The sequence below is a fragment of the Podarcis tiliguerta genome, assembly GCF_965153285.1.
Source record: "Podarcis tiliguerta genome assembly, chromosome: 6".
In the NCBI taxonomy this organism is placed as follows: Eukaryota; Metazoa; Chordata; class Lepidosauria; order Squamata; family Lacertidae; genus Podarcis; species Podarcis tiliguerta.
In genome coordinates this window covers 46,005,457-46,149,635 of record NC_139539.1, presented here as the reverse complement: position 1 = coordinate 46,149,635, position 144,179 = coordinate 46,005,457, and the positions used below count along the sequence as shown (strand labels likewise).

At 43.4% G+C, this 144,179-nt stretch overlaps 3 protein-coding genes across 13 annotated transcripts in view; all 3 read right to left on the bottom strand.

The window, feature by feature from the left end:
- TEAD3 (TEA domain transcription factor 3) overlaps window positions 1-53,564 on the bottom strand; it is an 89,487-nt gene extending 35,923 nt beyond the window's left edge. For all 6 annotated transcript variants that reach the window (XM_083445816.1, XM_083445817.1, XM_083445818.1 and 3 more), the window contains exons 1-2: window positions 53,264-53,564; window positions 1,391-1,645 (exon numbers count right to left, since the gene is read on the bottom strand). In XM_083445816.1, the coding sequence (XP_083301942.1) occupies window positions 1,391-1,526 (136 nt within the window). In that variant the 5' untranslated portion in view covers window positions 1,527-1,645; window positions 53,264-53,564. The remainder of the gene's footprint in view (window positions 1-1,390; window positions 1,646-53,263) is intronic.
- Window positions 53,565-67,034: 13,470 nt separating this feature from the next.
- TULP1 (TUB like protein 1) lies at window positions 67,035-105,662 on the bottom strand. 3 transcript variants are annotated; one of them, XM_083445772.1, is made up of 15 exons: window positions 105,579-105,662; window positions 99,120-99,340; window positions 95,926-95,974; window positions 88,117-88,249; window positions 86,024-86,176; window positions 85,071-85,217; window positions 83,661-83,774; window positions 81,189-81,323; window positions 80,553-80,653; window positions 79,603-79,773; window positions 78,244-78,356; window positions 75,617-75,725; window positions 73,519-73,617; window positions 72,199-72,370; window positions 67,035-68,102 (listed from the first exon to the last, which is right to left on the bottom strand). In XM_083445772.1, exons 2-15 carry the CDS (start codon window positions 99,164-99,166, stop codon window positions 67,969-67,971), a joined length of 1,677 nt encoding a protein of 558 aa, XP_083301898.1. In that variant the 5' UTR covers window positions 99,167-99,340; window positions 105,579-105,662; the 3' UTR covers window positions 67,035-67,968. The 3 variants fall into 3 exon arrangements, with proteins under 3 accessions (XP_083301898.1, XP_083301900.1, XP_083301899.1); XM_083445774.1 differs by having other exon boundaries at window positions 88,117-88,231; XM_083445773.1 differs by lacking the exon at window positions 105,579-105,662 and having other exon boundaries at window positions 99,120-99,659.
- Window positions 105,663-106,732: 1,070 nt separating this feature from the next.
- On the bottom strand, window positions 106,733-139,689 carry FKBP5 (FKBP prolyl isomerase 5). Of its 4 annotated transcripts, XR_014512564.1 has the most exons (11): window positions 139,557-139,683; window positions 138,104-138,248; window positions 135,393-135,535; window positions 132,464-132,578; window positions 124,665-124,821; window positions 122,993-123,083; window positions 120,472-120,555; window positions 119,799-119,984; window positions 116,680-116,919; window positions 113,056-115,331; window positions 106,733-112,993 (listed from the first exon to the last, which is right to left on the bottom strand). XR_014512564.1 is itself a non-coding variant. In XM_083445798.1 (10 exons), exons 1-10 carry the CDS (start codon window positions 139,659-139,661, stop codon window positions 115,227-115,229), a joined length of 1,371 nt encoding a protein of 456 aa, XP_083301924.1. In that variant the 5' UTR covers window positions 139,662-139,689; the 3' UTR covers window positions 106,733-115,226. The 4 variants fall into 4 exon arrangements, 2 of the variants coding, with proteins under 2 accessions (XP_083301924.1, XP_083301925.1); XR_014512565.1 differs by lacking the exon at window positions 139,557-139,683 and having other exon boundaries at window positions 138,078-138,214; XM_083445798.1 differs by having other exon boundaries at window positions 106,733-115,331; window positions 139,557-139,689.
- Window positions 139,690-144,179: the final 4,490 nt, after the last annotated feature.

Sequence of the window (144,179 nt, the reverse complement as noted above, 5' to 3'; positions counted from 1 at the left end):
GGATTGCAGCCCTAGCCTATCTGAGGTCACAGTATCATAATGAGAAGCAAGAAAATCACAGATGCAGACCCTGTTGTGGCATTTAATAAAACCCCAATACAAGGAAGGTGATAAACCTAAAAAAAGAGAATAGAGTGTTTTGCTTGCGAGAGGATACACCATCTTTCACACCCAACGGCAGGCATGTGGGATCCTCAAGCAGATGAAAATCAATCTCTCCTTTGACAGGAATGAGCTTACCAAACCAGTCAGTCAAGCCAGGCAGAGAAAAGAGTGGGAGGGAGAGGAGAGATGAGGCATAAGGGAGTGGGAGGGATATGTAGACCTAGGGAAGTACAAAGGAGATGTGAGTCAACAGTCTAGGGAAGAAGAGTTCAGCGCTACCCTGGAGTTCTTTATCCACTCCAAGACAGCCACCTCCACAAACACTTCATCTCCCCTCTCTCAGGATGATCTCTGGGTAGTCCATCTCCTTTATTACCAGCCAAAGCGATCAGGGAGATAAAACACAGCAGGGACCAAGTCAAGCACACAGACTGGAAAGAAACATCCTGAAGTGCCAAAAGCAAAACACACTTTTAGCATCTAAGGCCTGTGTGTCAGAGGTACATATTTTAAACCTAAGAATGTTTATAAGAAGCAAATTCCTACTCCCCCACCTGGATCTCCCTAGCCAGCAGCTGAAGGGATTTGGTATGTGCCTGCAAAACAAAACATGGTGGCTATTACACCATAATATTTTAGGCTGTAAATAGATGATAAATAAATAATGAAAGACATCCTTGATCAAATCCTCAGATACAGAAGGCAATGTGGTATAGCGGTTTTAGCTCCCATTGCTCGGTCCCCGCTCCTGCCAACCTAGCAGTTCAAAAGCATATCGAAGTGCAAGTAGATAAATAGGTACCGCTCCGGCGGGAAGGTAAACGACATTTCCGTGTGCTGCTCTGGTCGCCAGAAGCGGCTTAGTCATGCTGGCCACATGACCCTGAAGCTGAACGCCGGCTCCCTTGGCCAATAAAGCGAGATGAGCACCGCAACCCCAGAGTCGGTCAGGACTGCACCTAATGGTCAGGGGTCCCTTTACCTTTACCTTTTTAGGACTTGTGAGACCCAGATACAAATCCCCATTCAGTCACGAATCTCACCTTGGGCTAGTCACTCTCTCTCAACCGTAACCTACCTCTCGAGATATTTGTAAGTAAAAAGGAGGAGGGAAAAGATGAAAATCACACTGAACAAATGCAATGAAAGGTGAGATAAGTGTGAATAAATAAATAAATATCCAAAGCTGCGGCCATCTGAATGGACAATGTGCAATGAATGGGTGTCCTGCATGGAATCTGGTTTAAGCCACATGAACATAGAAGCATGACACGGTCTCACTCACCATACATTTTGCCCTCGTCCGAGAGAATAATCTTCCGCCGGCCACATGGCGGGTATATTGCCAGCGCCTCCTGGAAGCTCTGTTCAATGTCTGGACTCCACACTCCTTCGGCATCATTGTCCAGGCTCTTGTCCATCCCCTCCTGTCCATCTTCTCGCCCCTCCCCGGGGCTGCCGCTGGCGTTCCAGCTGTTGGACGCTATTGTGATGGCTGCTCTGGGCTCTGACCCTGAGCCCCAAACGGCAACTCAGCAACCTAAGGGCAAGAAAAGTTTGCTGATTAGTGAACCACGCCTGTGGACTCCCAGTTCTCCTTTATAATTCTAGACTATACAACTGTACTCTTTCATTCAAAAGTAATGGAGAAGTGTGAACGGTCAGTCTTTTCTTTCTCTCTCTTGTTGGGGGCTTGATCATCCTTCAAAAGCATTATAAACATGAATCTTCTGAACACACACAGAGAGAGTTTGGCATTAATGTCTGGAAATCAATATGGCCAAGTGTGGGGTTTTTTTAGTGTTTGCCATACAACAGATTTTCTACATATACATGTTTCACATCTCTCTGTATTGATGTTCTCCAAGCCACAGAACATACATTCCAAAACCCATTGGTTCATTCAAGGCTACCATTATTGCAGTGATTACTGTGATATTCTTACAATAATCTGAACATTTGACTAAGGAAACGAAGAGACACTGGGTGATATTCAGTGATGTGTATCCATTTACACAGTGGGACTTGTGCTTTCTTTTCTCACTTCCCCAGCCCCCAAAATCTGTTTCGGAGGGTCCCCTAACCTTCTGAAGCAGATTTGGGGAGAGAGATGGGAGAAAAAGAAAGAGAAGCCATTGCATGAGAGGACAGCTGCTCGTGCTATATTAGATGTCACCCATCTTCTTAAACACACACACACACACACACACACACACTCAATCCCTAACAAGTTACTTGAGCTGAAGCAGGGATTAATTAAACAGCCTCACTTAGTATAAGGGAGAGTCAGATAACCCCCATGGCACACAACACAACATTTTTGAAATCAGTGTTTCTTTGAACCCCATCGCACACAGCATAATACCTTTTTCTTATTATTTATTTGACTTATTAGTCTCTCACTACAAGATGGACTCTGAGCGACTGCCCAAAAGATTAAGAGCCAAAAGCATGACATAAAATCAGAAAACAATGCATCACAATAAAAACCATTACAATAACCCACAAAACAACATGACAGAAAACTTTAGAAACAAACAACAACAACAACAACAATAATCCATGTTCAAAATGCAGCCACACTAAAACATGTGCTTTTTCTCAATTTTAATCAAGTTTTTCCACAAGTGTCTTTTTAAAAAGTAACTGACTATAATACTGGATCATAGATATTAAATACTGATTTGAATGCTGAATCATAAGCATCTATCAAACACAGTGGCTTGTATAATAAGAAATACTTTAAGAATGAGGCTGGTAGGAGGGGATTTTCCTGCCCTCACCCTGCAGTCTCCTGAGTTTCCTGAAAAGCGTCTCCTGGAGGGTCAGAGGACCCTCCAGAATGGGGTCGGATCAGCAGGAAGGAGTAATTGCTCCAGTTTCAGAGAGCTGTAGACAGAAAGTGTCTGCACTCAATTTGAGGTGATTTTCACCTCATACCACAGTCTTTCCCAATCATGAAAAGTGGGGGCAATCAGGAAAGCCCCTGTCTATTACTACTATGTCTGAGGAACCAGGCCATTTTGGTAAAGACAACTTTGTTATGCAAAAAACCATGAAGAAAAAAAGATCTCATTTCTGAGGTTAAGCATTTATAAAAAAGACACATTGCCACATACTGTATTTATTATTGCCGGCTTCCTACTGGACCAGGGATAATCACAGGGACCAGGAACCAGGATCTGCCATCCTGCATCATGATCTTGTACTTCTGCTTTATGTAGAAGATCTCTAATTCTCTAATGAATATTGATGACTCTACCTACACCAAACATAGAAATTTCCTTTCCATTTCATGGAAAGACACTAATGCATGGGTAGGCAAACTAGGGCTAGGGGGCTGGATCCGGCCCAATCGCCTTCTAAATCTGGCCCGCGGACGGTCCGGGAATCAGTGTGTTTTTACATGTGTAGAATGTGTCATTTTATTTAAAATGCATCTCTGGGTTATTTGTAGGACATAGGAATTCGTTCTCCCCCCCCCCCCAAAAAAAAATATAGTCCGCCCCCCCCACCAAGGTCTGAGGGACAGTGGACTGGCCCCCCTGCTGAAAAAGTTTGCTGACTCCTGCACTAATGTGTCCAATTACCAGCCCTTACCTTTGGTAAGTTCTCAACACTTATGGCCTGGTGCTATGTAAGTTGACTTTAAAAGTAAATTCCACTTCCAGTGGGAACTTACTTCCAAGCAAATGTTCACAGAGTTGCAGTCTTAATCTTGCTTGAGTATCAGAGAATGCGATCTCGCTCAGTATCAGAGAGAAATAAACAGAAACCAGTCTCTTGCTTCTAAGCAGATATAACTCCACAGTGCATGTAGGCTGCATGACCGCAAATTTCTTGTTATGTTCTTAAGTTGTATGAAGATTCGTTTTAATTGCAAACCAACATGTTTTAATCATTCTAGCACTTAGTATGCAGGAACCAGTGTTTGAAACTGAGATATGAAAGCTAGGAGCTAAATGGCACCTTAAACTTAGGTTATGGGCGCAACAACGGAATGTCTAGGCACACTTTTTTATAACAAGAATACAAAGCTGAAAATGAATGAACTGCAGCTAAAATATTATGCTCATTTTTCACGTGCTCTAGTCCTTCCCCTGCCCCCCCCCAATATTCTAAAGAGGGTCTCTTCTCCAGTCTTCAGAGAGTAGCTGGAAGTGGGGAGGCAGAAAAAGGTCCTCCTCTCCTTCCACTCTGCAGTTTTAATCTGAAATCTTAGGTGTGGTACTGCGCCCAGAGCTCAGAAACTGATCACGCTAATGAAATTCCCTGTCGCAAAATGCACCTAGAACAATGGGAGTTTTGAACACTGGCAGGAAGCGGAGCAATGGATCCAAACTACAAGAAAGAAGATTCCACCTAAACATTAGGAAGAACTTCCTGACAGTAAGAGCTGTTCGACAGTGGAATTTGCTGCCAAGGAGTGTGGTGGAGTCTCCTTCTTTGGAGGTCTTTAAGCAGAGGCTTGACAACCATATGTCAGGAGTGCTCTGATGGTGTTTCCTGCTTGGCAGGGGGTTGGACTCGATGGCCCTTGCGGTCTCTTCCAACTCTATGATTCTATGATTCTAGGAACCCCTGAATTCAAAACTGAAACTTGACTTACAGCACAATCCTCACCAAGTCTACTTAGAAGTAAGTCCCGCCGAATTCCATGGGGCTTACTGCCAGCTAAGTGCGGACAGGGTTGCAGACTTGATGGTTTAAAGCTGGCCCTTTGCTTGGCTTTTCCTCCCCTTATTTTCCAGGATACAATGATTTGGCATCTCGGGGAAAGAGGAGAAAACACAGATACAGACACACACACAGCCTTTGGGACTCATTACTCAGAGGTGCTCTCAATGGCCCAAGTCTTCAGAAACATCTCTGGGAGATGTGTGCTGGGCGCAGACTCCCATCCCCAGCCAGGCTGTGTCAGTGGGCCTTGAAATAGTGCCTGCCACTTCCACTCCCACTCCCCTTTGCTCCCCCAGAGCAGCTAAGTGTTTTGCAACAACATGCTTTGCGGCAGCCCCACCAGCTGCTCCTGGGGGAGCTGAGAACAGAGAGGTGTCTCCTTTGGCTAGAGAGCTTCCCGGACAGAGCACAACAAAGGTCTCCAGTACAGACATCTCCTTTTTAAGAAACTGCCGACAACGAGTTTGGCTCAAGTGTTTGGTGGTGATTCCGCCCCTCCACGCACACACACACTCCCCGAAGCAACTTCTTTCCTGCGGCTCCGAGCTCTGTGATGTCACCCAGTCTCTCCCTTGCTCCCCCTCCCCTCCCCTTCCAGCCCACCCCACCCCTTCTTTGGGAACAGTGTAGCCAAATAAGGAGATCAGAACTGGAGCAGCTAGCCAAAGGGAAAAGGGGGAGGGATGGAGGGGAGGCTTGCTGTCCGCACACGGCTCCCAACACACTCTTATTCATAGTCAGTCCGCCTCTCTCGCTCCTTCTCATACATACACAGCACTGCAAGGGGTGCCCAGCGATCAGGCTGCCAGCGAACATTCAGGAGGGCACAGGATATGCCAGAAAAGTTCAAGAGCAGGCAAAACATGTGTTCGCAGAAGACGCTGTGGGTACATTAAAGGAAGGCAGCTCTCAAGCAATCTGGGACACAAGCTTCGGTCGCCAAGTTGGTTTTGCAGAACACCAGACAGTTTGTTCCATCTCAACAAAAACCACACACACACACACACACGGGCCTCCCTACACAAGTCCCAGACACGAGTGCAGCCAAGTCTCAACGTCCTATTGCTACTCATAAGATGAGTATCACAGGGTCCAGATTTTGAGTCCTCTCCAAGACATCCTTAGCATGCCTACAACTCCTTGAATTGCTCTCTTTGAATAAAATCACCACCACTGCGTTGGCGGCAGTGGCGGGGGTGCGGGGGTGGGGAGCGTGATTGAGCAAACAGGCAATGGTGGTAACAGCTGCTCCACTGACTTGCTCTTGTGTTGGGCCCTTTGCTGGGATGTGGGCCTTAGCAGCTGCCCCAGCAGTGCCAACCAATATGACTGGCTCTGCTTACAATCCCCCTGCCCCACAAGTTTTCTCTAAAGTGTCTACAACAGGAACTGCTGGGAAGAAAGAAATTCTCAGGCAATCGTTGACATCCGAGGTGAAGCTCCCTCTCAGGAGAAAAGTGTATATCTGGCATTGTTTGAATGGCTTCTCGATCCAAGTAACCTACCCCCAAATGAACAGCTGTGTCACCATTCTAAAATACAGTGGTACCTCGCAAGACGAATGCCTCGCAATACGAAAAACTCGCAGAACGAAAGAGTTTTTCGTTTTCTGAGTTGCTTCGCAAGACGGATTTCCCTATGGGCTTGCTTCGCAAGATGAAAACGTCTTGCGCCTTTTTTTAAAAACCGCCAATGCATTCCTATGGGAAACCGTCAATACACAGTCGTGCTTCGCAAGACGAAAAAATTCACAAGACGAAAAAACTCACAGAACGAATTAATTTCGTCTTGCGAGGCACCACCCTATAGGCCAAATGTGCACATCAAAATAAGCCAGGCTTTCCGGCTTGTTGGGCATGGGCAGAGTAGTTTATTTCTTCCACCAGCGCTAGGAGATGAGCGAAGCAGGAGTGATCAGGCAGCATGCACAATAACACAATCAGCCAGAAATTTGACTTGTTGTGATGTGTGAATGTAGACAGGAAAAAGGTTGGCAAACACGTCTGCATTAGGAAAAGGTAATGCATAAAAGGTCTTCAACAGCAGCCCCCTCTCACATGCCATTACACAGGTGATTGGGAATGTAAGGATGTACTCAACAGTGTGATGGGCCAAAATTTAGAAAGCTCCTATAGTAATTGCCTTTCACTCCCCCCAAAAACCCTCTACCAGCAACTAGTTATATGCCCTGAATATACAGTGATTCCCTCACCCCAAAAACACTCAATGGGCATCTTGGAGGTCAGTTTTACAATGATTTGTTATGATTCGTGCAAGGAACTTTGAAGGAATCCTACACAGAAAATGGGACCACTTTTTACACAAACCACCTCTCCAACAACCACACCAGCTTGGTCTGGTCCCTCATCAGAATAGTAAAATGAGTTTTGTGCTTGTAGGTGTACTTGAAGCCAGGGAGAGGGTAGGAGAGGGACTGTTCTGAAGGCAAAGAATCCTAGCTTTGGGAAAAAAGAAGAAAGATTAAGATGCCTATTCCTCCCTCAACAGATATGCTAAGGTTTGCCCCCTCAGTATTAAAGGACTTTGGGGGTGAGGCAAAGTAGACAAAGTAGTGGGGAATGCTCTGGGGTACTGCCCTATCAAGGGGCATTTCATGCAAAGTTGTTACCAAATTCACAAAATCTCAAAGCCACTACCTTTCCTGGCTCCCATACATTCATTCCTTCTATTTAAATTCAGACACAAATTTATTGCATTTTCTGGGCAATGCAGAGAGCTGACTGGAGGCTTTCAAGATAAAACTACACTGCTACTGCTATGTCCAGGCAGAATAACCATAGGAAAAATTAGCAGTTTACTAGTGTTAGTCCTTTTGTTTACCTTCCCGACAGAACGGTACGGTACCTATTTATCTACTTGCACTTTGACATGCTTTCGAACTGCTAGGTTGGCAGGAGCAGGGACCGAGCAACAGGAGATCACCCCTTCATGAGGATTCGAACCGCTGACCTTCTGATCGGCTAGCCCTAGGCTCTGTGGTTTAGACCACAGCGCCACCCATGCGCTGCTCTGGTTTTGCCAGAAGCGGCTTAGTCATGCTGGCCACATGACCCGGAAGCTGTACGCCAGCTCCCTCGGCCAGTAAAGCGAGATGAGCGCCACAACCTCAGAGTCGTTTGCAACTGGACCTAATGGTCAGGGGTCCCTTTACCTTCAGTGTTAGTCCTAGCAGCTTCACCACTCCCTCCTGTTATGATGGCAATCCAGCCAACCAGGACATAGGAATTAGTATACATCTATAGCATACACAGGGACGTGGGTGGCGCTGTGGGTTAAACCACAGAGCTTAGGACTTGCCGATCAGAAGGTCGGTGATTCGAATCCCTGTGACGGGGTGAGCTCCCGTTGCTTGGTCCCAGCTCCGGCCAACCTAGCAGTTTGAAAGCAGGTCAAAGTGCAAGTAGATAAATAGGTACCGCTCCAGCAGGAAGGTAAACGCCGTTTCCATGTGCTGCTCTGGTTCACCCGAAGTGGCTTAGTCATGCTGGCCACATGACTCGGAAGCTGTACGCCGGCTCCCTCGGCTAATAAAGCGAGATGAGCGCTGCAACCCCAGAGTGGGTCACGACTGGACCTAATGGTCAGGGGTCCCTTTACTTTTATAGCATACACAAACAATCCTGGTGCAATATTCAAAGGTCTGCCTCTGGGTAGACCTATCCAAATCATGGGTGTGTGTTCTGAGCATGCTCAGAGCTGTTTCCTTGGAATCCACCACTCTTGGCATGTTCTGGTAATCAGAGAAACAGCACGGCGCATTTCCTACTTTGTGAAGTGTTTTTGTTTGTTTGTTCAGTGTTTGTTTTGTGACAGAAAGAGAGACAGAGAGAACGCAAGAGTGGCCACAGAATTGGTCTATTTTTGTGGTAAACATTTATCTATTTTTTACTTAAATTGTTTTGCATTTATTTTTGTGAACAGGGAAATTGGGGGGACAATTGGCTGATGGCTTGTGTATGTGTTGCAAAGTGCTCTGTATTAACCAGTAACCATTCATGAGACACTGCAGCAGCTGCTGGGTGAGACAGGACATGCTGATCTGAGCCATGTGCCATTTCAGAGTATTTTTCATACTATTTCAAGAAAAGGGGTGTGTGTGTGTGTGCGTGCACACACACAAACACCCTACTCTACCCTGTATATGCAGATATCTGCTTCCAATAAGCCACTCCCCTAGCTTAGGTTTGGAAATATTGAACGCTGAAAGGAGGAAAATGCTGTTTTTGGAAACACCAGACACACTCTCTTACACGAGAGAAGCTAAATGGTTGTACTCAGGAACTTGGTTGGGGGAAGGTCACTGAACTTCCCTTCTGCCCCTGGAAATTCCTGGATTTGGGGGGTGGCATTGCCCGGCTCAAAAACATTGTGATTGCAGCCAGTTAGGTTGTAGCAAGATACCATAAAACCAGTGCAATTTCATCTGCATCGTCCTACTCTGATTATAAGTCTCTCTGTGTGTATATTCTATCTACTTCTCCCGTTACTCAAGTGAAAAACACAGAAACACAAAGACAATACAGTTCATCTGGAAAATCTTACTCTTAAATTCTTTTTCATAACAGGGCGTGAAAACCGTACACTTTAGATACGAAGCCTTAACAGCACCAGAATACTGAAAAGGAAATTTAGGATTGCTACGAGTATGGGAAGGGCTTTTCCAGAAACTTTGCTTAATTGGTGGAATCTGAACATTGAAACTACACAAACAAGCAAGGCCTGTGGGCAGTTAGCTGTGAGAGGTAGTTTGGCAAGATTGACTGAGAGGAGTTGGAGCAGCAGCAACAGCCCCGTGGAATGTCTTCCAAATAATTTTCATTAATGTAAAACAAAATCTTTGTTTTTCAAGTTCCTTGAGCACTTGAATACAACACTAACTGCAACAGCAGCTGCCACAGGAGTATCTATGCGGAAAAAGACTTCATGATACCAATTGCAGAGACATAGACTTGGGGCCTGGCTAACCCACTTTCAAAGAGATTCCAATTAGGACTTTTTACAACAGCTTTGAACTTTAAGCTCGAAAGAACACAGGTTAATCAGCATCAAATCATCATTATGCCACAATTATGCGCCACCACATGAATTACCTCCCCATCAGATGTAGGGGGAAATAACTCTCCTATGTTTAGAAGAAGGAACAGGAACACAACAAGGGTGATGCAAGTATCAGAGGACATTATATATGAATCAACCATTATATATGAACCTATCTCTGTCACAAGAGACTAGGGCCCTGCGGGACTTGACATCTTTCCGCAGGGCCTGCAAGACAGAGCTGTTCCACCTGGCCTTTGGTTTGGACTCAGTATGACCCATATGTTTCCCTCCTTGTGGTCTTGATTTATTGGCTACTTTTAAAATGAGGCTGCATTTTAAATTGCATTTTAACCTGTATTTTAAATTGGTTCCCCCTTAATTATGTTTGTACTGTGATTTTATTGGTGTTAGCCACCCTGAGCCCAGCTCCGGCTGGGGAGGGTGGGGTATAAACAACAACAACAACAACAACAACAACAACAACAACAACAACCTTGCTCAGTCTACTGTCTATTTGAACTGGCAGCTGTTCTCCAAGACCCCAAGCAGAAGAAGTGTCTCTTAGGCTTGCAACAAGAGATCCTTTTAACAGGAAATGCTTGGGAATGAACCTAGAACTTCTTAATGCGGTGCATAGTTAAACTATGGGACTCACTCTCACAGAAGGCAATGGTGGCCACCAACTTAGGTAACTTTAAAAGAGGATTAGGCAAATTCATGGAGGAGAAGGCTCTCAATGGCTACCAACCATGAAAACTATGATCTGCCTCCACAGGCAGTGATGCTTCTGAATATCAGTTGCTGGAAACCGCAGGAGGGGAGAGTTCTCTTGTGTTTGGGTCCTGCTTGAGGATTTCTCATGGGCGTCTGGTGGGCCACTATGAGGTCAAGATGCTGGACTGGCCTGACCCAGCAGACTTCTGCCCTTAGACATCTCCATGCAGAGCATGTAGCACAACCACTCAGCTATGTTTCTCACTCTTCCACAATTAAGGGGCTGGAAAAGAACAGCAGCAATACAATTTGGGACCAAGCGGGTTATGTGAAGCCTTCTGAAATCTACTCACAGCTTTTACAGCAGCAGATAGCAAAACAAAACAAAACCGTAAGCTGCAGATCCTGTAAAGCCTGGTCCTTGCTAGTCTAAACTTTCTATTTCCTGGAGGGTGGGTGCTAGCAAGCAAGCAAGTCAAGAATTAATCCAAAGCTCCACCCAAACCTTACAAAACAGCAACAAAAACCAGTACGGAAACTGACAGTGTTGGGTATGTTTTCCCCACAAGTGTTTTGTGCTGCCCATTTTGAAATCAATGGAGAGCAGAAAGAACCCCCAAATGATTGGAATAGAGCAGGCATGACCAAACTTGGCCTTCCAGCTGTTTTTGAGCTACAGTTCCCATCATCCCTGACCACTGGTCCTGTTAGCTAGGGATGATAGGAGTTGTAGTCCCAAAACATCTGGAGGGCCATGTTTGGCCATGCCTGGAATAGAGTGGGGGGGGGGACATTCTGCCCCCACCCTTTCCATCATGTCCCCACTGCAAGAGCCACTGCACTCCACAAACTGGAGTGGAGAGCCTGCTGTCTTTGTGATAGTGTGGCGTTCTGTATCTCTCGCACAGAGAGTATAGTGGGCTCTCTGATATAAATGCTTGACCTCCAGATGTATGGAGAGAACTGAAGCAGCAATGGGGATTAAATGAAGAGGGCGGAGCTGGCCAGAACATCCTTGCTCTCCTTCTCCTTGCCTGAGAAGAATGCCTGAATAGACATTCACAGCCTCAGAGTCTTCTCTGAAGATCAAGGGGGTAGCCAAGGGGGGGTAGCTCCCCCCCCAAAAAAAATCAATGAAAATACATGAAAATACATAGCAAACTGAGATTTTTCACCCCTAACAAAAGGTCTGCCCCCCATAACAAAAATCCTGGCTATGTCTATGCTGAAGACCAACACCCTTGCAACATTTTACGTTGCTTCACTATTATGCCTCACTCTCTTAATAATTATTTTGCACTTCCTTCATCAGGCTTATGGGGCTTTCCCTTTAATAACACTTAATTATTCAGTTACACCCATGTCCCATTGCCTGACATACATGGTGCAGCTTGCCTAAGGCAGAGGTCATCAGCATGGTGCCCACACATAACACAGATGGCTGCATAGGCCGCCTCTGGTGCCCAGAGGGTCTCTCCCGCTGTCCGAAATCAGGCATGAAAGCAGGATTCTTTTGTAGCCAATAGAAAAGGCTTTGATGCATGCAGTGTCTACAACAGTTTCTCCCATTTGCAAATGTGTCGATGGGCCCCAAAAGACTGGTGACTGCTGGATAAAAGAGATGGGACCCTGAGATGGAATTGTGTGAAGTAGTTAAGTATAGTTTATGCTAAATGATATTAGTAGATAAAAATTAACAAAAAGTACCTAGGTGAAGAGAAGGAAGTGTACAGTTGCACAAGAATAAGAATCCTCTGATAAGGCAGAAAGGTATGACAATAGCCAGGACCTTGGAGACTGCAATATCTCTGTCCAGGCCAAATCACACAAAAAGCTGGTACTTCTCTGATGAGTGCAGTTATACAGAAACGGAGACAGGCACTGCTTGAGGCATTGACTGTGCCCTCTTCCTTCTGCAAACTTCCATAACAGTTTATACAACCAGCCTCACTGGTTGTGGTGATGGAGCCTTGAGTCCAGCATCTGGAAGGCAAGGTTGGCAATTCCTGGCCTACATAATACACCTTCTTAAATACAGTGGTGCCCCGCAAGACGAATGCCTCGCAAGACGGAAAACCCGCAAGACGAAAGGGTTTTCCGTCTGCAGAGGCGCTTCGCAAGACGAATTTCCCTATGGGCTTGCTTCGCAAGACGAAAATTGACGAAAATTTTTGGGGGGTTTTTCCGCTCCAAAACCCCTTTTTCTGAATCGCTAAGCTGCTAAAAGCATTTTAGCAGCAAAACCGCTAATCCCCCAAGCCTTAAAAAGCCGTTTTTAGCCCTTAAAATGTCAATAGCGCTAATAGCGCTACTCCGTCAATGGGCTTGCTTCGCAAGACGAAAAAACCGCAAGACAAAAAAACCGCAAGACGAAAAGACTCGCGGAACGGATTCGTTTCGTCTTGCGAGGCACCACTGTATATATTCTAACATGGGAATTTCACAAACCTTCAGGCTTTTATACCGGATCTTTCTGAGATCTTGTGATGGCACCATAAATGGCAAAATGAAAGAAAGACATACTTTGAAGAGCTCTGGGCAAGCATTCACATAGCCTCAAGGAAAGCTCTCCAGATTTCATGTTCTGGGGAACATTTAATGTATCTAAATCCATTTTCTTTGGATCCCACTTGACTATTCAATATTTTTTGAAGGAGGGGAAGTCTTAAAGAAATATTGCTGCATTGTTCAAGGTTTGTCCAGCACAGTGCATTTTCATGACATCTGCAATGTAATGTCACTGGATACATTCTATTTTGTGGTTTATTACTTTTTTAAAAAAAAAGGTACAAAATTTCTTGAGATTGATTTGCAAAGGAATCTCCCAATGTTCATCTTCCTGACCAACTTTCCTCCATTACTTGAACGTCTTTCTCATATACTGTATGTGCATTTGTGTGTATAGGCACACATACATAAGAAGCGGCTTGTGTGCACAGACATAATTCACCAAACACCTCATTAATTAGTTCTGCTGAATTTCTGATCTTTCTCCAAAAGGGTGGGGACAGTTTCTGATCTTATACAACCCAACATCCACTTATCCCATTTCAAAGTTTCATCTCCTTTTCTTGGCCCATCACATGAATTATGGGGTTAATTACCTAACCGGGAAGAACTATCCTTCAATTTCATATTCCACAAGAAAGGACAGTGATAGTTCAACGGCAAAAAAATGAGAAGCAGTGTATGCTCAGAAACTTTGTCAATTATTAAAGCCTGCAAATAAACACCAATATTTGCATTTGAGTTACTCAAAGCACTTCATAAACGTACAGAACAGCAGAAGGACATCTAAGAGGATATAATATTTTTTCTGATACAAGGAGCAGCATACATTCTTGTCCAAAACTGGGGGAATGAAACAGTTACTCCACCAGTTCTCTCCAGTGGCTGGTTAATCAAATATGGGCTAATCCTATCATCACTCTTCTTGGATACAAAAGCTGGTCCTGAGGAAACCCTTGCTGTCCTCCCCAACTCTAAACTAATGAGGGAAGAAGGGAAGGTCATACCTGACAATCTAGCTTCAGAGATGTTCTACAAAAGCTTTCCCTCAATTTGGTGTATTTCAGATGTTTTAGACTCAACTTCCATGATCCATGATCACTGGCCAAGCTGATGATGGAAATTTGGATGATGGCGATTTGGAGAGCCCAAGATTGAGGGCAGCTGATTCTGCAAGTGACAAGACGCTGCTTTTGAGTCCTGTCTAGGTTCAGTGCAAGGTCACCCTTTCTTAGGCCCTAGAGTAGGGAGGCTTGCCAGTGGTAAATGCACTATAGACCCTTGCCTGTAACTTAGAAAGAAAAGAAAAAGATTTACCCACATGGTTCGGAAATTCTTGATCATCCTACTCACACACAACCCCCTTTCCACCCTCTAGAGACACATTCTTGTGATTTTACTCATCTCATGCTTACAAAATCTTGTATCTGCAGCAGCTAACAATAACCAGGTGTAACATAGCTGTCATAAGTTCCAGTGAGCATGGGTAAATTTTGCAAAGACACTGTAGGAGGACAAGGTCACTATTAGAGGATTCCTTCTCTAGACCTTCTGCATATAGAGAAAGGAGCAGAAAAAAACAAACAGCAGGCTGAAGGAAGGGTCACCAAAAATGTGGGAGCTAAAGTTTTTCCACTAATGATTCAACAACACAACAGAGAGTAGACATTTAAAATAAGGTTAAAGGAAAGCCACAAGAGACAGAGGTAGAAGATTAATATACAGTTCAGGAGCATGAAATGATAAAGGGATTGCATCTTTCTAGGTGAGTTAATTTCATTTGTTGTGCTGGAGACATAGGCCAGAACCTACACAGGAAGAAGTTCTGGAGATCGGCCTTGATAAGACTCAAAGGAGGTGGTATCTCATAACAGATTAGTGAGTATGCTGCAGAGCTGAAATCCCAACCATCACACTCTTGTTTCTATCAGCAGTACAGAACAGATAGCTTGTCATCAGGCCTCCCAAGAACTCAGAAAAAATAATTCAGGTGGCAAAGAAGAAGGGGAAAATGTGTTTCATGGGAAAGTGAACATTAGAGCCAGATATGAGACTATATTATGAGGCATCCTGTCTTTGTTGGTTAAAGGAATGGATGATATTAGAGAATTCTAGACTTAGAAGGTCATGACAATATTTTTGGTTGGCACGCTTATTTATGGTATGAAAAGGTGAAAGTTCATAAAGGATTTACAAATCATATAATTAGGGGGGAAATGTATATTTATTAGAGGTAAAAGAAAAAGAATATGATAGAATGGTGGACAACTTATAGAAATTTATTAAAACAAGAGGGAGGAGAGTATAAATTAAAAGAATTTAAGGAATTATCAGGGAAATTAACAACATGGATACAATATCATCATATCACAATTGGAGAGAGATCTGTTGGAATGTAATGTAAAAGTGCTATCTAAAATGTATAAAATATTATTGGGAGACAAAGGATGAGCAAGTAAAATCCTCAATGATATATTGGTCATAATATAGATATGGAAGCATGGGGACAATTGTGGAATATGGACATAAAATTTACAGCATTTTATGGTCTAAGAGAAAATTATGTGAAAATGATATATCAATGGTATCTAACACCGAGTAAATTGGCAAAAATGTATAAATCTAAATCAAATAAGTGTTGGAAATGTAAAGAGAAAGTTCTTTTTATCATATGATATATAATGAATTGAAAAGGATGTTTAAAATAACATTTGTTTTTTAAAAAATCAGAAGCTTTTCTTTGGGGAATTATAGGGACAGAACTACCTAAACTGTATAGAAGCTCATTCCTATATGCTACTACAGCGGCAAGAATGTTACTCGCCAAAAATGGAAAGAAGCAGAAGTTCTAGCAAAGGAAGAATGGATATAAAAACTTGTGAAATATGCAGAAATGGTGAACTAACCCGAAAAATAAGAAATCAAGATAACAAACATTTTATAAAACAATGGAGATGGTTTATTGAATTATTTACAGATAAATTGTAAACAGATAAGAACATTGGCAGGATTATTATAATAACCTACAGTTTTATAAGAGTCTATATTTAAAGTAAATGAATAAATGAGCAAATTAAGTTTATTTGGATATGCAGAAGATATTAAAAATAAGGAACGGCAGAAAGAGGGAGAAGGAAGTCAAGTTTTGAAATGTTAAAAGGATTGTAGAAGTAGTGAAATGTATAAACCTGAAAAAGCATTTACACACACACAAAACAACAACAACAACATTGGAGCCATCTTGCTGCATCTAGGTTCAGTCCCCAATTATTCATTAGGGAGTGATGAAGAGAGATAAAGCATTCCCCAAGTCTGCCCAAGTAAACTTAATTCGTTCCGGGGGTCCATTCTTATCCTGAAACTGTTCTTAACCTGAAGACCACTTTAGCTAATGGGGCCTCCTGCTGCCGCTGCGCCACTAGCACACGATTCTGTTCTCATCCTGGGGCAAAGTTCTTAACCCGAGGTACTATTCCTGGTTAGCAGAGTCTGTAACCCGAAGTGTTTGTAACCTGAGGCGTTTGTAACCTGAGGTACCACTGTATGCCCATGCTGAATTAGCCCAATTTATGCGATTTGCTGAAGTGATGGCTAAAAATGGAAGTGGAACATTAACACGTGCACTCTGTTTTGTGAAAATGCCCCATTCTTATTTGATCAGAGCTCTTGGGTACCTTTGAAACTTGAACATCTGCATTGGTGTTTCCCACTCATCTCACCTTCGCCATCATGTGTTTGTGTGCTGACTGATAAATCTGGTTTAGGTTTGGGGAGGGATGAAAATGGCTGGGAGACTAATACTGTTAAGAGAGCTGTATGTATTTGAAAATACCCGGAGGCGTATCCAACACTGCCACTCCACTGACACAACAGACTTCTGTGCATGCAATGGATGTCTCTTTTCCACTCCTGTCCCCTCAAGCCCCAACCCCATGCACCCTCAAAACCAGCAGGATTGGACCAAATCTTGGGGAAGTTTGGAGGAGAAGAGGAAATTGAATTCCCGTTGCACCAGTAGATCCCCTCTTATGCAGAGCTTAAAATTAAAATTTCTGATTAAAATGCTGATAGTGTTTTCTTTATCTTTTTAACCCTGTTCTCTTTCCATGGGATGTAGAAAGTTCAATTATCTCAGAGGAGCGACTTCTTCTGAATTGTGAGCAGGTAAGACTTCCAATCAACTCCTTCTTCTGCTTACCCGCTAGGGGTAATTCCTACTGTACACAGTTTTGCCAAAGCAAACTTATCCTGGCAACTTGAGTCTGCAGTAGGTATTTATCACAGCCAGGCTGGAGCTCTTGACATGTTCCCATTCCTTGTCACAGTTTACTCTTATTTGTTATGGTCCCAAGTGTGCAACTAGGCACATGCTTTCCTACAGCGGCACAAAAGAGCAACATCTGCATTAAAGCATGCATGTCAATGCTATTTAAAGAACTGCTGGTCTAAGCATTTCTTAGCGCAGTTTGATTTTACTGTCTTCTGAATGGGTTGCCGCTGCTTCAGGTGTTATAATTTGCTGAATCAGTTTGTATGAATACTACTACTAATAGTAGTAGTAGCACTTTGGCTGTGACTGATCTGTTAGCCAGCATGGGGATATTATTTACCGTATTTTTTGCTCTATAAGACTCACTTTTTCCCTCCTAAAAAGTAAGGGGGAAATGTGTGTGCGTCTTATGGAGCGAATGCATGCTGTGCAGCTATCCCAGAAGCCAGAACAGCAAGAGGGATCGCTGCTTTCGCTGCGCAGTGATCCCTCTTGCTGTTCTGGCTTCTGGGATTCAGAATATTTTTTTTCTTGTTTTCCTCCTCCAAAAACTAGGTGCGTCTTGTGGTCTGGTGCGTCTTATAAAATGAAAAATATTGAAGGTGCAGGACATAAATCACTTTGCATATAACAGTTCTGCAAAACGTATGTGATGGTAGTGGCACTCACGTGTTATGGTGGCTGTTCCAGCCCCGCATCTCGGAAAACCAGAAGGACAAAGACCACATAGGAACTCTTTCTGGTATATCTCAGTCTGCATCAGCCCTCTGGAGGCATTCTCATAGAATTAGAGTTGGAAGGGACTCTGAGGATCATCTAGTCCAACCCCCTGAAATGAAGTAATATGCAGCTGTCCCTTATGGGGCTCGAACCTGCAACCTTGGTGTTGGTCAGCACCACACTCTAACCAACTGAGAAACTAGCACATTGTGTGAGCCTGGCCATGCAATACTTTCTTGTTTGGGTATAAGCAGAGAGGGAAAACACTCCTTGTGATGGAAGGCCTCCTCTTATCCAAAGTTGTAGAAGAAAATATATACAGTGGTACCTCGGGTTACATACGCTTCAGTTACAGACGCTTCAGGTTACAGACTCCGCTAACCCAGAAATAGTACCTCGGGTTAAGAACTTTGCTTCAGGATGAGAACAGAAATCATGCGGCGGCGCGGCAGGCCCCATTAGCTAAAGTGGTGCTTCAGGTTAAGAACAGTTTCAGGTTAAGAACGGACCTCCAGAACGAATTAAGTACGTAACCAGAGGTACCACTATAGTTATAAAGGAATTCATTCAAAACATGTCCAATCCTCACTTTTACCTCTGCCACAGATCAATGGACAGATCAATAAAATGATTTAATCATCTATCTACATAGTGGGATGTAACCACTGGTGGGGCTTACTCCTTTACAACCACAAAGTCCTTTTTTCTAGTCTTCAATTTAAGAAAACAAATTTTTAGAATAATGTCACTTAACATCTGAGGTTTAGCTAGAGCAATAGGCCTCTCATACACGCAGCTGAACCAAACTGCCCGTTTAACCCCTTCTTCTCATCAGCAACAACGTGACTTAAGATCTGGTACATAAATCAGATACTAAGGGAGACAGTCATCTAATCAGCTCCATCAGCAAACACCCTGAACAAGGACTTCCATTTGCACAATGGGGCTTCCCCTCCATCTCCTCAATGCCAAATTGGATCAGGGCAGGGGGGGCCATGAGAACCATAGCCAACCAGTGTCCATTTTATTCTTTACTTTCTCAGCAGCAAGACCATGAGACCAGCTGGAACCAGGTCAATTCTTATGGTCCTCATATAGGAACTGGCCTTTTCCCTCCCTCCCCCATCCCTTAGGTCTGCATTTGAAGAAGGATAAAAGTTCACCAACATGCCTCAACAGGAAGCTGCTGCCTTAGAGCTACAGAAGCAAGCTGCACCTCTCTCACTTGCGGAGCCAAAATGTTTCAGCTTACAGGTTGGGTGTGATCTCCCCCAGCATAAAGTTTCCTCCTCTAGACACCACACACACAACAACACTGAAACACACGGGGGAGGGAAGAGAAACCAAACTGCCAATCCTTGTTTGCGGAAGAGTCTGAAGACAATGGAACTTGACTTTTCCTGAGCATTCCTAAGTCACGTACCCAATCTATTCAGCTTCCGATCAGCGAGGGAGAATTCTAGGCCTGGTCATAGGACAAAACTATTCAGAAGAGCAACCTGGAGCTGGCAGAAATAAGCAGGCTTGTTTTCACTGTATATTCTACATAAATCTTTGAGACATTAGCTCAGATTTGGGAGTAAACGTGATGAGTACAGTTGTACCTTGGTTGTCAAAAGCCTTGGTACTCGGGCGTCTTGGCTCCCGAACACCACAAACCCACAAATAAGTGTTCTGGTTTGTGAACTTTTTTGGAAGCCGAACATCCGTTTCAGCTGTCAGCATTGCTTCTGGGGCCAATCAGCCAATCAGAAGCCACACCTTGGTTTGCGAACGTTTTGGAAATCAAACGGACTTCCAGAATTCCATTCAACAACCAAGATATGACTGTACTGGTAAATTCCTTCTCCTTGTCTCCTTAGTATCACAGGTTCAAATCTGCCCCAATTTTCTCATTTTTAAGAGTCATCCCTACAGTTTAATGTCTGACGATTTACAGGAGGACTAGCATACAAAGCTTGTACAGTGGTACCTTGGTTCTCGAACGTAATCCATTCCAGAAGACCGTTCGACTTCCAAAACGTTCAAAAACTGAGGCACAAAGGGCTGGCTGCAAGTTCAATTGAGAAAATTGAAAAACACACAGCGGGAGCTGTTCAACTACTGAGGCACGTTTGAAAATGGAAGATTTTCGGTGTTCGAAAACCGAAATGTTCAGCTTCCAATATGCTTGAAAACTGAGGTACCACTGTATTTGTGAATGAGTGGAGAAGTTTCACACCCATGTAGTCTTTAGTTTATCAACTGTCCCCCTTTATTTCATACATGGGGAAAAAACTAAATCAAGCATCAGATGAAACTGAGTAATAGGCAAGGCACAAATATGTAACTGCCCCCTACAAACATGCAATTCAAACATTTGTTAGTTTCTTGTTAATGTCATTAATGTTGTTTCATTTTCATTTTCTAAGACTTGGGCTCTATTGGGCTCTATGGTAGCAAAAGGGCAGGATCAGAATGCCTTAAAATAAAATAAAAAGCAATAGATTTTGAAGCTTAACTGCCAAGCTGTCCTTTGTGGGGGAACATTGAGCATTCTTCGGCAGAACCTGAGGTGTCTCTAAATGAAGTTTGAAATTAAACACACACAGCGCCAAGTGGAATAATTAAACTGAAAGTGCAACCTGATAACGCTATATGATGAAAGTTATTCAGTTGATTCAAGAGGATCTGTGACTGCTGACTGGTTGATACTCCTTTTCCAGTTTGATGAAAGAAGGAAGGAAGGAAGGAAGGAAGGAAGGAAAGAAAGAAAGAAAGAAAGAAAGAAAGAAAGAAAGAAAGAAAAGAAAGAGTCCAGAGCATCTTATTTTAGGGGAAGCAAATGGCTCTGCCATTCTCAGGGAGCCTTTATTGCATGTATTTACAGTTCAAGAGGACCACTCTGCTGCCAAATTCAGCTCACCAGTGCAACTGCAGTAGCCTGTGAGCTTGGCACCTCTCACACTCACCCCAGAGGAGATAATGAAATGTTGTCTACAGGCAGGAGGTGGTCTGTCCTGGATGAAAGAGCGCAGGACACAGCCTTAGCCCCAAAGAGATATTAACAAGTAGGCCACAGTTACAACAACTGGGATTAAGAATGAGTTGTTCACAGCCAAACAGGTACAAGTGCAGGTTTATAAACTTTACTAATTTTCGAAGACAACGGTTTCACAAACCCCATTGTGCAGGAGAACTCAAAGAGAATGTTTCTGCACCAGGAGGAGACGGCTATCCATCAAACCCAGGAAATAGAGAGGGCTGTGTTCATGCTCAGTTTATGGGCTTCCCATAGGCATCTAGTCAGCCATGGTGAGAACAGAATGCTGGACTAGATGGGCCTTTCTCCTGATCCGACTGAGTAGTTCGAATGTTCTTAAAACCAGCTACAAACATTCAACTTTCACAGTACAGTGGTACCTCGGGTTAAGAACTTAATTCGTTCTGGAGGTCCGTTCTTAACCTGAAACTGTTCTTAACCTGAGGTACCACTTTAGCTAATGGGGCCTCCTGCTGCCGCCGCACTGCCGCCATGCAATTTCTGTTCTCATCCCGAAGCAAAGTTCTTAACCCAAGGTACTATTTCTGGGTTAGTGAAGTCTGTAAGCTGAAGCGTATGTAACCTGAAGCGCCTGTAACGCGAGGTACCACTGTATTAGCAGTCCCATTTGCACAGTACTTGAACAAAACTGCTGGGCACCAGTGCTGCCGTGCATGTGAAGGCCACCAATGGCAGAGGTTCAAAAATAGCACAAGGGAAAATGAGCTGAGCGACTAAGCCAGCCTGACCATCTATCAACTCTGTATTGGAATAAAGCACGCTCTTCTACAGGAGCTATTGGATACCTTTTCTACACACGGGGGTGGGGGTGGGGCAACAGCCAAATAGTCTAAATAAAGCAGGAAACATGGAAATCTTTGAAGTCAATTCTAATTCTTAAGGAACAAGAATCAAGAGTTGACCTACCACTCCCATAAGAGAAACCTTTCATAACATAGGGTCTTCATTAACTCAGAATTTTATATTATAAACACACGTAATTTAATCCAAACTTTTGTACTACCTGAATCTGCAGCTTATTACAAGCATTTAAGACAAAAAAATTACGTCAAAATATATACTTCTCTGGATTATTATACGTTTTTAGCCTCACAACAAACCTGTGAGGCATGCCACCACTATCCCAATTTACATACGGTGAGTTTAGGAAAAGCAAATTTGGCCTGGGGCCCATTCCTGAAGCAGAACTTGAAAACAGGCCCTTTAGGTTCAGCTCTCAGTCCAGTGCCCTTTCCACTGAACTGTACTGGCTAGTCACCCACCATGCTGATCACAACATCAATACACTCTCTGCTTTGCCAGACAACAGCCACATTTCACATCCAGAAAAGCTGCTTCTCATCAACTAGAGTCCTGGGGGTTCTGCTGGTTCTGACAGAAAGCTCATAGTGGTGAATCACAAGGATTTCATGGCATGGGGTGTGAGAAAACCCAGTCTGCACCTCCCCCCTCCAAGAGAATCCCTGGCCTAACAGTGCTAAGGGTTTTCAGAAAGCAGCTCCCTTCCATACCAAGCATTTCAGTTAGGCAAGAAAAAGTACAGTCTCAAATGCAGGTTGCGGACTCTTGACAGGAGGAAACAATTTGCAGGCACGCAGAGGCCTTTGCGAATGTGCTTCTAATTTTGGGAAGGAGAGTGCTTGCCAGGGGCATTCTCCATGATGCTACATCCGACAAAGCATGACTCCTCGGTGCTCACCCGCCCTTGCTCCCAGCTCCTGCATGCTTGTTTTGTCTGTGCGCTAATGCGTTTTTATCCATCCACATACATGGGGGAAATGCGGAGGGGAGACGGACACAATGAAAGTGGAAAGGGAATGATTTGGTTATAGAAACACCTGCAAAAGGTTGCACAGCTCAGATTGGCCCTTTGGCCTATGAGCATTCATTTCTCCAGGGGATGCAAAGAACAAGAACAGCCTGCCCAGTAGGCAAACATCATTACAGACATTACTGAAAGATGTTAGATTGTTTTTGTACGCCACAACTGCAGCTAGAATTTTGCTAGCCAAAAATTGGAAATTACAAGAAATACCAACAGTGGAGGAATGGCAGATGAAGATGATGGACTTTTTGGAGTTAGCCGACCTGACCAGAAGAATTCGCAACCAAAAGGAGGAGGAGTACCAAGAGGAATGGGAGAAATTTAAGGACTATTTAGTTAAATATGCTAAGATAATTTAAATAGAACTACTTGTGAGTAACAGATTGGCCCAGGATTTAAATATGTTAAATTCTATATACTATGGATAAAGTCAAAATGAAAAGAAAGAAAGAAAGATGTCAATTGAACAAGTAAATTTTATTTGAAAATAGTATTGGAAAACTGCTACAATGCATTACATGGAAACTCAGCCAGGGGGATTTGAGGAAGTCACCTAACAATGGTAACAAAAGTGGGGTTATAACAGGATAAATGTTTGTTTGTTCTTCTATATTGTAATGTTTTTCTTGTTTGTTGATAAGTTTGTTATAAATTTGGAAAATCAATAAAAAAGAAAAAAGAAAAAAACAACAACATCATTACAGGCACTGGCTAGAGACTCTTTCCAGAAACAAGGGGAAAAGAAGCAGTAAGCCCATTGTTTTCCTTTATTTTTACTCTGAAAACTGTGAGTGAGCGAGATCTGGTAGCTTAACTGTGCCTGAAGTTCCACGTAGCCAACATAGTAGATATTAAGCACACAGCCCCTCAAGAAGCTGTCAGCAGCATGAGCTTGTAGTCGGAACAGCTGCCCTGTAGGAAGTCAGCTGATCCTTTGATGGCAGGATACAGTTGAGGAAGGGCCCATAACACAGCGGCCTTGGGCCACGCAGAGATTCACTGCAGATCCCGTTTCACCAGTACTGCTTCAAGCCCTGGTGAAAAATGTTGCTCGAAAGCAACACTGGAAGTGGTCTCTTCCAAGGGAGTTCAGATCCCTGCATATGGCTGCATTTGCAACATCCAACTGGATTTCCAATTGCTCAGCTTGTGTAGCTTCACCCATCCTGGTGTCCGAATGATGAAGCTACGATAGCTTCGACAGACTCTCAAAAGCACAAATTTTGCCATTCAAGGAGGTGAACTGAAAACAAGACATACACAATGTGTAAATTGTTTTAGACAGTAGATTTTGATCTGAACTAAGGTGTACTCATTATCAGTTTTGAGCCCTGCCTCAAGCAGTGATTGGGTATATAATGATTGGTCAACACTAACCACTTATTGATGAATGCTTGCGATATTTAATGTAGAAACTCTGTGTACCCTTATATCACTGATCAAGATTTTTCAGATTCACTTTCCGGAATCAACCCTCAGACCACAAAACTGCCTCCACAGAGTCTTCCTATCTGCCTTATTTTGCAATGACTCACTCTCAAGTACAGACCAGATCATCTACAAGCTGCTTGTGCCATTAAGCTGTTACCTGACCTCTGTACAGAACTGAAGAACAACCAAAAATTATACAGGCTTTCATGACTCCCCCAGTGCTTCAATTGACATAAGCAACCACAGCACATTCTACAAGAGTCAGGTGGTTAGTGCTGGAATGTGCTTCAGAGATCCATACACAAATTGCATGGATACAGGACTCACTAGATGTAAGACGTACCAGTGCCAGTCTGAAAAAGCTCCTCCCTTGGCTTCCTTAGGCAACCTGCTCTGTTCTTATCATTAACTACTTTTTGCCCTCCCTGCCACCCACAAAAAAACAAACTGGAAAGGATAACAACTCTGCTTCACCTGCTTATGAAAATATTTGAAATCCATATAGGCTACAAATATTATTTATTTTCTACTTGCCACTTCTTCAAGATGAGAACATCTATTCTCTCAACCTTTCTTTACATGCTCTGAATCTTCTCCAATTTGTCTGCAGCTTCCTTAAAACATCAAACCACAGAATAATTTTTGTAGTAGTCTACCGAATGTCATGCTGGCCACATGACCCGGAAGCTGTCTGTGGACAAACGCCGGCTCCCTCGGCCTGTAGAGCGAGATGAGCGTGCAACCCCAGAGTTGGTCACGACTGGACCTAATGGTCAGGGGTCCCTTTACCTTTACCTTAGCCAATGTCATTAATTTACTTGTCATCTTCTACCTCAAAATATTTTGAGAAAAGCACTAATGTTAGGCACCTTAAGGGCTGCCTGGGTAGCAGAATAAATTTCATGATAAACAAAAGCAAACAATAACCAGTGGCTCTCCAAATCTGCATAGTCCAAATCATGGCACACAATGAAGAAGATTGCTGTTTTAGCATAAGGTAGCTTCTTTGAATTTGAGGGGGTTTCTTTTGCTCTGTCTCTACATATACCGTATTTTTCGCTCTATAGGACACACTTTTCCCCCTCCCAAAATTAAGGGGAAATGTTTGTGCGTCCTATGGAGCGAATGCAGGCTCCTTGGCTTCAGCGATAGCAATGCGAAGCCTCCGAAGCACAGAGGGAGCGCTCCCTCCGCGCTCCTTGGGTTTGCGTTGCTTTCGCTGAAGCCGCCTGAAGTCTCTGGAACGCAGCGGGAGCTCCCGCTGAGCTCCGGAGGCTTCAGGTTCCTTTTGCTGAAGCCAGAAAAGCAAATCTCTCCTGGCTTCAGCAGAGTGGGTGAGCTGCGCAGCGCCCCTTCAGCCAAGCGGGAGGAGAAATGGATGGGGTTCCGTTTCTCCTGCTGCTTCGCTGAAGGGGTGCTGAGCAGAGAGGGGGAGAATATTTTTTTCTTGTTCTCCCCCTCTAAAACAAGGTGCGTCCTATAGAGCGAAAAATACGGTATGTTTCATATTTGTAAACTGTAGCCTTGCCACCAAATTAAAAGGCAAAATTTACTCCAAAAAAAGCTACAAACACCCACTAGCCTCTGCCTTCATTACTTGTATATTTTGTTCACATGTCATTTCCTCAGCATATCGAGATCACTTAAAATGTTGACCCCTCCCACATGCCAAACGGTATAAGAACACTCGTACACTATTAATTATAATCAAATAAATGAAGAGCACCAGACTCATGGCAGACACAGAGTTCTAATGGATGCCTCCTCTCAAAGATGTAAGGACACTGAATAATTAAGAGTTATCCACTGGGATTGTGTATCATCCCTGATCAACATGCAACTCAAAAGGATTAAGCATCATTCATTGATTCCTTTAAGAATTACAGAATAATAGTTGCTTGAAAACTGCAAATGCCATCTGTCCCCAAAAGAAACTGGAAATACCGTATTTTTCGCCCTATAGGACGCACTTTTCCCCCTCCAAAACTGAAGGGGAAATGTCTGTGCGTCCTATGGGGCGAATGCAGGCTTTCGCTGAAGCCGGGAGAGCGAGAGGGGTCAGTGTGCACCGACCCCTCTAGCTCTCCAGGCTTCAGGAAGCTCTGCGCAACCCTCGGGAGACCGGCTCCGAGGGTTGCGCAGAGCTGCCTGCAGTCCCGAGCTCAGCGCACTTCTCCCCATCGCCAGCCCCACAAGCTCGGGGGACAGCGGGGAGGCGGAGCGCGCCTTCCCGCTGTTCCCCGACCTGGTTCTTCCAGCCCCACACCGGGGGGGAAAAGATTTTTTTTTTCTTTATTTCCCCCCCAAAATACTAGGTGCGTCCTATGGGCCGGTGCGTCCTATGGGGCGCAAAATACGGTATATAAAACCACAACTTTTAAGTCTTGCACTCTGGTGCCCTCCAAGCCTGAAACATGACCGAGCAGCAAGGCCTCTCAGCCAGTTCAGGTAAGTCAATCTAGTTATGGGTTTAGCACTCCAGCCGCATCTGTTAGAAATAATGATTCTCAGTGCTGCTCATTCAGCTGCACAGGACAAGACCTTGTGTAGCCCATATTTTGCTGCTTATAATCTTTTCTCTTGTACTCACTAAGGACTGTTTCTACACCATTGTCCAAAACAGGCACCAGCCCATGTTTCTTTTTATGCCACAGTGCTACGTATAATTATATACCCATATGTTGTCCACACGCCATAGATTCAGAGTATGGAAAAAGAGGAGACTCAGTTAATGGAATGCTACAAGGGGCTACAACTTCCCCCCTTTCTAACTGTGGGATTGGCATGCCAGTGAATGGACTGGTCACATACTGTCAGTTGACCACGCATTATGTGGCCACAGTCAAATGCTCCATGAAGCCTGCTGCCTATTTAGCACAGCTGCCTTTAAAAACTAACAAGTTCTTTTAACAGTTGTTGTTAATTAAATTTACTTCTGTTTTATTTTCTCTCTTTAATCATGTCATAACTCTTAAGTTGACACTGGTGTTCCAAAATAAAAGCCAAAGAAAAGAGCTGTTCAGTCTGCTGTTCAGTTATACAAACCTTCCTTCCCAGGAATTCTGAGGTTTCTCTCTCTCTCTCTCTCTCTCTCTCTCTCTCTCTCTCTCTCTCTCCCCATACTTTTATTTACACCCTGAAGCATATTGTTACTTCAGGTGACCCTCTGGGCTGCTTGTACATTAGGGCTGGCCCTGTGAATAATAAATACATCTTACTTAGAGTGGTGGTCTGTTTGCTGATGGAGGAGCCAGAGCTTCCTACCCAGCGAGCTAGCTCCCAAGTTTAATGACTTGTTGAGAAGCAATTTGGGAACAAGCAGTGATCCACAAGCAGGGTTTTTTTTACTCCTCTCATTGCATCTTCTTGTAAATTCTAGTGAAGGAACTACTGCCAACTTCTCTTTGCCCCATGGAAAGAGACAGCATCCAGATATACCCATCTGAAGTTCATACTTTTAGGAGAAGGTTAACCAAAGTCTGGCCTGATGTTTATAGGGAATGGGGGCAGCTGAACTTAAAATAAATCAAAAATTAAAAGCAGCAGAGACCACTATGGGGGATTTCTTTCCTAGCCTTTCAACAATATGGATCCGTGCTGTGCGCCAGATAGATATCAGATCTAAACTGGACACACCAAGGAATTCAGAGCTTTACAATCCTTAGGTTAATTCAGATCCCTGCAGTATGTGGAAACCATACCAGTTCCACTAAGCAGACCAGACACCCTACAGAAGTAAAAGCAATGTTCTAAGAGGAAGTGAAAGTTGTTCATAGGTCATTCATCAAGCATTATTTACAACTCATTGAATCAATCAAGGGTTTTTGTCTTCCACCACTGTATACAGATCTTGGGTGGAACAAGCCTACTGAGGAGCAAAGGTGAAGCCTGCAGCATCCTTCAGTTTGCCCAGCCCCTTGCTCCCCTGTGAGAAGCCCTGATTAATTTCTCTTTCCTCTATCACTTCCTGTTCTTTCCGGCCTGGCACAAAGCTCAGGAAGCAATCCAAATAAGAAACCGCAAGAGGCCACGTGGCTGGGAAGCCGCAAGGGACACCACGGCATCAGTTGGCAGTCTTAGAAGGACTGCGAAGTAGCGTCAGCCTAGAGAGAGACCTAGTATGAAAAAAGGCTTTCAATCCCACCACATTCTGCTTTGACAATAAGCTGAATTATTTCCGCCTGTCAGCTACCAACCAAGATGAAATGGATCATCTGGGGGTGACTCCCTGCAACTGGTTTGCGATAAGGGAAGACCAAGGCACTTTGCTCCAATATGGAACAAGGCAAAAGCAAGAAGGATGCTGCCTGTCAAGTATTGTGGCCGCTTCCTTTTCTACTACATGGAATGAGGGATTATAGTAGCCAACACAGAACTTGCTTTAGCATCTTTTAAGTTTGCTCCTGCCCAGAGCAGCTGACCAGGTAATAGCCCGTGGGAGGTGGAAACATGAGAACATTCAAATGTTGGGCAGCCAGCCAAATATGTTGCCCAAGCTCTTAAAACACATGTCTTTCTCCTGTAGCCATTCAGGAGCAGGTGGGAGTGGGGAAGGGCACATTTCTCCTTCTGAAGTGGGTCAGTTAAAGGATCCGCAGTCACTTACTCCTGCCTCGCTCCCTGTGGGACATGGGGCATGTCTAAATGCTTAATGGAGGGAAGGTTTGGATGTATTCAAGAAGCACATGGAAGCCATAGAATTCTAGAGTTCTAAAGGCTTGCAGGGGGCAGGAATGAGGAAAAAAAAGTTTAGGACAATTGTGATTTTCTCCATTTCTGCATGAAAATATTCAAAGCAATGGTGTATTGCTAACACCCAAATAATACAAGCCACTACAACTGTGTTCTACCTTCACTGTCTGATGCAGAATGCCATGTCCTGTTTGCAGGCTTTTCTCATGGGCACTTGGTTGAGATCAAGATGCTGGACTAGATGGGCCATTGGCCTGATTCAGCAGGCTTCACTTAAGTTTTTATAAGCTTTCTTGTGGGTTACCACAGGGTCAACTTATTTTTTTGGCAACTTTATTCCAACTGGCAAAGGGGCATACTTAGGTCCTTTAGAAGTAGAGCTGCAAGCTGGTGCACTCTAATTATGAGTACAGTGGTACCTCGGGTTAAGTACCGTATTTTTCGCTCTATAGGACGCACTTTTCCCCCTTCAAAAATGAAGGGGAAATGTGTGTGCGTCCTATGGAGCGAAGACGCCATAGCCCCGCGACCCTCTCCCGGCTGGAGAGGTGACACGCAGCTATGGCAGGAGCCTCTATAGCCGCGCGTCACCTCTCCAGCCGGGACGCGCGCGGGGCTAAAGAAGCCCCCCACGACCCTCTCCCAGCTGGAGAGGTGATGCGCGACTATGGCAGCAGCCTCTCCGCTGCGCCTCTCCGCTGCGCCTTTCCCTGACCTGCTCTTTGGGGCTGGTGGTGGGCTTCCCCCCGCAGCCCCAAAGAGCAGGTCGAAAGGAACCTGAAGCCTGGAGAGCGAGAGGGGTCAGTGCACACCAACCCCTCTCGCTCTCCAGGCTTCCAAGGTAGCTGCCTGAACGCACCTTAAACTGCACCATGTTTTAGAGCGGAAAACAAGAGTGGGAAAGTTCTCCCCCTCTCTGTGCAGCGCCTCCTGCCGCTTCGCTGAAGGGGCGCTGGGCAGAGAGGGGGAGAATTTTTTTTTCTTGTTCTCCCCCCTCTAAAACAAAGTGCGTCCTATTGTCCGGTGCGTCCTATGGTGCGAAAAATATGGTACTTAATTTGTCCCGGAGGTCCGTTCTTAACCTGAAACTGTTCTTAACCTGAAGACCACTTTAGCTAATGGGGCCTCCCGCTGCCGCCGTGCCACCGGAGCACGATTTCTGTTCTTATCCTGAAGCAAAGTTCTTAACCTAAGGTACTATTTCTGGGTTAGCGGAGTCTGTAACCTGAGCGTATGTAACCTGAAGTGTATGTAACCCGAGGTACCACTGTATTCAGTGTTAGACTGAAAACTGAAGAGTATGCATTAGTTTCCAACGGGGAAGAGGCAGTGTTTTGGTGCCCAGCCCAGCTCCCTAACCTTCCCCATTATTAGCAGAGGGTAATTACACAAAATAAGCTATGCTAATCTAAACGATTTGCATAAATATATATAAACCAGCACATAATGCTCTGTTTCCTGGAGAAGAATGTGGATTTATTTATTTTCATTTATTAGTCACTTCCCATGAAACATTCCAGGGCGATTAATAATAAAAACCACCAGCAATAAATAACACACATAATAACATTTTCAGTCCTGGGATAAAAATCTCCCCTTAAAAGGTTTCTTGAAAAAGAAAGGTCTTCAATAGGTAGGTGCTAAGAAGACAATAGAGACTATGCCTGTTCCAATTCAAAGTGGGAGGGAGTTCCAAAGGTGAGGTGCCACCACTCTAAAGGTCCTGTACAGAATGGATGTTGTGATAATATTGTATCTGCAGGAGACCCTCTTCTGTGGACACTCAGTGATGTGCTTATATAACGGGTGAGACAGTCTTTTAGGATCTTTATGTGCACCATACACTTTTCTTGAGGACACTACATCCTGTTCAAGTTGGGTGGCAACTCTCACACAAAGACTAGCCTCTCATTGAAGAACCATCAGGGATATATTAATTATAGAGGAGACCAATCCTATTACACAGCTTTGGATTTCTGTAATCTCATCTCAGTAAACTGAGCAACATGTGAAGCTGTAAGGCCAACGTAAACATAAATTTAAATGTAGTGCCTCTTTTTTACATTATGTGCGCTGATTGCTGATTAATTTCCGGGTCCAGTGCTGGTTTCTGCCTTGAAAGTGGCCAAACGCTTTGAGAGCAAGATGCCGCTAAAGACTGTCTTCTCTTCTCCTGCACAATCCTTCCCACTCACTGAGGACATCTGGGAAAAAATGTCTCTTGCGTTTGACATCCCTATCCAAGGCACAGCTGGCAGGTCCAGCCTTGGAACTCCCTGCCCCAGGAAACTGGTTTGACCCTCCGTGGTTTCCTTTTTCCTTTTGTTAGGTGTTTGCCCAATCTGCCTAATTTTGTGACAGTATTTCTCTGTTATTGATGTGCTGCTGTTGTTTTATGGCACTTACGAATAAAGAACAGACAACAAATATTATACATATCTGTAAAGTGTGTTTTGACTGTTGAGTGTGTTTCACATAAATTTGCTGTTATGCTTAAACCAATCCTGTAAGGTAGGCCAACAGTATTATCCCCATACTGTAGAGATCCTCAGATGGAAAACGCGTCTTACCAAAGGCTACCCAGCGAGTGCAACTCAGACATGGGACTTCCCAGTCCACACTCATAACCACTACAACTACGTTAATTTTTATTGAAGACAGGAATGGCCTGCTTATATGAAGAATGAGCTAGGAAAGTCAACTGATTTAGTTATTTCTACAAACCCTACTAGATACTGGAAAACTGAACGTGGGAGAGTCACACAGGCACTAATGCATCCTATTTAGCATTTAAGTTTGAAAAGTTGGCCTGTATCAGCTATTTCTAGCATTGGCATCTGTCTGCAAGAGGTTCCAATGACAGGATGCCATCATATACCTATTGAAAGTCGGTGACATTTCAGGCCATTGAAATCCTGCACCCTGTAAAATGTGCTTAAGCCCATTGACTTTAAAGGAACTCAGAATGCATAACTCCACGCAGGATTCTGCATCCTAGATGTCTCGGACATTTGAAAGTCTTCCAAAGCGCAAGCGCGTGCACACGTGCGAACACACACACACACACTCCTAGCATCCTCCTCCAAGGATGCAGGTTTTCCTAGTATCACTCTTCAATTTAATTACAAGCCTATTCTACAGAAGCAGGCTATTGTGATGAGAGACATGCATTGGGTCCCTTCATACAGAACCATATAATCTGGTCCAGAGGGGGCCTCCATATAGGTAATATTCACAACAACAAACTAACTGGAGTAAGGCAGAAACAAGAGGGATCATGCTCTTAATAATATTGCTAGAGTTTTCCCCATTCAGAGAGTAGACGTAGATATGCTTGTTAGGATCAAGCCACATATTGCCTTAAGTTTCACATAATTTTTCACTTGCTTTTTCTGTTCAAGCAGGAAAAGCAGCAGTTGCAATCAGGAGGAGAACAGGTGGGGCAAGGAGGTACAGTGGTACCTCGGGTTACATACGCTCCAGGTTACATACACTTCAGGTTACAGACTCCGCTAACCCAGAAATAGTACCTTGGGTTAAGAACTTTGCTTCGGGATGAGAACAGAAATCATGCTCCGGCGGCGCGGTGGCAGCTGGAGGCCCCATTAGCTAAAGTGGTGCTTCAGGTTAAGAACAGTTTCAGGTTAAGAATGGACCTCTGGAATGAATTAAGTACTTAACCCGAAGTACCGCTGTATTTAACTCTTTCCCTGCTGGCCACTTTACCTCTCAAATTTGCACCATCGAGGTCCCCGTATCTTTTCCTATGTGCAGAAAAGCAGCTTATGGAGACAATGCTTAGTTTATAGCTCCACAGAACTCTCTCTAACATGTAATATGGCCTCTTGGGTATTACACAAGTTTTAATCTGCTTACAGTCAATTGGTAAACTTCAGTGGATTTTGTTAGGCAGGGCAACCACCATTTACAAACAACACAAACTATTTAGCTTGAAGTGGTAAACCTAGTCTCCCCTTGATAGTCACCATTTTATGTAACCCTAAAGTGGCACAAAACCACAATCCTTCCCAGCCTTTTGTTGCTGCTGTTGCTGCTACAAACCATTCACCCTCACCAAACACACACTTAAAAACCCTAAACTGGCAGCTGCAGCCCATACATAGTTATTTGGAAGTCTGTCCAATTGATAGCAATGAGACTTCCATTTATTTATGAAACAAAATGTATATAATTTTAATAAAACCTCAAAGCAGTTTATAAAAACAAAACAACATTACCAATATAAGATAGATAAAAACAGGTATTAAAAAAACCTTCAAAAGCTAATTAAAATAAACAACAAACTGAAAACGGAACAGCACATTAGTAACTCTTCTAGAATAAGTTTTCCTAAACAAAAATGTTTTAAGCAGCTGCTGTGCTGGAAAGGATACAGCAAAGGCTCCTGTCTGATGTTAATAGACAGGGGTTTCCAAAGTGCAGGTGCCGCCACATTGAAAGACAGATTTCCTACAATTGAGGAACAAGTATTCCGTGGTGGCTGTAACAAGCCAGTTCTGCAGATTGAAGCAATGGAGTGCGCCCATATGGGGTAAGGTGATCTTGCAGGTAAACTGGTCTCAAGCCGTTAAGGGCTTCATATACTAGTAACAATTTGGCCCGGCAGCAAATTGTCATCCAGTACAGATCTCTGGGTGCAAGTAGATAAATAGGGACCGCTTACTAGCGGGAAGGTAAACGCCAGAGCAGCGATGTCACGCTGGCCACGTGACCCGGAAGTGTCTTCGGACAGCGCTGGCCCTTGGCCTCTTTGAGTGAGATGGGCGCACAACCCTAGAGTCTGTCAAGACTGGCCTGTACGGGCAGGGGTACCTTTACCTTTACCTTTACAGATCTCTGAGCAGAGGTGTAACATGTTGGCAGGGTCTCACTCCTTTCAGTAGCAGTCCTGCACTAGCTGCGGCTTCCAAATCCAGAGCAAGTGAAGCCCCGCATGGAGTGCACTGGGGTAATCCATCTTAGAAGTCACCAGGGCTACTGATGACAAGCATTGTGGTTAACTTAAGCCCCATTCAGCCAAGTGTGGTTTTAGTTATGAGTAAACACGCAAGAGGATCAGGATGTAAGTCAAGTTTGTTCTGCATGTATATTCCAAGCAAAGCTCTAGACGTGCCATGGCTTAGACTATTCTTGCAGGGAGCACGGGCAGATCCATGGATGTTCCGGTTTCTAAGCAGGGTTTGCTACAGAGTTGATGTTATTGTTTATGTACAGGTGGGGACCGACTGACGTGGGACCGCCGATGCGCGGGTCGTTTTGGACCCGGAAGAGGGCAGAACAGGGACATAATGGGGTGGGGGTGGGCTCATGCATGCTCCGTTGACATGGGGGGGGGGGCATGAAAGCAACCCCCATGCAAATTGAAAGTTGCCTGTATTGATATCTGGCCTTTTAGGGTGAATTCCTCACAGAGAGGCTTAAAGAAATTAATAAATGTTAGATATCAAACAAAAAAAGTTGTTAACAAAACCAGCAATTTAATGAAAAACACAAGAACTAAAAACATGAAACAATGTTTAAAAGCCACCAAAGTGTGGGATTATACTCCTGTGGGAGTAAAATTGAATTATATGGGGCCAACATTGCAATATACCCACCCGTTGGTTTTTTCCACCCATCCATTAAAAAAAATAAAATAAGTACATTTAAAAGAAGCTATAATGACTGCCAGGGAGCCAATCTCCCCCTTTTAAAAAGAGGTGGCAAGGCTCTCCTAAGAGTGATGATCCTTAACTGAAAATCCTCTGTGGACAGCTGGTGCATACTGCCAAAGTTACACTGGAGGTGGGTGGGAATTAATCTCGAAATTAATTCAGAATGAATACCAGCTCTCTGTTTCTGGCACAGCAATCACATCCATGGATTAAAACTGCTACTCCAACTTTCTAAAGTTTGCCTTTCACACTTCATTCCTTATTTTGTTACAGGAAGATGCTAAAAACTGCTGCATACCTTTGTTAACAACTGAATAATTTCACCTAAATTGTCCTCTCAACCACCAATCTAAAGGAGAGTTCACCACAATCCTTTGGAAGAGGGAGAAAGTTCAGCTTTTAACCATTTATTAACTACCCTCATCTAAAAGAAAGGGTGTTTACAACATGTTAAAGTCTTTTAAAGCTAACCTTAGACTCCTGTCCCATAATGCACCACATTGGCACCCTCACAATGGTCAACAAATTCAGAGTAGAGCCTATGAAGACCCGTAAATCAGTTTAGGACTCAGGTTCAAGGAGATCAAATGATGTGCAATCCTAACTAAGAGACCAGCCCTGTTGGATTCAATGGGGGGAGTGCTTCCAGGTAAGTGGGGTTAAGATTGCAGCCTTAATTAGGCTAATTTCCCCTTAGTACAGAGCAACACTTTGTACAGGCAGGTTTTTGCAGGCTCCCATCCAAGCTTCCTGACCAGGCCTGAGGGTACCAAAATCAGACAGAACACTGAGCCAATGGATCTTCATAAGCCCATTCTGGATGAAGAAACTGGGCACAAACTAGCAAACTCCTATAGCATAGGAAAGCTAATGGCAAACTCCACTTGAAAAGACACCTTTCTCCATCCATAGTGTCTCAGCAAAACGAGGTTGTTTATCTATCTATGCAGATTGCATGAAATTTCCCATGTCACACAGTCTGCTAACGCTTTCACAGAACTTCAGCTATGTCATAATTAATCCAGATATGAAGGTGCATATCATGTAATGCACATTTCATATGCAAGAAATCATCCTTGTGTGTCCTGGGCAAATGCATGAGTTCTATCCAGCACCTTTCATATAAAATACTTCGCTGCACAACTAAATAGTAATGCACATGAAGCTTGATGTGTCTCCTGGACCCGGGAAGGAAATTCATAAAAAAGTCACAAACTCTTTCGCAATACAAACTCAGTTCAGACACTGAACAGACGGACTGAAATAGCTATCTGTATATTTCTGCAATGTTAAGTTTATGCTTCTAAAAGGGGGCAGCAATTGGAACATTCTTTAGACATTCATAGCATATCCTTTTCAGATGGTCCTGAGATTACCAATATAATAGCCTGTCCAAAATCTGTAAGAAGCCACTGGGTGAGGCTGTGAGGAAACATGGAGTTAGATGCCATCAAGTGGACGCCAGTTGCCCCAATCTCTTCAGTGATACCTAGAATCTGGCAATATTGGGGGGTCAGGTATGGGTGAAGTAACTGAGACTGAATAATTGAGAACTCTTAATGGTCTAAGGAGGTTGGAATGGACTTCATTGACGGGTACAGACTCTCTTTACTAACCCCTACTGTAACTTTAGGTAGTTTATGAACAAGTTAACAAGCATCAGTCCTAAAACAGTTCCTTGGGGAACTTATAACCTTCCATGGTAAAAAGTGTCCATTTATTCCTACTTTTTTTCTTGTTGTTTAACAGCAACTGATCCAAAGAACCTGGTCTCTTATCCCATGACAGCAACATTTACTCTGAGCACCACTTAGAATTAAGACCAAGATTGTCTCTCCTCTGATCCGTTCCTTTATCAGCAATTCTGGAGTACAATCAATCAGGGTAATTTTACTTTTTTGCTGTGACTTGAACACACATTTACTCATTAAGTCACCCATTATGACAACACTTTCTCTTTTGGATCCTTCCCTGATTTGAGATCACCCCAAGCCTTTTGGTCTTTGCACACAGCTCTAAATTACTTTTGGGTCTGATTCTGCCACCCACAGTGGTTCTGTGAAGGAGTTTGCCCCTTTTGAGATTTCTAGTTTATTTGATTCTTATGCCTTTCCTGCTACTGGGAGGTGGGGAGAAGTGGTTAGATGAGCTGGCATGCAAAACACCGCCCATCCTCCACTAACTGGAAGTCATTCTCTGCCTGTGAACTCTGAGCATCTTCTCTGGAAGTTAGTGACTATTATGAACAGCTGGATCTAATTTAGGAGGAGATGGGAGGAGACAGTCATCAAGCAACAATAACATATCTCAAAGCTCTTCACAAACTTATAGAATTCACAGCACTTCCCAAATAAGAGTGCTGCTGCGGATTTACGAAACAAACTGAAGTACAGAGAACTAACAAACAGTATCTGGATTATATCATACAGATTAAGGCTGCAGTCTCATTTCCATGTATGTGAGAAAGCCTCACTGGACTCAGTGTGCCTTAGTACTGGAGCAGAGAAACACAAGGTAAGAAACGGCCTTGAAAAATAAAATTGGTTTATTTCAGCTTCTTTTAACCCCCTCCTACTTCCAAGTAAGATCAACTAGAACAAAACACCCAGTTCAAAACAGGATGCCCACACAAGATAAAAATGTGCTGGTCAACATTCAGAGGATCTATTCGTGCTAATTGTGTCGTGTTAGTATAAGAGCAGTTCTGCCAGGTCAGACCAAAGGCATCCTTTTCTCACAATGGTCAACCAGATGTCTATAGGAAGCCCAAAAGAAGGACCCAAATGCGACAGCACATGCCCCACTCGTGATTTCCAGCAGAGGCAGAACACAGCCTTCATGGCTAGAAACCATTTTGTATAGCCTTATTCTCCATGAATTTGTCTGATCCTCTTTTAAAGCCGCCCAAGTTTGTGCCACCTAAGGCTGCCATAAGTCCAGCCCCCCCCCCCCCCAAAAGAAAAGGCTGGGATTTGGGCCAATTAAGGCGTCCGGACAGATTTTTGCTGAATCAGCAAAATGTACGTGAAATGTACGTATGGCAAGTAGAGCACTTTAAAAAAAAATTAGAAATGCCTGCTGAAAAGCTCAACAACTTTGACAAAAAAAAACACAAAACAGAACTCTAGTGCCACCACTACTATATCTTTTGGGAGAGAATTTCAGGCTTTAACTACTTTGTGGTACCCTCCACGTGTCTGTCCTGAATCTTCCAACATTCAGTTTTATTGTCTGGCCCCTGGGTCCTAGGATTATGTGAGAGGGAGACCTTCTCCCTATGCGCTTTATCCATGCACAATCATGCACACCCCTCTCATGTCCCACCCCTCTTACTCTCCTTTTTTCTGAACACCCAAATATCACAATGTTGTAACATTTTAAATAAAAGGGCACCTTCTACTCATGTAAAAACACGCTGATTCCTGGACCGTCCGCAGGCTGGATTGAGAAGGCGATTGGGCCGGATCCAGCCCCCGGGCCTTAGGTTGCCTACCCATGCACTAGATGACTCTTAGAGTCCCTTCCCACTCTACAATTATATGTGGTCTCATCTCCAAGAACTACCAAAGAATAGCAGCATTAACTCTCCGCCAAGGGGGAAAGAAGAGGAAGAGAAATGGGTGCACTTTTTCCTTAAGAGTTAAGAATTGATGGACTGGGTTTCTGTATTTGAGCTTGCTCTTTAAAGTGTTCAAAAATTCATGACACTCGCGTAACAGAAGCTGCTCCATGGGCGTAGCCAGCGGGAGCAGGGGAGCAGCTACCCCCCCCCCCAAATCAAGTAAATAAATAAAAATACAGTGAAATCTTGGTTGTCGAATATAATCCGTTCTGGAAGCCCATTTGGCTTCCAAAAAATGTTCAAAAACTGGAGCATTCACTTCCAGGTTTTCGACATTCAGGAGCCAAAACATTCCAAAATGGAGATGTTTGGGATCCAAGGTTTGACTGTACAACTAACTGACCAATTTCGTTGCACATAACTCAGTTCTGCCCCCCCCCCCCAACTAAATCCTGGCTATGCCCATGAGCAGCTCTGTACCAAGACTGAACTATTTTGGCCCTGAAACTGTATGTATTCAATCAGAGTTTTTAGTGACAAGTGCCCATATTCAGCAAAATAAACTGATTATATGCAAAACTTTTCTATACCAGAACAAAAACAAAAACCACCCACTGCTTACATTTCAAAACTACTTTGTAGCCAAATAAACATGAGACGCAACAAAATATAGACATTGAACAAAGAATGGTTTTAAGCAGTGCTGTTTTTCTAGAAAAAGAGGTGCTGGAACTCACAATGAATGCTTCCCTTGTTCTCTTATAATGGCAATGGCACCCCACCTGCAAGGTGCTGGAACTGAGTTCCGGTGAGTTCCTGCTGAAAAAAGCCCTGGTTTTAAGCACAGAAAGACTCAGGTGGAGAGTGGGTCAGAGCATCAGAAACCTAAAACACACTATCACATATCACTGAAGCCAGTTGGCTGTGCATTCGTGTTATTCTACATCCATACAGCCAATGGTATACTTATCAAATAACTACTGTAAGGCAACAAAAGTTATTTACTGCAGGTAATTGACTACTTAGAGGACATTTTTATGGTTTGTAACTGAGAAAAGTATGGTATATGTGTTTGACTCCTGAAAACATGCTCAAACACACATATCCCAGACTGAAAACTCTAGGTTGGACAGAGATCCTCAATATCTACAATGTGATCAATAAAAATGTTAACCCTGTGCCAAGCTATTGAGAAGCAGCTGCACTAAAGCAGTTTAGGGAATGTATCTGAAAAACAACCAGTTTATGAAAAAGCAGCTTATTAGAGCTAAGCGATCGGGGGGGGGGGGGGAATGGCAAAATTACAAATAAATTGCCCATGGGCTCAGTAGAACTCAGACAAGGTATATATAAAAAAGAATTGTGACTTTTCATTAATCCACTACCACAACACTTGGACTCACTATCAAAGACAGACCTGGATGTTAGCCAAAAATAATTTCCATCTGTTAAATGAGGATTCCTTCATATATCACAATATTCCTACAAATGTAACTGTGTAGGGCAACCAGAGTTTATCATGGCATGTGAAGCGTGACACAAAAATATACGCATGCCATTAAAATTAAATCCCAGAATAATATATCACTGTGTTAAAAAACACATTAGGTAAAGATGCTCTGAAACTTCAGGGGTAATTCTATAATGTATGCACAGTAATCAAACCAGGACTCCTTATTAAAAACTTAAAATTGTTCGTGTTACAGTAGTCCATAAATTGGCTCCTCTGGTATGGAAGCTTCTATTGGGCACATAAGCACATTTACAGCACAGAGACAAATTCTTAGCTTGGCCTCTTCCAATCAGCTGCAAACTACATAGACATGGGAACCAGCTGAAGCAGCAGATTGACAAACCTGCTTATATATTGAACTGATTTTACGAACCATTACTCTCTGCGCTGGGTGATTGAAAGACTGAAAAATTAAATAAATAGGCAGACGTTAACCCATGAGCCTATCTTGATGGAGAATTGATTAAGGCACCAAACAATACCACAACTATTGGGCGAAGGGTGCCCAGGTGTTATTGGACTACAACTCCCTCCATTTCCATGCTGCGAGTTGGAGTCCAACAATATGTGAAAGGGCACAAGTTCCCCACTAAAAGGTGTGGTCAGAAAGCCAGCTTTCCCTGCTTACTTTTGACACCATGGCTACTTCTCACTAGAGAAGTAAAAACAACAGGGGCTCACTTTGGACAACAGTGAAATTCAGAATTGCATTTTTGCAGCGATTTGGCAGCATTGCACTCACACCACCTCCAAAAACCAGAAGCCAAAGCTTCTTTCAAACTCAGATCTTCAAATTCAAATTCAATTCTTGTTGAAGACCTTTACAATGTGTCCTGCATCAAGAAGGAACACAGAAACTATCTAGCGTTGATACCCCTGTACAGTATTGTAGAGGATGAGGCCTGAGTCATGGGAGGCGTGTGTTTCCCCAAGACTGTGAGAGGTGGCTTACAGCAACCTTGCAATGAAGTGCAGCCCCGTCACCCATGTATTTGAGGCCAATTGATGAATGGCACTTCCGTGATGTAGTTCCAAGCATCAATATTGCGGACCGGTTGGAGGAGAGAACAAACGTAGTGGCTTATGACAATCCTGCAATGTAGAACACTGGTAATATCCCCAAGCTGAAGATTGCTGGGAGACAACTATCCTGCACTATGATTTTAGACAAGAGATGGGATTGATAGGTGCTAATTTCACAAAGAAAGATCAAATGGATGACGATCACCCAGATTTCCAAAATAATTATTGCACGGTACATGCAAGTTACCACGATGCATACAAACAGCAGAACACCTGCATAAGATACACAATAAACTTCATTTGATATCTAAATGTGTCTAAATTGGCACACACTCATGTTCAAACAGCACAGCAGACACTGTCCTGTACAAAATATACCTCGGAGGCAGTAACAGAAAATTTAATTACCGTACATTGCCACCTCTACCACCTCCTCAGCCTTCTCCCAACTTAAAAGTCAGCACTCAGGTGAATGCACACACTGCTTCTTTCACTTGCATGCAGACACATTGTGCTTTTCCACTATTGCAGTGTAAAATGGAGATTCCAAATCAAATCTGGATGCCAGAGGGGATACGTTACTCTAGTGTCATTTTCTATAGCTTATGGCAGGAGTGTGGAACCGATGTCAAACAAAGAGTCACGTTCCCTCGGGGCCAGCCTTCCAAGAGCTGCATGCCAAAGGTGGATGGGTCCAAAATAAAAGTGGCTATGGGAAATGTGGACAGGATCAGAGCTGGTATTGGGCAGGGTCACACACACCCCACTCACCACTTCACATACCGAGCACCCACCATTTACAGTCGTACCTTGGATCTCAAACGGCTTAGTAGCCAAACAAATCAGATCGCAAACACCGCAAACCTGGAAGTAGGTGTTCCGATTTGCTAACGTTTTTCGGACGCTGAACTTCCGACGTGGCTTCCGATTGATTGCAGGAAGCTCCTGCAGCCAATCGGAAGCCACACCTTGGTTTTTGAATGGTTCCGGGAGTATGGACTCCTGGAACAGATTATGTTCAAGAACCAAGGTACCACTGCATGCTCATACGCACACACGAATATACTCTACACACACATTCATTCTCACACGCACATTTTAGGGGCTGGCCATTTCATGTCGTGTTATATCAGAAGCATATTTCCTATGCTTCTGTTATAACATGCATAAAGAACACTGTAAATTGATGGGTGACTGGAAATCTTTGAAGATATTAAGAGATGCTACATGGCAGAGCAATCCAAACTGAGCCAGACAGCAGCAGGGCAGGGCAGAACAGAGTCTCCACTGCCGAATCCACGGCCCCAATGCTCATGGCAGCTGTGGCAGAAGGTGGGGAGGGGGCAGGCAAGGCCTGCTTTATAGGCTATAAAGTGTAGGTGTATAAAGTGTAGCAATCACACCCAGGTAAATCCCAATACTGTCAAGTGACAACAGTGGATCCTGAGGATCCTGGTCTGAGTCAACCCCTCCGTACCCCTAGAATGCCCCAACTCAGGATTTTCTGTGGGCTACTGCCAATGGGGAGCTCATAGGTAGAATGGGAAGCTGGCTCATAGGCACCCCGCTCCTCAGGCAGAGGCCAGTGGAGCTGTTTTGGGCTGGGCAGAAGGAGATTGTTTTTGAGTTTGTTTAGCGATGGGATGGAAGAGGCTAAACTAGGGTGGGCTCCTCCTCTATTTCCACTGCAGATTGTCCAGTCCTAAATATGAGAATTCTAATGAGAACCAAGCCTGTTTTAACACCTCTATCCCTGTTTCTCCTAGGTAGTTTCCTCTGCAGTGAGGCAGCAAGCCTCAGAAGTCCTTGGGGATGTCACTGCAGCTGTTCTACGCCAGAAAGTCCACAAGTCCTATGCCAGAAACAAAAAAGCAAGTACAGTGGTACTTCAGGTTACATATGCCTCGGGTTACAGACGCTTCAGGTTACACACTCCGCTAACCCAGAAATAGTGCTTCAGGTTAAGAACTTTGCTTCAGGATAAGAACAGAAATCGGGCTCTGGCAGTGCGGTGGCAGCAGGAGGCCCCATTAGCTAAAGTGGTGCTTCAGGTTAAGAACACTTTCAGGTTAAGAACAGACCTCTGGAACGAATTAAGTACTTAACCCGAGGTACCACTGTAACTCCTTTAGAAGGTAATGTGTCAAGTGATGAGGATAAAAAACAAACCAACCAGAAGGTGCATTTCCAAAGCATATGCAGCCCAGTCGCTCTGCATCAAGCAGACACACACACACCATTTATATTATATCCTCATTTCTTATGAGGGTCAGTTCATCCAAACGGATGGCACAAGCTTGAGGCGCCTCATCCCCCTCCCCACCCAAGCACATACACCACAACTGTAAGGCACCCATAAATACTTTTGTAAAATCTATCAAATTGATAGAAATTATGAATTTACTATTCTACAGTTAATAAAACATTAATGCAAAGAGCAGTTACACCGTGACATCATGCCTCACCCAATAGTTGTAAGAATGTGAATAAAACTTATTACAACCTTTGAAGAAAAGTAATCCTGGGAGTAACAAAAGTTTTCATAAGCTTGAAGGTGGAAAGCAAGTAGAGTTCACCACATGGAAAAGGTAGGCATTAATATTTCCCATGTACCAGTATCATATTCCCTCTATTCAATAAAAGATTTGGGGGAAGGAGGCTGAAAAATGAAGTGATGACACATGCTGACAATACCCATTTTTTATTTTTTAAAAAAACATTAATGCTTTGCAGCCGCCTTATGGCTTTATTGAAATACCTCTCAACACTAGCGGTCAGAATTAGGAAGCAAACCAGGAAGCTGCCTTACATCAAATCAGACCCACTGATCCATCTAGCTCAGTGTTGTGCATAGTGACGCAGCAGATCATCAGGGTTTTGGGCAGAAGTCTTCCCCAGACATTCCTGTAGATGCCGGAGAATGAACCTCAGACTTGAGCTATGGAGCCTTTATCCAAATTAAGCCATTAAGGGCTCTGTCCCGCCTGCAACAGGAGCCCACTTCTATGTGGGTGCTCCATGAGTACTCCCCTTAGGTTTCTGTGCTGGTCACAGAGGGATGGCGTGCTCCATCCATCTTCCATCCATCCATGCTCACGTGCATGTCTGCAGCTCTTTGTCACCTATGGCTACCAGGCGGATGCTTAAACACACCACTGGAAACGTGTGAGGGTCAGTATCAAAACTTGTTTTTTTCTTGGAGGGGGTAAATTTATGGAAATAACAACTGGGTCCCTTGAGTTTGGGGAAATATTTTCAACCTCAGAAAGTTTAACCAGATTGACAACAAGGAATGGATTGCAGTATCATCATTTTTAAAATTACATGGCTAGTCTCTTAGTGTTGGATGATACAGACAAACATGATAGTTGTGCTACATGACATTCACCTAATTTAAAGCATTGCAATGATGAATATCAAAGTGATTTACAATTTAAAAAATGCATAACACCATATGGCAAAATCCATATATGCAAGTTTAAAACAAAATGCATAACACCATATGGTAAAATCCATATGAGCAAGTTTAAAACAAAATATTCCTTCCACCGCTCTACCACGGGCGGCAAAATAGTTAACATCAATGGTTGCATTCAGACACAAAAAGAAGCATTGCCTCAAGTTCTCACACTCCCTCTTCTTTTCAATTTCACATTAACAGCAGTTTAATGTCTTGTCTGAACCCTAAACTGCTGTGAGGGTTAACTATGAGTAGTAAAAAGAAGCCAGCTACACAAGTTATGGTTTGAAGTGGGCTTGTTTCAACTCACCATTGTTAAGATAACCACCGTTTTTGCAGGTTTAGACAATGCAGGAAGCTGCAGTTAATCTAAAACAGAAATGAAAGCTTCCAAACTCCTCTTTGGGGCCACACTGGAGCGAGGTGCATGAGCCCTGGGGAAGGCTCGTTCTCACAACACTAAATTATGGTTTGTGTTATATCCAAACTAGTCCATTGTCTAGGACCGACTTGCCCAACTTGGTGCCCTCCAAACACCCTTGGTTGTTTTGGGCTGCAACTTCCCTTACTAAGGTAAGGGTTGATGGGAGTTGTATGCCAAAACATCTGGAAGATACCAGGATGGGGAAGACTGATCTATGCACAGGCAAACATAAACACTGCCTAGTATGTTCCCGCCCGCCATTAATATCTTACAAGCAATATCACACAACAAGAGGAATCTTTATTGACGGATTTAACCTGCTTAACTTTGCATAAGAACACAATAGTCCTGTTTTTAGATTACATACACATGTTGCAACATGTGTCATATGGGGCATACCTCCTGAAAACATTTGCTATATCTACGGTATATCTAAAGCTGCTGCCCAAGTAATTTAAGACATCTTCTGAATCAATTAAATTATGTTAACTGATTAACCCATAAATCAACTGTTTCAGCCTTTGCTGTTATTGGAGTTTTTCTATTATTATTATTATGATTATTATTATATAACATTTGTAAGTGTTTTAATCATGTTCTAGCATGTTTCGGCAGAGACCTAAAGTTATAATGACCTGTGTCACATACAAGCAGTGTTTGTGGCCCAATGTGGCAGTAAGTAGATATGTATTCTGGAGATCTGGATTAAAAACAGGACCCAGTAGAGCATCCTGTTCATGTCACCCAAAGGAGGAAAATCTAAATAACTTAGCACTGACATCACCTAGCTGAACTTCACCAATGACTTGTATGGGGGTGGATTTAGATTACTGCCAGGTGTTCATGAAAATCCTAGTCTTAATTCAGTGCTTTAAAAAAAAAGAGAGAGGAGTCAAAAATTCACTTCAAATATTTTGCCTTAATTATTTTCACTGGAGAGTGCCGGGGTTCCACAGAGTTCAACTTGTCCTCCCATGATATTTAACATCTACGCAAAACTACTGGGAGTGGTCATCAGGAGATCTTGTCTGAAGCGTCACCCGTACACCGCTGATACCCAGCTTTATCTCTAGTTCTCATCAGACAGGTGGGGCTTTGGTTGTCCAGAACTAGTGTTTAAGCATGGTAATGGACTGAATGAAGGTCAACTTGATCCAGACAAAATGGAGGTGTTGTTGGCTGGTGGTTCATCCACCCAGGTGAATGGTGTTCAGCTTGCCCTAGATGGAGTCGCACTCTTCCCAAAGGATCAGTCTCATAGTCTGTAGGTACTTAATAATCCAACATTGCCATTAGAAGCTCCAGTGATCTCGGCAGTTTCAGTTTACATCCAACTGTGACCGTACATGGAGGGAGATCACTTGGCCAAAATTACCCATACTCTTGTAACCCTGTTCATAAGTTATTGCAACACAGTGCTGTCTTTAAAAATGCAGTTCGTCCAGAACACGGGCACAAGATCATTAACAGGGACTGGACTGCCTTGACTGTATTACACCTGTGCCTCGTCAGCTAAACTGGCCCCTTGTCAGCTTCTGAGTCCAATTTAAAGTGCTGGCTTTTACCTTCAAAGCCCCCAACACCTTGGGACCAGGCTAACTGTAAGACCATCACCTCCCATACGCATCCACCAAAACTTCAAAAGCTCTACTCCAGGTGCCAACACAAATGAAGTGAGACCTGCAATCACCAGAGAGAGGGCCTTTTCCCAGCAACCCAGCCAGATGGGTAAGGTATAAATAATAAAAGTTTTCTCTATCTCTAATTACAGAATCTTCCCAGGGAAGCTTTTTTAGCACCAGATTTGAGGTATTTTCACCACCGTTGTAGGCCTTTATGTTCATCTGGACCTTTTAAGTAACTTTGGTAATCTGGATCTAATTTTTTAACCCATTTCTAATCAGAGGATGGGGGTGATGAGTTCTGTTCTGTTGTATTTATGTAGTTTCTGCCCTTTAATGGTTTCGTGTTTTCCTTTGTATTAAAGTGGTTTTTTATTTAATCATTTGATGTTGTGCTGAACTTTGTCTTACTGGATAGCATACAAATGTCATAAGGCAGAGGACCTTCTCAGCAGTAGCACCCTCCCTGTAAACGCCCTCCTTTCAGATGTCAAGGAGATAAAGAACTACACAAATTTTAGAAGACATCTGAAGGCAGCCCTGTATCGGGAAGTTATTAACATTTGATGTTTTATTATGTTTTTATATATGCTGTAAGCCACCCAGAGTGGCTGGGGAAACCCAGCCAAATGGGCTGGGTAGAAATAATAAAGTAGAAGTAGTAGCAGTAACAAACAAACAATGAACAAACAAACAAACAAACCTATAAATTTTGGCTGAAGAGCCTGGGATCTCCAGATAGCAACAACAGTAATTTATTTTCCTTCATACTACATCCCTGCACAACATTTACTCATAACATTTATTCTGTTGCCCAGTGTTACACCATTAGGAGGCAATATCATCAGACTTACCCATCACATTTCACAGGACTTACTTCTGAGTAAATGCACAAAGCTCAAACTGCTAGATATTTCACCATGTATATCTAATTTCTCTCATCCTACAGTGCCCCTCATTTGATAGCACAAGGCTGTATAAGATTGTGCATCACACTGCAGACATAGGGAGCCTCTGGTGCACATGCCAAATTAAGCCTGGCAGGGGTTATTTTGCTCTTAATATTGTTTATTGTTGCGGTTCTCAGCTGCCTTGGGAGCGTTTTCTTTTTTTAACTTAAGGGCAACAATGGCTTGCCTTGGGTAACGAGGTGAGTGTTAAATTATAAGGCTGACCATCTTGAGTGCATGCAGGAACTGCTTGCGGGTTTCCCATAGGCATCTGGTTGGCCACAGTGGGAACAAAATGCTGGACTATAAAGGCCTTTGGGCTGATGCAGAAGGGTTCTTCTAACGCCCCTCCAAAATCCTGACAGTTACGCCATGGTCCATTACTGCAGAAGGTAGAGGACATGTGTGAGTGCTTTCAATCATTTTGACAGGAAAAAGAGTCAAATGTCTTTGTCCCCACTCAACAGAGTTAGAAAACTAGAGTGCTCCCAGCACCACAGGCCACAGCTCAGTGACAGAGTATCTGTGTTGTATGTAAAGGTAAAGGTAAAGAGACCATTAGGTTCAGTCGTGACCAACTCTGGGGTTACGGCGCTCATCTCGCTTTATTGGCCGAGGGAGCCGGCGTGCAGCTTCTGGGTCATGTGGCCAGCATGACTAAGCCGCTTCTGGCGAACCAGAGCAGCGCACAGAAACGCCGTTTACCTTCCCGCCGGAGAGGTACCTATTTATCTACTTGCACTTTGACGTGCTTTCGAACTGCTAGGTTGGCAGGAGCAGGGACCGAGCAACAGGAGCTCACCCCGTCGCGGGGATTCGAACCACCGACCTTCTGATCAGCAAGTCCTAGGCTCTGTGGTTTAACCCACAGCGCCACCCGCATCCCGCGTTGTATGCAGCAGGTCCCAAATTCAATCCCTGGCATCTCCAAGTAAGGCTGGCAGACCCCCTGTTTGAAATCCTGGAGAGCTGCTACCAGTCAATGTAGACCAGGCATGAAGAATGTCCAGGCTATGGGCCAATCCAGAGGTTGATAGATGAACTGTCCCACTCACTAGTCAAAGCTGGCTCAAAAAAGTTCCCCATCCTTGGTGCATTTTCAAGCATAAACCGAATTCTTCCAAATGTACTCACCTGCATCCAATGATGATGTTTCTAGAGAAAAGTTAACTATTTAGACTGTAGATTAAATGGCCTTACTTGCCTAAGGTTAGCCACTTTTCAAAACACATTATTTTATTGGAATTATTCAATTAAAAATGTATTACAATATATATTTTTTGCATAATACACATCATACATGCCAGTCAATTACAGGAAAAGGTTGCACACCTTTTCACTGGTCCTGGCTCTTGTGTAATATGGCTTGTAGACATGAGCAAGCAATGTGCTTATCTCCATGCTATGAAAAGTGTCACCTGTTAATGTCTGCAAATCAATCTGACATAAGAACTCTGCTGGATCAGACCAAAGGCCCATCTAGACTAGCATCCTGGTTTCACAGTGGTCAATCAGATGTCTGTGGGAAGTCCACAAGCAGAATATGAGGGCAATCTCTTGTTTAATTTTTATTGAAGCCTACCATTACACTTTGCCTATACAGCAGATAAATACTAGTTTTTTTTCTAGTCCATTGGTAGCCCTATACCTGCCTCCGATATCTAGGCCTATCACTGTTCAGCATCCCTGATTAAGGTTCAGTGAACTCAGCATTTCTTCTGGTCCAAGGTAACACAGATACACATGGAATTAGATTATATGAAGGATGCACCTAAAATATGGAATATACATTTGGTAAGTGTATGCTATGGGCAAGGGGAGCCATAATGGCCCCAAATCTCAGGCTAGTGGTATGATTAAAGAAAATACTTTCTAGTCTTAAATATTTTTTATTGTAAACCACATTGATATCTTTTTATGAAATAGCGATCTATAAATATTTTTATAAACAAACAAACACACACCTGCAGGGTCACAGGTCCGCAAACCCCTGCCACAAAGGAACACCAAGTCTTTCATATTACAGACATTGAAGAACATATCTGCAGATGGCCTTTTCTGACCTGTGTTATTACAATGAGACTGTGAAAGGACCTAGTAACCAGCACTCTATGAATCACATCCAAGTAGGATCAATTCCTTATGCATCCCACTCAAGAGTTTGCTCAAGGGGGAAAGCTCTCATCTGACATGTCTATATTCCCAAACACAGCAAAAGTAGGGGAGAAGACTCCAGATCCTTGGCACATCCAGTCTCTGCTCTCTACTGAAAGTGCAATTAGGGATGGTCAGTTACTGTCAATAGGACTGGTGGTTTCTATAAGACAAGCACAGGTCTCACAAGGAAACTGGACCAAGAGCTGTCAAACTTGTTTCACAAAATGTATCAGATTGTGACAATTGCCATTACTTCTAGCTCAGTTTGAAGTCAGACTTCTAGGCAAAAATCACACAGTCCCTGGCAGTTTAAAATGGTTGTGCTCTTACATTTGGGGATGCTTAAGACCAAAACCCTACATCTGCCTGGAAGTAGGTTTAGCATGAGCATGTAGGCTGCCAAAGAAACCAGTCGCTTTGCTGCTCCTCCTCCTCCTCTGATGCACTGTGTAAACTAAGTCATGATTTGGCTTAGCACATTGTCTGAACGGGGACTCATGGTTTGTCTCACTGTAGACAAACCGCAAGCTGTAACTAAGATTTGTACTTTGGTTTACAGCTTGTTGCTCTTCTGCAGGAGAGAGACAATAAGTATTCTGCCTTTGAAAATATTAAAGCTAGCAGTTATTTGACTCCCTTTCAGTAACTGGAATATTAATAAAGTGGAAATAAGTTTTAAATGGTGCAGCGGGCATGTAAACTACCAAACACCAACTATCGCCTATCAAAATATACAGCAACTTGTCTACAGTAGCATTTTAATGTGTTTTAACTTCCAAGTTTAAGCAATACTTTTAATCATGTGTTGAGTAAAGTAATGTAAGAACTTTCTAACCAAAGCTATAAATCTTATAATATGAAAGCCAATATGTCTGCAAAATTAAAATGGTGTAGTGAAATTATGGTTTCACATCCAAGAATTTCACAACTTGAAAAGTTTGTTTTCTTACCAAAAGGTAGGAAGTTTGGGCTTAAGTTTAGTAAGATTTACAGTCACTTCTTCAGGTTCAAAATTGGATTTGAAACTTGCTAATGTGGGAAGTCAGTGGATTTCAGATCCCCACGACACATACGTAGTTTCAACACCAGTGTTAACCCTCCATAAAGAGAACATTTCTGGAGACACAGAGACCCACAGGCATGCATATCATTATGAAGTCTCCAACTGACCTTTTATGACTAGACCTACAGCCTTATATAAATAAGAAAGTATGGAGAAGCTATAAATGACCCAATAATCACCATCTTGCCTTGCATGTTAATATACAGACACTTCTAAGGTTGAAGAGCAGGGCTACAAAGGCAGAACACAGCAGTTGTTGGTGCTAAATGTAATTACTTTGAAACAAAAGGGAGGGAACTTCAAACTTGTTCTTAGGAGGTTTGGGGTGGATGATATCCAGTAAAAACTCAGAATAGCTCTTTTCTGCTTCCATAATACAAATACATAATAATAAACCATAATATTTCTAGAACAACACAGCAGCCTAATGGCTTTCTGGAAATGAAATATATCACTCCGAGTTTACTAGTAAACATTTGGAGGATATCCGCTGGAACTGTGATTGCAATTATTAAGCACTCACTCAAATCAATATATTACAGCATAATCCTAAATACGTTTATTCAGAAAAAAATCCTGTTGTTTTCAGTGGGGCTTACTCCCAGATAAGTATGGATACTGTTTGAGTACATCCATAGGAAATTTGCACTGATTTGTGAGGAAATTGGGGTACATGCAATTATACTTGGCTGTATGTCTTGCTCACAATCACCATGGGAAAGTTGAAACCTTGCCCACAATCCCTTGCTTCAGTTTCCCAGGACAGGTAAGCGCCTACCCCATACCTAAAAGCAAGTAAAAGCCCTATTATCTTTATGTTTCATCACGGCACAAACTTCACAGCTTAGACAGCTTAAAAGACAATGGTGGAACAATCTCCCCAAAGCAGCATGTCTTTATTTGGGAGGTTATATTTCATGCAGTAGCATACAGTGCAACCCAGGTGCTGTTTTCGAGATAGCTATTCCCTTGAACGGTGTAAGCTCTTGCATGTCTAGGCCTGCAGGACCAACCATACATCCAGCCCTGCAGAGCCATGACCAAACAGCAACCTGCCTGCAAGGCCTCACCATCAGAAAGTAGCCTGGAGTACAAAGTGCCTCCCTCTTAGAGGTCCCATATACAAGAGCTCCTCAATAATGCTTTGCCTTATTCACAGGAGGCTACGTATATGACCTAGAAGAAACTCTCCAGTTTCCCTCGTTAATGTTCCCCTGCACATCCATAAGAACTCTACAAAGAACAGGCAAGCGGCAGCCTCCAAAACATTGCAGCCATTGAGAAAACTATTAAATGGAAGGGAGAAAGGGCCTGACACAGTCCGCCTGCCCTGGTGCAACAACCAAAATACCATGGATTATGACAGACAATAGGAAACCCTCAAGAGACCTCTCTTTTTAGTTCTTTGCCCTCTGATCTCACAGCTTCCCTATTTCTTTGTTAAACCATTAACACTGTAGGTCAGCTGCCCAGAACTAATCAGTCAGAACTGGATCCCCTGTTATGACTGATATAGGGTGGATATTTAACACACTGGTCAAGCCCATCCCATCTTGGGTTTTCAATATTAACACAGTTGTCATATCCTTTCCCTTCCCCGCTCCCCAATTAAATTGCTCGTCCTTTTCCCCACCCTCCCCTTCTCTCTCTCTCTCTCTCTCACACACACACACACACATCAGTACTATAAACTTCCAAATGTAACTTTTCGCAATACAACATAAATCTACACATACAACGAATCTACCAAAGCATTTGTTTTTACACACGTGACCAACGAGTGAGAAACACAGCATTACGCACATAACACACACAAAGGTAATTAATTGAGGAAATGTGTTTGTGCAATCCATGAGTTGTCAACACAGCGGCCCTATGGCCTAGGTTCAAGCTGGCGATAGATACAGGCACACTGGAGAACAAATCCTGCTTCAAAAGACTTCCTCTTGGATGTTAATAAATAATATGAATATTATAAGATTTTTAAAAACTCACAACAACTGTAAGATCAACACTGTGATGCCTGAGAGACCAGAAAGATTATATAACCTATTTTTATACAGAGATATATGCTCCATTCTAGTTATCAATATACAGTCTGGATCACACACACGAAAGCCCTTTTGGCAGACGGACAGGCTCTGATTACAACCAACTGGGACGGACAAAGCATAACTATATATAAGGAGGAAATTAATCCAGCTCTGTTACAGGCCACGGACTTCAAAACTTGAAACGGAGCAGGAACCATGACTCGACGTCAGGCATCTCTGAGTGTACCCCCAAAAGGACAGTGTGGGATTTGTTGTTTTTCCTTTTTCTTTTAAGGGTTTGGAGCTCCCAGCAAAGCGAGCCCTGAGAGCAGGGAAACTTGCCCCCAAGGAAAGAGTAGCTGCCCAAGACAGGCTCCATAGACAAAGTGGTGGATACAATGTTCTTTCCCAGAGGAAAACCGCAACAAGGCATGGCTGAAACCCGGGGGGGGGGGGGCAAGGGGGTAGAAAGAAAATGGGCTCCCCCCCCCTTCAACTTTTCTCTTCCTAGCGTGACCAATTCCATGGGCGGGAGAAAGGGGGGGTCGAGGTTTGGGTCTGGGGGTGGATAAATATGGGAAGGGGCAGGGGGCGGGGAAACTCCCCCCGCAGCCCGGGACATCTGTGTGGAAAAAGGGGGGCGCAATAGAGACGAATCCTCTCCTTCCTCTCGCGGAGAGTTTCCAAGGCCGGGATGGGAGCGCTCGCCCGCCCGCTTGCTTGCTTACTTACTCCGTGCTCCGTCCGGGGAAGGGTGGGTGGTGGTCCCGCCGGTGCAGCCGCTTGTGGCTCTGGATCGTTTGGGTGAGGGGGGGGGGGAGAAGGTGACAGGGCAGCAGGAAGAGGGGGGGAGGCGCGGCTGGCTGGCTGGGTGAGGAATCCGCCGCGCACCGAAAGGAGCTCTAGCCGGGCGCCGAGCAAGAGCGACGGGAAAGTTTGTGCGAAGGAGGGAGGAGCAGAAACTTGGAAAGGGAGAGAAAGAAGGAGGGAGGGAAGGAAGGAGAGCAGGAGCCGCCAGCCCCCGCCCTTCTCGCCGATGGACAGCCTCCTCCTCCCGCGACCATCTCTGGGGGAGGAGACCTGAGGAAGAGGGTCGTCCCCCCACCCCGCGCCTCTCTTTCTCGGGGGGGGGGCAGTTTCTGCCGGAGGCAGGACGGGAGGGAGGCTGGGAGGAAACTGGATGCGTTTACTGGAAAAGGCTGGATCATTAGGGCCAACCACCTTCTTCTAATAAAGGGTGGGGGGTGGGGAGTCTGTTTGCAAGGGGGAATCATGTCCGGAGGGTACATAAGGCAGAGTGGACTTCGTGGTCAAATGTTGAATGGGGCCCCAAAGTTATCTTCCTTCCCTTGAGGGAGCAATGCATTGCTTGAGACAAGAGCGTTTGACTTCAGCCGCAAAGTTCCAGGTTCAAATCCCGCCTTCGCTAGGAAGTTCAGCGTTTGACCCTTCGGACTGATACTTAGCCTTAGTGGGCTGTTGGGATGCGGGACGGCGGGGTGGGGAGTGGAGAGCGAGAGAGGTACACTATACACACTCAGGACCGAGTTCCTTGGAGGGAGGCTCGGCTCTAAAATGTACTTTTTAAAAAACGGGAGAGAGACCCAGGCCTACTTTTGAATGTAGCAACAGGCGCATTTGCGCAGCACTCCAAGGCCAGTTTGCTTTCCTTGTTAGCATGCATGCGATTTGGAGGCTGCAGGTTTGGAGAACTTGGTTTTGGTGTGTTTTGTTTTACTCTTGCGTGAGAGGAAGCCGTGGGACGAATGGTCTCTTTGGGGCAACTAACAGCAACTTTTCCAGAAAGGATGAGCTGCAGTTGTGGGGGCGCCTGCCTGCCCCCTCTCCCAGGCGCAGCCCAGAGGAACGCCTGAGCGCGGAGGTCGTCCTGGGCAGGCAGAACCTGTCTGCGAACAGGTTGGGCGGGTGGCGACCGCCTCGTCTCTCCTTCAGCCCCGGGCAAGGAGTGGCAGGGAGAGCGCAGGGGGGCTAAGCCTGCGTCGGGGGCGGGCGGAGGCGGAGGCCCGGTTGCACTGGGAGTCGCCCTCCGACCAGCAGCCCCTCCTGCCCTGAAATCTCAGCCTCAGCGTTCGGCTGCTGACGTCACGGGCGGAGGAGCGGCCTTCTCGCTTCCCCAGCCGGCCATGGCGGCTCCTCCGCCGAGCCTCCCACTGCAGCGACTCCTAGGGGTCACGGGGCGCCAAGGACGCCGCTCCCTCGGAACCGCTCGATTGCAAACCGACGAAGCCGCAGTCGGCAATAGAGGAAGTCGGTCAGACTTTTCAAATCTTATTTTCTTCCTCCCTTCGCCAAGGGGCGGGCTGCAGGAAACGGATCCGACATGGGGTGGGGTGGAGGGGGAAACAAAATCTCCTCGCGCGCGCTCTCCTGCTTCAGCGACCGCACGGTCTTTTTTCAAACGAGCGAAAAAACGCGGGTTATAAAACGCAGAGGCTTACGAAGCGATGCGGAATTTGCGGCACACGTGCAAATGCAATCGGTTGAATGGGGCGTTTTATAAGGATTCTGGAGAACAGTCGCGCTTGGAAGAGTCGCTTTTGAAGTACTGCATTTGAGCACGAAAAAGAGATGTCGCCACCTTGCTTTTTTGTCCGTGTTTCTCATTACTTCCCAGCCCGTGATCTTTCCACCCTCAAGTGTTCCAGAGTCTCCTGCGCTCTCCTTGCACACCTCTGCCCGTTCTCCTTTCCATACCCTCAGCCCGAAATACATCTAGCCAATGCATCCCCCGCTTCCTTGACACATCGCTTCATAAAACCCATCGATGAGTTCTGTGGAAGGCCATAGCTGACTGAAGCCTGGATGCCTCCCTCGGGAATATTGCAGACCGCTTCCCCTGAACGACCAACTTTTATAAACAAAAACAATTTGTCTTTCCCCTGCAAGTCCTTTTATTTGTGGAGGCAGAAGGAAAGGCAAGCAACTAGTACTAGTATTCTTCCCACCTGCTCCATAAGAAGTAAATCGTACGCATACCCTCCCACATTTCTCCGATGAAAATATGGGTGTTCTAGTCAATAATAATAATAATAATTCTACTATTTATAGCCCCCCCCCCATCTGACTGGGTTGCCCCAACCACTTTGGCTGGCTTCCAGCATATATAAAAACATAATAAAACATCTCTGCTTATCCTCCACTTTTGAAATTCAGTTTGCTTGGAGAGGCATCTCTTTTGCTTATGTTATGTTGTTTCTAGCTCTTGGAACAGGATCCTTCCTTGCAATGCTACTCAGACCTCTTCAGGGGCAGAGATCACAAATGGAGATTTATATAGGACATCTTCACCATCTTCTACCGGCTCGGAGGCCTTCCCCTAGTTAAGAGTCACCTCAGTGATATTGATGGGTAATAGATTAAGGATAAAGGATGCACAATCAACATGTGGAACTTGTACAATGATCTGTGGTGTGCTCACTTAGCACCCCACATGAGGGGCAGCAGGATCACACCCACTGGTCATGCCACACTACCATACTAACTGGTCCAGACCCATGGCAGCTGCACATTCAGCTCTAATGAGCAGAGGCCTTACACATGCATATGTAAGGCTCCTTCATTCAGGTAGTTCTGTTTGCACCTGGGGCCCTTCACACTAACACCAAATGTGAAGCCACTGATTACACTGGGATTTGGGGTGGGGGGCATGGCCAGCATGTACATTCCTCTGCCTTTCATGCATGTGATGATTGCATGGGAGGGTGTTGTGTGTGAACGCCCCATTAGTAACAGTCACTGGTTAGACAGAGGCTTTAAAAAATTGTCTGTTCCAGGCCCCTGTGCCTCATGGATCATCTCCTTTTAGACTTCAACCTATTACCCATTTAGGACATGGGTGGTGCTGTGGTCTAAACCACTGAGCCTCTTGGGCTTGCCGATTGGAAGATTGGTGGTTCGAATCCCCGCGACGGGGTAAGCTCCCATTGTTCTGTCCCAGCTCCTGCCAACCTAGCAGTTCGAAAGCATGCCAATGCAAGTAGATAAATAGGTACCACTGAGGTGGGAAGGTAAACGACGCTTCCTTGTGCTGGTTTCCGTTACGGTGTTTTGTTGTCCCAGAAGCGGTTTAGTCATGCTGGCCACATGACCCAGAAAGCTGTCTGTGAACAAATGCTGGCTTGATCGGTGCCACAACCCCATAGTTGCCTTTGACTGGACTTAACCATCCAGGGGTCCTTTACCTCTTTCTTACCTTACCATTACCTATTTAATTTTGGAATAAGATTCACTGAGTATTTACTCCTGAGGATTGCATGGTTAAAGGCACATTTCAGGTACAGGTTTTGATATTGCTTTGGGTCAACGCTCTTTTCAGAGATCCATTTTGCTTAATGGCTACTGCTCTTTTTTCCCTTGCATTTTCAGGATCAGCTGTTTCCATTTCCAAATTATAAAATAAAAGAGCTGTATTTAATAATGCTATAAATAATATTTCCGTATAGCTGCTATATCCTAGGCAAAAAATAACTAAAGCTCTATAGAACTAAGTACTTTCCCCTGAATAGTTCAAAACAATTTCTTTAAAAAACTCTTTACTGGATGTAAAATGCCCTTAAATTCACAGAGACAAAATTCAGGATGTAATGCCAGTAAAGGATCCCTCTCCCTATTAAAAAAGGTTGAGATTAGTTATTTCTAAGTCTGTCTGCAGCTGTTTCCAACTACATCATTTTACTGTGATAAATGATGCAGTCAGTTCAAATGCTCTAATCACCTTTCTAATCAATTAATGCCCAAAGCCAGGGTAAAGAGGTGCATCTTCAGTATTCGCCAAAAGCTACCGTATATAGTGAAGGCGCCAGATGTCTCCCAGGCCACCCCCCCACAAACACACCCCAGAGCTTCTGAGGGCAGTGGAACAACCAAGAGGGTTGTTGGTTGTTGTTAGCAGATGAGATGGTCTGTAGGGAAAGAGGTGGACTTTCATGTATTTGGGGACTGAGCCCTTCAGGGCTGGAATGAGCAAGGCTAAAAGCTGCAAAGGTCTGTGTGATCAGGAATACAGAAGTTGAGGGGGAAGAAACAGCAAGGCTAGGTGCTGGCAGGCAGGGAAAACCAGAGAGGTTAGGGGGAAGAAAAAGAAAGAAAGTGTCGGATGACGCTGGGAGGAGGCAGCAATAACTCTTTGCTCTTTTCCCTCTAGTTTGCTATTATCGTTATGTGATTCAGGGTAAAAATTAAGGACTGAGAACTCGTCAAGTTGATCAGTCAGTATATGCTATCCCTGTGCTGTTTAAGTCCATTTTCAAAGACAATTGCAAATTCCTCCTTTTTTATTTTAATAGGGCAAATGTGTGCTCTGGCTCAGAAGAGGCAGAAGTATTACAGCCTTAAGGACGCTAAATGTGAAGAAGTTCATGCAACAGCAGAGCACTGCTGGTGGAGGGCAGGAGGTGTGTTGCATACACCAGTTGTTGTTTTTACTGTTAGATTTATGTTCCTGGAACGGTCCATCAGGGGAGCTCTCGGCCCCTAAAGCAATAAATAAAATGACCCCAAATGACACAGGCCAGGGTGGGGGAGTTGTGTCAATCATCATCACCCTTCATAGAACAGGCAGGATCCATTAGGTGCTCCTTTGGAATGGGAGATTACATTCTAAACAGCTGTCACAATTGCACACAACTGCTGCACTACTTGGGAAAGAATCACCTATTTTCCCAAGTGCAAATTAGTGTGCTTTGAATGCCTAGAAAGTGCAAATCGCCCAGAAAGAGAAGTGCTAGCTTGAGGGAAGACCTCAATATCACATGCAACAAATGAGTAACAACCAGTAACAACCCTAACCCTAACCAGTTCAGTTTCAGTTTCAGTTTCAACCAGTTAGGTGGTTTTTTATTCTGGATCCCATGTTCAAATGGAGGTCCCCTGGATTCCCATGTTCAAATGGAGGTCCCCTGGATTCCCATGTTCAAATGGAGGTCCCCTGCATTAGAAAGTGATGCGTATTACTTCCCTTACTTCAGTTGGGTAAGCCAGCCCAACTGTGTATAGAGGCCATCCGGCCCCTCTTTTTGCTGATGTCTACCCCAAAGTCCTGCCCTGATGACACCACTTTTGTTATTACGGTATATGCAAAGGAAATTGTGCCACCTGAGCTCCCTTCAGTGCACCTTAGTATGTGGAAACATGGTGTTTCCACATGTCTAACATGGTATTTATGTTGAAGCCTTTCATCAAGGGAGGGAGCCCTCCAGGTGCCGTCAGTCTTCATCTCCCAGCATCCCTGACCATTGGCCATGCTGGCTGGGTGTGATAGGAGCTGAAGTCTATCAACAGCTGGGGGGGGCACAGGTTATCCATCCCTGTCTTATTCCTCATGGGAAATAGGGAAAGGAAAGAGAACTTGGAAGCCAGTGCCTTTGAGGCCCTTGCAAAAATAGGGATGGCAAGGCAACAATGAGTGGGCGAAGGAGAGGGAGTGGTACGTCGTGAGATGTAGACACAGCAAGGTCAAAGAAATTAGGCCAGAGCTGTTGTCAGTGTGAAGGGTTATTGTACAGAACTTCTTGTCCGCCACTTACAAACCATTGTAATTAAGTGGTGTATGAATGGCTGAAATAAAGAAGAGGCACGGACAGAATGGACTGCAACACAGAAGGGGAACTATGGCCCTTCAGGCATGGGCTGGACTATAATTCCCATCATCCTTGACCCTTGGGCCAAGCTGGCTGGGCTTGATGGAAACTCTCATTCAGCATCATATGGAAGGCCATGAGTTTCACATCAGTGGACTGGAACCCTAGGTAGCAATATCAACACAAGATCATTTTAAAACAACATTTGGGTTTTGTCATTTTTTCAGTCTTGGTTGATTCATAACATTTATAAGTTCACCCTTCATCAAAAGGTCCCAGGGCATAGGGCCCATAAGGCAAGGTGAGGCGGTGGCACGTCCAACTCCTGTGCTTTTTGACCACTGCCTCCTCCTCCAGTGTGTGCCTGCACACCCTTCTCATTGATTTCTGGTTTTGCTGCAACCCCCACCCCCAATTTTCCTTCTGCAATTTGTTCTCTTTGCTGTCCTGCATTCCCTTTCCTCCTTCCACCTCTCAGGAGTCATGTCAGTTTTCTGTGATGCAGGACATGGGATATCCAATGGCACCAAAGTGGGCTTCTCCCCTGACAGTCAGCTCAGCTCCTCCCTGGGATCTGAGTCAATTGTCCCCCAGCCCACTGAGCCCCTTCTCAGAGTCCAGTTCTGGCACTTGCCCATTTTCCTCCTCTGCTTCAGACCAGTCCTGCCAAGATATCGCCAATTCAATCATGGCAAAAAAAAAAAAAATGAGTGTCCCAATTTGGATCACCCAGATGTTGGAGGGTATGACATAGGACTCCTTCCCACACTTGCTGAATGGTGCAGTTAGCAGGAAGCATGGCCAGTGGGGTCAGTAGGGATGGCCAGAGCTAGCCTAGGGGGCTCTGTAGCTCCGTCACATATGAGGGGATTTATCTAAAACCCCTTGGTATTAATTTCCTTGAAAAACAAACAAACAACGGTTGAAGCTGCACATGAGAAAATGTGTGTGTGTGTGAGAGAGAGAGAATGAATGAAATGGATTAGGCTGTTAGCAACAACAGCAATGAACAAGGCTTAGTTAGTTGGGTTGAACCCAAAAGCCATTAGCCTGCCATTGGCTCAACCTTGTGCAGAAAGAGTGGGCTGAAAGTGTTGTAATAACAGGCCTTCTGGTGACAGTACCAGGACTCATCTGTTTCTCACTGATCCAGAAACACCACCCAGGCATCCTATTCCTGTCCATTTCATGTCCACAGAGACAGGTTCTGGGAGTGCAACAACTTCCTAATTTCTTTTTTTATAACACCTTTTTATTTTGTTAATGTTCTAGTTTTGTATATCACTTCAATATTTTAAAATATTAAGCAGATTTGAAGTGTTTCAAAATACAGTGGTACCTCGGGTTAAGTATTTAATTCGTTCCAGAGGTCCGTTATTAACCTGAAACCGTTCTTAACCTGAAGCACCACTTTAGCTAATGGGGCCTCCTGCTGCCGCCGTGCTGCCGGAGCCCAATTTTTGTTCTTATCCTGAAGCAAAGTTCTTAACCTGAAGCACTATTTCTGGGTTAGCGGAGTGTGTAACCTGAAGTGTATGTAACCTGAGGTACACTGTACATTCATAAATAAAGTCAGGTGTGAATTTAAATAATAATGATTATTTTCAATAACAAAACGTGGAATCAAAGTTTGTCATTGCATTTTCTTCAAGTTATTTTGAGCCTTATTTAATTTCCTAGACATATATCAATTCCATCCATCAAATGTGTGACATGTTAGGGATGTGCTATTATACCATGTGTACATTTCACTTGAATAGGTCACCAGTTGGGACTTTGTGCTACTTGCCCAAACAGTGAAACACTCAACTATGCGAGTACATATGTTGTACATATATGAAATTTATGTTGTGTAAAGTTGAAATTGCATGCAAGCTCGGTTGTTTGCTCTCCAGCTTGAGAAGTGGAAATGTAAATGTGTGAAACCTCTGGAGGCAATGAAAACGTGCAAGACTTGAGTTGGCTTTGATTGAGATAAAAACATTAATCATATCAGTTAGTCAGTGCCCAGTCACCATCCTTTCAAATTTAAGATAATTATGCTGCATGGAAAAAACCTCAAAGTATTTGTGAAGCTGACATGATACATGTTTTCTTATATTACAGAGAACTGGGAAACAGTGCTTTAGGTGGGGAACCTGTGGCCCTCCAATGTCGTTGAAGCCCTACTCCCATCGGCCCCAGCAAGCATGACCAATGGTCAGAGATAATGGAAGCTGGAGGATTATGGATTCCTTGTTCTTGCTTTAGATGATAGAATAGAATAGAATATCTACAAAATTGGACCCAGTTGTTGATAATCACTTCTTTCATATTATACATATTCATTTTAATAAGAACACACAGAAATGTCTATGTCAGATTTCCAATCATTGCAGAGAATGAAGTGGCGCTAACTATAGTAGAAGCCAGAGGAACCAGATTTCATTTTTGTTTTCTAAGCTTTTCTCTTTAAGTCAGTAATTTCACTGAGTAATACAGTGCATACATCTTACTGTTTCCCTTCTTGAAGAATTGCCCAGGGATGTAATATCTTGGGTTTTATTTCCCTGTCTAAATGCTGCCCCAGTGAGAGAAAGGTAGGAACTCGTGCGAAAACCATTGTGTTGTTTTAATCAGTTGAATGTCCGGTTTTCTTTACAGAGGTATTTGGTTAAATTGAACATTCTAATCATTCTTACTGCTGTTCACTTTTGTTTGTTTTATGATAGAGTCATTACAGTGGTGCCCCGCAAGACGAATGCCTTGGAAGACGAAAAACTCGCAAGACGAAAGAGTTTTCCGTTTTCTGAGGTGCTTCGCAAGACGGATTTCCCTATGGGCTTGCTTCGCAAGACGAAATGTCTTGCGCCTTTTTTTTTAAAACCACCAATGCATTCCTATGGGTAACCATCAATACGCATTGGTGCTTCGCAAGACGAAAAAAACTCGTAGAACGAAAAAACTCGCAGAACAAATTAATTTCGTCTTGCGGGGCACCACTGTAATCTGTTTAGGATATTTATTGGACCTGTTTTTATGGATTCTGCTGTGTGTGTGTAATTTCATTGTTCCCTGCTGTGGAATTGAAATATTCAATGAAAAGTGGGCTATAAATACTAGATACTGCTGCTGCTACTACTACTAAATGCACTTGTCAGATGTAACAGTGAGCACTACTACCACTGGTGGTGCTGCTATTACTGCTACTGCTACTACCACTATGACTATTAAATGCACTGATCAGACTTAACAGTGAGCGTGGTGCTTGACAATGATTGTCCTTCTTGTTGACGTCCCTGTCCAACTCCTCTTGCTTGATATATTCCTGGCTAACTCACGAGGCACTCTGTGTTTCATTTTGCCTTAATTCCTGCCATGTAGGAAGCAGCAGGAGAATAGCAGGAAGTTGCAAGAGTCAGATACTGAGGAGAGGAAGGGCACTGGCACAGACTCTTGGACAGACCAATATAGCTCTACCGTACAACCAGAAGCTATGAACACCGAATGACAGTAAAAGGTTGGCTCTGAGTTCCTGTCACTTTTCCTTGCAAAAGTAGGAGACTGCTACCTCCTTTCTTACATACCCTCACCTTCCACTTCGGTTCCTCTTTTCATAAACAAAGCCTATCCTTTGATGGCTGCTTATAAATTCAGGGGTAGTAGACACTACAGAAGAAAAAACTGTGTGTGTGTCATCCAAGGATAAGGGTCTCCTTGCCCTTCTTGCCTCTTTTGTCATGCAGATTTATCCACTGGCTTCTGGCAACAATGGCCTAAGCTGCTGGGAGTATTTGGCTGATGGCGTGCATCTCTCGGATGCTGAAAATGATATTTGGCTAATGGAATGATGTTTGGCTGATGGATATAGCAAAGGGGATAAGTGATTGGTTTCAGGCATGAGAGTATTGGTGGCGAGCGATTGCTCATGTGGCGGTTAGGCATTGGTAAGAAGGGGTTAAGAGGATGGGGGGGGGGAGGAACGCCATCACCTCCCCCCAGTGAACGAAGGGTGGTCCGATAAAGGACTCCGGGGGGCATGGCTCTGTCCGAAGCCTATGGAGATGTGGGCCAAAGGCACGCCCCAGAGCGGTGACCCAGGGGAGCTCCTAGTTGACGTGCCTCAGCAGGAGACTCCCCCTCTATGGTGTTAACCCTTCCCGTGTCTCCAGCAAATGGGCTGCAGCCGGATAGTCGATAGGACCAATGCCTAAGCCAATGCCTCTCATTCCTGAATTCAATAAAGTTGTGGCCTAATTCGCCCATTTAACCTTAAATTATGGTGTCTCGTGTCTTTATTTATCCTGGTGGGGGGCGGGAACTCACCACGCAATTCCCATTTATATTGCAAATGAGAAGCAGGAGGTAGCCAGAGATGGTTGTTCTGAGATCAGGTGCATGGTGGAGTGGGATGCTAGAAAAACAATTTCTTCCAATCCATCCTGTTGTTTGGGGAGGCATTCAGAAATGAGAGTGTGCCAATTGTTTTGCCCCTGTTGAGGCTATATTTCCGAGGGAAGCTAAGCAGGATTAGGCCGAGGCGTTTCTTGGTTGCAGGAGGCAGCCATCAAGGGAAGAAAGCATCAATGGGAAGGCCAAACTGTTGCAGGAAGTGCTTGGTGGCAGTGACTCAGAAGGTGTGGTGCTCTTCTTTGTGAGTCACTTTGTGACACTCTGCAAGAGTATCGATGAGGGCTTTGATGATTTTTTCCAGAAGCTGCTGGGAGGATACATGTCCTCATGGGGGTTCCTGTGATGGTTTTATTTATGAATGGATGTGCTTCAATTTGGTTAGGATGCTGGAGTGGTTTAAGTACCTTCAAGCCTTATTTTTTTCTGGGTTTCAGTTGGACAGAGTGAGAGCCTTTACTTCCTGTCCCTATGCCTTTGTGTGGTGTTAATTGTGGGATGGCAGATGTCTTCTAAGCCATGATGAATCATCCAAGTAGGTGTGGAAGGAAGGTTGAAAGATGTTTTGTACATGTGAGCTATAATTAATTGTTATTGTTAGTCTTATTAATTGCCAAAAGGAAGACACCTAGCAGGCAGAGCCTTGAAGGTTTCTGACATCTTTCCCCCTCCCCCTCCATCTTTAATATGGATCCAGTGTTGTAATAATTTACAATAGCTAAGCAACTCCAGGATTAGCACTTTCCCAACCATGCTGGAAAATAGGAAGACAGATAGTGAGTGGGGAGGGACCCTGCTGCGCCTACAGCACAGCTATCTGTATGTTGTTTTCCCCCACTGGACTCTTAATCTTTCTATAATGTGTCTAGTCTGACATAACCTAAGAGTGTAAAGCAGGTAAGATGATGTAAATCTAAAGAAAAAGCAATCAGGGTGTACAGAATAAGTTGAACTCGAGAAGTTCTGATTCTAGAGGAAGACAAAAGGAAACTGCTTATACACAGCCAACAGATAGAAGAAGGCTAATTTGGGTTACCCGTTAGGAAATTAGGGTTATCTACATAGGTGCTTTATCATAGACAACACTTACACTTTTTTAAAACCCCTCTCCTAAACTTTCCATTTATTTATAACATTTATATGGAGACAACATTGGGAAGTTAGTGCTCTCCTCCCTAGTAAAAATTCCTTTGTGCACATTACTCCTGAGTGATGAGGATGGCGAAATTATTTTGCAAGGTCTAAAAAGGTATTTGGGGATGGTTTCCCACTTCCACACCCCAGCTTCTACTCTACACACCAGTTTGTGCACCAGTAAAGTTTCCAAACTATCGCTGTTTTCAGATGGGATCCAGGCAAATTCAAGCTGCACAATTATAGTTGATTGGGAGGCCTTGTGCAATAAACCCATTTCCTCAAAAGATCAGACATTTTTCTCTAAAGAAAGTGATGGGGAAAAGCATTGGGGAGTATAGATAACACTTGTTTTGATGCAGTGTCATTTAACCTCCCCAATCACAAATGAGAATAAATGCTAATTAAATAGTCAACACGGCCTAATCTTTCTGCAAACAAATCAGGGGAAATGTTTTTTAAAATGGTCTCTTGGAATCGACTTTTGTCTTAACTAAAAAGAAGCCTAAGTATGTTTAACAGCATTTTTTTGCATTATTCCCTTGTTACCCTTGGCTTCCGATCGTAAGTTGGACTGTAAGCTTTTAGAGGACGGATCTGTACTTTTTTTTTTTTTTTTTTTGCAATTGCCTTCTTTTATTACCAGCAGAATTATCTTTAGCATACAAGGAGTGTGGCTTTGTCCTCTGGTAGAATCAATAATAGAATTGTAGTATTGAAGGGGACTCGAAGGTTCATCTAGTCCAACCCCCTACAGGGCAGGGATCTCAACTAAAGCATTCATGACAGATGGCCATCCAACCTCTGCTTAAATACCTCCAATGAAGGAAAGTCCCCCACCTTCTGAGGGGGTCCGTTCCACTGCCAAACAGCTCTTACCACCAGAAAGTGCTTCCTGATGTTTAGTTGGAATCTCCTGTCTTATAACTTGAATCCATTGGTTTGGGTCCTATCCTCCAGAGCAGGATAAAACAAGCTTGCTCTGTCTTTTATGTGACAGCCATGTAGATATTTGAAGATGGCTATTGTATCTCCTCTCAGTCTCTTCTTTTCCAGGTTAAACATACGGAACTCCCTCAATTGTTCTTCATAAGTGTCAGGGGTTCAGGAGCAGAGACACAGGAAAGGGAGGAAATGGAGAGCGAGGGGGAGGAGTCCGAAGGAAATGTCAGCGATGACAGCGGTCCGAGCTCTCGGAGTCTTTCCAGCGAATCGGAAGATTCACAGAAAGAGGCTCCCATGGTCAGAGCAAGGGGGACACCCCAGGAAGAAGGGGCCAGGGGGGACTCAGAGAGCAGCAGTTGGAAATCAGGACCAGCGTCCACACCAGAGTGCAGCAGGGGGGAGGAGTCCCAGGCATCGGGATCAGGCAGCGCACGCACAGCGGGAGGACATGAGCCAGGATTGGCCACGCCTCCATCGGAGAGCGAGGAAACAGTCGAGAGGAAGGTTGAAGGCTGCGCGCGCGCGCCAAGTTCAAATGTACAGGAGGGTGCAGCAGTTGGCAGCCCGGATAGGGAGCCAGGTCCCAAAGCCCGCCGAAGAGAGAGGGAGGAGTCAGGGGGGTCTACGTCTGCGTCGGAAGAATCCAGGAAGGAAGGGACCCCGGGGGGTAGCAGGACCCAGAGGAGAAAGGAGAGACGGAAGAGGTGGAGTAAAGCTAGAGTCTTAAACTGGTGTACAGGAGGCGGAGATTCAGATGGAGCTTCGCCGGTCTAAACCCTAGACGTAGAGCTGGGGCGCTACGGCTTGAGAATGGAAACTGTACTTCAATAAAGACTTTTGTACATTACTACCGGCTAGCGTTGGTCCTCTGTGAGCTGGGACCTGGAGCCAGCTCTGACAATAAGGTTTGGTTTTCAGACCCTTGATCATGGTTGCCCTCCTTTGCACACATTCCAGCTTGTCAATATCCTTCTTAAATTGTGGTGCCCAGAACTGGACACAGTACTCTAGGTATGGTCTGACCAAGGCAGAATAGAGCAGGACAATTATTTCTCTTGAGCAGTACACTAGACTTCTGTTGATACACCTAGAATAGCTTTAGCACTTTTTTTTTTGCTGCTGTTGCTGCATCACACTACTAACTCATGTTAAGCATGTTGAGCTAGATCCTTTTCACATGTACTGCTGGCACGCCAGGTGTCCCCCATCTTATATTTGTGCAGCTGACAAATATAGAATCTTACATTTGTCCCTATTGAAATTCCTTTTGTTTGTTTGGGCCCAGTTCATCAAGGTCACCTTGAATCCTGATTCTGTCTTCTGCACTTTGGTGGGCCCATCCCCTTCAGCTCCCATGGCTTCACATAGATGGCACCCCTGCTTAGCAGGAAGGAGGATGGGGGCTATACTAAAATTAGCTGGCTCTGCCTGTCATTGGCTAGGCTCTACCTACTGTTTTGTCTACCTCCATTCCATCTCACTAGTCCCAATGGGCACTGGTCGCCACTGGTTTTGAGAGGTCGCCCAGCTCACCCAACAATCCCACAGCAGTACTGAAAGTAAGCTGTTAGACACCAGAGTTACAAATTATATAAATACAAATCGAATAAATACCCCAAAAGCAACTTATACATTTACATCTAACTAATTTAGATTAGTAGCTAGGCAGACCATGATTTTTAAAATGTCAAGAAATTGGAGCTTGTCCCACCACTTACTCTTTTATTGATGGTTATCAGTGGAGAGAAAAGAAACCCCCGCATCCATGTAAAACTTCCACATGTAAATTATAAATTATCAAAGAGAACCCACCACACCACCAATAATCTAAAGAAGTCAAAGTCTCCTGGGATTCAAAGAACCAAACAATGGCTAGTCTTGACTGTTAAGTATATATATACACAGGAAGTGACTATTTGATAGCCTGAGACCATTAGCTGGTTCCAAATCCCTTGGCAGCAAGTAACTTAACAGAGACTATTTTTCCTCTGTTTTGTTTTGTAGCGTCCTAGAGTTATGGACCTTCCAGAACACTGCAGCGTAAAGCAGCTGTTTTGCTGGGGCTTGAGCACTGTTTCTTTTAGAAGGCAAATGCCAAGGACATGTGTGTGCATATAGTGTTGCCAACTAAACCTACTCTGTGAATATGTGTTCGTGCTTATTGATTCTGCAAGTTCTTCTTCTTCTTCACCCAGTTGCATATTGGAAACATTCAGCAATACCAGTTAAGCTGTTCTTCCTGTTCACACTATCTCATTTGCTTTATATCATCAGACAAATTCTTGTCCGCAGCAGACAGTCCAGATAGTAGGGGCTTTGTTTTGATTTCGCCTCTCTGGCCCAGACTCAGGACAACCTGGCCATGATGTGCTACTCGCAAGCCAGCTTCCCATCGAAGCTGGATAGGGCGATGGCAAAAGCTTGCACAGCACACAGTGGGTAGTTGTAGTCCAGGGTGAAAGTATCATCAGCCACGCGGCCAAACTGCAAGACGATGTAGTCCACTGTAGGAAAAGAGGTGAACACACCATCAGTTCAGCAGATGGACCAAAAATAGGCTCTGCTACAATGCCATAACCCCCACCCCAAAATGAATAATGACAACATCTGGTCCTCTGTGCCTTCCAGTTGAAAAAGACTCTTCACCACTGGCCCACTGTCATGAGAAGAATGGGGTTCTGGAGAAAGACCCATTTCCAGAGCTGCCAAACTTTCATACTCCCCCCCCCCCCAAAAAAAAACATTTGTAGCATTTCTATCTTGACCAGAACCTTTTGATGTTATTATCTTGGCATAGCTGCCTCCAGACATTTAAAAGGAAGTTGGATGTTCCTAAGATGTCGTCACCAGAGGTGACTTCCCAGAGAATGCCTGAAGAGAACAGGTTTTCTACCATATGGCTTATATCTCTATTTCCAGTGCTAAGGGAGTATGGCTCACATGGAGCTGAACAAAACCTTTTTATTCCGGACCCTCCTATTCAAATGCTAAGGAGAAAAGAACAGGATGGGACAGGGAAGAGAACAGCAGAGTTCAGGAGTTGACTGGCCACCTGCTGGGCAATGAATGCCTGCTGCTTCTGCAACAGAGCTACCAAGTAAGTACATTTCTTTTTTCCAGCTGGGTGGACAGAGCACAAGACCCAATATGTGCTGCCTCCCCCCCTAGAGACCTGCCCCCTCAACAGAATTCCTAACCAAGACATTTGTGGTATTCTAGAGGTCTCTCTGACTCACTGCTTCGGTCATGACTTCCTTTGTTACCAGTGAGAGCAACAAGAAATCTGTAAAAATAACTGGGGCCCTGAGCAGGTTCTTTCTGTCCTGTAATCCTACACCCGAGACAGTAACATCCCCTGATTGGGCTGGACAGGTGACAAGCAGACAAGTCATACACTCGGCGAAATTGCTTGGCTGCCTATGTTTGTTGCTCTCATGTGAATTCTGCAGGGTGCTCACAGCCCCAGCACTCGCAAGGGGGATGGAAGTGTCAACGTTTTGTCCTCTTTTTGTATCAAGAGTTGCTTCTTTGAGCATCAACCAGCGCAAGATCAAAGCACGCACATGTACGAACGCACGCACGCACGCGCACACACACACACACCACAAAAGGCTTAGGCCCAGATTCTTATAGTCACGCAGCAATGTGCACATCCAATCAGATTTTTAAAGACTATGGATCATGCTTGCATAAACTTTCAAGTTTGCAGCTGATTTCAGCATGTTGGATACATACTGGAGAGACTTTTAAGCTCGTTGATCACAAAGCTTGGGCTATGGTTTCCAACTTGGTCCACCTGTACGCTCTCTTTAGGAGGATGTAAGGTAAAGGTAAAGGGACCCCTGACCATTAGGTCCAGTTGTGACCGACTCTGGGGTTGCAGCGCTCATCTCGCTTTATTGGCCAGGGGAGCTGGCGTACAGCTTCCGGGTCATGTGGCCAGCATGACTAAGCCGTTTCTGGTGAACCAGAACAGCACACGGAAACGCCTTCCTGCCAGAGCGGTACCTATTTATCTACTTGCACTTTGACATGCTTTCAAACTGCTAGGTTGGCAGGAGCAGGGACCAAGCAATGGGAGCTCACCCCATCGCAGGGATTCGAACCACCGACCTTCTGATCAGCAAGTCCTAGGCTCTGTGGTTTAACCCACAGCACCACCTGCGTCCCCTTAGGAGGATGTAATGTGGGCCAAATTAAGTGAGACACAAGTAGCAGTTGTGGGAATAGCTTTTAAGAATGGAATAGGAACTCTAGGAGGGTGGGGTCTAGATGTTGACCCTGGTGGTAGGGAGGCTTTAGCCTAGTGTGGTCCCAATCAAGGCTAAGCCCCAGTGCCTACCACATACTGCCAGGGTCCTGATCAGAATTAGATACCTCAGTCCTGCTACTTACTTTTTAAAAGCCGTTCACACAGCTGCTCATTTCATGAATAACATTTCTTCCAATTTGACCTTGTGATCCCCCACACAGGGCACCCAGCCAAGGGGGCACAAAATTGAGAAGCCTCCCAAGGTGGCTTGGGCAACCCAGTCAGGTGCGCAGGGTACAATTATTATTATTATTATTATTATTATTATTATTATTATTATTATTATTAAGATCCGTTTGTGGGCACCAAATTTTGGTCTTTCTCAAGGCACCATATTACCAGAGATTATCAAAGTCCACCCCAGTCTTAATTTTGATCTTATTTAGTAAATTCATCCCCTATTATCTCATTTAGCAACCCCTAAATGAATTGCACTTCTGATTAGTACGTTCAAGGATGAATCAGAGCTTGAAAACTACCGTAGTTGGCAGGCCTTGGCAAGATCAGGGGATCTTAGCTTAGTCACCCTTGGATCAATGATTGTGTATTTGCTGTTATCCTTAGAGGGTGTTCATAGAGGCATAGGAAAACTTATATTATGAGCTGTGTAAGTGACCCAAATCATCATCAAAGGCATAAGGGATCCTGGAATCCCTTGTTCTGCCTATAGAATATGCTAACTCAAAATGTCAACACTGTGATTAGAAAAACACCCTTTAGATTTTTATTACATAAAGAAGTCTAACACTATTTGCACATGCCTCTTGAGTGAAATCAATGCAGTCCTTGGCATCTTGTACCCCAAGGTATTTCATGTCTAATGGAAAATGCCAGAACAGTTCTTTTGAGTTGGAGGCTACATATCAATTGGGCAATTAGTGCCCAAGTGGTACCCGTTATTGGCCATTTTGGATTAGCCCCATCAGAAACTGGATGACTATTTTGAGTAATCAGGAAACCTTGTGTACATCATCAGAGTTTACAAGTGTCTCATAAATTAACACTCAAAACTTTGAAGCATACCCAGGAAGAATTCCAACAACACAGAGACAAAACCAGACAAAAGCTTGGCTCCAAGTCATTCAGCAGATCCAAGGGGCTTAGCAAGGAACCCAAACCCTTATTATTCCTGTCTTCTGACTGTCATGCTCCCTCTCGTGGATGATTTGTGCATGCCTCCCTTCCTGTCTACGTTTAGGCAAACTCCTTAGAGAGTTTGGTGGCTCGTTCAGGTCTGGTTGTAAAACTCAACACATTCCCAAATTGTGATTACAGGCTTCAGGAAGGTTCTTCTCACAGCAGATAGGTCAGGTATCCTTGTATCTGGAAAGTGGACATTCTGGTTTCCTCTGGCCTAAATTACACAACAACTCAGACAACTTATTTCCAAACTCTGCTGCCTTTTCTTTTTAGGTCAGTCCTGGTCCACACATGTACTCTGTGAGGTGGTTGGCATTTGGGGGGGGGGGGGACACACAACCAATTGCACAGAGGCAACTCCATGTGGCAAGTCATGTGGAAAAGAGCTTCCCATGCAATCACAGAGATTGTCAACATGCCACCATAAAACTCTCTCATCTGAACCTCCTCCTGAGTGTTGGTTTCACACAGCTGCAGTTTCAAGTGGCTACTATGCCACAGATAGATGTGTGGTTCAGGCATGAAGTGGTCACCTGAGCATGCTGTTATGCGTGGCAAACAGTCCTTTTGAAGCCATTGTGTGACCACACAGCCCTCATACAGCAGACACAATTTCAAGTCTGCTTTGACACGCAGCTAGCATCTGAGTCAAAAGCATCTGCTTATCCAGCTTTCTGCACGCCTTGTCTCCAAATCTGATTGGTTCTATAACTATTGTTAACAATGAACCAGCATCCCAAGCAATTTATTGGCAAAGCATAAATGTGAGAGAAAAGCAAACCCCAACATAGGTAATATAATGACGCTGTCATTATACCTTCCCTTTCTGCCCCATCTCTCTTCAGATTACAAGCTGTCTGTTGAAATGGAGAAGACTACCTTGCTCCACACACTTTATTGCCTAGAGTAGCAATAATTCCAGAGCCAATCCTGGTTGACCTCCTAAGTTAGCACAATGTAGGATTGCTCAGTCAGTAGAGCATGAGAATTTAAGGGTTGTGGGTTCAAGCCCCACGTTGGGTCAAAGATTCCTGCATTTCAGGGGGTTGGACTAGATGACCCTCGTGGTCTCTTCCAACTCTACAGTTCTATGATTCTTTGAGGTCTGCCTTCAGTCTTATGGGCCAAGAGGATTCCATAGGACTTACCGTCATTGCTGTGGACAATCTGGAAGTTCTTGACAGAGGCATGAGTAACTCTGCCATGGAAGTTGAGCACATAAGACTGGGTCTCGTCATTCCACACTGGGGCTTTGTTATGCAGTTCAATTAAGTTGTCCATTATCCTGTTCTGCCATCTGATGAGCAGCCCATCATTATCCTGGCAAGAAATGTGAGAAAAGCACAAAATTAAATCATTTCCAAACACGCTTCAGTGCCAGCTGCAGCATTTGGTTTATCTGTCTGTGGATATACCTTTCTGGTTCCCAGAGATAAGGGGCCATGTATAGTATTATAGTGTTATACCTCACTTTCATTATTATTTTTTTATGTGGGAATGAGAGGACTGATTAAGAAATATAGTGGTACCTTGGGTTACATACGCTTCAGGTTACAGACTCCGCTAACCCAGAAATAGTACCTCGGGTTAAGAACTTTGCTTCAGCATGAGAACAGAAATTGTGCAGCAGCGGCAGCAGGAGGCCCCATTATCTAAAGTGGTGCTTCAGGTTAAGAACAGTTTCAGGTTAAGAACGGACCTCCGGAACGAATTAAGTACTTAACCCGAGGTACCACTGTAAAATAAAATAAAACCAGGGTCATAAATGGCACCCACTGCAACAGTTATACTGAATGTGGGCTGAGATGCAAATGGACCCAACTATCGCAGCTTCTTCAAGGCTACCAGTGTGGCCAAAACAAAGGTTCAGGACTCTGAATGTGGAAATTCACTTGCAATTCCACTTGTAACTTAAAATAGCAAAACAGTGATTGGGTAGCACTAGGAACATCCTATCATGATAGGATACTAAGGTTCCAGTATATTAAGGGTGTCATGCTATGGTGAACATCCCATCAGTGCAAGGATATCAGCTTGCCTAGATGGAATAATCCCTTTTCCTTCCCCTGTTCTGAGGATTCTTCCGACACCTCTGAGCCAGTTGGGGGGAGGGCCTGCAGGGAGAGGACAGAGGGGGAAAGCCCCCTTTGTGACAGCGGAAGACCTCACACGGTTTGCACTGAGGGGACTTGTTAGGTGTATTCTACCGCAAGTGTGTACACAGCACTGAGAGACACCTGCCAATCCTACCAAGGTCTTCTGCCCCTCCTAATTTTAGTTGCTCATATTTTTTGAAAGGAGGTCCCTGCCCCCTCTGGCCCTGGGGGCCCTTTTTATTGTTCCATTGGTGGTGCCAGGCTGGCTGGAGACCACAATGCTGGCACTTAGGCATCAAAATCTCCCATCTCCCTTTCCCCCAGATTGCCTCTAGGAGTGTGTTGTAGATGCTTATCATGTTGGTAACTTACATTTCGGGGTCGGATTGGCACCCTCTCATTGTCTGAATTCATTCCAGGGATAATCACTGTCATTTTTCGAGGTCCCTTGAACCCTAATACATTTGTCTCCTGAAACAGAAAACCCAGAATGCTTATAACTCAATCGCAGTCATATATCCTCAAAACATTATGAATTTGTTTATATTCCCCCAAACCAACTGATTCGTAACAGCTTAAAGCAGCTATTCTGTCAGTCTCAGGCTTGTGCTATAGCTTTGCCATGGTAGTGTTGCATCCTCGCAACATATAAAACAAAAACAACATTGCTATAACATGAAAAGGAGTTCGATACCACTGTTGTTGTTTTTTAAACAAAACCCTTCCTTTCTCTGCCTTCTTAGCCTGGCAAGAGTATTTGCCAGTGATGATCAAATGTCAGCATGTGGGATCTACCTTTCTTCTCTCAAATAAACCCCCCAAGGTTTTGTGTTGTTTGTTTAAAGAATGTTTTTATTATATGCTTCACAATTTATTTTGTGTATGGAGAAGAATTGACAATACACTCTAGCTCAGAACTATTTTATATCTGGGGAAAAAACTAATAAAAAGTACTTAAATAATAATAAAGACCCAAGGTCCACCAAGCAGTCAGATGCAAAATAGTGACTCAGGAGAGAAGAAATACGGTACATTTAAAATTAAAGAACAGGGTGCCTCTGAGCACATGCTGCTCAGCTCAATAATTTGTTTTCAGGGCCAGGATCTATCTTCTGCCTGTCCCTAGCCTAGAGAATGGAGGAGATATTGATATGAAGGTGCTTGCATCTGGAGATGGCAAACATGATTGTTCTATTAGGTAAACACTATTGCTTATTATTTCCCCTCTAAGAATTCTGGGTAGTGCAGTTTAACCCTATCAGAGTTATAACTCCTAACCAACTACCATTCTTATAAGGGCATGTGCCTTGAGAGAAGCCCTGGAGCATCCATGTCCGCAAAAATGGAGTCGGGTGAAGCTTGTGCCAGCTGCAGCATTTCCTTTACCTGTCTGTAGATATAGATACCTTTTTGGTTCCCAGAGGATAAGGGACCACTCTTGGCTGGACTGAAATATGGCAGGGTGGTTTAAAAAGTAAGCAGATTGGACAGGGACTTGGCTAATGTAACACATGCCTTGGAAACATCTAGGTTAGATTTGAAAAAGCATCAATTTATGACAAGCATAACTCCACCCCCAGCCTTGAATTATCCCCAGCCACTCCATGCAATGTTTTTGAATTATGGTGCTGGAGGAGACTCTTGAGAGTCCCATGGACTGCAAGAAGATCAAACGCATTCATTCTTAAGGAAATCAGGCCTGAATGTTCACTGGAAGGACAGATCGTGAAGCTGAGGCTCCAATACTTTGGCCACCTCATGAGAAGAGAAGACTCCCTGGAAAAGACCCTGATATTGGGAAAGATTGAGGGCACAAGGAGAAGGGGACGGCAGAGGATGAGATGTTTGGACAGTATTCTCGTAGCTACAAACATGAGTCTGACCAAACTGCGGGAGACAGTGGAAGACAGTGGAAGACAGAAGTGCCTGGCGTGCTCTGATCCATGGGCTCACAAAGAGTCAGACACGACTAAATGACTAAACAACAACAACAACTCCATGCAATGTAGATCCTGCAGATTTTACCTGCATTGGGTGACACTAACCGGTTGGCATTAAGACTCTGTTCCACTCAGGAACAGTTTTTACAGCAGACAAAGAGTTCTCAAGCCTCCCTTGGGAAAGATACCCACAAGCATATTCTAGCCCAGGGGTAGGCAACCTAAGGCCTGGGGGCTGGCTGCAGCCCAATCACCTTCTCAATCCAGCCCGCAGACGGTCCGGGAATCAGCGTGTTTTTACATGAGTAGAATGTGTCCTTTTATTTTAAATGCATCTCTGGGTTATTTGTGGGGCATAGGAATTTGTTCATGTTTTTCCCCAAAATATAGTCTGGCCCACCACATGGTCTGAGGGACAGTGGACCAGCCCACAGCTGAAAAAGGTTGCTGACCCCTATTCTAGCCATTGCAAGCAGCTGCCCAGGAGATTATGGCTAGAAAAGATGGAGTGGCACAATGCGGTTCCTTACATAAACAACAGCTGCAAGCTCCTGGCGCACATTTGACCAATCCGAATTTGCTCTGTCAGGATTCACACCATTATCAAACACCGAAAACCGAGTGCCCATCAAATTGGATCTAAAAGCAAAACAAAAAACCACAGCAGCAATCAGGCAAAGCAGATGAGGGTTTCAGAGTCAAGGAGCCCCTTTGCACAGTTACCCCTTTTCTGTTAAAATAAACACCATAACATTGAGTCAACCAGGTATACGTACTTTGCATCAATGTGGGTATAGTCTATATATGTGAGTGTGTAAGAGAGGGAGGGAATATGGGAGTGGGATGGGATAAGAAGGGAATGGAAAGGTCACTCAATCAGGGCATCTTCAGTATTTCCAAATGCCCAGGCCTATTAAATTGCGACATGCCTCTCCTCTGGATAAGAACCGGCTAAACCACTTCTGCCCTGCCCCGAGGGACAATCTTGATACCAGATCTGATAACAGGGTGCGTCTGGCTTGCTGGGCTAGGGGTGTAATTATTGACAAATCTCAGCACCAGGGGAAAGAGAGGCCACACTTTAAGGGAGAGGCTGTAACTTGGTGGCAAGCTCAGGTTTTGCATGCCAAAGATCCCAGGTTCCATCCCCAGCATCTCCAAGCAGGGCTGGCAAAGACTGCTTGATCACTTAATCTAGATGGACCAATGGTCTGACTCTGCATAAAGCAGCTTCCTGTGTTCTGGACTTTTTTGATTTACCTGTGAGCACCATCTGCAATGTAAATATGCAAAGACTACCCTCCCCCTTCCCTCACATATAAGCTTGTTTGCAATCCTACTACTTGGGAGGTCAGTATGGGCTGCCCAAATAAGCTAAAGTAGCACTGAAAATGTGGGACTTTAGCCATGCAACACTTTAAATTGTCATGCACATTTATGGTGCTGTATACACAATAATAGGGACACGGGTGGCGCTGTGGGTTAAACCACAGAGCCTAGGATTTGCCAATCAGAAGGTCGGCGGTTCAAATCCCCGCGACGGGGTGAGCTCCCATTGTTTGGTCCTTGCTCCTGCCAACCTAGCAGTTCGAAAGCACGTCAAAGTGCAAGTAGATAAATAGGTACGGCTTTGGCGGGAAGGTAAACAGCGTTTCTGTGCGCTGCTCTGGTTCACCAGAAGTGGTTTAGTCATGCTGGCCACATGACCCGGAAGTTGTACGCCGGCTCCCTTGGCCAATAAAGCGAGATGAGCGCCGCAACCCCAGAGTCGGTCACGTCTGGGCCTAATGGTCAGGGGTCCCTTTACCTTTATCTATACACAATAATAGTAATAACCAGTGGGACCTGCAACAAAATATTGTAGTGTGGAGAGTTCCCTCCTTAATGATTAGAGGATAGGATCACACTTCAAAACAACCTTGACAGATTAGAGAACTGGGCCAAAACAAACAAGATGAACTTTAACAGGGAGAAATGTAAAGTATTGCACTTGGGCAAAAAAAATGAGAGGCACAAATACAAGATGGGTGACACCTGGCTTGAGAGCAGTACATGTGAAAAGGATCTAGGAGTCTTGGTTGACCACAAACTTGACATGAGCCAACAGTGTGACGTGGCAGCTAAAAAAGCCAATGCAATTCTGGGCTGCATCAATAGTAGTATAGCATCTAGATCAAGGGAAGTAATAGTGCCACTGTATTCTGCTCTGGTCAGACCTCACCTGGAGTACTGTGTCCAGTTCTGGGCACCACAGTTCAAGAAGGACACTGACAAACTGGAACGTGTCCAGAGGAGGGCAACCAAAATGGTTCAAAGGCCTGGAAACGATGCCTTATGAGGAACGGCTAAGGGAGCTGGGCATGTTTAGCCTGGAGAAGAGGAGGTTAAGCGGTGATATGATAGCCACGTTCAAATATATAAGAGGATGTCATATAGAGGAGGGAGAAAGGTTGTTTTCTGCTGCTCCAGAGAAGCGGACATGGAGCAATGGATCCAAACTACAAGAAAGAAGATTCCACCTAAACATTAGGAAGAACTTCCTGACAGTAAGAGCTGTTCGACAGTGGAATTTGCTGCCAAGGAGTGTGGTGGAGTCTCCTTCTTTGGAGGTCTTTAAGCAGAGGCTTGACAACCATATGTCAGGAGTGCTCTGATGGTGTTTCCTGCTTGGCAGGGGCTTGGACTCGATGGCCCTTGTGGTCTATTCCAACTCTATGATTCTATGACTCTAGAGTTGCTTTTGGAGTCATTCCAAGCAAGGAAATCCCAGTTCGTGGCACCTTGCAGCAACAGAATGCATAAAGCAAGCCATCTATCGCAGAGATGGGGAATTTGAGACCCTTTTTTATGTTGTTGGACTCCAACTCCCATCAGCCCCAGCTAGCATGGCCAATGCTCAGGGATGATGGGAGTTGCAATCTGGAAACATCTGGAGGGCCATAACTAAAAGGCTATCTCACTGGCTCCCTTCTGTGTAAATGTGCCCCAACTAGGCAGAAATTGGGAACCAATCAGAAATGAATCTTTCCCAGATACAAAAGCTACCTTGTTTTTATCAGCCTTCCTGTATTTAAAGGGAACCCTGTGTTGTGTGATGGCATTGCTCCCTGCAGAGTGTCCTGTTATGTCTGAACCACATCTTAATGTCAAGCCTAACCTCAGCTTTCCAATGAAGTTCTCTCCATCCCGAGACAAGTCAGTGGGATCCATGGAAATCAGGTAGTTAGAGGTCTTGCTCTTTTTGCGCTTGCGACCAGCCAGTAGGAAGACCTGCAAGAGACAGGTGGAAGTAACGACAGCTGCAGTTTCTGACTGTAATGCATACAAAAATCCCGAGCTCCATCCACAATTCTTGTTGTCGTTATTTTAAGTCCTCAGGTAGCTTCCACGCTACATGCCTTTAGGGCTGCTGAGGCATTACTTTTGCACAGATGGGAAATGAATTTAGATGGTTGTGCCACAGGGTACTTAGTACAGAACTGTGTTATCTGGCAACGCCCATCCCCATGAAGTTTTCTTAAAAGTATGGTAAGTCCCATTTGGCAAACATCTCCTGAGACTTTAGTTAGAAGCATCCTTCTTGTCGCTTCCATCTCCAGTTGCTTCAGCATTAGGGATAAATCACCCCCTTCATTAGGCAGTTTCTGTTCCGTGCACAAGGGGTGGAGGGGGTTTAATTACTGGTTTCCTCTTGTTAAGAGTCTTTAAAATTGTGAAATAGCTCCGTTTCACAATTAGAGAAAGAAGAGAAGCCAAAGAGCCACAGCAACAGTGAGCGCATATTGGTTTGCCAGAGACAAATTGGGCAGAGGCTCCCGTTTCCAGAGTTGTGTGCATTCTGTAGATAGGAATGGAAATCAGCTTAAAATTTTTTATCTCAAGAGTAGTTTGATCCATTTCCTCCCCTATGTACAGCTGCACTTGTGAGAAGAGATTGCTGTGTGTGCCTCTCCAAGCAAGGGAAAACTTGAGCAGCCTTGGGAGAGTGTGTGTTGAATTTCCTTTCTCCTTTCCCTATGGCTCTGAGGCCGCTCAGGCTTCCCCAACAGCTTCTACATACATAACAAAAGAGAGAGAGCGCATGTTTTGTGATTAATGCATGCAACCTGTTTGGCCCTTGGAAAAGAAGTTGACATAGGATCTCTGCCAAGAGGGATATATTTATCAGCCCTTTTTACCCATCCTTATGCGCCTGCCAACCTAGCAGTTCGAAAGCACCCCGGGTGCAAGTAGATAAATAGGGACCGCTTACCAGCGGGAAGGTAAACGGCGTTCCGTGTGCTGCGCTGCCTCGCCAGATGCAGCTTGTCACGCTGGCCACGTGACCTGGAAGTGTCTTCGGACAGCGCTGGCTCCCGGCCTTTAGAGTGAGATGAGTGCACAACCCTAGAGTCTGGCAAGACTAGCCCATACGGGCAGGGGTACCTTTACCTTTACCTTTACCTTTATAAGTGGCTTTGCTGCAGGGCCATCCCTGTTTCTGCACAAAAGGCAACACTCCCACTGAGCAACTCACCTTTTTGTCATTATCCAAATGAAGGTAGTATGTAGGATAGAGGCCCCGGTCCATCCCCTTCTTGTCTCGAGTGACCCGGCACTTGATGGTCACTCCTTGCGGAGCTGGCTGTAGCACAAATTCCTCCAGATTGTCCACTTCAATGACTGGGGAAGGCGGTCTCTCTTCCTTCTACAGTCCAGCACCAAGAAAGAGAAGGGAGGTTTGTTTCAAGGACATTGTTCTGCCCCAGGCTTTCCAGCATGGCCTCCACTAGTCACCTGCTGTGTTTGTGTTTCTTTTTCTTATTCATCATCATCATCACATCCCCAACCATGTCTATCCTGGTTGCTTGGTTGGCTACTTTCCCTGCCCCGCAGTCTGTTGCAGTAGATCTTCTGCTACCTAAATTCCACTTGCTTAAAAAACTCAAGTATGACCCCTGGATTCTCTGAGCATCCTGGGACAAAGGGCCAGGTTGCCCTGGGAAGGAGGTTTAAGGGGCAACAGTGGCTGGTCTCTGTGTGAACTGAGACTGGCACACTCTCTGAAATCACATGCCCTCCCCATCAGGGAATCCATGGTTGGTTTCTCAGATCAGGAATGTCGTATAGAAAAGCGAGACAGCAGCAAAGGTGAACAAGGTTGCAACCTGGGCTGGAAATTTGCTTCTCCAGCTGTAATTTAATTGTCTATTCTGGAAGCTGGTCCTATATAAAGAAAACTGAGGAAGACAAGCTGGGGAAGTGGACAGTGTGCCTGTACAGTGCCTTTGTTTCAATGCAGAGAGGTGGCTAGCGCTGTTAATAATACACCATAGCTTTATTCCTGCTTTTGGTAAAGATTTGTAGTCCCTCCCCCACAAGAAATGACTTCGCTAAAGAAACTGCTCTGACTTTCACAAAGCACCTTCTTTCAAAGGGGATTTTGAATCCCTCACATGCCCCCTAGGAGCATTCCCAGCTATCTACCTTCTTGGATTTCTTTGTTTTTCCTTTCTTGTTGGTGTTCTTTTGAGCTACTGCTTCTGTGGGCTCATCCTCACTTTCATTTTCAGTGGCTTTGGGAGGAGCTGGAGGAAAAAAAGAACACTCTGCTTAGTGGCCACCCAGTGAGTATCCAGACTGGCCTTTGTCAGAGTCCTGGTGGAGCAGGTTGGAGACCCATCTAGTCCAGCATCCTGTTCTCTAGTCTAGGATCCTGAGGACTTGGACTTTTCTGTATTCAATCTGTGAAGTGGGGGGTGGGGGTCCATACATTTTATGAAGTCCCCATAGCCATTATAAAATTTCCTTTTAGAACACAAACCATTAATGGATACAAGGTAACTGTAAGACAACTCTGCTTATTTCTGGGGGTTAACAAATTAATGAACATAATTGCATCAACCAAGGTCAAGCTACAGTAACAGTTATTATTATTATTATTATTATTATTATTATTATTATTATTATCTGAGCATGTCAACAGTGGGGCAGCAGCATTCTGCATTAGCTAAAGTTGCTGGACCAGCTGCAATGACTGTGTTTTGGTCTTAACCGAATGTATCTTCTTGCTCCATCTCCTTACCCTGCTCACTGTTTGCAAGGGGCTGATGCTGCACCTACCTTTCTTTTTAGTTTTCTTCTCCTTGGCACCTTCTGCTCCAGCCTGAAACATGGAAGCTGTGCTCTTCTTTTTTTCAGTTTTTGTTGGCTTGGTGCTAGAATCAGAATCACCTTCTGTCTCACTGTCTTTCAGATCTAGTGTTGTGAAGAGCAAGGTTTTTAAATTGTAGAAAGGAATTAGGCTGTATTTTATTTTTGGTAATGATATCTGGCTATATCCTAATGCAGGGGTCAGCAAACCATGGTCCATGGGCCGGATCTGGCCCAATTGCCCTCAGGATCCAGCCCACGGACGGTCCATGGATCGCGTAGATTCTGTTCGTTAATATTTTTTTCTGTGCCGCCGTTTTTGGGGGGCACCATTTCTCCCTCTCCTTCTCACACACTGTGGTGCCTCCCCCCTCCCTCCTCCTGGCTTCTCCCCGCCCTTCTCCCCACCCTGCGTAGAGGAGGAAGGGGGCTGGGCTGAGCGGGCGGAGCACCATTTTGGGCAGTGCCTCTCTGGAGCCAGCCAGCCCTTTCGGGCTGCTCGTCCCACCGTCGCTGCCACCACCCTCTGCTACTCACAAGGGCAGGCACAGGAGCCGTGGTTGGCAGAGCGCAGCACAGCGCCTCTCCAAAAGGGCTGGCTGGCTCCGGCGAGGCGCTGCGCCCTGCCAACCACGGTTCCTGTGCCTGCCCTTGCAAGCGGCAGAGGCTGGCGGCAGTGGAGGGGCAAGCAGCCCGAAAGCAAGGGCAGTCACAGGAGCCACAATTAGCAGAGCGCAGCGCAGCACCTCTCTGGAGCCAGCCCGCACTTGCGCTGGCAGCACCATAGGTAGGCAGGGCGAGGGGAGGGAGGAGGAGGAGGAGAGAGAAGTCATCTCTGCCACGCGCACGCAGTGTGGCCCGCCACAACGTCTGGGGGACTCGGGAACCAGCCCCCTCCGAAAAAAGTTTGCTGACCCCTGCCTAATAGATATCACTGGGTCTCCCCCCAAACCCTCAGGAAGTGCTGATTAGCAGAAGAGTGTTTCTTAACATCGCATTTGCAAAATATAGGCATTGGCAATAGAATAATTCCACACCTTCATTCTAAATAATGGAGCTTGGTTGCTTCCTCACTCAAAGTTTTAGAGACTTCTCATGCCTCAAACTCGGAACAAAAATACATACTTAGACTTGCATGGGGGGTGGAAGAGTCTCTCCTATCAGGCCCAGCTACCATGTCCATGCTGGCTGGAGCTCCTGGGAGTTGTAGTCCAGAGAATCTGGAGAGCACCAGGTTGGCATAAGCTTCTTTATGTCCCTTCTTTAAGAGGCTACCAGAATTGTTTTGGTTTTCACTACACAGCTCTAAATAAACATTTTGGTTCCTTCCCTAGTTCATTTATCTTTGCATGGCACCATGGCATCCATGTAAACTTAACTTTTAGAGGGGGGGGGGGAGATTATAGCACAGAATGCTTGCTTGACCCATTTATAAATGTCATTTTTCATTTCACATCATTTATTTTTGCCAAAGCACCTTAAGGTAGTTTGCAATTTAAAATGCAAATGCTACAAAATACAGAACAGAGAGTTCTCTCTGAAGATACAAGCTCTTTGATCTGGTCTTTTGGATCTTCTGCCACCCCCTCAGGGCATGCAAGTGTTATGTAGTCCTAAGGAAGGTGGGGTGGGACTTTGATCATCCTTCCTCTGGAACCTTGAAAGTTCAAACTTGATGTTACACAATAACCTTATAACAAGAGCCCTTTAGCCTTTGTGGTGGTGGTGGTGAGGAACCTGGAAACACCACCTCAGTAGCGTACCATCTAGAGCAGAGAAGTGCTAGGGGAAGGTCCTCTCCAGTAGCTTCGCCCCCCCCCCCGCCCCAAAACCACTGTGCAGTTTTGCCCTGGGAGACCCAAATTATTTGAGAAGAATAACAACTCTCAGCACCCTTAACAAACTAAAGGTAAAGCGTAAAGGGACCCCTGACCATTAGGTCCAGTCGTGGCCGACTCTGGGGTTGTGGCGCTCATCTCGCTTTATTGGCCGAGGGAGCTGGCGTACAGCTTCCGGGTCATGTGGCCAGCATGACTAAGCCGCTTCTGGCGAAACAGAGCCGTGCACAGAAACGCCGTTTACCTTCCAGCCAGAGCGGTACCTATTTATCTACTTGCACTTTGACGTGCTTTCGAACTGCTAGGTTGGCAGGAGCAGGGACCGAGCAACAGGAGCTCACCCCGTCGCGGGGATTTGAACTGCCGACCTTCTGATCGGCAAGTCCTAGGCTTTGTGGTTTAACCCACAGCACCACCCGCATCCCAAACTACAGCTCCTTAACAAACTACAGCTCCTAAAATTCCTGGGGGGGAACCCATGACTGTCTAAAGTGGTATAATGCTGCTTTAAATGTATGGTCACCAACAGCTAAAGGGAATCCTGCAGAGGGTGGAGCTGGGGGAACCACAAAGCAGATCTCAGTGGGGTGTGTGTGTGTTTCACCTTTCTTTTTAACTTTTTTCTCCTTCTTGTCCCCATTGACTTGGAAGACAGACACTGGTTCCTTCTTCAGCGTCTTGACAGTTCTTGTCTTGACATCAGCTTCAGCTTTGTCTCCTGTCCAAGGGGGAAATGGTCAATAAAGGGTTTCATCAAGAGGTTGGAAAAGACAGCGACTGGAAAGTGGCTGAAGAGAGAACAGTCAAGGGAGATGGATTGGGGCAGATGGGGCAGAGGAGGATACAGCAGGGACTCCTCCAGGCTTCATTTTTTGCCAGGTTTCTAGGCAAAGGTTTGAGCTTGAAAGCTGCATGTCTGAGCAGTGTTGTTTGTTTGTTTGTTGTCTTGGTGCTTTCCCCAGGAAAACCCACGTTTTACCGCTGAATCGGGGCAAATGACAATTGGGTTTTCTGTGGATGAACACTTGCTCTGATTCAGTGGTGAAATGCAGGTTTCCCTGGAGAAAGCGCCAGGACAACAATAGCAACAGCTCCTCTTGAACGCAAAGCTCTAAAGTGCAGGCCTGTGCCTGGAAGATGCAGCGCAACAGAAGTCAATGAGACTCAAAGAATGGAAACAATAAAAATGGAGAAACATTGCTGAAGAAAGGTAAGAGTTTTTAATTCATTTAGTGCTCTTGTGCCCGCTTTGAGCCAAAAAGGCTGAATCAATCAATTAAGACAAGACACTCCCTGCCTGTAGGGTTATCTAAAAGTCATGAGACAAAAGGAGAAAGGCACAAGGAGGGAAGAAGAAAAAAGCAGACATGGGCACAAATTATTTTAAGATAAATAGTCTTTCTTGCAATGGCCAGCTGGAATGGAAATTGTTCAGGGGCAGTAGGAGGTGGTTGATGGAGCCTGGCTTCAATCTAAACATATGGGTGATGAGCAGAAAGCAAGGGAAGGGGGAAAAGGATGGCTATAGGATGGGAAAGGGGAGGTGATTGCAAAACATATGAGTCTCCATTATAGCTCACCCTCAAATGCCTTTCCTTAACCATATTTCCTGCAGGACATAAAAGTCATGTGCTGTGTGTGTGTGTGTGTGTGTGTGTAACGCTCTCCCACGGGAGGCAATGATGGTCACCAAGCTTGATGGCTTTAAAAGAGAAGTAGACACATTCATGGAGGAGAGGGCTATTGATGGCTACTAGCCATGATGGATATGCTCTGCATGCACAGTTGTAGGCAGTGATGCTTCTGAATACCAGTTGCTAGAAACCAAAGGAGGAGAGAGCGCTCTTGTGCTTGAATCCTGTTTGTGGGTTTCCCACAGGCACCTGGATGTCTACTGTGAGAAAGATTCCTGGTCTTCCTCACAGAATTACTGTTTCCAGGGGCTCCTAAGGAATAGGAAGTGACTCTTCAGCCAGTATCTATGGCTTAAAGATGGCCACTGAAAGCCACTGACCTTTACTTTTGGGCTTCCTTTCCTTAATGCCAGCAGATGGAACATCTTTGTGGATCCTCCTTTTGGGTTTTTTTGGAGGATCTTCGCTTTCTACATCATCTTCCTCCTCCTCTTCATCATCATCATCATCTTCTTCATCAGAGTCCTCTAGAAGTTTGAAATTTGGACAAACAGCCGTTAAGGAAGGGAAATGAGAGGAAACAACCACATCAATTGATACAGCAAATGTTATTATGAACAGAACCTAGTCGCATTGCACCTTGATATATATACCTTTAGTTTTGGAGCTGAGGACTTTGACACTGCATAAACAATCCTTGTTGCTATAATCTACCTCCCTGTAATGGTAACCCAAAGGAGGGGGTGGAGATTCCAAGAGGTTTTAAGGAGGAAGAGGAGAGTAGCAAGACAGGACAGAGAAAGATAGTGGTGGTGGAGGAAAGAGGACTGGCAAGTTGCTTATGGATTAATACTAATCATGTTTCATTAACTGGTCATTTTATCAATAATTTCACCTCTGCCTCTTTTGCTTCAGAACAGATGTCTCTGTGACCTTTCTGGGAACTGTACATAGTGTCCTAGCCTATTTCTTTGATGCAGAACAATTTAAGAAAAAGGGCTCCCATAAATGAATGAATGAATGAATGAATGCTCATTTCATTTCCATTCACACAAATTCCCATTCATTATTTTTTTTACCATAACAATGGATGAACAAATGAAATGCACACTTTTAATGACAAATGGGCAGCCACACTGAATAACTGAAACTTTGACATGTGTATTTCTGCTCTGGGAGACTTTTAGCATAACAGCCTCTGCCCTCTACACACTCACCCCTCAAATCTCTTGAAGAAAAACATTCAAGTGCTGGAAATTAGAGGCAGGGAAATGGAACATCCTCTGCTGCTGCTCAAAACACTGGCTGGAGCACAGAATGGGGAGCACCTTACCTTGTTTCTTTTTTGATGCCTTGGTCACAACGAGATGAGAAGAGGCCGCTTCCTTCTTCTTCCTGGGCTCTTTGGTGCTTTTGGCAGGTGGGTCCTTCTCACCTTCTTCTTCTGGCTTCTCTTCCTTTTTCTTTCTCACTTTTTTGACAGCAGCTTATGACAGAAGACACCAGAGTCAGGATGGATGAGAAAAGAGCACTAGGGGTGTGCATACAATGGCAGATAACAGGAGGGAGGGAGGCTGTAGCTCAGTGGTAGAGCATCAGTTTTACATGCAGAAGGTTCTAGTTTCATTTGCAGCATTTGCAGGAAAGACTCCCTGACTGAAATCCCAGAGAACCTCTGCCTATCCGTGTAGACAATATTGAGCTGTATGGACCAAGGGTCTGGTTCGGGACAAGGTAGTTTCCTGTGTTTCTATGAGGGGGAGGGATACAGTGATGTGAAAATGGCCTGTCTGAAAGCCAGTCTTAGGATTCGTGAGGCTGCACATTTTATAAGTGCAAGGGTGCCTCCAAGACTGTCAGTATTCTGCAGGAGGGATTCTAGCACATACTGGGGAACTGGATTTAAAGCGCCCTGTCTCCCTAACAAACCCACTTTTAAACAGCATCAGACCTGTTGTAGTTTGGAAAGTGACAGAATGAATGAACAACTATCAAAGAAGACAGAAAAACATCCTGCAAGCAAATCAAGATGAATGCCAATCAACGCTCATTAAAGAGCAGTTGTAATCGAACCTTCATATAAGCTTTGTGCAAGCAAATCAGGATGATTGATGCAATAAACAGGTCGTCTGGAGGAGCCCCAAGTAACTCACAGAACTGGTGTTTTGGGAACAAGCGCTCTCACAGCTGGGCCATTGGGAGAGTGGCAAACACCTTACCTGTGTGAGAACAGAAAGAGTTTGCCCTGTGCTCTCATTTGAAGAGAAGGAATACCAGGAAGCTTTGGCTACATGTGGTAAAAGGATGATTTCACAGGAGCCAGTGGTGTGAGGGGCTGTGTGCAATGTCCTTCTGGCTGAGCTGCCTGCCTGTTGTGTTTCTGCCCTCTCCTGGATGAAGCAGATTAGGACACTGCGACTGCACTATGGCTGCAACATCCAGTCAAGGGCCAAACTGAGGGCTTATCCCTGCTCTTTCCAGGCACAGGTTTGCACTTTAAAGCTCTGTATCCGAGCACCCTTTCGTTTCTTCTGGAGCTTTCTCTGCGAAAACTGGCTGAACCAGAGCAAACGGCTATTCGGGCTTTCCACAGATTTTGCTCCAATTCAGTTTTAAAGAGTGGGTCTTCATAGGGAAAGCTCCAGAGCAGAAAAAAGTGGTGTTTGTACATGGAGTTTTAAAATGTGGACCATGCCTAGAAAGTAAGGAGGAAAGGTGCTCCAGGAGCATGGCATAAGTGGGCTCATACCAAATTCCTGCAAAATGGGTATTTAAAGTATTGTAGGAGCTAGTGGGAGGAGGAAACTGAGCTCATCCCATTCCAGTCTTTCCTTCCTGAAAAGCACTTCTCCCCAGCTCCTTCGTTTCCCGGTGGGGTTTACTTCTTGCTGCCTCAGCAGCAAATAGTGAAAAAAACAAACACATGGAGGAAAAAGAATTAGCTTCTGCCCCAGCCACTTGTGCATGGTAGGGTTGTAGATGTGGCTCCATCATAAACCCCTCTGGGCAGTGGCTGGCATTAGGGTTGCAGCCTAAATCACCTTTTGCAACCCAGCCATGAAAACTGCTGCCACCTGAGCCAGCTCCTGTGTGCCTGCTGACTGATGGAGACAGCAGTAGGGCCGGCATGAAACTTGTTTGTGGACCAGTGCTTGAGATGACACTGCCATACTTCTGGTTTGGCTGTGGGGTGTAGGATATTATCCTGTGGGGAGGTACCTGAAAAGGGGAGAGCCCATTGCTCAGTATTAGGTCACAGGCTTTGCATACATAGGGTTTCATAACTGGTAGCATGGTTGGGAAAGACTCTTGGGGAAGGCATTGGAGAGTCACTGCCAGATATGGGAACAAGTGGTCTGGATCACCACATGGCAGCTTCCTGTGCTAATCTACCACAATTCCTGGAACATTGGTTGTGTCCCTTACCTGGTCGGGGGGCACTTGGCTCTTCCGCAGGGCTTGATTCCTCCTGCTTTTTCACTCTGGTCTTTCTTGGCTTGGCCTCCAGTGAAGTAGCCTCCTGCCGTTTCTTCTTTGGCTTCTGCTCCAGCAGGTGAGGCTGCATGAGGGGACATGGGTTGTGAAGACCAATGCAACATCTCTCTCCTGAAATGACCCCCCCCCCAATGACCCTCTTCCAGACAACTGCTGAGAGTAGCCTGGTGACATGCTGCCTTGTTCTCTGATAGTAGGTTGGGGGGCTTTGGGGAAATGGCTTTGGGCTTTTGGGGAAATGGTAGTCCAAAGCCTACACAGCAAGCGTGGCCCATAAACAGTGCACTGTATCTTGTTTTGATAAACTTGTGCCCCATTCTTGTTAGGAAGGGGCCCCAGTTTTGAGAGAAGGAAGCAAGCCCTGATGGTTACCATGAGAACAAGGTGTTGGACTAGATGGGCCATTGGCCCCATCCAATTGGCTCTGCTCATGTTCTTTTGTTCACCTGACAGGTGTGTTGAAATCTTTACCATCTTGCTGCCCTAAGCTTTGCAACAGAGAAGAAATCCAAGGTCCTGTAAACTCAGGAGAGAGTGGCATAGTTCAGTAATTTTAGACTTATGTGGAGGCTCCATCTTTAGATGACAGTAGCGTGCCCTTCCTACCAAATGTGGTAAGCTAGCCCTGCTGCGTTTGGGGACCCTGGACATCAGCTTCAAAGTCCTGCCCTGATTGAACCGCTGATCCAAAACACGCTCAAATGGAAGGGGGACTTCTCCTATGTAACCAGAATGTGGAGAGACCTCTGTAGCAGAGCAGAGGCATTGAATGTGGAAGGTTCAATCCTGGCATCTTATAATTAAAAGGTACCAGGTGAGGGAAAGGTCTCTGCCGGGGACCCCAGAGAGCCAGTACTGCATTAGAATGGCCAAATAGTCTGACCTGGTATAAGGCAATTTCTTAGGAGAACTGTGGATAACAGATGAACTTTCTAATAAAATCTAGTAGCAGTGGAGCCTGGTCTATAGGGGTGATTGGGACTCTGTCCCACCAACCTCAGCCTGCTTCCTTATTATACAACCATTCAGGGGACAGGGCTGCCTATCATGGACTCTGGCTACATCTCTCTGCCTTCTGCTCCACCAGTACCAATGGGCACCAACCACCACGGTCCAATAAAAAGGATGAGGGCTGTGTATGTTGCGAGTGGAGAGGGACCGAGAGCATTACTATTCCCACCACTCTTCTCTGCCCTGATATTAGGCTACAATGGAAAGAAAATTGTGCAGCAAAGTAAACAGATGACAAAGTGTGGGGATGGGGCACTGTTGGAAACAATTCAGGTGATTCAAATGAGCAGCACTGATTTATAAGCCAAAAGAAGGCTGAGCATGACTCCCTGTGGTCATGCACATCTCCAGGACTATTATTCCTTCACCTTCGTAAGTAAGTATCCTTCCTAAGGGACTGCCCACCTTTTTCATTTGATGAGCTATCTGGGCCAAGTCCAACATTTTTTAAAAAAATTAAAGGCCCACAATAAGAGAGAGCAGGGGCTTTGAAATTGCCCATCAATAGAGTAGGCCAACAAAGGGCACAGATCACCAGGTCTTTCCCCACTGTAGTGAGATGTACTGCATTTCTAGTTAAATTACGGTAATTATTTCTAAAATTGAATCTGTATATACGAATCAGCACGTGCCATTTTAATGCAAATCGTGTTCCTCTGCCCCCCCCCATTCAGCAATAAGTGACTACCATAACATATTCCTGAACTTAATGTCTTTCTTGCCACTCAATTTACATTTTGAGTCTTTGCTACTAAAATAATCCCGAGGTGAAAATGCTAATGGAAAGGGAAAATAAGCAAAATGGTTAAGCTGGTTAATTTATATTGGGTGCGGATTTTTTCCCCTTCTCCAGCTTGGCATCTGCTGGTGAGAACATGAACCAACCACACAATATGTGTGCATATGCAACATGCTTACAAAAGCAAGTGAGTTGAGTTGGCCCTGAATCAAAACCGTGAAGTAAACAAAGCACTCTCATATTTGCAAAGCGCGAAAAGATGTAGTAACTCAGGCCCACTCAGAACTGAACAATGCAGGGAGGAGTAGATGAGACACACAGCCTTTAGTTGAGGAGGGCCTTGTAGGCACCAGGATAGTAACTGGGTGTGTGTCAGAATAAACAGACAAGCCCCATGCGGCCAATATGCAAAACCAGTCCGCTCCTGCCAATCCCACATGCTTAAAACTCATGAATCATGCCTTTAGAATGATAAGGTTGGTAAAAACGAAAAGAGATTTAGGGTCTTTTTTATGTGGCTTCTGGGTGTTTTTTGTTTGTTTTAAATAGGGAATAAACCATAAGCACATTATCATGGTGAGGTGTCTTATAACCATCAAGGCTAGAAGTGGCTCCCCGTCTGTGGAATGCTCTCCCCAGGGAAGTTCGCCTGGTGCCTTCATTATACACCTTTAGGCACCAGGCAAAAACGCTCTTTTTAACCAAGCCTTTGGTTGATCCGATTTACATCCTATGCCCTTTAAAATGTTTTTTTTGGGGGGGGGGTATTGGGTTGCTGTTTTTATTTTTATTAGGTATTTTGTAGTTTTATATCTTTATTCTATTCTGTGAACTGCCCTGAGACCCGGTATATAAATTCAATAAATAATAATAATGATTTAAACTGAAGAGAAAAGTGGGGGGGGGGGGGAGAGAGACTTTAAAAAAGAAAACAATACTTTGTTTTGCATTTATCTCAAGTCAATTATTTTTTAAAATAATTGTAGTTAAGTAATTTGCTCCTGTCACCCCAATAATTCTGGGCACGTTTTAAATTTCACAACCAAGCAACCAACGAAAATGTGACGAAACTACACAGCAACTGAACAATGATGAATAGGGCAGAGTCAAATACACCCATCTCAATTATTTTAGGCTGCATCACAATTAGCACCACTAGGTGGCTCACTGATACCTATGGAGAAACTAAACCGTCTGGTTTATGTAGTGGTAAAAAAGCGAATAAGGAAAGGTGCTACTCAGCTCTGTTGAGTCATCTGGAATTTTTGCCATAGGGTGATGAATGTGTATTGCTCTCTAAATATGTTGCAGAAAATGTAAATGCGTATGCTGAAATAGTGTGTGGGGATTTCCCAGAAAACTGCAAGGTTAAAGTCAATATTGCCATATGCACCAGTTGTTGGTGTGGTGTCCTCTATCCAGCTGCCAGTACATACAACACCTCTCTGAGGTAATGGTTATTGGGAGTTTTAACAAAATTGCAACTAAAAACAGCAACCCACTGATGTGTACTTAAGTCATGATATCCAGACAGCTGGGAGGAGTGCAGTTGTTGCGCCAGTGTGTCTGAATGAGGAGTATGAGGAGACCTCTGAACCTAGTCACACCATGACATATTATTGTCAGTTGAAGAGACACAAAGAACCATATGAACTAGCTACTAGTTTCCTGAAATTCTTAAATGGCAGCACCATGACAATGTTTTTGTAGAAGGGAGTAAGGTACTGATTTACGAGTGGTGCAGAAAAGTAGGAATGGTTCACTGTGGAAACGCTGAAGAACTATTTAACTCAAAAAGATATGGTGGCTAATCTTCATGAAGGATTTTTTTTTAATACCACCATTAGCAACTGGTGTGGCTGCATTCTTAGACACCTTGCTGTGCTAATGCCCAGTCCTTCTGTGTCAAGGGTTTTTACATGGACCTCACCACTTCAGAAACAATAATAAACCAACATATCACCTCTCTGAGGTAATGGTTATTAGAGTTTTGAGAGAAGTTACTTCACTAACATCACATTACTATACTTGTTTACTTAGAAGCTATTGAATCCAACAGGGCTTGCTCCCAAAAGAAGTGAGCATAGGATTGCCGCCTAAATACTCTACTGTGACTTCTGAAGTAAAATATCCACTGAATATTCAATAGCCAAGATTCATGGTTAACATTTGACATCCAGTTTTTGGTAACAGTACTTCCAGTTGACAGAATGTGAAGTTGAAGGGAGAGAGAAAACATGAGAACATTTACCTCAGCTTCTCACATATAAACAACATAGCAGGAGCAGAACCATGTTACTAATTTAAGCCAGAAGCTGTGCCGGAATGCTCCTCACAGAGGTAACATCTTAGTGTCTCCTCACCTACACAAAAATAGTCTACTGAAGACTTTTATTTTGCAGTGGTGGTGGATAAAACCTTGACCTTCTTCCAGTGCAGAGAAAAGTTTAAATTGCAATAAAATATGCCTTCTTAAACTTGACAAGCAGAGTTCATACAACACTAATCTCATTATAAGGGTTATTTATGTGTTTTTTTAAAAACAGTTTATTAAGTACTACAGCCTTGTACCTGGCACTGCTTGGGAATCCTAAGATATTTTTTTAAAAAAAATAATGAGTGCAGTTTTGAAAGATTTAGCTCACCATCTTGATTCAAAATGGAATCTAATTGTATCCAAACGTAGATAAAAATGTGCTCTCAGGTACCATGATGCCAAATTTTGTTGAGTTATCTTAAGAGGTACCCAAATGCAGAGCAAACAAAATATAAAGCAGAAGACTGACAGACGATAGAAGGTTATATTCAAAGCACCCCAATAAAAATAACAACAGCAATAATAACAGGAATAACACAACTTACCAACCAGGTCCCCAATTGATGGCAAACAGGGAAACAAATAAGAACATGTTTATTAACTTGGTCAGGTTAAAAAAGGAATACTGCTACTGAGAAAATATTGCACTCCAATATGGAGAACTCTTTGGCATATGTAGATATAATTTATCTCAGCATTGTTACAATATGAGCTTCTTACTCAACACCTGAAAGGTCATAATTTCCCTCTCTGTGTTGCATTAATGGGGAGAGTGACTTCCTTCCAAATACAATATTCTAGGATCAATCCTGTCCCAGCAGGCTGAGGGGAATCATATTTACTCATTTTTGTTTTATTCATTTATTTTTTTAAATTGAACTGTAGCTGGAAATAGCTAGTATATCTAAGAAAATAAATGCTTTAAACCCACTAGGGAGGGATTGCATTGTGCATTATTTTCTTTCTAAGGGGCTTAATGAGAGCTTGTGTATAGTGATCCATTCCTTCAGTCTACCTTGGGAGCATTTTCACATTTCCTTTAAATGTTGGAAGATGTTTAACTCTGCCTGAACTGGCCACCAATTCATCTGCTTATGGAAATGCTTAGGTAACTAAAGCCCTATAGGGATTTGCATTGTACGGAACACTGACCATTAGACAAAGAGACAAAGACTGATACTAGAAGACCTTTTGTAAGGAATGGACATCTCTCTCTCTCTCTCTCTCTCTCTCTCTCTCTCTGTGTGTGTGTGTGTGTGTGTGTGTGTAATGTCCTTGACAGGAACACTCCACGTTGCAACAGGAACACTCCACGTTGCAGCTCCCGCTTGTTGTGTAATAAAAGGAAGGCACAAGTTGGACGCGAGTGGAGAGTGATATGTCCCACCTTCTTTCCTTATGTCAACTAAAGGCTTGTGTGTCTCAGTATTTTCAGCTGCCTCTTATTTAAAAGAATCATCTTAGAGCCTCAGCAGCTTTAAACTTTCATATTGGCTTCCAGAAAGGGCATAAGCTGCAGACACACAATATGTGGAGTGCTTTTGTTGAGAATGTTCCTTTTCCACTCAGTATTCTGCTTCCTGGTCCAGGAATCAGTCAGCATTCCATGGCCACTGAGCATGCTCAGTCCTCATTGGGATGCTTTGTGTATCACTTCCCCCCACTGGAGATATATATATATATATATATATATATATATATATATATATAAACAGTCCTTCTGCAAACCTTGATTCCCCCACTTCCAAGCCTGTTGATACCTTCCTTTTTTAGTATGAGTGGTCACATTCTAGCTACATAAACAATGGCACTCACTGCCCGCACATCAGAATTAGGGGGAAGGATTAAAACGACACTAGACCTCAACTAATCTGCACAGTCAGATGCATATACATACATGTGCCTAAATGTGGGTGTCCTGAACAATATATTGCATTTGAGGCATCAGTGGACAGCTCACCAGTATACTGTCTCACACAGAGAGTAAGAAGACCATGACAAATATGGCTGTGTTTACCTACGAAACACGGGCAGTATAGAATGAATATCGTGAGCCAAAAGGTGCTCATAAATAGCCTGTAACAACAACTCTGTTCTTCTGAGATTGAGGTCACTCGGAGCTACGGTGCAGAGGAAGAAGCAGATGGATCAGATTAGGTGCCCTGCATCTAATCCCATTTATCGAGGGCTATATATATGATTGATCAAACGGGAAGTCATGTATCTTGTGCAAGAAAGGTGCTAATGCAAAGCTGCAACCTAGCGCCTGGAGACACCTATGGTCTTCTTGTGCCACACTATTGGTAAACAAATTATTTCATTGGCTCAGACTGGCTCATCCAACCCTATGCCTAAACAAGGAGGAAACAGGACATGGTCCAAGATCTGACCTGGACTAGATGTTTCTACAGTGGAGTCACTGTGGGGTAATGAATAGAGATCTGTACTGGAGAGATGTGGGTTCAAATGCCCACTTTAACCATGAAGATTACCGAATGTCATTGAGCTAGTCACTATCCCTCAGCATAAGGCTCACAGGGCTGTTGTAAAGATAAAATAGGACAACCTCCTGTGTATCTGTTGCCCCGAGCTCTTTTGGAGGAAGTGTGCAGTACAAATGTAAGAAACAAAGTTTTGGGCTTGGTTACTGTGACCCCACTGGACCCACATGCTTCAAGCACATTCAAAACGATGTTTTTGAGATAAACCAGTCTTCACTGAAATATGCTTTGAGGAATTTCTTGCACCATATACCCTCTTGAAGTTTGAGCTGCAGAAATTTCCTGCACCTTTGTCCAGCTTCATGGTAATAATTAGGTCCAGGGACCTCACCTTTGCTACACCCTTGTGCAAATTAATTGAAACAAAGCATATTTTCTATCTTACTCGTAATCCTGTACTCAAAATAAACACGAAAAGTCAGTTGGTCATTATGGTGTCAGAAGCCTGCAGCCAATAGAAGGAATGATGCGCTCGCCACAATATATTGAGGTTCTACTAAAGAGAGTTATTCCAGAGCTGGAAAAGATATCCCTGACGGTACTGGGATATTGCAGCAGGACCTAGCCCCCTGTCACACATCAAAAGCGGCGAAGAAATTCATGACAGAGCAGCAAATACAGGTACTTGATTGGCCAGGGAATTCCCCAGACGTAAATCCCATTGAGAATTTGTGGGCTATATGCAAAAGTCACCTCCTTGCTGTAGACTGTGCGACTATGGAGAAGCTCATTCAGGCACTGATTCAAGTGTGGTACAGGGACCCAAAAATCAACAGGGACTGTTCGAAACTAGCAGACTCCATGCCAAACCATGTTCAAATGCTGCTTAAAAATATCAGAGGTCATATCCGTTACTAATGTACATATATGTGAGTTTTGTACAATAAACTACTAAATCCATTGTTTGTTTCAATTACTTTGCACAAGGGTGTATTATTTAGCAACCACCTTTCTCAATTATTATTTTTTCAAAATCATCAGTTGCTCAGAAGAAATGAAGCATCACTTCAGTTCATTGCTAGACATGGACAGGACCTCACACACCGGCTCAAACAACTAACATTAGCCGCTGCTGTAATAGGAGCCCCGAAGAGAAGCCAGAGCTTACACAGACACATTGCAGGCTAGAAAAGAAACCAAGTATTAAGGGTGGGTGGGACAGATTTTCCTACCTGCTTATTAAGTCTCTGCTGCTGAGGGCTCCCAGGTTCCTCACTTGCACTGAGGGAAGATGGAGAGGAAGACAGGGAAAGCAAATATGAGGTATTAGGCAGGCTTACTTTAGGTTATTACCTGAACATATTTATGGAGGAATTCCTAGCCATGTTATATCCTCCAATAATTAAATGTGCCTGAGCACAGCCATGGTGCCCAGAAACTATGTGTGATCCTTTCTCGTGTCAGCAGGTGGCATTATAGCTTATCTATGGTGCTTCCAGAAATTCACAGGTGCTTCCAGAAGGGATTTTATTGTGGAATCAGTGCTACTCATGCCCACAAGTTTTTTTTGTATTTTCCACATGACTGATATGATGGCTCTCCAACACAGCTCCTCCAAGACAGTGCAATTGCAGCTCTGAATAGGAGATAGTTCTAGTTCCTAGACTGTCCCATGTGGGTTTGTAGACACCAGAGCTTCCTGGAGGAGCCACCTGTGTCACTGGACTATGATGGCTAGTGGTCTGACTCCTTGGGATGTCAAGAGAGCCCTGAAGAGAGATGTCCACCAGAGAAATCTCATTACCCCAAACAAGCCAATAGCTAGAGCAGAAGGCAGTTGCCCTATAACTAGCTGGAAGGCAGGCCTCAGTGGATGGGGCATCCTGTTAATGATGGCCTAGCCTCATTATAAAACCAATACTTTGCTAAGGCAACTTGGATCTTTGGCTTCAGCTGCATGAGCACTCTCCATGGTCCTGAACCCACACCTTGGACTCCCTCCAAGGTGCTGGCGCCTTTAAAACCATAAACCTCTGACCTCCCCTTGCTTGGGCCACCACACCTTCTTGGCGGTGGGCATCCCTGTGAGTCACAACAAATGCCAGTAACAATAGAGATTTCTAGGATGGGGTCGAAACCCATCACACCAATAATACTTAGCATTTATATCATGCTCTAAAGAGCTTCACATCCATTGACTTGTCCGAATCCTTACATCAGCCCTGTAGGTCTGGGATGGGGAACCTGTGGCCCTCTGGATGTTGATGAACATCCATCTGCTCCAGCAAGCATGTGGATGATGGGAATTGTAGTGGGATTTACTGGTAGTCGACTGATAAATACTGGTAAACTTCTGGAGGGTCACATGTTCCCCATGTTTGCTCTAGGTAGATTAGCAGACAAGATGGTGGCAGGGGGAGGTTCAGGCTGAGAGCTTGTGCCTCGCCTGAGTGACTAGATGGGTTCATGGTTGAGATGAGACGCCCATCAAGGTCCTCCTCACTCTATTACCACCACTGCATATTTAAAAGTTACCCCCTTCACAAAATACCCAATTTCTTGGTGCTGACCAGTCACCTTTTTAGCTATTTACATACCTGCACTATTCAATAAAAAAATAATATTTTGTCATGCACCCCAACATTAAATTTAGTATAGAAGCATCTCAAGACAATCTCTTGGAGTTTTGTGAAGATGTCAGGACAGCATAGAATCTGGTTAGTTTTCATTATATTGCTCACCACAAATTCAACACTTTCTGGTGCAGGGGTGGGGGCAGTTTTTGTGTAAAACCCATCTAAAACCCTACATTACATTGTTTCATGACTCAGCTTAGTAAATGTCCTCTGAGTATTGCTATGGCCTAAAGGTAGGTTAGATATTTCTCCAAGCAGTAGCCTTGGTATTTAATGGACATGTAACAAAGACAGCTGGGAAGTACCAATAAATGCAATATCATTCTGAATGGCTCTTTGAGTTATTTGATGTTTTATAGATGCATGTAACTCCTAAAAATTAGAGACAAATTTCCAACTGTCCCAAACAACTTATAAGCAGTAGCCTATCTTTTAGATGGATTTTGGTTGCGGGAGCCTATTGTTAGCTATATTTCTGTACTGTTTTGAATAGTACTTTTAATTGTTTTTATGGTGCATTTGTAAATTGCCATGAGATTCACATGAAAGGGGATTAATAAATTAATAAAATAATAACATTAACTGGATCCAATGAGAGCCAAAGGGGCAGGGCCTTGCAATTCAAAGAACAGAACACTGGGATGAACTTTCATTTTTGTTTTGGCTCTGCTATATTCCCTTAGTACCTATAAATTAAATGGAATTTAAGCTACAGGAGGTGATGCATATATATTTCATACCAAACTGTATGACGGAACAAATACTGATTAAAGTATAAATCAACCCCCTCCCCTAATGAACAGTATTCCAGGATTCAGATTACGCCCTTTTAAAGTACAACATATTCCACAACATAATTTAATGTAAAATTCAATCAACTATAATGTACAATGCCAAATTTTTCCTTTACAGCGATCATTGCTTTGTATAACCTAAGATCAAAACAAATGACTCAATTAATTAGATCCACATTTCATTTTTCTTAATTTGCCTAACTCTTCTTCGGCAAGGATAATAATATCGTATTTCTAAAATCTCATTACAATTCAAGAGCTAAGATCTAAGAATGTTTGCAAACAGAGGCTTAAAGCGGTTTTTGTTCATTAGATTTATATTCAGGCAACATTTCCATGTGACTACCATAGGACATCTAACCCACTTGGGTGCCAGAAAGCTGATTGTGTTCCTAGTGAAGGTGTCCAGCTTACAGAAAATATGTGTGTTCTTCCTCCCCTCCAGCAGATTCATCTTTTTTAAAAAAATTATGATCTTCTTTGTCTGCCCTAGAACAGAATATATCACCCCGCACTAAGAGCTTCCCCACCATGCCTACCATGGTGAGGTCAGAAGAACCTTAGACATTCACTGGGCGCCTGCTGAGGTTCATGGCCCTGAAAGGGACTCATGACTGATCCCTGAAACCTCCCAACCCTGCTCTTCCTTCTCCTTCTTTCTGCCCTTGCCTGTTCTCCCATGACCTCTGAGCATGCAAGCAGTGACTGAGCAATATCCTCCACTAGCCTTGCACTTGCCCTCTGGGGAATTGTGTGGATGGAGCCCAGTGGAAGAGGCCAAGCAAATGCATGGCAGTGACGGTGCTGAGGAGGAGGAGGTGGTGAGCCCACTTGAGAGCAGGGGTGAGTGGGAGCATCTTACTTAAGCCTACCTGCCTGCCCCCACAAAATAAAGACCCTGGAGCCTGCACTGAAGGACCTGATAAAATAAGTTTCCAGGAGTCTTCCCTAGTGACTATCTACCCACACCTAAGGGTGGAGGGTCCTTGTACTTACCCATCTGATGTCCACACCTCACGGAGGATGTCTGACTGAAGGGGCATTGCTAGCAGCCAGTCTCCCTAATTTATTTCAGAGGTCCTTGGTCCAGGAGAGAGCAGGAATGCAGACCTGGGATTCAAAGCCACTTCTCTTGCAGACCTATGGAAAGACAGCTCCTTCTTCTTTCCTTCCCCGGTGCTGCCTTGATCAAAGAAATCTGTACAAGAAGCTGTTTGCTGTGAAAATCAAATGGAAGACTTCAATGCAGCCGGCCTGTGGGTGTTCTCCTTTGCCTTTCCCATCGCCCTGTCCTTGCAAGGCAGCTCTAGCACTTCGTTCTGAGTATCTCCCCCCACAGTTTGAAATGAAATCCTTGATTTATATACACTGTGCAGCGGCATATAACTTCAGCATGGGCTTCTTGGGCAACCGAGAGAGAAGTTAGCGATGCCTCCGTGAAGCAGGTGATGAGAGGGAGTTGGGAAGCAGAGGAGATGATTAACTTTTTTATTTCTTCAAACTAGGTAATAGGATTTCAGGGGCTGACGGACTGCCAGCCAGGCCTCCTGGGAGATCTGTAGAATGGAACATCTGTCACTGTAATTCATTTAAACAGGGCCATGGGAAGATTATTGTAACTATGCAACACTGTGTCTGCCTTGCCAAGGACTGGTGCAAAATGTGTGAAACCATAGATCCAGGATGGAACTTTGCATGCCTGTGTGCCAGAGTCTCTCTCTCCCCCCCCCCCCGCCCCCGTTCACAGCCTAGGACAGCTTTTCAGTTGCATCTCTCCGTAGCAAAACTGTATACACACCATATGTTTAAGACATATAACTTCCTCCCAAAGAATCCTGGGAACTATAGTTAAGGGTGCTGGGAATTGTAGCTCTGTGAGGGGGGTAAACTACAGTTCCCAGGATTCTTTGGGGGTGTCATGTGCATTAAATGTATAGTGCATACGTAGCCCAGGATGCAAATGGAGGAAGAGTCTGATGGGGGTGGGGCTGACCCTGGAGTGAGATCCACAATATGTGAAGTCATGAAAATGAAACAAATGGGGGCAGGGGAAATGTCCAAATGGAAGCATATGAAATGTCAGGTGATTCAGTACATAGGAAAGTGATTAAGATTCTCTATTACTGGCCAAAACAGATGTAGATGGGAATTTGAAATGCCATAGATTGCTTTATTAGCCAAAGCCTGGGAGAAGAGGAATGTTTTTGCCAGACAAGCTTCCCCATACCTGCCTAGAACTATTCTTCAGTTTGTATGCTTTAGTCTGTTTCCCATGCTTTTCATAAATTATCTGCAGAGCCTCTTATCTATTTATATAAGATTGAATAAGTCTTGAAACCAATCCTTTCTCCCTGTCCCCACCATTTACCAGGTTAGAGTGTTGGACTAGGGCTTGGGAGACCAGGGTTAAAATCCCCACTTGGTTATGAAACGTAGGCCAGTCACTGCCTCTCAGCCTAACCTACCTCACAGGGTTGTTGTGGGAATTTAATGAGGAGGGGGAGGACCATGCACACCACCGTGATCTCCTTGGAGAAAAAGGTGGGGATATAAATGCAATAAATAAATGCAACACAACACAATACAATAAATTGCATTCTAATGGCATATACAGTCAGTTGTAGAAATGCTGTTCCTCAGCAGCACCGAAGATCCTCATGCAAAAGCAGCCTCTATTTATATTTGCCTAGCAGAAAACAGACTTATTAGCCATGTGTCCCAACTGAAAAGGAAATCTGCTTGCTAGGCTCTCTTCCCAAGGAAGACTAGAACCTTTCCCTCCATTCTTTTCAAATCTCTGTTTTAGACTCTTCAGTGATGGTGAGAGTGTACTTTATGTGATGAAGCATTTCTGCTGAAGTGGCTCCATCTGGAGATTAGGGGAGCTATTCTGAGAGCTTCAGCAGAGCTGCGCTCAGCCTCTCCAGTGCAAGATTTCAGCCCTGATCGCCTTAGGAGAGATGCAGTCTGACCAACAAGGGCTGTACAGTGTGCTGCAACTTTCTGACACATTAACTCCATCCTGACCTGCTGCTCTAGAATAGCTAGGTAATAAACAGACTCTCCACTCAACAAGCTTACCCCAGTTTTGAAGATGATGGATAGAGCCGAAACAAACATTCACAAGTATTAATACTCCCCCAAATTGCCATTTTCTCCCAAATTATAAACGAGAAACACAGAATGCCAATTTCATATTTTGCAAATGGAATTTGTACCTTATAGTTCAAATGCATCAGACTTGACATCTCCTTATTTTCATAAGGTTCTCTTATGAAATCTCAAAAAACTGTCAGCTGTCAAATGCTAAATACTGCTGTGTGTTATTTATCTAATGCCAACAAGGTTTTTTCCATTCCGGTTCACAGGATTTGGAAAACATTGCCTAACTCTGTGCTATGAAGGCCAGATCTTCCACACATCAGCTCTCACACAATCCAGATGACAGCATGTCAGGCATGGAGTCAGTGCATCATAAAGCCAGATGACTCAACCAGACAAGAGAAAGTTGCTCCTTACAGTGGAATTCCCTCAACCTCCAGCATCACTGGATAATTTGACTGCAGATGGAGGAAGAGCTCTGGTAAAACCCCACCCACCAAGTCTTCCAAAAGGTGTGTGTGTGCAAGAAGCATGAAACTGTTTCAAAGAAAGAAGTGTTTTGTTGGAATTGGAGAACTACAAATGGGCTAAGAAGAGTACCGCCCTATAAAAGCCCCCTGGCATGAACACATATTGAAATGAATCAGAGCAATAAAGAACCCCGTAGTTCACCAACATTTTGTTAGGTTTCTGTTATGCCACTGTGCAGTGCTTGGAGTCACAAGACTCTGTTTACATTCCAGACTGTTGGAAGTCTCACAGGGGACGGGAGACGGATGTTGATGTTACTGGTTTCCTGTTTCTTTGTTCCAGTTGTTCTCTGCCTTTCACAGAGAGCAGATGCATATTCTTTTCTGTCCTGCGTAGTTAGCAATAAAACGTAGCGATGTAGCACATATTTTGGCTCCTTCTGCTGCTGTTTGGATACCCTGAGTAATGGGGACGTGCCTGAAGCCTCATCAAAGGCTTAGGTCGTTAATCACCGTCGGAGGAGATTCTGGAGACTCGACTGGAGGTGTGGCTCGGTCGAACAGAGATTCCGACACATTTTAAGGAGAGGGGTTTCAAAGCACAACGGGGGGGAGGGGGCTAACCAGTACACTCTAGGGTGAAAATGTGAACATATCCATAGTTAACCTAGTACAGCGAGAAAGTTTATGACAAAAATATATATGTATTTCCTATCAGTGGGATAGATATCACAGTGCTTGTTACTGAAAACAAACGGTTTCAAACTCTATCATTCTAGGATAGATAGATACCAGAGTAAAACTAGTTTCAGAGTCACTTCTCCCAAGGCAAGTCCATGATGGAGCTTTGTGAGGGAATGTGTGGGGGTGTGATAGCCCGCCCTCCCAGCCATATCCCCAAACTACTATTCCCAGGATTTTTTGGGTCAGGGTTGTGGAACTTGTGGCCTTCTAGATGTTGCTGAACCGCAGCTCTCATAATCCTCGACTTGGGCCATGATGGCTGGGGCTGTTGGGAGTTGGAATCTAACCATATACAGAGTGCCACTCCACTCCTGAGGTGTTCTCAAATGGAGGATTGAACTCTGATTAATAAGAATACACACAGAGGCTTGAACCAGCAAGACTCTAGGAAGGGTGCGTATAATAATCTCTGGCTGTCTCCAGCCCCTCGGCCCAGGTCGTTTTATTCACAAAAGAACTTTTTACAGAGTGTTCGAAAGAACCAATCAGTTTTCTTCTAAGCATTTCAACAAGCCCACATGGGGAGAAAGTTAAACTACCAAAACTAATTAAGCACGGGGTAAACAAAGAACAGAACTACAAAGGAGTACATTTGGCAACCCCGGAGGTGATAAACAAGCAATATACATGATAAGGAGGATTGCCAGGAGGACAGCGATCATTATCACCTTTATGTGAGATCTGTTTCATGGCCCTAAGATTAACATCCTAAGATGTTCCATCAAAGCTACATCAAAGAAGCTGCCCACTGTCTTTGATGACCCAGGAGCCTGCCTAGTGAAGCAACTGGGCTGTGTACGTGACTTGTGAAGAAAGAGAAATGGAACAGGGATGCACAGGTGTGGATTGATCAAGAATCATATCAAAATAGTTTAAACCCAGTCAACGCAATGCTTTCATTGCTGACATAGAAGGCTTACTCTATATTTGCTATAATTCCTCATAGCAATCCCACCTGATCACTACACACTCTCAAGCTTTAGAAGAAATCTGGGCACAGAACTAGCAGACGGAGATTGGTGGAGCAGTGCCCCATCTGCCCGAACCATTTATCACAACTGTGATTCACAGCCTTGTTCTCATCACCTCCCTCTGGATCTTGGTGAAGATGCCGAGATATAGTTATGTGCATCTTCCAACTTCTCTCCTTCCATGGAATTAATTTAAGGCAGCCAGTTTTTGGTCTTTTTTCACAAATAGTTGCATCTTTATCCCACTAGGTGGCAGTTTACTACCATCAACTTTAGCTGCCTACAAGGAATTTGGTGGTGTGTGGGCAGAGGTGAGGGGGGAAAGCTGAAGAACCAAAGTCCCTTCTGAACAATGGCAGGGCAGTCGTTTTCTGTCCTTCCAGCTTAGATCAATGTTATACTTACAATTTCATTCTGAACTTTGCCCACGTGCTGCCTTAATGTTTCGGGTAGACACTTCCTTCACACACCTACTTGAGCACTAGGAAGCTCCATTGACAGTGCAGCCAGGTCTGGTTCCCTTTGGTTTCCACATATATCTTAAGTGACTCCAGATCACAATACCTCAAGGAGTACCTCTCATATGGGGAGAATACCTCTCCCCATATGAACCAACCTGGGGCCTGTGATCATCACGTGAGACCCTTCTTTGTGTGCCTCCTCCATGAGACATCTGGAGGGCGGCAGCACAAGAACAGGCCTTTTTTTGCAGTGGCTCCCTGCTTGTGGAATATTCTGCCCAGGTAGACTCACCTGACACCTTTGTTACCTATCTTCAGGTGTCATTTCTCCCAGGCCTTTGGCTATTTAAACAATCTATGGCCTTTGAAACTGGGGGGGGGGGGGATGTTTACGATTTTTGTTTGTTATCCTGTTATATATTTTTGTGTTTTTATATTGCAAACCACCCTGTGATCTTTGGGAAAAGGCTGGTATAGAAATTTAACTATCTTCAAACCACACCATGGGACCTTAGACCAGGTATACGGAAATTTTTACTTTCCAGATGTTGTTGAACCACAATTTCCACCAGTCCCAGCAAGCATGGTCAATGGCCAAGGATGGAAATTGTAGCTCAGCAACACCCAAAGGGTCAAAGGTTCCGCATACCTACATCAGACTAATGTGTCTATTAGCAGAAGCAATGCCTTAGGCATGCAGCTAGAAAATGTGATTCATTCCCACACTGTTGAGTAACTATAGCTGCGTAGATTAGCAAAACAATTCCTCTCCTGCCACACCATGGCTTGACTATTCCATATACATCCCCCCCCCTTAATCTTTAGAGGCTGAGTCCTTAGTTTGGGGGACCATTCAAGAAAGGGACCACTCTTTGCACTGCAGCACACAGACTCTTGCATACCATATTCCTGCTTTTGATGTTGAGAAAATATCCCCCAAATCCTGTTTTATGGCGGCTGGATATAATGCAGGGGAAGATGTCTAACAGGATTGTGCAAAGGGAGAAGGTGACATTGGGGTTGTGCTTTCCAAGGCGACAAGAACCACATCATGAATTTGCAGTATCCATTTACTTCATTTTCAGTGCTGAGCACATTTGAATGGCAGTTGCTTTTTTCAAAAAAGGGAATCTAATAAAAGATCTCACAGTCTTGACTGGCACAGCAACAGTTTTTCTCTATCTAGCTAATGGGCTGTGAATGCCTTAATGATGCATTCTCTCTGTCAGTCTGTCTCTCATACACAAACATCTACCTCTCTTGTTTGTATTGTAATGCAGGACTGAAACCAGATCTATTTCTAAATACTGCAGGCAATGTTGGTTTTGCAATGAATCTCAATGTAATGCCATGGAAACCCACTTCAAGTGCAAGAGGATTCTGTGGACCAGTGCTGCTCTTCCATCACCTTGGGCATGAGCTGTTTCGAGAGTACAGCCCAAAGGGAATTGGGTGGCCAGTAGGCTGGATCGTATTTGATTACTGTGCACTTGACAACGGACATAATTGAAAGGCATCACTATATAAAAGCTCTGTCTGTGGCATATGATCTGTGATTGCCTATTTACACAATGGACATAGTTTGGCAACTTGAACTAGAAGGGCTCCAGACTCTACTATAACCCCAACTTGGCAGCCAGAATCTCCCTTCTTCTTGAAATAATCATCTCTACAATGTGACATTTACACTCATAACGATATTGTTACCTGTGTCCAGTGAGTCCTCACATGCTTATTCCTATGTGTTGTAGCAGTTTATTCCATCGACTTCTTTTTTTTGTTACATCGGCTGTTGTAAATAATAAGAAATTTAACTCAGTGGGACTTCCAAACATTCATAGGATCCTGCTGTATATTGATCGTGCAGTACTCTCCACTCTACAGCACAGAGTGTAATAATAATAATTAATAATAATAATAATATTTATAGCCTGCCCATCTGGCTGGGTTTCCCCAGTCACTCTGGGCGGCTTCAAGCAGAATATTAAAATACAATGATTCATCCAGTATTAAAAACTTCCCTAAACAGGGCTGCCTTCAGATGTCTTCTAAAAGTCGGATAGTTGTTTATTTCTTTGACATCTGATGGGAGGGCATTCCACAGGGCAGGCGCCACTACCGAGAAGGCCCTCTGCCTGGTTCCTTGTAACTTGGCTTCTCGCAGTGAGGGAACTGCCAGAAGGCCCTCAACGATGGACCTCAGTGTCCGGGCAGAACGATAGGGGTGGAGATGCTCCTTCAGGTATACTGGACCGAGGCCGTTTAGGGCTTTAAAGGTCAGCACCAACACTTTGGATTGTGCCCAGAAATGTACTGGGAGCCAATGTAGGTCTTTCAGGACTGGTGTTATGTGGTCTCGGTGGCCACTCCCAATCACCAGTCTAGCTGCCACATTCTGGATTAGGTGTAGTTTCCAGATCACCTTCAAAGGTAGCCCCACATAGAGTGCGTTGCAGTAATCCAAGCGGGAGATAACCAGAGCATGCACCACTCTGGCGAGACAGTCCGCAGGCAGATAGGCTCTCAGCCTACGTACCAGATGGAGCTGGTAAACAGCTGCCCTGGATACAGATTTGACCTGTGCCTCCATGGACAGCTGTGAGTCCAGAATGACTCCCAGGCTGCGCACCTGGTCCTTCAGGGGCACAGTTGCCCCATTCAAGACCAGGGAGTCCCCCACACCCACCCGCCCCATCTCCCAAGAACAGTACTTCTGTCTTGTCAGGATTCAATCCTCCAACCGCCTCCAGACACTCATGTGTATGCATAATTTCACGTGTATGCAGAATGTAGTTACTTCAAGTCAGTAGCTTCTTATTACAAGTGTAGAAAAGAAATACGGAAAACAGCAAACCACAATATGGTGGAAAAAAAGGTCAGATTTTATTTTTATTTCATGTTTTTGACACAAGTAGGGGTAAAACAGTTTCCCCAACACTGATAAGTGCTTTAAGTTTCTGTAAGAGGTGTTCTAAGAAGGCCCCACTCTCCAAGGATATAAAGACCATGAGGACACCCTTGGGACAACCCACCTCTGCCCCACCCCAGCAGTGTGCGATCTTAAGCAGTATGTAATTGCCTCTCTACTCCATTTAATAAAAATTGTTCTCATTCATTACCTTCCACTCAGCAGAGTCGTGCCACATTAGAAACTGTATTACATTGCTGTGCTATGTTTTAGTGAGAGGCATACGGTAGTTCTGCCACACCACCCTTTGCCACTTAAAATTGCACTGGAGGCATTTTCTTCTAATAACTAGACCCTGGTACTGGAAAGAAAACAAAACAGGCAATGCCAGCAATGAGATTCGGAACAGCATCTGATGTATGTGTACATCAGAACACAATTATTTTACGTGATGCCCAATTGGCAGAGAGAGCTTGTTTATGACTCTTTTTCACTGTGCAGAAAAGAAAATAAAGGTGCGTGAAAGCCGGAAACAGGTGGTTTTTTTTTCCTTTTTTACTGAATGACTTCTAGTTTCTAGCTATTATGTGCGCATTACACAGGGATATGCAATATTACTGGACTCCAAGTATATATAAGAAATAGAGTTTTGACCCTCTCATTCTGCTTCAGGTACACTATGCATGTTTATTTTAAAGTGGCACATATACATTTAGTCATTCTTCCTCAACTTATTAAAAATGTAAACATGCAAGAAAGATGCAAAACTGCTGTGAGGACTGATGTGCACATATGTGCAATGATCAGGCCACCGGCACTTGCCAATCTGCACAACGCAGCTGGCTTTTCTTTGCTTCAAATCTAACACTGCGGTTTTATGGAACTGGTTTTTAAACATTTGCCCCAAAGAGGAAAATATATGTTTAAATTGAATATGGCCTCTCCACTCTAAAAATGTTATATGCCTTCACCCTCAAAATGCATGAAAACTGAACCCTTCCACAGATTTAATGCTGCAGCTGTGCTCCTTTGTTCCAGTTACTGAAAAAGAGGAAATAGATATCACTTGTGGCTATAGACTTATTTTGCCTCCAGCAGCATGGAAGAGAGAGGATTCAGATGTCTGCCTGAGTAGCAATACCTCAAATCCAATTGGTGAGAAATAAATGGACTCTGAAAAACCTGTAGCTTCAGGAAAGGTCTGAATGAAGAGAGAAAAGACAGTGAATGAATTTCACCTTAAGGCCATGGTGTCTGGGCTTCTGTTGCATTTGCAACAGGCTTTGAGGACACTTCAGAATAAGGTATCTTTCCCTTCCTCTGTTCCTCTAAAGTGCTGAAGCTGGACTGAAAGCAACTTGTAAAATGCTATTTAGTAGCCCTGCCCTTGTATCAAGAGCAAGGCATTTATTCTCCTGAAGAAGGGAGGTACAGAGTCTCTGGCCTGGAGAGGTAGGTGGCTAGCTCTGATTTTTCCCCTGTAAATGGTAATTGAAATTCTCAGTCGCCTCTCTCTTACAAGGCCACTTCATGTTATTTCCCCCCTTGATGGGGAGATAAGCATTCAGGTTAGAAAAGCTGCATTAAAAAGTAGCATGTGCTATTTCACTGTGGGGGGTGAAAACCAATGTGGCCTAGTAAAGAGAGGCTGGACCAGGGTTGTGCGAGATGCCTAAATTTAAAGTGCGGTAAATTAGTAGTAGTACAAATACAACACATCAGAACACTATCGCATGTGCAGACAACCTGGCTTCCCAACACATATGCCCACTGCACTCATGCAACCACCTGTGTATTTTTTACACCCGTCCTGTAGTTTGATATTTACCTATTCACAAGGAGCAACTAACCATTTCCCCTGGGCAAGTACTATGGCAGCTAACTGCTCCTGCCAACAGCTTCCATAGTTCTGTGCTGTCTCTTTGGGTGCCAAGCATGCAGCTTTATTTCCTGGTATTAAAGTTCATAGTACTTTGGGGAGAAACAGCACACAAGGCCTGCAGGCTCTGTATCATAGCTCTTTGCATACCAGAGACCCAATCTGTAAGGGTTGCATGGGCGTAATTCTAACTCTCTATTAAACTGTACCCCCTCCAAAAAGACCCACACCTTCAACTCCTATAGTTTGTTCTGTGCATTATGTTACTAAAACACCAGTTGCATATGAGCTGGGAGGGGATGGACACCTTCCCCCTTAGTAATTAAGATGGTTGCTTTATACAGTTTCCCCAACACTTGCATTAACCTTGTATATGAATGAATGAATGAATGAATGAATGAATGAATGAATAAAATGGTCTCACATGCCACCAACGATTAAGCAAAGTGCAGTGGCTGCCTCAGGCAGAAGTTTCTGGGTGTTGCAAAAGTTGCCATTTTATTCCAGCAGATAAAAAATTTGTGGGATTTTCTGCCTCAAATGCCAAAATAACCTGCCTGCCTAGTGTATGCACCTCAACTTTTTGGGGGTGTGGGTTCTTGATGTTCCACCTCAGGCAAAAAGGTGGGCTAGCCCTGCTCACAAGTATGAATTCTGAATCCTTAAATAATTTTCAGAGTACACAACATAGTTTCTCTGAGTGTTGCTCCTCTCTGAGCACAATTCTCTGCTGCACACATGCTTGGAGTGGGCTTTCTGATTCTCAATAGAGCGGACAAGAGAAGCTCGATCTGTACAACACAACACACAGAATCCTGGGCAGGAAGCACATTTTTATATATGCAAAGCAAAGCAAAGCTTAGTAGAGACCTCAATTCACAAGGATATGAAAATTGCCTTAAAGGATTAAATTCATTTATTTCTATTCCCCATAGTGACCAGGTAGATACTGCTGGAAGGATCACAGGCATGGCATGACAGTGATGACTTTTCTCTGTTCTTTTTTCTCCAACATCTGTTAATTTAGAGGCACCTTATCTATGATCATGGAAATTTCTAGCTAGTTATTCTAGCTAATTCACACCATCTGTGCATCCATTTAACCCACCCTTTTAAACCTTCTACGTAACTTGGCTCTCCCTATTCCAAAGTTTTCAGGATATGTAGTGGTCCAGAAAGTTAACAGAGGGTCAGAAATCCCTTGTATACTATCCTTGTAACATGAGACCTCTGGTAAAGTAGCTGGCTACAGTGCTTCATTTCCCAGCTACCAAGAATACATTAATACAGCTGTGTCTTGTCATCTTCTGTTTTTTGTGTTTTATTTGAAGAAAAACTTTCAAACTATTAAGGTGCAAGACACAGTTAACCCACTGGGATGATTACCAACCTACTTGTTCTTTCAGGTACTGATTTCTTAATTAGGCACTGCAAGGTCATTCTAGCTGGAAAAGAAATTCCATGCAGAATGCAGAAACTTTGCTGACTTGGGGGAATTGTGTTGCATCCAAAATTTTACACCACAGCAAATAGCAACACAGTTATGGGTCCACAAATGAACTTGCCTGTGGCAAGCAAAGGGAGGAATTCAATGCAATGCTAAGCAGATCATTCCAAGCATGAACAATTCACCCCCTTCTCTCCATACACTGTTCTGAGGGTTCTCCTGACCTGCCCCTAAAGCCAATTTGGGGAGGCACAGGGGAGGAGAGTGGGAAAGGCCTGCTACACTAGGATGGGCTTCTGCTGACAGATTTCATGGGCTGAATCCTACCCATAACTTTTAACCTTAGCAGTTGCAGACACCAAGGGACAGAGTGCTGAAGGTGTTTATCTCTGAAGTCACACTAGAGTTCAGAAGTGCTCAGAAACAGTTTTTACTCCTTCTGAGTGCCTCAGAAAACCAAGTCCATCATTATTGCAGGCACAAGCCTGACCCCAAGTGGGCAACAGGCAGGCTCAGTGGTAACCACACAAAATTTATGTATCCCTGGGTGTGAGCATCATGGCAGCGAAACAAAATAGCAAGAGGGGGTAGTGAGTCAAGCTAAATTTGTTACTAATTCTGGCTGTTGAATTAAGACTTTGAGGAAACCGGTGAAATTTACAAAATGTCTAGGTTTTCATGATGCCAGGACAAATGGCTCTGGATCAAAAGAGAAAGAGGAAAAAGTGTCTCAAATAAGACAGTATTAAGAATCTGAGTATTTGGCATTGCCTATACTTCAGATGGATCTGAAGTGGACATTGAGTAGAATAATATATTGTGAATGGTGGGTGTGAAATTTTGAAGCTGGCTGGATTTTTTAGTCCGCTGTTACAACACAGATACAATGAATACATAATTATGACTTAGCAGAGTAAAAAGGCCACCTGAGTTGGTTAGTCACCCCATACAGGCACAAGAACTAGAGAGGGAGCATAGAAAATAGAAAAGGCAGTGCATGGTCAGCAATGTTTTGGCACATATAGAAGTCATTTTAGCAAGTGGTCTGCTACTGATTCTGCTTTTTTCTTCTCAACAGACGATTCTAACAGGTAAAAGGTGGTTTTTGGAGTAACCTACTGCCAAGGAGAGCCACCACCCTCTGATAGCACAGGATAATTAGAGTCACCCCACAACAAGCATTCAGCTATTAATAATAGGGTGTGGTCCTTTCTTTCTGATGAAGAAAAAAAATTACCACTTCAATGCCAAATACCAACGAGGGCTTAGAAGTCACTTCTTTTTCTTTTATAAGAGTATCCTTAGCATAACCTAATCTAGGTACTACAGAGTTTGGGCTAGTGCAAACAGCTTGGAACAATACAACAGAGGTTCCAGTTCAGCGTGGAATAGAATTTTAGAAAAGAGCCAATTTAGTTTAGAGCATGGAAATGAACATCAAATGGCTATGTTCAAGAACAAAATGATAGCCACTTAATACTGAGGTAGATGCAGTTATCTTGATGTTCCAACAGATATAAAACTAAAAATAGTCTACAGGTCTACAGGATTGCAAAACAGGAAATTGCTTGAACATCCACCTTTAGAGGTTCAAGTTTCCAAACCACAGCAGGCACAAGACATAAAATTGTCAGGCATCCTCAGCAAAGTTCTATGATTAGTGGGCAATTTGATGATAAACAAGAGTAACTGAGCAAAGATGTAGTGAGAAGAGGAAGAATTAGTTAAGCCAAGAAAAGGGTTGCTTGAGGAAATTATGGAATGCTCACCACATGACACAGCCACAAGAGAAAATGGGGGAAAGGTTACAATGAATTCTGGCAGAGATTGATAAACTAGGGCTGTAATCCTAACATCATTCACCTGGGAATAAGTCCCACTGAATCTAACAGGACTAACATCTGAGTAGATATGGTTAGGATTGTGCTTAGTGACTACCTTGTCCCAGCCATAGGTTTTAGAAGAGTGCAAAAGTGAACTTAAAATACAGTATGGAACTCTACAAAACTTGGAACATATTTTGAATACTACATGGCCATCATTCTCCTTATTCTGAAATTCTATCTTTGGAGGACATAACATAGTAGCTTCTACTGCTGCTGCCTACTAGGGAGGGGCCTTTATGGACCAAAGCCAGGTCTCTTTTAGATGAAAAGTCTTTCCTGTATGGTCATAGCAAAACTGAAATTATAACTACATAAAATGTGTGCCTGGTATCATTTCACATTTTAAAAACAAACAAACAAAAAACTGTGCTGAGTTGTTTGCCCTTTCTTGCATTTGTAGCAAGAACATATGGAGGACTAAGTCAGTTTTATCACTGGAGGCAGATAAATTTTGTCAGGAGCAAAAGGTCAAGGCTACCAATTTGGTCTCTCTTCCTAGCACTGCAAATCACCAACATCTGGGAAAAAACCCCATACTGAGAGCCCACCCCCAGGGCAGATTTTATTTTCTTTCTAGTTTTTTATGGGCGAGTTTAAGACTTTCACAATAAGCCACGTGGCTTACGTAAATATCATAGAAAACAAAAATGAAAATGATGACATGCAGTCTTGAAGAACTTGCTCCCTGTTATGCCAATTTGGTTCATGTAAGCAGAGTTTAAGCTTAAGATTTGGTATAGAAATGCAAAACACTTGGTATACAGCAAACTGTTCTATAAGCATTATGTCATGCGGCCAAATTGCTATTATGTGAATGTTTAGTACGATTTTATCCCTTCATCTCACACTATCCTAAACCTACAAAATTTGTAAAAGGGTAATAATAAAAATAATAAAAAAATTGTCCAGTAGTACCTTAGAGACCAACTAAGTTTGTTCTTAGTATGAGCTATTGTGTGCATGCACACTTCTTCAGATACACTGAAACAGAAGTCACCAGACCTTTATATATAGTGAAGTCTAGTGACTTCTGTTTCAGTGTATCTGAAGAAGTGTGCATGCACACTTAAACTCATACCAAGAACAAACTTAGTTGGTCTCTAAGGTGCTACTGGACAATTTTTAAATTATTTTTATTTTTATTATTTTTATACATTTCTACTGCATCAGACCAACATGGCTGCCTAAATGAATCTACAACAAAATCTGGGTATGGAAAAGTGCTCAGCCACTTTCACTACGTAGAGAGATGTACAACAATTTACAGGTAAGGATTGGCTGTTGACTGAGTTTTAGTTTCCTTTAAAGTTGACAGAATAACCAGCAGGAAACCACCACACAAATTTCAAGTGCTGAACTCCACCAGAAGAGAACACCTGCCTTTTTCCCCTGTTCAAAGACTGTTTAGGGACATCCTCATGTCACCAGGAGAAATGGCACCATACTGTAGCTGGTTTTATTTGAATAAGTTACGAATAAGGTTTTAGCTCGTTTAAACAACCAAACAGTGAAGTAGAAAGGAGAGATGGAGAAAACTATGCTTCCAGCAGGACCAGGAAGAGATAGGAAAAAAGAAAATGCATTTTTAAAACAGATGCTAACAGGAAAAGATGTTAAACATTTGTTAATTCCCTTTTTAAAAATTAGAGCATTTTTTAAAAAAAGTTTGTTTAAAAACATAGCAGTGTTGTCTTTCTTGTATATAGGAAAGCAAAATGCCCTAGTCTGTACTGGTGCTATAGCAGTATATGCTGTGGATTTGTTTGCATTCCGTTACAGATCAGTAAACTTGCTGACCCAAACTCAGAAACACTTTTTTTGCACTTAAAATCATCATAATTTCAGTGGGACTTGAGTACAATTATCTTTCTCTAGGAGTTGCATTTCAGTGCTGTTATGTGTTTTGAGAAACAATGAAGATTGACATGACTCTGATACTTCATCTGCAGTGAACATTTGCTGCTTTAAGCTAAAATCATTTCGGAAAAACCCATTGGTTGGATGCAGAATGGACCCTCTTCACTTTGTAAAGCAAACAAAAACAAGACAGTGGCACAGCTTCTGGGGAGAAATCCAAGTAAGAATTTGAGATAGAGCAAGCAAAGAATTTTAAAACCAAAATATTATTTTTGTTTCTTAAGATGCTTATAATGTGATGGGAAAACAAAACTGGATTGCTAATAGGATTAATGGCAATAATTTCCTGAAAGGAAATGTAATTTTCTTAATATCTTCATTACTCGCTGTATTATAATCTCAGGAAAGGTATCTGGAAAGCCCCTAAAAAAGGACTGAACACATAATCCAAGTCTATCACTGCATACCTTTCCCGCAAATCTGCAAGACAAATCCATAAAAGGAATCAGGCTACAGTACTTGACTATAGATGTGCCCTCACGCAACTGGTGTTGTGGGGGGAAGGGGGTTCCTGACTCAGTCCAGGTGCACCTTTCATTCTACCTGCAGCAGTTTATTGGGTGGGGATAGAAAAGATACTCTTGCCTTGAAGGTGGCACGCTCAGTCATCCGTGGGTCAGGGACCTTTCCAGCAAACAATCATTTAAAAATAATAGTGTGATTTGGACTCCTCAGCTCCCTGAGAAACCAGTTTGTGCTACAGAAACCCATTGGAAATATAAGACAGACTGAAAAAGATCCCAGGAGTCTGGCTTTCAAAGCCATAAACTGCTTTCCACATGGTTCTAGTAGGGCCAGAGGGATGCCTTGCGTTGGTAGCACTTGCATCTTTTGTTTTGCTTTTGTTTAAGACAGACAACATACACCCATGTGGTGCTACTACAGTACACCAAATGCAATGCCAAAATTATACAGCTGACAGCTCCTAAATGCTAACTCATTTTATAGAACCCTGGTCACTGCCTTTAGAACTGATGCAAACTGATTGAGTTCTCTTTGAGCCACCTCAGTAAAAATCTTCTATAACCAAGACTCTGTGTGTGTGTGTGTGTGTGTGTGTGTGTGTGTGTGTTTTAAAACCATTTGTTCCACATGGAGTGGTCCCATACTGTCGCTCTGCTCATGTTCCACTGCCGAGAATGCTCACAGCAGTGGCTGTGATTTTATAGTTTCTTGTGAAGCTGCTGAATAGGCTTTTTGCTTCCACAATAACGCCTACTGTAACAACCTTTACAATAAACACTGTTGAATTCTGAGTTCTTCAGAAACCTGTTTGAATGCAGGCAGAATTCAGAAGGATTGTCTTTCTGCTGCACAATCATACGTGGCCCTCTGCTTCTTCACCTTCCGTCACTGTCTCCTTAAGCCCAATTTCAGAGCAAGACTTTTCTTCTCCCTCTCCGGGGGGTTTACTGGCCTCCTCCTGTAACCAACAGCAAACACACAATGTGGAGATTAGTGAAGAGGTAAAAACAGAAGTTCTTAAAGCATAAATTCAAAGATTCTCAGAACTTTTAAGCTCAAAAAAAATAATGCAAAGAGAATTGCTTCCTAGCAGTATTTTAGAAATACCATTCCATTAATTGCTGTAAATGAAGTTGGGCACATGAAACTCAACATGGGAAATGAATGTTTCAGGTACCTACAACTCTAACAACCTCTGAAGTTGCAACATGAATGTAGAAAGGGATTGGAAGATATGCCTCTGTAAACTGCCTGTTACCTAAACCCCTCTCTGAGTGTATGATGAACTGTGAAATGGTAGAAGCAGGTGAATCCTCAATGCTTACAAAACATTCTAGATTTTATCTGAAGCCATCTCTGATACACAGAGGTGAACAGAAAGAACTACCTCTACTGTTAGAGATAAGAAAAGGAATATGATGAATGCATTCATTTCATTATTAGTCTTTGCTAGCAGTTGTAAGGGTTTCTGGAAAACTTTCAGATTATAAAAATCGTTTGTCACAAAATGAAAATGCATCTGGAGCTTAAAATATTGTATGCATATAGATGTTGGTTGTGATTCAGAAGCTTCACACATGCACCTCTATAAGGAATAGAGAATTTCAAAGCCTATTAGCCTGGATGAGCTATATAGTTAAGGTGCCACTGAACGGTAATCTGAAATAAATTTAAAAATTGTCCAGTAGCACCTTAGAGACAAACTTAGTTGGTCTCTAAGGTGTTACTGGACAATTTTTTAATTTTCTTATTTATTTTGACTGCGTCAGACCAACACGGCTACCTACCAGAATTGGTAATCTGAAAATTATTCAACTATGGCCTCACGGCTGAGTGTCTACAATCTGACTTGAGTGTCTCCTCAATTGTGCCATTTTTGTGCCCCAAATGAGCATTCATCATAGGACTGAATACCCCTCCGTAAACAAAGGGGGGGGGAAACCCCTCTGTGGTGGGATGCTGGAAGATGTCTCTGAGACTCTGAGCCACCTCCTCCATGTGCTGTCAAATCACCTTAATTTCCCCCCCAAGAAGAGAATTCTAAGAATCCACCACCACCACCTGTGGAAACTATACTGGGTGGTATTCCACTAAGTTTTATTCAGAGTAGATACACTGAAATTAATGAACATGACTAAGTCAGGTCCATTAATTTCACTGGGTCTATGCCAAGTAAAGCTCTGTGGAATGCCACCCAATGCATTGTTAATATTTCTGTATAATTATATACCACACCCCCCTCAGTATTTTGGCACAGTTAAAGTTGGACAGAGGTTGGAAGGAGGCCATATTGGCATGGTGCAAACCTTTGCATCTCTCTCTGCGAATTTCTTGAACATGTTGGCATATATTTTTCGGTCACGTTCATTGTGCTCCTTTGTCTTCTTCTGACACACAGTGATTTGTGACCTGGCTGCCTTGTTTTGTGGATTCACTTCTAGCACTCTCTCAAAGTCACACTTTGCCAATTCAAATTCATTCATGAGTAGTCGTGCTTCTCCTCTTCTGTACAAGCCCTTTTCGTTGAGCTGGTCCAGTGCTAATGCCTGCAAACATACATTCGCACATTTAACATAGCTAAAATGATTCCACAGACAGAGACAACAAGAATGAGGAAAACGGGACTCAAGAAGAGGATGTGTGACAGAAAGAAAATGTGTCAACTGAGGATGTCTGCTCAACATGCCTAACCTGACCCCAAAAACCCACCCCCTCACACACATAAACCTCACTACAGCCAACCCAAGACAACCAACCACACACTCTAGGCCACCCCAACCTCTCTCACCACCAAGGAAATATAACAAGCGAATAGAAAGAGAACCCACACAAGTGACACTGACTCAAAATCCCACACATACACTAAGTAGAAGAATAGAAGCATTGCCCACCCCATGCACCCTCCTCCTCTTTTCTTTCCAACCCAACAGTGCACGTAACACTAACGTCTCAGAACAAATGAAACTGATCTGTAGAAAACACAACTTCAAAAAATAATTATTATTATTTTTTTTTAAAAACTGAGTATGTATGCTGGACATAAAGTCCTGTGCTGAGGTGTTATTACAGCTTTTGTTTTAATTAAGGTTGACAACAATAGAAAAACAACAACAACCGCATATAGAATCATACAGCTGTGACCAGGCCTGCCTTATAGAGGCAGGATAACCTAGATTCTCAACCTCCATTTATGGAAAATAAAAGAGGAAAATTTTTTCCCCAGTCACATGGTTTTCTAGAAAAGCCTGATTCTGCCAAGTCCAGTGAAAAAGAGGGCTTTTAAGTGCTCAAGAGCAAGGACATGAGTCACTGACACAGGAATAGGTAATATTCTAGAAAAATGACTTCAACCCTTAAAATGCAAGCAGTACAAGGCACATCCTTTTATTTTAATGTCTCTTATATGACCAACTGGTGTCATCCAAAGATTACTGTGCATGCACAGAATGCATTTCTATGCGCACATGTGAGTGTGGGGGAGAGAGAATTACTCCACCACCACATACAGCACTTTATCCCTAAAAAAACCTGCAGCCGAATGGCATACCATGTGGGGGCAGAGCTGCAGAAGGGGCAGGGGAAATGGTCAATGCATGCTGAAGTGCTTGTACATAATAATCTTGGGAGCCACACTGGATATATCAAAATGACAAAGCTCAGTTTCTAGACATACAGCTTATTTATTGACCTTAGTAACAAAAGCTGTTTTTTAAAAAAAATAGTGAAGTAACAATTAAACCTCACATACTATATATCTGCTGCATACCCTGAAATTTTGGCATTTGAACTTCTTAATCAAAAATCCAAATCCAGATGCCAGATGTTTTTATCAGATGTTTCTATGGTGCCTCAGTTACATATGTAAAAATAAGAGCTTCAATATTATTGAATCAAGCATAGAATTTTAAACCCAACAAGGTAATTTTCTCAAACATCCTGGCACTAAAATGGTGGAAATCTCTCCACTGATCTACAAAATGGATTTGTCTCCAAAACTAGTTGGAAATGTGTATGTTGTAGATGACAAGTCATCTTCAACTACAAATAGAACATTCAAAAAAGAGTAATATGATACAGTGACTAAATGCAAACGGATATTATGCTTAAAGCTTCCAAACAGAGGCCCAAAAGAGAGCTTACAGGCAATGTTTAGATGATGACTCACAAACCCCAGATATTTATAGTTGTACCCGTAAGCACATGCCTTACGTTTGCATAATTATTTTACTAATTTAAATGTTCTGGCTCATTTTTTAACACTTCATTCTAGCTGTGTGCTGCATTCAGAGACCTAAAGCACATAATAGCAGTTCCATTCTGCAGACTTCTAGCCAAACCCAGAGTGTTCTAAAATAATACTTAACTGATGGAAAACAGTATGCAATGCAGATAAACCCTGCCGTAGCAACACGACAGTATTAAAGAATAAACTTATGGAAATTGTAGCTATTATGTGACTGACATTAAAACTGAAAAGGCCCCTATTTCATGGCACCCCTAAAAATTTGCCTTGAGATGCTGTCATAGTTCATGTATTCCATGTACACCTGAAGGTGTTGCCTAAGAAAGTTCTTGCAACAGCAACCCCCAATTTGTGCAGGGGTTGTGTCATTGCATGCTACGTCGGGGTGCATAAGCCCACCCCGCCTGCTTTCCCTACCATTTCCGGGTTTGCAGAGACGCACGTGTGCATGGTCGTGCATGCTTTGAACATGCACAAAATGGTTGTTGCCTGCATTGTGTTCAGTTAAAGAATCATATACATTAAGGATCATATGCAGTTCTTTCCAACTCAGTTTACTACTCATGTTCTCTGTAGTCAAAAGGGACATTCTAGAAAGGACAGCCCTACTCCTGTAACAAATCGCAGAGCAGTCAGAATATTCACAGTGAAATCCTATACATGTCCTGTCTTTTTTTACATTTTTATTTGCCTTTGCTTTGTGCTTTCTTTCACTCATTTTTTTTTTTACAAATGTCAACAAACAAACAAATAAATGTCACCGAGTTCAATGTGGCTTGCTCTCAGGTAAGTGGGTACAGAATCACAGCCATAATGTGAAATCATTCCTCTCAGTGTAAACGTTACAGTACAGGGACTAAACATCTAATGGATTTGTTAAACTTAACTCTTTGCATATATTTGCACTTTGCTTCCAAGATGCCACAGAACTGTTGTATTCTGCAGGCAATGGCCACAACAATCCATCAGCACAGGAGTATTTATAAAGTAAGGTCTATTTCTAAATCTATCAGATAGTAGTTCATTGCCTTTTCAAGCTTTTTAAAAGATATTTTGGCATCTGTCTCTAATATGTTAAAAGAATCAGGGTCAAAGGTTGTTTGAAAGAGATATAGGGCAGGATATGACTACCACCCACCACCAATGGCCCCCCAAACCCCACATGGCCAAATGTCTCTTTACCTTATTGCAATACTCAATAGCTTTCATATACTCCCGCAACTTCAAATTGCACATGGCGAGGTTGAGGAAGGCTGCCAGCAACAACGATTCTGAAGCTTTAGATTCCCTTTCTGATAAGCCATATTCCATTTCTAACCAGGATACAATCTTCCCGTATTGAATCATTGCCTGTAGGTACTTGCCTTCCTAGCATGGGGTAAAGAAGATCAGATTATGAATGGTAATGAATGTGAAATATATTTGACTATGAAATTTGTTATAATTTGAACAGCAACAGAATGAGAAGGAGGAAGCAATACAGAAGGGCTAGGTGCACCAGCAATGGGAACTAAAAGTGTGGAAGTCAGGAGAGTATTAGCAAGCAGTAGTGTCGTATAGTCTGGGTGCTGTCACATTCTGCCAAGACTACCAAGTGCCTAGAAAGAATATTTCAGAAACCCTCCAAACCACCGCCAATATATCTCATGCCATCTCCACTCCCAGCGTCAGTCCAGCTTACAGGCAACGCCACCTTTGGAATGAGAAGCTGAGGTGGAAAAGAGGCATCATTAGGGTTGCTTGAGAACCACAGTGCTTCCGAAATGTCATCACTGGCAATTAAACTACAGGGCATTTATCAGAAGAAATTCCAATTATTGATGCTACTATTTCTAGACACTATGTTGACACAGACCTTGAAGTACACAGTCCCTTTCTCTTTGACGATGCCAGCCTGCTCTAATTTCTCTTTGGTGTCCATCTCCCAGGATTCTTTGGCCTGAAAGCAAACATGTATAGCAATAATTAGGTAATTATAAGGACAACAAACCCTGCTTCTTTCTTAGAAATTGTCTTCAGACCCCGAGACATGGTAAACTACACAGAATCTCACTATTTCCAACTTTGACATTACTTGACATTACTTATTTCACGTAATGCAGTAGTGTTAGCAATGGGATCAGTGGGTAGGAAGGAATAGAGGATATTACTATACACAAAGGGTAACCCAGGAAGCTCCCTTATCCTGGGTCAGGTCATTGTGTCCATTTAACTCAGTATTACCAACACTGACAGGCAGTGGCTCTCCGGATTCCAACAGGAGTCTCTCCCAGTTGGGGACTGAATCTGGGGTCTTCTGCACAGAAAGCACATGCTCTACCATCAAGCTATAGAGGGTACTAGGTAAGCTACACCTGGCTTTAGAAATTAAGAGCAAGTTTCAGAGTAACTAAATATTTATGGCACTGAAATTAAGGCTATGTCTTGCAAATGGGTTGTTCCAATCCATTTATTCTTCACACATTTGGCATGTGAGGGTTTCACTCACTATATTCATTGCTATTTTGCTGCTTGTCATGCAGACCACTGGGCAGAGATCAGTAGAAAATATCCTGGGTGAGTTTTTTTGTCCCTCCTCTCAATCTCTTTTTTCCCCCAGCAAGCTTACAGGATTAAACAGCAATTGTTTTAGTCTTAAAACAATGTTTTAGTTTTGCACAATTCTGATTTAGCAGAATTGCACAATATCTGTAATAACAGAAACAAACCAGGCATGTTTAGTGCTCTGAATGTGTTGGGGGCATGTGCCAAGTTTTCTATAAATTAAGGTAATTCCTCTTTCCCACTCTTCTCCAACTAATGAGCAACTTCACCTCAAAGGCGAGTCTCCTGAACCTCTTCTTGCCATTTTCCCAAACCTCTGTAATGATGCTTCCAGACTTGTTATTTTCAGGTGGGATTCAATCACATTCCAGAAAAATAAGTTTGCTTTGGAGCTCTTGTACAATAAACCCTCCAAAAGCGACAGGAACATGCACTGGAAAGTGTGTGATTACTTTTGTTTGATGCGACATTGTTTATCCTCCTCACAAACAAATCAGAATGCGTACTCAATAAATAGTCAATGTCATCTAACCTCCCTACAAACCAGGATGAGTGTTCAATGAAGAGTGTCTTGTGCAGGATCACAGAGTGATGGTGGGTGAAGTAAGAGGTGGCAAGCGGGGCTTCCTGCTTGCCTCTTCCTGCTGTTTCTCCCCTCCCCTCCCCTCCCCACCACCCATCATCTTCAATAGCTCTGTGCAGCAGGGCTTCTACCTACAGCTGTAAGAGACTCTTGGAGGGGATTGGAAAAATAGTGAGATGACACTCAGGACTGACTTGATTCCCCTCTCCTTCTCAGCAACATGAACAGATTCTCAGGTCCATTACATTTAAATTGAATGTTAGTTGGAGAAGGCAAAGAGAGAGGTATCGTCTTAATTCACAGAAAGATTGGCACACGCATTTCCCCACCTCCATTCAGAGCATTAAGCAGCACTACACATTTGTTTTTATTATTACAAGGCTTGTGCAAATCTGCTCCATGTGGGGAGCAACTGGTAGCAGAAGTGTGGCAATGGAAGCTACCCATTTGGCACACATGTGCCAAATTATTCCCCCACCCAAAAAGCACTTAACAGGTTCCACACCAGCAATGACTGCAGATGCATAATAATATATTTATCAGATTTTTCCCAGTAAGGAGAAATCTGGATTAAAGGTACTTGCTGACACTTTAATGAGGATAGCATTCTGCGGATGCTGCCCTAAACTTGGGGTCCCACTTCACAAATGATTATAGCTCTGCTAAAAATCTCTTTGGAAACACTGTCTTGTGTGATAGGATGAAAAAGTCATGAAAGTGTGAGAAACCTCTACAAATCTTTCAAGAGTAGAAAGCGTGGAGAAGAAACCAACGCCTTCTTCCTGCAAACATTCCCCAGTATAGACTATAAAAGCACAGCTCCACCTTATGTACATCTTGTTCCTTTACTATACGGTACAGAGATGGGTACATTCTCCAGCACCCCAAAGAGGGCACAGCCTGTTTGGCAATTCTGCCCTGCCCTCCGCTTAGTGCTGTTTGGCAGGACATGATTTTTTTTGTCTGCAGCCCAGGGAAAAAAAAGAAGTACAAAAGGAACAAGCCCAGAACAAGTATTGGACCCCACCCAAAACAATAAAACAAACACACTCACAAGAACACTGTGACCTTAGTTGACGTATCTGCCTTACCAAGCTTTGTCACAAACATGCAGGGGCAGGGAGGGGGAGAGAGAACAGGACATCCTAAATGTTTTCATTGCAGAAGAAATATTGTAGGTAAATGTCAGCCGTGTGTATGTGTGTGTGTATTATAGCTGTTTACAGTTGCAAAAAAATCCCGTTCTCACCTTTTCAAAGCTTTTCAGTGTAACTTCATACACAAGTTCAGCGTTTGGCCCTATGCCAAATTTAAGCTTCCCTGCTTCACCAAATCCATATCTAAAACAAAGCATGGAAACAAAATACTAAACAAAAACAGCATAGGATGAGGCACTTAATTCAGCATTCTGAATATTTGCGCTCACGTGGAGATAACAGTGGGTAGCTACACATCGGCCCCTGGAAACAAAACAGATGTTGCCTAGGAAACCAGTGGCCAAGTAACTCATCTGTGGCAACACACACAGATTGTACACACTATACTAGGCTTATCATTACTTCCTTTGTATTCAGATTAGATACTATTATATACCTTGCTTCCTACTCAATTTTAATACCTTCTTCAATGGAACATGCATTTATTTTTCAGTAATGAGATTTTTCACAAATGTCTTAGGATCTTCAATAATCACACTAAACTTTAGAAGGGGAAATAGATAATAATATTTGGAATTATTGCCTAAATTCTTTCTACTCCAACTCTTAAAATCTGCCAGATGTGAATTATGTTACTCTATTTTTTTAAGAGAGAGAATACCTCAGAGGACATATGTAAGATTCCTACTATTAGCTAGCAATAGAATGTAGTTCTGGCACTATTAATTGCAAGAGCTGTATTACGATAGAAAATCATTTAACAAAAACACTTTACATGCACAATTGGTTTGCTTTAACATATTTTAATCGCCTCATTTGCGACAAAGGTTAACACAGAATATGCATGTGTTAGTAGCTTAAAGCACAGCAAGGTAATTTCCTCCCTTGCATTTCAATTTGCATTTGTATGTTGCTGTATATATCTGAGAGGGGACAGTGATGTCGCCACCCATTGCGCTTTACCTGTTTGTCTCCTTGCCTATATCCCGCAACTCCTATTCATGAGGCTATTGTCTACACATGTGCAATAGGTGACTCAAACGTACACACCAGAGCTTAACTGTAAAGTTTTCCTTTCAGATTGAAGCTGCTTTGAGATAAGGTTACCAGACATCCCTGTTTCCAGAGGACAGTCCCCGGATTTACAAATCAGTCCCCATACAAAATCCATTGAAGTTGAAAAGTGTCCCCGGATTCATTGAAAAAAAATCTGGTAACCTTACTTTGAAGGAAAGCTGATCAAACAGCAGTATTTTATTTTTTAAAAACTACAGGACTGCTCTGCATTGTGGGTAACTGTGTGTGTTCAAAATCCAGCAATCAAAACACTCCGGCACACTGGAGCCACAGCCACAAAACCTGTGGCAAAATAATGTCTAAATGCATCTTTGCTTACATTAGAGTTGAATGCTGTAGAAGCTGTGTAGCATGTGCATGTGTAAGAGACAGACAGTAGTGGCCAGTATGGTGAGGCAGAGCTGTGGAGTTGCCCTCCCCAAACCAGCACTGCTACAGCTTACCTGAATGGGACCAGGACAGAGCTGTGTGGTGGTGGTGTTGTGGCTGTGTAAAAACATTGACAGGAGCACAATATTGGCTCTGTCAGTACATCCACACAGCATCAACCTCACAGCTGCCCTGCTCAAGCACCAGCTCAATAAGCTGCAGCAACACCTGTGTTCAGAGGGTGGCTCCACATCTCTGCTTTATCACACCAACTACTGAAAATATTGAGAGAGACGGGAGGAATCTCAAGTTTCTTACTGTGCTCCAATATGTAGGATACAATTTTCTCCCCTTTGCATCTTCTCCAGAGCTTTGTCAATTCCAATGGGAATGTCATGGTCTTCTCCTTCTCCAACCGTGAATGCTACATCTCTGCAATCAAACATCCTGCCATCGCAGAATCCTTTCAGATGGACTGTATGAGAAAGAAAACAACAATGCACTGTAAAGCACTCTTTGACTGCAAATATTTTGACACTTCATGGCTAAAACACATTTTTGTCAGCATCCAGGCCCCAAAATAAACCCCAAAGCTACATTGACCATGACTCTCTGCAATAGAAATTTACCATGCGACTTCTGTGCCATCTTTTAAATGCCTGCTGATTTTTTTTCTTGTCTGTTCCATTGATTTTATTGTTTGGTTTTATGTCTTTATATTGTTGTAAACTGCTGTGATGTATTAAACATCAATATATAAATACATTTCTAAAATGAGATCTCTAGCCAACAGAGTTGAGTACTTCAGATGATTTTTACAGTATTTGAAGTTTTCAGAGTCTAGTAAAAGTTTTTCTACAAATAAATTAGTTTAGTCATGTTGTGGTCCAGTTTTCAGAGCCATTGCATAGACATCACAGCTCCTAGCACTGGGCAGTAGGCTCCTGATGCAGAAGTGAGCTTGCAACTGGTGTTTTTGTATTTAAACTGGGACACAGTGTTGCAAAAGCTACTGGCACTCTGCCCCAGCATAAAAATACTATACAAGGGCAACTGCATGGCACTGGCAGGCAGTGGCAGAGCTTCACGCTCCGGCACCGGGGTGTGGAGAGCAGGCGGGGGCGGGGCTGGCATGCGTCCTGAGGGCGTGGAGCACCGCCCGCAGGGGTGTGGCATGGCACCTGCAGGGGCATGGCACCCACCGCGCATGGGGGGGGAGCCGAAATGGCTCCCTACTGGGATCGCGCTGCTGGGGGCGGTGCACTCCCCCCACACTCTTCTTCCGCCAGTGCTAGCAGGGAAAGTTTCCTCTGTGACCCTGTGCAGCAATCTAGAAATCCTCTGTGTTTACTGGAGTCATGAAGGGCTCAGTTTAGAGAAAGGACTTATTTAGCCAGGAAGGGCTACTAGACAGTCTTGCCTTGTCTTCCCTTCCCTTACTAAGCAGAGCATGCAACAATAAATGCTGTAGAACAGGCCACAGGTTGCTGCACTGTTATAACTACATACTGCTATCCATTTGTAAATCTTGGTACTTCCTGTTTGTGATTGGGCCAGATTGTGGTGCGAAGTCAAATAGTAAAATTACAGTAATACACTTGCACAATAGAAATATTACCTGGATTAACAAAGCTATGTGGACATTCTGACTGAACATCTGTTTGCATATATAAGTGCCTCCCAGAAAGAAAGAAAGAAAGAAAGAAAGAAAGAAAGAAAGAAAGAAAGAAAGAAAGAAAGAACAAGTGCTGTATAAAACACTATGTTCCCATAAGGACTAACTGTGCCTTTCTGGAACAAGGACAAAGCAACACATAATAGTTAGTCTGCTTCCTGGTTTCTAAGCAGCTCTGCTGGATCCAGATATTGAGTTTTGACATGCTGACTTGTAAATCTAAGATTGATTATTGCAAAGTGTGCAAATATTGTTATAGCTGTATCTGCTAGCCACATGCAATAAGAGCTACAAAGTTTTCTTTAAAGGAAAACTACATGATACTTAGTGCTAGAACACAACAAGGTAAAATAACACATTCACTCTCAGATATTAAAAAAACTGACTTGAAAGATATGCAACAAACAGTTCTGTGGCACATCTTAAAGATGAACAAATTTATTGCAGCATAGGTGTTCGTAGCCCAGAGCCCACTTCATCAGGTGCATGAAGTGTTCTCCTAAACCAGCAGAGGGGAATAAAATGAAAGATACCAACTTTATTCTTCCTAAAAGAGGAAACTGCTGATCTCAAAATATAATTACAGAAACCTGGAGAACTGAATGTAAGATTGGAAAAATGAAAAACAGAGATAACCTATCCCTAGATGCCATATAAGATGGCAGGTAAAGACATGGCTGAGTTAAAGAAGGTTTGCAGGCACCACCATGAGCTTATTGGTGGCATCTGTAAAGTCTCATGCATGGACCTATGAAAGCCCTGTGAATCAGCTGATGGTCAGGGTTCACATAGCTATGTGTTTCTGATAGCTAGAGATCTCTCCTCTAGCCAAAAGTAAGGAACAACAAGGTTCATCCTTTAAACTGTACTTGGAATGGAATGCTCACATTGTACTTGGTGCACTGAATAAGGTGGAGGGCAGGCAGCTGAGAGATCAGCACTGTTAGTGCCTCTTTCCAGAACACTCATAATAGCTGGAAAAGCAGCCCTGTGAACAGCAGGCCAGACTCTGAATTTAGAGCAATACTTCATTAAGTTGTAGATGGTTAGTCATTCATCACACACAGGGCTACAGGAACTGTACTTTCTACTCAGGTTTCTACTGGAGAGCAGCAAATCAAAGAACACAGGCTGCGAAGAAACAATTTCAATCCTGGCAAACTTCCACCTCTTTGCCTAATGCTTCTAAACCTATGGTCTTCTCACCCCTAAGCCAGCACTGTATGTTCAACCAAAAAATAAGTTTCTCATGTAAATAATAATAAAAAGAAACCAGAACAACCCTCTCCCTTGACCACCATTTGCATAGAAAGCAAACATCAAGATTTCTAGATGTCTGCTGATCATCAAGCATGAACACCACGCAGAAACAAAAACATAACTAGATGCCAGAACTCAGCAGGGCATAATGCAACAGTATTGCAACCATCCACCATAAGCTTCATTAACATGAACAAAGACAAATCATATTAGGTATTTCTGAAGGGTGAACTTCACTTCAGTCCTAGTGACATGCACAGAAGTATATCCCTCACTTTCTCCCTATGTAGCAATCTCTTCAGCTCTGTCCTGCTTTCTACTGAAGATACCTAGCTCTTGAAGCAATTGCCTATGGTGACTGGCAATAGCTCTCTGGGGTTTCAGACAGGAGTCTTTCCCAGCCATAGAATCATAGAATTGTGGAGTTGGAAGGGATCCAAAGGGTCATCTAGTCCAACCCCCTGCAATTCAATGCAGCCCTACTCGGGCGCATGCAGAGGGTAGGGGGCAGCTGGGTACACTTGCCCAAGACTTCAGAAGGCTAAGCTGCCTCAGACAAACTCTAAATGGACCTATCCCTATCCTGGGGATGCCAACACTGAATCTTTCACATGTAAAACATGTGTTCTGTCACTGAGCTAAAATAATATACCGTAATAAACATATGATACATTATAGTATAATATATAACTGATATATAATATTATATAATTATAAAATGCAAAACTGATTTATAAATACTAAACATTATAAAAGAGCATTTCTGGAGATTAAGGACTTCTTTTATGACTCTTTCACATACAGTATATTGCCCAGCAGTGTGTAAGTATGCTCCCTATGGTAAGTCGCTGGGGAGTGTTTGGAAGGATTCCAATTACACCAGCAACATGGGACTCTTTGGCCTCCTCAAACTGATGCTCAGTTTAGATGGGTGATGTGATTGGGTGGAAAAGACCCGTGCAATCAACTCCTCCTAGGTTTCCCTTTGTTTTTCAACCAACATTGTCAAATCTGTGGCTGGGTTCAAAAGTAACAGTCTTCAGCCAAATACGCTCCTTCCAGAGTTTGTTAAACTATCATTACCCAGTTGATGACACAGAAAATCATTTCAGTTTAAGAAATGGAAGAAATTTTTGTGAAAGCTGGGTGCACAAGGGAAAGAGTAAGGAGGGAACACATGGCACACAGCTCATTTTCGCCCAAATAAATCATGATTTATTGCACTGAGATCAATGTGCCTGATCATGGTCTATGTCTCAACGGCTCTCAACCTGTCCTCAACTCCTCCCACCCCCATTATCCCCAACTGACACACTGTACTAATATTATTTCTCTCAGTTGCTTTCAATCATACACTGTGCAAAAAGTAGCAGCAAAAAAACTGAGTTCCTGTATTTGGGATTCATTCAGTGTGAACTTTGTTATCTCTATGCCCTCAGTCCTTGAAAGTCCTCACTAAGCCATTTTTGGAGGGTTTCGATTTGCAAACTTTTATACTTCTCCATACCCAGGAAACCCCCTAACTGTACAGAAACATGTCCCTTATTTTGGGGTGCTTTTCTTTTGCTTCCAAGTTGATAGGCACTTTGGACAACCCCCATTCATTATTAGAGGAAGTGATTTCATATGAATTGTATAAACATGATATCAGAAAAACTCCACAACTTGATTATCAAAGTTACTTAAGTGCTGCCTAAAGCAGATCATTTGGATAGAATTACACTTGGATTACACAGTCAGAAACTCTAGCCAGACCAGGGAACATCACTTCAGCTGCTGAGCTAACTTATTGTTCTCTCAGTGCCTAGAGCAATTTTGTTTTGAAGAGCACAGAACACTGTGTTCTGAATGTGGCTGGCACATGAACTCTGTGCACTGACAGCAATTTGTACTCTGATTAAAACAGCAGAGGGGCTGTAACACAACTTGGAATGCAAATATTCAACTGCAGCCTGTGTTTTAGGAAGCAGAGATGTGAATTATGCCCCATCAGTCAAGCTAATAACACTGTCTACAAAAATCCTGCTCAAAGACTTCAGTTCTACTCCATGCATATTTCCCATTCTAATTATAGCAGTAATATAATTGCCAGGAATCTTTGTATCATCTCCCAATTTAATATTGGGTTTTACTAAAACTGAGCAGAAACACTATCGGTTAAAGCACAGTTGCCAAGGTTTTACCACCTGCTTGGCTTCTAAATGCAATCATAACTACTCTTCTGGTTTTCTGCCAACCTGCTCTATTCAAGTCAAATTATCAGCACATTTCCACTTCACAGTAGCTGACAACGAGTCTGAAATGCGGCTCTCAATCCAGAGGCATTTATCTACTGGAACAGAGGTAGCAAACATAAATTTAGTTTCTTCAAAACATCCCATCTCTACTTCTTCTGCTTTACTGACAATATGGGGACCAACTGGGGGCAGGAAGGTGGGCACTTGGTATCACTGTCTCCTAACGTGCCCAATTTCCCCTGGGTTACACTTCATGTATTCTGAAGACTGCTGCAGATGGCTTTATTTCCATGATTCTCACAAAGCAGCTGTTCAAAGGGAATAAACTTAATCATTAAATTAATATCTCTGCTTTAGTTTAAGAGTCATGTTATTTTCGTGAACCACACAACTAAATCTATAAGATACTGAAAACACTTCTGAATTAATAAACTAATCAGGAAAAGAACAAATTGTTAATAAATTTACAATTCAGTTCTGAACATGACTACTCAGAATTCTCATTGGGAGTTGAAATCCTAATCGAAAAGCCTTTTGCTGTAGGCATACTTTAGTGCAAGGAAGTCTAATCTAACTCAGTGGGACTTGAGTACACACGTCGGATCATACTACAAAAACTTTTCTTATTCCATGTTAACAAGCAAGTATTACTTAGGCAGATAAATTACTTGTTGCATAATAAACTGTAAAACGTACTTCATTAGTATACAAATAGCAACCTTAAAAAAAGGTGTCTGCAGCTTACCAATGAAGTTTCGTTGGTTTGTTTTTCTCATGTGGGAGTTGTGGTCTGGCACAAATGTTCCAACCAAGAGGAAGGGAGGGAGAGCCCTTGGGAACTTCCAGCTTGCTAGAAAGAAGCTTCTTGGAAGACTCCACTAAACTACCCTACTGTTCCTGCAACAACCCCTTTGGACATGTTTTTAAACTTGAAATAAACCACAGACTTCAACAGCTATTTCCTGTAAACCTCAATCATCCGGGATTTAGCCAAGTGGGGAGGGAGGAAGAATAGGTAGCCTTATTCCCAAAGGAGAGGCAACATAAAACTGACAATATGCTACCTGGTTTTAGATACCTATCACAAATGTGTCTGCCACTACATGCCTTACATAATGAGTTCAGAAGAAAAACCTATGTGAGATTGCAATCATAATCATATACAAAGCATGGTTTTGAGACTGATAAAGGATGCTGTATGGTGTGTCCCAAAGCACTATCATTACAATTATGCATCCAGAATAGCAAGCTGTCTTATTCCAGGTAAGATCGCTGGTTTATATAGTTCTGTGCTGCTGACAATGATTGACAGCTGCTCTCCAAGGTTTCAGGAAGGACCTTTCCTAGCCCTACCTGCAGATACCAGGACTGAACCTGAGGCCTTCTGCTTGCCCAGCATGTGCCCTATTACTGAACTTCAAGATCTGAACACTGTAAATGAGGACACTAAAGCCTGGATTATCCATTTTTACACCTTCCAGCTTTCTTCCGTTTATCAGTTAGAAATCCTGCAGCCAAAAATTTACAGCTGTAGAATTTAAGGATGGTTTGCAGTCATTACCACAGGGATCCTTATGACAGAAAAAGGATTACTATGACTCAGAACTCAGGTGACCTACCAGCAAACCCTTCCCTCAGCAGCTAACTGCCCTCGCTTTACAATATTTTCCATTAAGCCATGGGTGAGGAACCTGTGGCTCTTCAGATGTTGTTGGACTCCATTACCCCCAGCTAGCATGGCCAGTCATTAGGGATGACAAGATCCGTAGTTCAGCGACATCTGATGGGCCACAGGTTCCCTACCCCTGGGCTACACCCTCAGAACCCAGTAGTCCTGGTGCTTATTCAGTTGGATTTACCAAGAAAAAAAGAATCAGTGTGTTCTAAACTGAAACCAGGAACTGGATAGCAGAAGAGGAAAGGTCTTTGTTACAGATTCTAAAACAAAAACACAACTGTTTTTCAAAGCCTATTGAGTGTTAATACTCAGCTTTTCAAACAAGAACAGTTCTCAAACAGCAACACCCCCATTGCTTTTGTAAACTGAGAGAAAATGAAGCTTCATGTGGAACATATATTTGGTAGATTAGATGTTCATCAAAGCCTGCAAGAATATGGGGTGTGCAAAACTATGGAGTTAATCAAATTGTCTGAAGCTGCCAGTTCCCCGGCAGATGAAAGTAACTGAAAGTGCTTAAAGTGCTAGATGTGTCTTTGTTAAATAGGTCAAAGCCTTAAAAGAAACATTACGTGGTCATCAGCAAGCAGGTGCACATTTTGATCTGTACTGAATTTCAGCTGTGACAAGAACAGAAGAAACATGGAATTCTGAAGAATCGGGGATGAACCCCATGAAGTAAGTGGCTACTTCAAGCTGATAACAAAGCAGAGAAAGATGAAAAGGCTCAGGTTTCAAGAATGTACCTGATGGAGGGTAAAAAAGGAATAGGCAAAATTGAGAAGAAGATATTAGAAAATAGGGTGACATGGGGAAATGTAGCTGTACGAATCTGGGCACATGAGATCAGGAGTAAAAACTGATGGTTGAAAGGTGGTTCAGCACAGTGGCTAAGCAACTGAGCAGTGAAATCAGAAAATCTCTGGTTTGATTCACTAGGCCTCCTTTGACAAGCTACTCTCTCTCAGCCTCAGCTCATCTGCAGTATAGTGGAATAATAATACTGATTTTCCTTACAGGGTTGTTGTAAACATTACACTTGAATCCTCTAAACAAAGCTAAGTATTATTATTATTATTATTATTATTATTAGGTTGGAAGGACGGGTTTTGGAGCTGATGTTTGCCAGGGCAGTTAGTTCATATATTTCTGTCCCTATGAATAAGAGCTGGTAATGAACAGAGATAGCAAAGTACCCCTAGATTTCAAATGCTCCAAACAACTGACATGAACATCCTTGCAGTCCTGCATGCAAACCAACACTCACTTTGTACAGCAGCTCCTTCGTTGGGATTGGAGTATCCTTCACCTTTCTGTTTGATTCTGCGGATGATGCCTCCATTCTCAAATAAATCCTCTCCCTTGAAATCTAGCAGCTCAATCTGAAAATAATGGTAACAACAATAAGACCAAACTTCAAATGTGTTATAATCCACAAGGGTTGGAACACTCACAAACACTGGATCTATGGGCTAACTCACATGGGCCATCCTTCTAGTCATCTGCTTCCACTACCACCCTACACATGACAAAGGGCTATATGAATTATTCACTCCATTCGTAGCATCTGCTCCCATATTTCTCATGGATAGCCATCTCCTTATCACACAGATTTACCATAAGCAACAAAAAAGCATCAACTGCAAGCAGAGTTCTCATGTGAATCCAGCCCTAAACTACGGCTCTTAGAACCAATGAGTGGGGATCAAAATATGCCCAATCTACAAAGAGTCTGACAAAACAATGAGAAAGAGAAGCAAGCTAGTGAAGTCCCACAATATAGCAAATGCTACCTTATCTGCATAAGGCCTCACTAGAAAAAGTCATAAATTGTAGAAATCTGGAAACAACTTTTCCCCAGATTTAGGGTGCAATCTGTCTACTACACTGCATTCTATAAAGAATTATAAGACACGGATTTGATGTTTCGTTTGCATATAGAATGGAACCTTGGATTGTGAACGTGCTCTGTATGGGAGGCACATTCGCAACCCGCAGCGCCGTGTCTGCACATGCGTGTGACGTGATTCGGCACTTCTGCGCATGTGCAAAGCGCAATTTAGTGCTTCTGCACATGTGCGAGCACCGAAACCCAGAAGTAACCCGTTCCAGTACTTCTGGGTTTGGTGTGTCTGTAACCCGAAAACGCGCAACCTGCAGCGTTCGCAACCCAAGGTATGGCTGTATTCCAATGACTCTGAGGTGACTAAGAGCTTGCAGGCACAGCAGGCATATGAGCAAATCACAGTGCCGCTCCCCCTGGAGGGTTGCTAGGTGCTCAAATATCCAGGGTGCAAACCAAGAGGGTACCAATTGGCAAAAATGTTGCATATGTTCATTTATATGGATATATGTGTTAATTTGGAAATAATTATTGGAAGGCAAATGCTGTGGAGGAGTGGGGGCAAGGACTCCTGCTGTGGGCAAGCTGAACCCCAATATGTCTGCTTTCTGTCTTTGCTACTTTGCAACTTTCTGGCTTCAAAATACAGAGAAATGGAAATGGTTTTTGGAAACAGTTGTGTGGGGTTCACTTTTTTCAGGAATGTATTTTGAAAAGTAATTACAGTGGTACATCAGGTTACAGACACTTCAGGTTATAGAAGCTTCAGGTTATAGACTCCACTAACCCAGAAATAGTACCTTGGGTTAAGAACTTTGCTTCAGGATGAGAACAGAAATCATGCTCTGGCGGCACAGCGGCAGCAGGAGGCCCCATTAGCTAAAGTGGTGCTTCAGGTTAAGAAGAGTTTCAGGTTGAGAACAGACCTCCAGAATGAATTAAGTTCTTAACCTGAGGTACCACTGTATTATTATTAGTATTCTGGAAAGATAGGAGCTGGGAAAAGCAGTGAAGGATGGTTCCTTCTTGGAAACTAAGTTCCTATGAGGTGGAGAACAGTGGCAAGCCAGCACTGGCTAAAAAGTAAAAAGTACTCAGTGCTTACCCAGTCTCTGTCATTACTACATATGTTAAGAATAGAGAGTCAGGCTGACCCAGAATGTCTACCTCTGTTCACCTTCTGCCACAGCCTGCAGAGCCTTAATGTGCCCCTGCTGCACAATGCTAATGAATTTATTCATGAATCACAACTCCTCCCATTCCAGCATAATGTCCACAAAATTTTGAAGAGTTGCAAAATTGGATAACAAATACTCTCCCCTCAAATCTGCATTTTCTACCCCAAGCTGATTTTCCAACATTTGAAGCCTATGTCTACTCACTCTCCAAATTGCATATCCCATTATAAAACAGTGACAGCATAGGATTTTCCCCAGTCAGCAAGGTTCTCCCCTCTGTTGCATTTGAACAGCAAGCATTACTGCAGTAAGAGTAGGGTAATTAGAGGGTAGAAGAGCGGAAATGCTTGCATTGTGCCTTAAAATGTTTGCACAAGCCCTAAGCTTTGGGGCTAGCTATATATCACACAAAAAAGCTAATAGGGCCACAATATTAACTTCAAAAAGACACACGCATCATTTTGGGACAGGAGGGGATGATTCTGAGTAGGCAAAAAGAGGACACAATTCTTGTCCCCCAAATCATAGCTTAAAATTCTCTCCTAAACAGCTTTTCTTCCCATGGGGTCCAAAATGTCTGGGCTCAAGTAGAGAAACAGCAAGCACCAAAAAAATTAAGCACCCTTCCCTTTTGTTTTATGAATCAATGGTGTCCCTTGGAAGCTGTTTTTCTTTGAAAGAACAAATACAGGTAGGTTGGTTGATATTGGGATTCAACATGTTTCCACATAATATGTGCTATAGCCCCTCTGTCTGCATCCTTGCCAACTCTTCCAATTCTGGTGGGCAGGAATAGGGAGGCAGAGAGATTACTGGGAAAGAGGTGAAGAGTTGCCTGAATTTAGTTTCACCTTCAATGGGCTGATGATTAGTGTTATCAGAATTAACAGTGGCACCCCACTTTATTTAGATCCAAAAACAGTATATGTATTTTTCCTGGGCTATCAATCAAAGTGGTCCCCAACGGCATTTTAGCCTTTACAGGAAGATTCCCATGACAATATCCTATCTAGTTAACTCAGGGCCTCTTCCAACACTGTGGAGTTTAGTGGATGGATTCATGATCATTGCTAGTTTGCTTCACTTCTGCCCATAAAACATTGTGCTGCACATCTGCTATTACTGGTAACAATGTACTTAGTCAAAATAAAATAAGCAAATAAAGATACACTTACCTCAAAGAAGAGTGTTGCATTTGAGGGGATCTTTGGGACACTGCCAGCAGAACCATATGCATATTCTGGTTTACACAACAGGTGGCAGATCTCCCCCCTTTTCATGGTGGCAACCCCAATATCCCATGCCTTAATGACCTGGCCTAATAACAAGAAATTTCAATTAAAAAGTTTCAGTTAGTAAGCTTACCAAAGCAAGACACAGACACATTTTAAAAAAAAAACATTAACAATTTGTGATCATTTAGACATGTACAGTGTAGTAGTCAAATAACCGAACTGTTATGCAAAATCCATGATACTAAACTGTGTGTCTCTATTGCTTCTGCATCAGATAGTTGCTCGAGTAAGTTGCAGTTTATTTTTGTTTACGTACACTGTTATCTGAAAACAAACCAGAATATCACACAAGGAATGTTAAACCATCATTTAGCACTAGCAGCCTTCACTTGTCACTTTTAACCTTGGTTATGATTTAAAGGTGAGCACACATCATGCTGATTCCCAGTGCAAAAACTGACTGCTTTGCACCTCTCTGCTCCTGCCATGGCTGCTGAGTGCTTAGCATTATGTCTGAACCCAGGTTCAAGGTTTGTTCAGAGAGAGAGAGAAAGAGATTATCAAGCTTGGGTTCAGTTTAGCCCTTGGCATTACAGCAGGACTGGTGAAGGAGCGAAATAGCTGTGATTTTCACACTGTGCAGTAGCAGGCTGCATGTTCACTTTATTATTATTATTATTATTATTATTATTATTATTATTATTTAAAGTTTATGGTTGAAAGCATGGGTGGAGAAGATTTTTCAGCTCATGGACTATGGTGCCATCTAGGCAACTTTCCAGGGTTCACATGGCAGTGGTAGGTGGGGCCAGAGGCAAAAGTGGGCAAGACCAAAGCAAATGAGAATTTTACCTTTGCAAGGTAAGCTAATTTCTACACACACTTACACATCCCTCTCTATCTTCCAATCAGGCAAGCAAGAAGCATGATCAGATTTCAAGGACACTTCCAAGGAGAGCATAAAGTAGGGTCTGGGGTGGGGTGTGACCTGGGCAGAGTCCAGAGAGGGCTGGAAGGCTATATATGGCTCCCAGGCCTCAATGTTTCCCATCTCTGGCCAAGGCACCTATCATTTAAGAACTAGAGCAAGGCTGGGGACAGAAGAAAAATCAACATATCCCAATGGAAAGCAATTAAGATGGAGCACATGTTAATTTCAAACATGGCCATATGAACAAATATCATAAGAACAGCTTGCTGGGTCTATGGAGCTGTAGCTATTAATTTTTGGTAATCCATTTATTCTAAAGAACTCCCAAAGCATAACAAAACTTATAAAAGCAAAAGCAAAGAGGCAAGTAAAGCAAACCAATACTTTTTTGAAACCATTAAATGCTTGCCAGAAAGCAATGGTCTCATTTCGGCTGAAAGATTCTCAGCTTCAGTATTTCATATACCAGTTAGGCGAGGATTCTACAAAGCCGGGCATATTTACAGAAAATGTCTCTCAGTGGAACACACTGCAGCTGAGGAGTAGAGCACACTCTCAGGGGGCAACTCCATCCCTAATATATATATATATATATATTTTTTTTTTTGCATTTCTTCCAGTTTATAGTAACTGCCAATTAATATGCTCATTCTTGTTTGAATTCAGGTATAGAAGACTTGGGAGTTTAAAACCTCTAAATAATAATCATAAGACTCTAAAGGGTTTGTGAATTATTAGTGATACTTCATGAAAACATTTGCCCTAATAAATCTGTTTCCTGCATTGCAGGGAGTTGGACTAGATGACCCTTGGGGTACCACCCAACTCTACAATTCTGTGATTCTATGTTAGTTTTTAAGATGCCACAATCCTTAACAAGCTCTTGATGCTACAGACTAACAACGGCTGTGTGCTGATTAACACATACTTTGTTTTACTACATTCTGACAAATCAAAGGAAATAGAAAGATGTCAATACTCTCAAGGCGACTGTGTCCAGAGAACAGTAAAGGGAAACCAAAAGTGAACATTTTGTTAATGATCAAAAAGGATTGTCCTAGAGCAGTGGTCTGCCGATCCTAGGGGGGCCCATGTAACCCACCCAGGAGGTCCATGGCACCATTCACATAACAAAAACTACCATAGAGATACATTATCAATTTTTTCAGAAGTGAGGGGGTCCATAGTTTGGCTTTTGAAAAACAGGGGCCCACTTAGCTAATTGGGAACCACTGCTCTAGAGCCCTAGAGTTATAATTTAATAAGTAGTAACTACACTCTTTTAATATATTATTTTCTTTCTGCCACTAAACAGATTCCTAGTTATTTGGATTAACTATAGTAGGACTGAGGAGTACATTTAGAGGTGCCCTTTCTGGTAACAGGTGCCAAAGAAGACTGTTGCCTGAGACTTAGGAGAGGTGCTGCTAATGGCCTCTTCATATGAAGAATGAAGGCAGCTTCATATGATCACACAGGTTTCTGCCATTGAGATGGCATGTTGAACAACGAGATTCTTTTCCTTTGTTGCTCTGTGATTAGGTTTGAAAAGTAATAGCAAAAGAAGACATCTTTCAATACTCAGCTCTTTCCCTGCTTGCTCTCAGTCACACAGTCTTTCTGAAAACAGGATTATAAACCAACTGCAATTTAATTGGCAAGAACCCATTTTATATCCCTAAGGCTCTCTTTACCTTTCTCCACCTTTTCCATTCTTTACCTTTGCCCAGGCTGAAGATAAATGGCTCATTCCTGTCACGGCTGGAATCAAACTTTTTCCCATTGGCCAGCTTTCCTTTGTAGTGGACATAAACCTTATCTCCAATCATGGGAGACTCATCATTATTCCCTGGCCTCTTCACAATCTAGAATTAAGATATGAAAAAAGAAATTGATATCAGAAATAAGAGCTCATGTGCATCGGCTAATCTATTCTAGAGGGTCTTTCGTGTTAGTTCAGTACACTGATTTGTATATTTGCGCTCTACATCCATATACGGGGAATGAGGAATATCTGAAAATCTATCACTAGATTGCAAATGAGGAATTGTATATGGATCACTTCCTAGAAATTATACTACTTTCGATCCATTCACAGTTGTATTTGATGAACCTCAATCTATTAGTTTTCATTGTTTTCTAACCCAGAAATACAGGGTTGATTCATACAACCAAAAGCTGTTATCATATGTTTGGTCAATCAGCCATATGAGGGCCAATAAAGATAAACAAAATCGCAGTGGACAGTGGCACACATTACAGAAGGCCACACAAAGTAGATCTAGAAGAGTTTCATTACAGGCCCAAATCTCTGTTCATCATATGATGATGCCTAGTCTACCACATATAGCAGAATGAGGTAAAGAGCTTTACCCACTCCAGGCTAGGTAAGGTAGGCTGTGATTCCTTAAGGACAAGCCTTTTAGTTGTAACATTTAATATGTCCATTCATCTAGCTCCTCCTTATCCTTTTACATTTACCATTCAGGTGCCAATCTAGACCTCCAAGAGCTGTCCCCAAACTTAATTTTCTGGGAAACCCAGTCAGAGTATCTTAAAATTTTCAACTGGTTTTTGATAGCCAAGAATAAGGTAAAATAGAGATGGAGTTTTAAAACTGGCAGAACCTGACAAATATTATTAACTAATTGTTACAGTGGTGGGGAGGGATACATCAGTGGCACTTCATAAGACTATTTCCTAATTGCCCAAGGCCTCTGAAAGAGGGATGGGTGTTGGTCCTCATCAGTCTTCCTTCTCCTTGACTCCAGGTTTCTTTTGACTTTGAGGTAAGCTTTGGAAGTCCTTTATGGGTCTTTCAAATCTACTGTTCCTTACATAAGGTTTTCAAAAACATTTTTAACATCTTGTGATTTTCTTTCCCCCTCTGTTCACAAGACTTTGGAATGGGTCAAGTGACAAATAAAATAAAATGAAATGAAATTAGGTGAAGTAATTGCAAAATCAATGTAAAGCACTTATATATTTGCTCCAATTACACCATTCAATGGATTTATCACACACTGAGAATTTTTGTTTTGTTGTATTATGTTAAGCAGAATATTTTCACAGCAGAATAAGAACCTCTGCCTTGCTGTAATGGGAACAGTAAGATATTGGTGTTTGTCCAGGAGCTAGAAAGGAACATTTAATTAGCTTCTTCAAAGCCTCACCTTCAGAACTCCTTTGTCTTTGTTTGGTGTGATATCCTCGCCTTGTTCAACAAGAGTTGTTCTCTGGACATCTCCTTCCTTCTTTGTGGCCTCATCAGTTGTCATGGTCTCATTTCACAGACACAACCTTTAGAAACACACACAGATGCAAACAATGAGTGAAGAATGATAACCTGTCCTACTTGGGTTCAAAAAACCCTTAAAGACTGGTATTTATTATGTCAGCATTGTAAATAATAAAAGCTGAATCCCTGGGTATTCTAACAGAATAATTCAGAGGCAAATACTCATGAAGTAGGAGATTACAACACACATGAATCAATCAAATTCATTAATCTGTGTTTTAGATATTCTCCATTGTACATGGAATATGTGAGAAGAAGTTGGCCCAGTTATGCTCTCTCAGCCTAACCTACCTCACAGGGTTGCTGTGATGACAAAATGGGAGTGAACCATGTATGCTACTTTGAGCTCCTTGAAGGAAAGGCAGGATATAAAATGTAATAAACACAATAAGTAGGCCTAGTCTTTTTATTAGTCAACCACATACTCTGTCACTATACCAAATGACTTTTCAATGTATTGTCAAATACCACTTAATATTTCTTAAGAGAGGCAGAGCAATCCAAATTCCTAACCAAGAACAACAAGGTGGTAGCTCTAACCCCATACTGCCCACGCCTGCCAGCACAAAAGGTGATGGTGGGTTTTCACCTGACTGGTACAGCTGAGTAGCCAAAGGATTGGGTCCCTTGGGGAATCCCATGGATTGAAAGCCTCCAGCACTCCATGCCTGCTGTAACATGCCCCATTTTGAGGCTGTTAGCTACTACTGGTGGTGCAACCATGGACAATACCATCGTATCTGCTGTGGCAGAGCATCCCCAGCAGTGATTTTCTGTACCAGTCTCAGGCCTACACACATTAACCCCTTCAGCCATCAACATCAGAGGGTTAGTATTATGCCTCAAGACTAGCTCTTCTCAATAAGAAAACTAAACCTTATGCTCTCTGTTTAATGGTAACAGCACAGTTTGTACCAAAATTGCCAACCAACTGGAATTACACCAAACCAGACTGTTTCCATTCTTCTCCACCCTACCACCACCAAACTTCAGCATGCAAACTTAAAATACAGTATTTGCATTCTTCAACAGACATGTGTGGTTAAGAGTGTATATGTCTCTGGACACACTCAACTGGACACAGCTCCTACAAGGAAGACACGCAGAAGGTAGATCAGAATCTACTGGTAGATGTATGGATGATCTGTGGTAGATCAGAACAGTTCTTGACCCCCAGTTTAATAAGAATAGTAAGCAAAAAAACCACCTAGTCTGCCATAGCCTAAAATCAACGGCTTTTCTCTCAGCCTCCATGTTCCTCATCTGTGGAACAGAAGTGTTAATTGGTTGGCTTTGATCAGGTTTTCTGCAGCCCTGCTGCCTAGTTTTGGAGTGCTGTTAGAATCCCTAATCTATAGCCAGTCCAGACATAGATTTGGACATCCATAAACCAAGCTAGTGGGAAGGTGATGAAGCAGGTTTAGGAGATGAATAGATATAGCAAACTAACCTACTGTAGATACCTCATTAGATATAACAGAAGATTTAGTAAGCTTAGGGACACAACTTTATAAAGACTGTAGGACACAACCTGAAGTTTTTAAAATCTGTTTCCTAGCAAAGTAATCAGGAAATGCATGACACAGAATTAGGAAGCAGTATTTTACACAGAGCAGACATTCAAGTAATTATGACTGTGAAACTTTCCTTTGAAAATATAGCCAGAAGGAAAATTCATCAGTTCAAAAGGCATTACATACAACCTGAAATAAAAGGCATTCTGAAAGAATGGACAGCACATAGAACTATATTTATTATAAACTGTCCTTTAGATCTGTCATATTTGTTTCTGAGCAACAGTTAATGCAAGCTTGGAAGAGTACAGAATTTTTTATTTTTTTAAAATCTATACTCCCTCTATATAGACTGAGGCTCATTACAATCCACTGTACTTTACCAGTGAATGTTTGACAGCAAGGTGATGTGTTAAAGCTTTATTTAACTGTGACTCTTTTCAAAATATTTCCTGACATTCTGAATAACACCTGAACTATAAGATAGTTTTTTAGAAGAAGCTATTTAATTTTTTTTTTAATGCTGATCATAAGCCACCTCAAAATGTAAAAAGTACAATGCTAGTAAAGGTAAAGGGACCCCTGACCATTAGGTCTAGTCGTGGCCGACTCTGGGGTTGCAGTGCTCATCTCGCTTTATTGGCCAAGGGAGCTAGCGTACAGCTTCCGGGTCATGTGGCCAGCATGACTAAGCCGCTTCTGGCGAACCAGAGCAGCGCACGGAAACGCCGTTTACCTTCCCGCCAGAGTGGTACCTATTTATCTACTTGCACTTTGACGTGCTTTCAAACTGCTAGGTTGGCAGGAGCTGGAACAGAGGAATGGGAGCTCACCCGGTAGCGGGGATTCGAACTGCTGACCTTCCGATAGGCAAGCCCTAGGCTCTGCGGTTTAACCCACAGCGCCACCTGCGTCCCTTCAATGCTATAATGTACTTAAAACAATAAACTTAAGTGTGTGCACACACGCGTACACACACACATTTGGAAACTGCAACCACAAATGTTTTTAACTGATTTCACAATTTAAAATGTTAAAAATTTAAGGCCAGAAACTCAATATAAGGAGCTTTGAATGCCTTGGACTGATGTTTGGAGCTGTTTTAGTGTGTTTCTAATTTTGAAGTGGTTCCAGGAAGAACACAATGTGCCTTCTTTGGTAGTGAGTCAGGTATCAAAATAACTGACTAATGTGGTAATAGAGTAATAAAGATTTTTCTTTTCAGAACACCACAGCTGAACTTGCAGGAAAAATTAATGGCAGCCATGAAGAGCACAATATTACTTAATGTTATTCTTGTTCCAGTGAGAAAAGCTTAAGGTGTGTATTTTGTAATAGCAAGCATCTTTGTTAGAGCCAGGATTATGCTCTCCAAATAGGTAAATCTCAGGATGTCAATAGATTAAACCCCATTTGGTTCCCCTGCAGTATAAATCCAGAAGCAGCGTGAATCCAGAGTGCCTTATACAAAAATACAAATACAAAAATAAAATATGGTTTTATGGAAACAAGTGTATCTGAGCAATAGTAGTTATGATGACAGCCTCACATATGAGATTTTCTTGCACAGATATAATTTTCATGCATGTCAAAATGTGTACACAGTGCCAAGTGTTAAAGTTAATGAATGAGTTTATTTGCTACAAATTCATACATCAGGAAGTTAGGTATGCCCAGGTTGTCTTAATGAAAGGAGACTTGATTAATTGCAAATGGTAGAAAGGGTTCAGCAGGTTAGCAGATGGTGCAGTATGAAAATAAAAAACTTGCATGTCCCTATATTATCGCTATATTCAACTAAGCTCTCAGATGGGGAGAAAGTTCTGTAATCGGACTATAACCACCAAGAATACTCTGCATCTCATGGCTACCCATCGTGGTTCTTAGATGCCAGGGGCAGGGTGGTAGGTGTATTTTGAAAGTGTTGTTGTTGTTGTTGCTGTTTAGTCGTGTCCGACTCTTCGTGACCCCATGGACCAGGGCACGCCAGACACTCCTGTCTTCCACTGCCTCCCACAGTTTGGTCAAATTCATGCTGGTAGTTTCGATAACACTGTCCAACCATCTCGTCCTCTTGTCGTCCCCTTCTCCTTGTGCCCTCCATTTTTCCCAGCATCAGGGTCTTTTCCAGGGAGTCTTCTCTTCTCATGAGGTGGCCAAAGTATTGGAGCCTCAGCTTCACGATCTGTCCTTCCAGTGAGCACTCAGGGCTGATTTCCTTCAGAATGGATAGGTTTGATCTTCTTGCAGTCCATGAGACTCTCAAGAGTCTCCTCCAGCACCATAATTCAAAAGCATCAATTCTTCGGTGATCAGCCTTCTTTATGGTCCATCTCTCACTTCTGTACATCACTACTGGGAAAACCATAGTTTTAACTATACGGACCTTTGTTGGCAAGGGGTGATGTCTCTGCTTTTTAAGATACAATATATTATTTGGCAAAGTATACAACAGGGCTGGAAAAACTATTTTCTGGTGAGGGTCTTGGAACCAGAACCAAGGTTGGGTAAGCCGATTTCTTTTCTCATTCTTAATGCCATTCTTCTCTCTTTTTCTGCCACCACTTTCTCCTATTTTTTCTCTTCCTCATCACCTGTTTGATATTAGGTCCTAAGCATGTTTGGATTATTGGTGCTGAATATCAAAGTAAATTCTAGAATAATGTAGAAAATATTCTAAGTCTGTGACTTCCTGTTGCATATATAACATTCTTAGGTGGATTTCTTTTTCTAGAAAAAGAAAAGGCTCAATAATTTGTATGACTGACTTGCAAAAATCTGTTTAGTCATGAATGCATATTTTCTGAATTATAAGAACATTAGCACAGATGGGTGCTTTGTTTTGCTACAGTATACTGATTACCAGCCATCTCAATCTGGAAAGAGGAAACTGTTAAATGAGAGCCAATATTTTCAGTTACTTGTGCTAATGTGCTGCCTGTATTTGTGAAACAACAGATATGCAAGAAGAAAATGACAGAATT

Excerpts from the sequence above, each read along its gene's own strand:
- TULP1 (XM_083445772.1), bottom strand. The coding sequence starts at position 99,166 with ATGCCCCTTCAGTCAGACATCCTCCGTGAGGTGTGGACATCAGATGG. Across the intron at positions 88,250-95,925 it reads AGCAGAGACTTAATAAGCAG|CCTCACCTGCTGGAGCAGAA; the intron begins GTAGGAAAATCT and ends CCCCTCATGCAG. Across the intron at positions 85,218-86,023 it reads GGCATCAAAAAAGAAACAAG|AGGACTCTGATGAAGAAGAT; the intron begins GTAAGGTGCTCC and ends TCAAACTTCTAG.
- FKBP5 (XM_083445798.1), bottom strand. The coding sequence starts at position 139,661 with ATGACAACTGATGAGGCCACAAAGAAGGAAGGAGATGTCCAGAGAACA. Across the intron at positions 132,579-135,392 it reads ATGCAACACTCTTCTTTGAG|ATTGAGCTGCTAGATTTCAA; the intron begins GTAAGTGTATCT and ends CATTATTTTCAG. Across the intron at positions 115,332-116,679 it reads TCGCAGAGAGAGATGCAAAG|GAGGAGGCCAGTAAACCCCC; the intron begins GTTTGCACCATG and ends TGTTGGTTACAG.